At 64.7% G+C, this 136,974-nt stretch overlaps 1 protein-coding gene and 1 long non-coding RNA gene across 8 annotated transcripts; one reads left to right on the top strand and one right to left on the bottom strand.

Annotated features, from left to right (window-relative positions):
* The first annotated feature begins 79,696 nt into the window (after positions 1-79,696).
* On the top strand, positions 79,697-135,285 carry ANO1 (anoctamin 1). Of its 7 annotated transcripts, XM_037517410.2 has the most exons (27): positions 79,697-79,850; positions 85,496-85,828; positions 93,219-93,317; positions 94,101-94,252; positions 95,387-95,441; positions 96,765-96,816; positions 98,848-98,913; positions 99,352-99,407; positions 100,980-101,021; positions 104,379-104,443; positions 105,184-105,318; positions 108,703-108,863; positions 111,814-111,896; positions 113,555-113,566; positions 114,092-114,163; positions 115,578-115,655; positions 116,508-116,582; positions 118,360-118,561; positions 118,674-118,785; positions 119,426-119,483; positions 121,303-121,403; positions 121,966-122,111; positions 124,083-124,235; positions 128,450-128,502; positions 129,433-129,617; positions 133,330-133,435; positions 133,680-135,285. In XM_037517410.2, exons 1-27 carry the CDS (start codon positions 79,743-79,745, stop codon positions 133,947-133,949), a joined length of 3,030 nt encoding a protein of 1,009 aa, XP_037373307.1. In that variant the 5' UTR covers positions 79,697-79,742; the 3' UTR covers positions 133,950-135,285. The 7 variants fall into 7 exon arrangements, with proteins under 7 accessions (XP_037373307.1, XP_037373309.1, XP_037373308.1 ...); XM_037517412.2 differs by lacking the exon at positions 115,578-115,655; XM_037517411.2 differs by lacking the exon at positions 98,848-98,913 and having other exon boundaries at positions 79,706-79,850.
* LOC119249874 (uncharacterized) lies at positions 85,871-94,066 on the bottom strand. Its single transcript, XR_005126216.2, has 3 exons — positions 93,912-94,066; positions 87,770-87,889; positions 85,871-86,093 (listed from the first exon to the last, which is right to left on the bottom strand). It is a non-coding gene; the product is annotated as an uncharacterized LOC119249874 (long non-coding RNA).
* Positions 135,286-136,974: the final 1,689 nt, after the last annotated feature.

The raw sequence follows: 136,974 nt of genomic DNA, 5'->3' as shown, positions 1-136,974 counted from the left end.
AGCAGCAAACCGCGAGGAGATGAAGGAAGAGGCCACCCCCCCCCCACCGGGGCCGGGAATCGTGTTGCCGTTAACTCCCTCCCCCTCGTCGGGCGTCCCCATGGCCGCGGCTGCGTGTGCTGACCGCGTCCTCGAGAGGCGGCCCTTGGCCCTGGACAGGACTGCCGCTCCGCCTGGGGTCTGGCCTGGCTCGGGCCCCCGCGGGGCTTGTTCCTTACCCTGTGGGGTCCCGGAGCCTGGCGGGCCGCTGACGGCAGCTACAAAGCCTCTGCCAGAAGTAGGGAAACGGGCGGGGCTGAGAAGTACATTTTGTGCATATTCCAAAAGTCAGCTGACCCCCACTTCCCAGCCTGAGCCCTGGGAGGGGGTGGGGGGCAGGGGTGGTGGTGGCGGGCCTCAGGGGGCCTGTCCAGAACAGGGAGACGCAAGGACCCTTCCTCTGGCCGCCCTTCCCGCCGCCCCCAACAGCCTCCCTCCTCGAGAAGATTCATTTCCCGCGTGGGCCGGCCGGGCTCAGGGGCTGCCTGGGCCGCACCACCCGGGGTGGCTGTGAAGGTGCCGTCAGGCGTGGCGCCCGTGGGCCAGCGGGCTTGAGGAGATGACGCGCAATACCGAGGGTGGGCCCCGGCCGGTCCGTTGGAGGCTGCAAGAGTCAACGCCTCCCCCAGCCGAGCACTCTGCCCAGACCGACCCAAAGGAGCCCTGCCCTGCCCCGAGGGCCGCAGACCTGCCGGGCCCACGAGCGCCTGAGGCAATTCTTGAAAATGTGCGTGTGTGCGCGGCGTGGGTGTGGGGGGTGTGTGTGGTGTGGGGGGTATGCGGTGTGCACGGTTTGTGTGTGTGTGTGGAGTGCGCGCGCACACACGCCAGGCAGCAGCTCTGTCAGGGGCTAACAGGCCAGCGGACGCCCTCGCCTTCCCACACCCCCACCTCGCCGGTGCCGAATCCTTCTCCAAACCCTGAGCCACGAGCGTGCGTGCAAGTGGCCCAGCCTGGCTGGATGCCGCGGGGTCTGAGTAGCAGGGACTGTCACTCCCGCCAGCACCCGCTGCGGCCTCCGACCTGAGGAGACACCGCGGAGCTGCATCTTCGCTGGCTCAAGCCCTGAGCTACCCAGGCTAATTCTGACGGAAGGGGGAGGAGGGGCAGGCGCCTGCCTGGGGCCGGGCGAGGTGCCCAGGTAAGAGCACCCCATCACCCCAACACACCCCCTCCTGCCACCCTCTCCCCGCACCCGCTTTCCACTGCGGGTCAGGCTGCACTTTGCAGATGTTGCCCAGCGACCTGTGCCTGGGGAGCCTTGGGCGGTCACGATGAGCGGTACCCGCCGCCCCGTGCCCGCCACCCTGTGCCCGCCGGCTGTTCACCCTGTCTCACAGCAGCGTCCTCCACGCGCGGCGTCTACACCCTCCCCCGCCCCTCTCCCGTGGACCTTCTGGTTGTGACTCCCTTGCCTGAAACTCGCAGGAAGCTTCTCTTCGGCCCGGGTGTTGTTCCTCCGGGGTGGGCAGCCCGCGTGGCGGGCAGCATCACCCGCCGCATCCCCGGGCAGACCTAGCGGGCGTGGTAGATCCTGCCCACCCTTTCCGAAGTGATGGGGCGGGGGCGGCAAGGCCTCCCGCTCAAGGTCACCATTTCCACCCGCTTCCTGAGCTGCCCGTGACCGTGGGGAAGTGGTCACGACGGTGGCCCTGGTCCAGCTGGCGGGGGCGCCTGCCCTTGAGCCCTGCCGCGCGGAAGGTGCCTGTTGGGCCTTGCGGACTTAATCTGAAAACACGAATGTGAAATATTCACTTTAATGTGTTCGTGTGGGTCGATAGGTCAACATGAGTCTCCGTGGGCGTGCTGGGTGAGGCAGAGTGTGTCCTGGAATCTCGTTTACTCGCTTCATTCCACTGCGGTTCTTTTCCCCAGTGACGAGCAGAGAATGCGATGCTGTCTCCGCAGCTCCTGCTTTATTTCTGTTGGAGAAAGCAAGGTTTGTTCAGACAAGCCCTGGCAAAGGAAAGGACTGAAATGGCTCCTCAGCCCAGCCCACCTGAACACCCGCCTCTGCATCCTTCCTGGGCACCACCCCCCACGCGCCCCCCCCCCCTCCCCCGGTCCCCAGGCCAGACGGCAAGCGCTCCAGGGGCCGTGGCAGCTGGGGCAGGCTTGGGGTCGGCTTCTGAGGTGGCCGAGAGCGCGCAACGGCGAGCTCCCAGTGGCCAGTGGGGGTCAGTGACCTGCAGGGCATGTCCCTGGCCCTAGCGGGATGCCCAGAAGCCACTGCTGAGTCAAGGGAATGAGACATTCCTGGGCCAAACTGCAAGGAAGCTCCTCCCTGCAGCTGGCCTCCCTGTCTTGGCGGTCTGGTTAATCAACTACCCGCTGGTCACATCCCAGAGGCCGTCAGATGTGGGGCTGCCACCCATGCCCGGGCAACCTCCGGTGCCGGGAAGGGGGCAGGAGTCCTTTAAATGTACGATTGAAAGGTACCAAAGTCATGGGAGCAACCACTGCTCTCCCCCCAGAATAAGCCACTTTTAACCTACCAGCCTATTGACTGTTAATCTTTCTAAAAATGCATTTACTTTCCATCAAGCAGAAAGTGAATATATCTATATATATTCCGAGAGAGAGAAAGAGAGAGAGCACACTTCCAACCGAGAGAAAGCCCTTTTCCTGCTCCTTGGATTCCAGCTTCTTCCTCCCAACCGGGGACAACTTTACAGCTTGACGGACACAGCCTGGGGGCCCAGGAATCCGTCAGTGGGACTCAGAATTTGTGAGCAGAATAACCTTCCAGTGCACAAAAGCAGAGAGTCCAGGGTGCTACTGATGCCTGTTGACAGACAGACAGTGGGAATGAATATAATAAACTGTGCAGGTGTGGAATGGAATACTATGCAGCCATCAAAAAGAACAAGAACCATCTGCGTGGATGAAGCGATGTCTTGATTCGTGGAGTGAGCAGAGGCAGCTGCCCAGCAGAGGGTGCTGGGCATGTGGCCTGGCACAGCATGCAGTCCATGATGGAGAGACTTGGCACGTGTGCTTGTGAGCAAGTGTGCACACGGAACACTTCTGGGCCATCTACAAGAGCAGATGGGTCTCAAGGCCGGGAAGGTGAGGAGGAGGAACATTTTCATTGCGTCCTTCCGGAAGCACTGGATGACTTTGTCCTGACCGCACAGGAATGACCTATGACATTTAGGGATGGTAAACGCACCTCTGAAGATAGCAGGCGGGCCTTTGGGCCTGGGGCCTTGGGTCCTTGGGCGGGAGGCTGGGGGTGCTGCTGTTAGGGCCTCTGTCTTCACCCAGATGCTCCTTGGGGGCCCCCATATCCTTCTACCACTGGGTCAAGTCACAAAAATGCTTGGAAATGTGGGGCCACCTGTCCGTGGCAGGAACGAGTCCCCCCTCCAGGAGCACTGCTCCCTCAGCTTCCTCTAGGGGAGCCCCAGGAACAGCCCAGGTGAGGTCCCCCGCAGCTGGGGCACAGGGCAGGGGCCTGGCGCCCCCGAGAGGGCTGCAGCCCATCAATGGGTGGAGGCTCAGTGCCCAGCTGGTTCCCAGATGCCACAGAGCCCGTGTGCACTCTCAGGTCACCCTGTGCCAACGAGGGGCCAGTTTCCTCCTCTGCAAAATGGGACAAGACTCCACCCCATCGGACATTGGAAGAAGGCTGGGGGGCCTGCCACTGGGGGTGTCATCCACCCTCCCTCCTACACGTCCGCTGCTCCAATCACTTCCACCCACCCACCCTGTCCCTCTCCCCTTTGGAAAAGTATAGGAAGAGAAAGAAAAGCCCTAAGCAGAGACCGTGGCAGAGAATTCTGGGTGCTGTGTGTTCACGGTGCCTCCAAACCGCTATGGGTGGAACCCAAAAACGGGCTGCAGAAGTGGGCCTGGGTTCCAAGCTGAGATCCCCACCCCAGGCTGTCAGGCCCCCACTGGGGAGGGTGAGGAGCCAGGCAGGTGCGCAGGGCCGGGACCCTTCCCCAGTGTCTCCTACTCACAGCCCATTCAAGTCGAGGTTGGGGGTCCCCAGAGAACAGTGAAGCCAGGGCACCCTCCCTGGCCCCAGCCCCAGCCATGCCCACAACCTCTGACCTCAGCCCTGCTGCATCCAGAGGTGCCAGCCTGGGCTCCTGCTTTGCCCAGGTCGTCCTGCTCAGCCTGAGACAGCAGGATGGGCCTTGGGGCTCCTTCCTGACCCAGGCCACTGGGTCTTTCCTAGGCTTTTGAGAAATGAGGGAAGACACATCCCAGGCCCAGCCCTGGGGGGCACGTGGGGAGCAGCTGCCTGAAGCCCTAGGGCCGAGGTTTCTTTATTTGCAATCGAGTAAAAGAAAAAGCCCATTTGGGGTCCATTTGGGGATCCTGTACCCCTGAATCATACACAGTGCTGTGAACCAATGTTGGGCCACCTCCCCAGTCCAGGCCCTGCTGTCACCCCCCACACCCAGCCCAGAAGCCGACTTTGATCTCTGGAGAGCCCAGGTGGGCACCCCCAGGCCGCACTGCTTGGAGGGGCCACTGCAGCTTATCTGGGCCTCAAGGGCCGCCTTATCTCCAGCCTGCCGCTGCCAGTCGCGGGTTTATGCTTTTACGAGGGCAGCGCGGCCCTCCCGGCCAGGTGGGGGCAGAGCCTGGGGCTTCTTCCTCATACAGCAGCGGGAGAGGGGGGGGGGTAGTCGGGACATGCTGGGGTGGGGCAGCAGGAAGACCCTGAGTGCCCCCACAGCGGAGCCTGGGAAAGGGAAGGGAGCTGGGGGCAGGGTGAGCCCTGGGATGGCGGGGTCCCCCACTCTTTCTCACTCCCCCTTTGGGTCTCCTGTCTCCCCCCAGTCACCTCGGGCAGACCTGCAGGGTGGGCAGAGCCTGGGCCTGGAGACTGGGTTAGTGCCTGGCTGGGTGCCTCCCCTATGATGCCCCCTCCCTGCCAGGTGGCTGTAGGGAACCCCAAAAGGGGGCAACAGTCAGGGTGTGTAAGCGAGCAGAGGCAGTCCAGGCCAAGGGGTGTCCTTCATAGAAGGTTAGCCTGACCCCGACTCCTCCCCCATGGGCTCTCCAGGGCAGCCTGGGGCCATGCTGAGCCTGGGGTGCAGGCCTGTGGCGGCAGTGGGGGGAGGGCGGGGGGGGGCAGGGGAGGGTTTCCAGTCCCGGGGTCACCCATCGGTTGAGCAGGGGTTTTTTTTAGGTTTATTTATTTATGCATACAGGAGCTGGGGTGCAGGCCAGAGGTGCGGGGCGGGTGGGGGTGAGAGGACTCCCCAGAGACAGAGTGGGGAGCAGAACAGGCGGATCCACTGAAATCCTCTGCTGCGGGGAGCAGCGGGGAGACAGGAGAGGTCTGCTGCGCCCCGTAGATCAGCGCCCCAGCTGGGGATCGCACGCATGCTGCAGCGGCTGGACAGCCTCACAGCGCTGACGCTTGACCCCTGCGCCCCAGGGCGGCCTCCATCAGTGGAGCGGTTCTGTGGGAGGCCAGGAAGGGGGGCAGTCGGGAGCAGAACGTGTCCAAATAGGCTCCCCAGCAGCAGGCTGTTGGGAGTGGGTGACCTTCTGTACGGTTCCGGGGAAACCCTGAGCCGCTCATTTGCAGGAAACGGCAGACACAGGAAAAGCTCGGCCCCCGGGCATCTGCATGTGGAAGGAGAAATCTCCATCTGCAAAGGAGTCTCGGGGCGGCCGGGAAGTGAGGCCGAGGGGGGCAGCCTCCCATCTGCATAAAGCCCAGACCTGTTTACCGGCTTCCCGCGACCCGCCGGCCCAGCCCCACGCCCTGCCCCTGCCCCTGCCCCTGCCCCTGCCCCTGGCGCAGGGAGCCGAGCCCGCGGGGAGGCGGCTCCCGGGCCGCGCTCTCGGGGCGCTCCCGAACACAAGTTTCTCCCCCACTGGTTCTTCTCCTGTGGCCGTGCTGGGCGTTCAGGGGTCTCAGCCAAGAACCCGAGAGTGGAAGGAAAACTGACTTTCCTCCCCAACAGGAGCCCCAGAGACGGAAGCAGACAGAGCCCCCACCGCCTCGTGGGGTGAACAGGCGCAAAGCAAGACGAGTGAGTAGGTGGGGGGGGGGCCGTCATGAGAAGGGGGGCAGAGCAGCAAAGCTCCGGGTGGACGGATGGAGGGAGGGTGAAGCCCCCACTCTCAGGGTGGTGGGGGGAGGCCGCAGGGGGCAGCGGGCAGGGCAGGCGTCTCAGCACGTGCAAAGGCCCTGGGGCGGGAGCCGGCATGGTGGGCAGAGCGGCCCGAGGGCCTGGAGGGGAGGGTTCCGCCAGGTGAGGACGGGCCATCAGGGAGGAGGCTGGCGTGTTTCGAGCATAAGAGAGACCTGTAACTAAGAGCTCTGGAGGCCGGGCTGGGAGGACAGCAGGGTGGACAGGGCAGACAGAGCAGGAAGACCAGGGCTCCTGCATCATCTGGGTGACTGTGGGTGGCAGAGAAGGGGGGGCTGCAGGGCCCTGAGGGGACGTTGCCCGTGGGGGTGCACAGCAGGGGTGAGACCAGGGGAGACAGCGCCACCAGGCCCTCCCCAGGGACCAGCGGCCCTGACTCGCCCCATCCTGCCTACCTCGCATGTGCCAGCACCCCCATTTTCAGGGTGGGGATCCTGAGACCTGGTGAGGCCAGAGCCTGTGGCCCCTGAGTGACACGCACTCCCTGTCCTCGGGCAGACCTGCAGGGTGGGCAGAGCCTGGGCCTGGAAACTGGGTTAGCGCCTGGCTGGGTGCCTCCCCCATGATGCCCCCACCCTGCCAGGTGGCCGCGGGGAACCCCCAAAGGAGGCAGTGGTCACATCTCACAACGGGGGTGTGCTGCCCTGTCCAGGCGGGATGCCCCGCTAACCTGGGGGAAGGGCGAGCACGGGCTTGGGGCCCAGCAAACTTTCCATAAAGAGGCAGGGAGAGGACAGGCTTGCGGAGCCCTGAGGGATCGTCGCCCGCTGGCACACTGACCGGAAGAGGCTGGCGCCGCAGGGCCGCAGCAGCCCCATCAGGCGGGGGTGCTAGCCAGCCCCCCAGGTCAGCCTGTGCGGGCCAGAGGAGCCAGGGGAGAAGCAGGCCCTCCGTCTCTCCCCGGGCGGACACTGCCCCCTGGAGGGCATCCCGGGCCAGGCGGGGTGGACGCCCTGCCCAGCAGAAGGCCTGCCGGAACCTGTCTGGGGAGAGGGGCCCACCACCACCCGAGACCCCCCGGGCCTCAGAGCTTCCTCAGGCCCCATGGAGCCCTAAGGGGCGGGTCCCCAGGTCGGGGAGCCCTACCGGCTCCTTCATCACAGGCAGCGCCTACTCCCCAGTCACCGGGGCTGCTGTCCCCCTGAGCCCCACCGCCCTCCAGCCACAGCGCCTGTGCCCCCAGCTCCTGCATAATGGGCACCTCAGGTGCTGGGCATGACTGTGCCTGCCTGGCTGTCTCTGGGCCCAGCATAGCAGCGAGGGGGCGGCCCCAACAGCCGGCTGAGTACAGGTCACCCACTGTGAGTAGCTGACCAGCCTCGCTGACCCCCAGAGAGGGGCAGGCGACGCCCTGAGGCTGCGTGGGGAACCGAGGGCACTGAACAGAACAGGGGGAGCTCATCCAGGGGCTGGGGCCCCCCAAGGGCCCCTGAGCCAGCCTTCCCAGGGAGGGAAATAGCGGGGCCAGCTCCGAGTTGGGGTCCTCAGGAGCGAGCTGGGTCCGCGGAGCCACACTCCACAGCTTCCAGGACGCCTCCCTGGGTGCTGCTGCTCCACACCTGCCTGGCTGGGGGTCGCCAGGGACGGGCCAGGCCCAGGGGTCAGAGGCCCTTGGGCCACAGGCTGGGGGTGGCACTGGAGGGCGCCTCTCCCAAGGGCGGAGCGGCAGGGATTTCCTGTGCTCTCACCTTGGAGTCTAAGCCGGGTGTCCTGGCCGCGCGGGCAGCGGGCAGGTGGGTGGTGCTGCACGAGGAAGTTTCTGGAGCTCGCACACCCGCGGCACCTGGGTTTCCACCCCACGTGAGCAATGCCCAGAGAAGGCACTCAAAGCCGCTGGCCCCGCTGTCTCCTTCCAAGCCGGGGTCAATGATCCTTATCTGCGGGATCTAATCTGCCAGTCCTTGCCATTTGGAGCCGGCTCCCGGAGGTACGGGAGGCCCAGGTGGGCAATCAGAGTGCCAGGGCTGGGCCCCAGGGGTGGGGCCTCCGTCCCTTCCCCAGCACTGCCTCCGGCTCGCCCCCTTAACCTCCCGCACACCCTCTGCAGCCTGGCGGGTGGCAGGCAGTAGGCACACAGAAAGGAGGCCAGAGAGAGCAGGCGGGCAGGAGAGGGCAGGGGCGGGGGCGGGAAGGGAGGCGCCCCCAGGGCTCCAGGGGAGATAATTCAGCCGTGGGTGGGTGATGCCGGCTGGCTGGGAGCTCCCTAGCAGCCAAGGTGAAAGGGAGAGAAGGTGGAGGTGCTGGAAGAGCTGGTCTGCTCGAAGGAGCCTGAACAGCCCCCGGGAGTTGAGCTCCGTGACCCCGGCCCTCCTCTTCGGAAGGATGAGCCTGAGCGAAGGCCACGCTGCGGGACCGGGAGTGCGGGGCACTCGGGGCGCTCGCGGGGAGCCCCTGCTGCGCTCCAGGCCTGAGTGTGGGGAGGGGTGGCCCGCAAGGCGGGCACGGCCTCCACCCTGGGAGGCTCGCCCCACGAGGAAGAGGACCATAAACAACGCCGAGAAAGCCAATCACACGCCAACCGTTTCACGCCGCTGCTCGTCCGGCCACGGGGCCCAGCTCCCCGGAAGAGAGGGCGCCCAGAGGAGGACCGGTTGCGGGGCCGGCAGCAGAGAGGGGAGACCAGGACTGGGCCTCTGGCCGGAGCTGCTCCCTGTCCGGGGAGGCCCCGTCCCCCAGGCCCCGGGCGGTGGGGAGGCCCTGCTCTCTCCTGCCTCAGGGCCTTTGCACTCGCTGTCCCGTCCGCCCGAGAGCTCCTCTCGCCCCCCCATGCCGACACCCGCCTGCTGTCACCCCACAGAGGCCCCTGCCCTCCAGCGGGGCCCGCACCGCATGACGTCCCCGAGCTCTGCAGACCCAGCACGAGAGCGCGGCCCCCGCACGGGCCTGCCACCCGCGCTGCCCTGCGCTCTGCCGGCCTCCCAGCGGAGGACACGCGCCCGAAGGCGCCGCCGACTCAGGACCTTCTGGAAAGCGGCACACACGCCTGGCGGGGGCCGGGGAGGGGTCTGCACCCAGCGCCTGGGCCTCGCCAGCCAAGGGCTGTGGCCGGACACCCGCTGCTGAGCCTTGGGACCCCCGTCAGCGGGGCTAGAGACCCCACCCTCTGGCACGGCCAGGACTCAGCCCACCGTGATGCCCACCGACTGGGGATGCGGCTCCTCAGCCCTTTCCCCTCCCTGCTGAAGTGAAACATTGCGTGCGGGGAGGAAGCCGCAGTTCAAAAAAAGAAGGGGCCGGGAGGGCGGGGGGGGGGCGAGACCAGCCAGGGCCCCCTCAGTTTCCCCTCCAGAAGACACGAAGGGCAGGGCCGTGGGTCAGTCTGACTGGATTCTGAATTCATGGGAACCCAGAGGTCCCGTGGCTATCGGCAGAGCAACCAGGCCGGCGGGCGCTATAGGGCCGAGGCCACCAGGGGTGCTGGGGGGAGGCGGGGTCCGCCCGCTCGCGAGGCCTCTGGCCCTTCAGGGCGGCTCAGGAGGCACAGCGGGCTGGGCCTGGCTCCCAGGGGTGCCCGCCAAGTCCCGCGGGAGACCCTGAATGTGGGAGCCAGGGGGACGGCCACCCGCCACCAGGGGGCAGCATCGGCACTTGCCGCCCGGGCTTCTCCGCTGGCTCCTAAAGCGGGGGGGGGGGGGGGGGGGGGGGGAGAGGGGGGGACCTGTCAGCCGGGCCGCACCCCCAGTCCCAGCAGCGCGGCCCCGCCTGCCTGGGGCGGCTCCTCCCGGTTAACAGCCCCGAGGGACCCCTGGCGAACGGTCCTCTTCACCCGGGTCCCTGTGCCCTCTTCCCTCACCCCGTCTTGGGGTCTCTCCTCCCCCGTGTTGCCCCCCACCTGGGGCGCATAGTGTGCCCCACTTCAAAAAGCACACCGAGGGTCGTGGTGTCCCCGTGCCACATGCATGCCCCGCCATCCCCGCAGCACAGCGCCCGGGGCTCCACGCGCCTCCACGCCCACTCGCGTGCTCGCACTCGCAGACACACACGGGCACACAGGAGAAACACATGAGCGCGCACACACAAACGCACGCCATAACACTCGTGTGCACACTCACATGTGTCACATGTGTTCACACTCACGCTCACACAGGTGGGCGCACACACAGCCACCTGCCCTGGTTACACAGGCCTCACACTTTCACACACATGTCACACAGGTGCTCAAACGCACCTACACACATGCACGCAGGCTCACACATGTGTGCACTCAAACACACGGACCACTCAACACGCTCACTCAGGCATGCACATACACACATACACACCTGCGTGCACATACACACACGCCACGCCACGCGCAGCACTCCATCTGGCCGGCGGGGTCCTCGCTGCCCAGGCACCGCCCCCCCCAACACCATGGGTCCCCCAGAGCCCAGCCCTCCTGCCCCACCCCACCCCCACCCTATCAGTCGGGATGGCCATAGATATGGAGATTAGACTAGGGCAGGATGGTCAGCAGGAGCCCCGGGCAGCAGGGGGGATCCCAGAGCTTCCTGAGGGGGCTCAGCAAGCCGGCACAGCAGGATAAAGGCTGAAAGTTCCGGGTACCCTGGGATGGGCGAGGGCGTGGCAGGAAGTCGGTGTGGCAGGTGTCCGCCCCACCCCACACCTGGCTGCCAGCCGCCTGGGCTGAGCAACTCTTTCCAGATAATGGGTGTGGAGGGCAGGCCTGGCCCAGCTGCTGGGTGTTGATGCCCTGGGGCGGGCGGAATGAAACCCAAGAGGAGCGTCACCCTCCCACGCCCCACCCCCCAGGATGCAGGGGCACCGCCAAGGTCTCATCAGGGCTACTGTCAAGCCCATTTCCCGAAATGGCCAAGGGGCGTCTCAGTGGATGGATGATGGTGGCATACGGAAGGGTGGACGGGTGGGTGGGCACATGGAAGCTGCAGACCTGTGTCTTTTCACCCGTGGGAGCCCAGCGGTGCAGAGGCCAAGGTGTTAATGCGGAGGCACTCCTAGCCCAACGCGCCTGTTGCCAGATGTTTCTAGACAGCAGGCCGCAGGGCCTGCCAGTTGCGCTCCAGTGGTCCCGATGCCAGTTGCCAACAGGTGTGTTCCCAGGCTTGGCTCTGGACAAACAACCGAGGGGTCCCGAGCAGTCCCGGCCGCGGCAGCCCCCGCCGGCACCCGCGCTCCCAGGTGGCCGGCCACGCCGGCCGCCGGCCAGGGAGAGGCCTGGCTGGGCCGGCCTGCGCTGCCGGGACAGACTTGTAAACTCGGCTCCAACAAGAATCAAATTTATGACAGAGTTTATTGGAAGGAGGAAGCAGCAATAAAGCGCGACACCCAGGGGGTGATGAGGGGGGCTCCGCAGGAGACACAAAGCAGGTACCCTCAGCCGCGCCACGCGCTGTTTAAACTCCCGGCTGACAGCTCGGCAGGAGCGGGCCAGACGCCGCCTGGGGGAGATGAAAAGCGTCCATTTCCTTCCTCCAGATAAACACGCCAGCGGCCAGATCCTTCCGGGATGATAAATGGCTTCCTCCGGCCACCAGTGGGGGGGTCACGCCGCCGACTGGCCGGAACCAGGGCCTCGATGGCCCTCGGCCAGCCTGTCTCCAGGGGCCAGGATGTTGCTTATCTAGCTGCAGACCCCCAGATGCCCAAACTGCAGGGGACCACGGTTGGGGGGAGGCGGTGATGACACCCCGCCCAGGCTGAGGGATTTCAGGGTTTCCCGGACCAGCAGGACTCTGGGGGGCTTCGTTGGTGGGCAGGAGGGGGTGGGGGCTTCCTGGGGACTCGTCGGTCCAGTTATCCGGCTCCCCAGGAGCTTGACCTGGCTGTGGGTGAGCCCAGGCGCCCCCTCCAGTGGGGAGACAGTCACCCCACATTAGGTGGCAGGGCTGTCTGCCCACCCCCCGGGGCTGTTCCAGGAAAAGTTGGTCTAAAGGACGAGCAGAGCCCAGGGCAGCCGCCCAGGCTGCTTTCACGGTCGGGGAGGTTATTTTCAGAAGGCCAGAGCGCTGGCACCTGCAGCCTGGAGCCGAGGAGAGGGAGGGGCGGGACCCCCGGTCCGCAGCACCAGCGCCCATCTGTCCTCCGGTCCGGTCTCCCAAGCTCCCCTTGGGGCAGCAGGAGAGCAGCGGAGTCTGCGGGAAGAGTCCCTGCCCCCAGCCTTTGCTGGGAACCCCCAAGGGCAGCTCCCTGCTCCAGCGGGGAGGGGACCCCCAGCGCTTAGGACACCCCTCCGCCGCCTCCCGCGGGTGAAAGGGGCCAAGGCCAGGTGGCGTGTGGAATGTCCAGCCGGGCAGCCCACGGAAGCGGATGCGACGGGGGGCACGGGGTTGGGTGTGGGAGGGGGGAGTGGGTTGGGGCGTCCCTGCGGGGGGTGGACATGTTTAAGAATTCTGATGGCGGGGAGAGGGGTGCACATGAGCCTTCCCGGCGCCCTAAGGTCATCTTTAATGGGTCTTTGTGAACATCCCCTCGATTTTTTAAAAGCGTGAGGGCCAGCAGCGCCTCCGGGAGGGCGCGGTGGGGCCTGGCTCCCAGGCCGGGCAGGAGCTGAGCGCACGCCGGGGCTGGGGCACACTGTGCAGCTCCTGGCCCGGGGGGCACCTGAGGACCCAAACTCAGCTCCGCGCCTCGTGTTGGACTGACACGAACAACAGACCCCGCGGCCGCAGCAGGGAGCCCAGAGGCCTTGAAGCGGGCCCTGTGGGCCCCTGCGGGTGCGCCCCACACCGGGGTCACTGCCGCAGCCTGTTCCCAGGGGTGTTTCCGGTTTGGTTCCTGTCTGCCCTGCCTCCCAGGCCACCCAGCCCCCCAGGAGCCTTCCACCTCCCAGCGCTAGCTCAGATGCAGATAGCTGGGTGGCTGAAGGGTGGGTGGGCGGGTGGGTGGGGCTTGGCTGATGGGGGGGAGGGAGGGAGGGATGGTGGACGCCAGGTGGGTGGGTGGGTGGAAGGATGGACAGACGGACGGGTATGCAGATGGGTAGGGGGGTGGGTATGTGGCTGGCTGGCTGGGTAGATGGGTGGTAGGTGGGTGTTCACAGGGCTCCGTTGCCTGACCCCGGGGTCAGTCCATGCACCTGCCGGGGGGTCTCAGGGTGGACATGGCCCAGCCTGGACCCTCTTCAGCGCCTGTGCTGCTCCCGCAGGGCTGGAGCCAGGGACCCCAGATGTGGCCCTCGTTCAGGGCCACACCAGGTCTGGGACAGCCGCCCCGGGGGGTCCTGTTCAGTGGTCACGGCCCGAGCTCCAGGCCCTAGGTCCTGCCAGAGCTCCAGTTCCCGCCCTTCTTTGCACCCCCGAACACAGCCCAGGGACGCACCAAGTCTTCGCTCGTGTTGGACGCATCACACGTTGGCCAGTGTTGCTGGACAGCAGGTCTCGGGCCTGACCCCAGCGTACTCCCCATGGTGATCGCCCCAGCCCTGGCTCGCACCCGCCCCAGCTGACCTGGCCTCCCCTTCCTGCTGGCACCCCGGGCTGTCCCAGCATCTCAGCGTTTGCTCTTGTTGTGTTTGCTGATTCTTTATCTCCACCCCCGGAGCGTGTCCTGTCCTTCCCGCGCTGGTGCCACTCGGCAGGGCTGGGGCTGCCCGGGCACGGAGGTCGCGTCCACGTCTTCACTGTTAGGTCTCAGGTGTCACTGTTTCCCCAGCAGGCACCTCCCACCCCCACGTCCTCACATCCACGACTTCTCCACCTTGTGGCTGCTGCCCGCCCCCCGCCCTGCGCACTTCCTCCGCTCCCCTCCAGGCTGTCCCCCACCAGACTGCACCCCCACAGCAGTGGGGTCCCTGCGCCTTGTCCTTGCTCACACCTGTAGTTCCTGCTCGTGGGGCCCGGCTGCTCTCACAGGGGCCAGCTGGGAGTTGGGGCACGGCCGCTGCTCCCCGCACCTGTGGACCCTCTCTGACACGCGTGTCCGCAGCCCGACATGTTGCCTGGGGCTGGGGCCGGGTGCTGAGCTCCATGGTGCCCCCTGTGCTTGGGCACGGGCTTACCAGGTGTGCGGCTCGCAGCGTCTCCCCTGTTTCGGGGGCTGCCTGTCCTGTGAGGGCGACCTCTTTCCCACAGCAAATCCCTGTTAAACACGCAGAGAGAGTGGGCCAGTGCTCTGAGCCCCAACAGGGGGACCACAGGAACCCCAAGGCCAGCCCACCTGGGAGGCCAGGCTGGGTTTCCCAGGGAAGCCTCACCTCGCCACCACCAACACTTGGAGCCCAGCAGTCTTGGGGGGCCCTGCAGGACGTCAGCGGCGTCCGGGGCTCAACCCACGAGAGGCCAGGAGTGCCCACCTGTGCAACAGCCCAAAGCAAGGCAGATCGCTGGCCCCGCACCTGGACCCTGTCCTGGCTTCCTGCAGCTCTCCACCTTCATGCGCAGCCACGCACCACCCCAGACCCAGCCCGCAGTACCCGTGTCGAGGCCGTGAAGGCTCACGTCCCCCCTCAGGCGCCCCCATCTCCAGGCCAGGCCTGCCGGCCCCGCAGGGACCCATGCTCGGGGCCCCGGAGCCTCTTCGGGCCACGGGACCCAGATGTTGACTTTTAGGGCTCTGTATGCTTTTCTGACTCGTGTCCACCTCCCTCAGCAGACATACTCCCCACGAGGGCAGAATGGGGTGAGCTTGGGCCCTGTGCCCATTCCTAGCACCCACCAACAGGCGGGACGGCAGAGCTGTAGGGCATTAGCTAAGTGGACAAGGGCCACAGACTTCAGGCTGCCCAGCCACTGGCCCCGTGGGGAAGCCAGACCCGAGGGGACACTGGAGACCCCCAAAGACCGGCGTTGGCAGGCAGGGACTGTGGCAGGCCAGTGGGGACCGGCAGGCTCAGGAACGAGCTAAGGATGAGCCCGGTTCCGCAGCTAGAGAGGTGGCCCCACAGGCTACCAAGGACCCCACGGGGCTCTGCTAAGCCCTGTGGACATCAGATGAGGATGGTCTGGAGAGGCGGGGAGGGCCTTGAAGGGGCCCCCCGCAGGAACCTGCTACGTCTAGGGTCTTGGGGGACCTGGGAGGCTGCAGAGGGAGAGCTGTGGGGAGCACCTGCCCACTGTGCTCGGCCGGGGTGTCAAGGACAGGAAGCTGGCTCTGCCCAGGAAGACCAGCCTGGCAGGGGTGGGGCTGCAGCCTAGTGGGCCTGGGGCGCCTGGACATTTCCCACGCCGCCTCCCCGCAATGGAGAGAGACCAGGCCCCGAGGGAGGCTATTGCAGGACTGACCCAGCCACCCGGAAGCCAGCCCTGGCCCCCCGCCAGGACTGGCCCTGGGAGAGAGAGGCGGGAGACTGCAGGGAGAAGCTGACAAGCCCTCCTGACGGCCTGCGCAGCGCCCCCCACCCGGCAGGCGCCAGTCCTGTCCTGGTGGCGGCCAGCCGGCTGCTCTCCAGGGCCTGATTTGGGGGCCCTGAAGGCCCACCTAATTTCGTGGCCTTGAGGCTCGCCCCCACTGGGACCCCCATCACTACAGGTGGCCAGGCGAGAGGGCCCCGCGTCCCTCCAGCGCCAGCGACGGCAGCTGGCTGCACGGAGCGGCGCCTCCAGGGAGCAGGTGGAGGTCAGCATCCTCCCTGGGAGGCGGCGTCCAGCCTCGCCTCTTCGCGAAGATTCTCCGGACAGCGCCGGACACTCTGACTGCCTGATCAGCATCGCCCCGGGGACCCCGGCTCCGAGCGGGGCGGGCGGGCTCACTGTGGTGGGGGCGGAGGTGGGCGGGTGGGGAGGGCGCCCGTGTCCGGCCTCACGTGCGTGAAAGCTGCCCTGTGTGGCCAGGTCACTCTTGGTTGGAATCTTGCTCTTCCCTCTCTTCTGTGTGTGACAAAACAGAGGCGCCCTCATCCCTAGAGCGCCTCCCCGCGGTGCCCAGGTCACTGGCAGGGGGGCTTTGGTGAGCCACTCGTGCTGGGGGGGGGGGCGGACACCCCGGGAGCGTGGCTGAGCACCGGGCCCGCTGCCTGGCAGGAAGGAGGCTCCGTGCGGCTCCCCGCCTGCCGTGGGTGTGGGCGGGCCCTCCAGCGCGGGGCCACCGCGGGCACAGACAGGGGCCGGACAGCAGGTGGCCGCGCCTCACAGTCTGGCCGCTGGGTTCTGGGGAGGCCTCGTCCTGATCCGCGGCCCCTGCTCCGCGCCGCCCCTCACGGTGGAGGGAGAGACGCCTCCTCTCCCCCAGCACACCAGCCCCATCCCGGCTCCTCCCAGCACCTCGCCTGGCCCGAAGCACCTCCCCAAGAGCCCACCTGCAGACCCCATGCCACTGGGGGCTGGGCTGCAGCACATGAATTTGGGGGGCACAAGCGTCCAGCGCAGCACCCCGTCTCCGATGTTCCCCCAGGAGACCCTTGACACTCGAACCGGAGCTCTGAGTCCAGCCCCCCGAGCCCGCATTCTCCGCAGCCCCAGGGGTGCCCCAGGGCAGCGCTGCCCCTGCACCGAGCTCCCGGCAGGTGGGCAGCGCCGGGACCTGAGCTTCAGAAGGTCGTCTTGTGCTTGGCGGCCGCCCGAGGCTGGCGCGCAGCGCGGACAAGGGACACCCCTGCTCCCAGGGCCGTCGGTGCCACATCTGCAAGTGTAGAAACAGGTGAAAATCCAAAGTGGCCTCCAGGTACACTGAGCGTTCTGGAACATTCCAGAATGAACATTACAGTTCATGGCAATAGCCGCAGGCCTGATCGCTGAGCTACAAGGATCCCAGCTGACCAGGGGTTCCTGGCCCGGCGGCCTGCCTCCCCCACCCGCCATCCTGCGGAGCGGACCCCGCCCAGGCCCCTGCCCGCAGCCGGCGCCCCAGCCTCCCTCACGCTCAGGTGTGCTCCTGGAGCTTCTGGCTCTGCGGTTGGTGGGGCCCTGGGCACCCCGCTTGCAAGAACCCCCCCAGAGCTCCTGCTCACAGCCAGGCCTGCAGATGGACCCCAGCCCCGGGCGCCGCGGGCCCCTCCCCTCTGTGGCTGAGCTGGGGCCTGAGCCGACACACAGAACCCCGTGAGCCCCTGCCCACCACCTGGGAGCCCCCGGGGCGCGCTGCCGGTTCCCGTGAACCCACCCGCTCCCCGCCCCGCAGCCAGAGCCCAGGCTGTCCCTGCAGTGCTGAACCCACTACCGGCCAGCCTCGGGGCGGGGCAGAGGGTCCCGCTGGGCCTGCTGTCCGGGTCCCTGAGTCACAGGGTGGGGAGCAAAGGCCGGACAGGCGCGGCCGGGAGCCCAGGAGCTCGGGCTGGCGGAGGAGGCTGGGGCAGCCCGGCCACCTGAGGGCGTCTCCCGCCACCCTGCAGAGGGCCTGGCCTGCCCCAGCAGGGGGGCTGCGACAGGGGCGGTCCAGGCGCAGAGCGGGTGGGCGGCCAGCTGCCCCTCCGAGGGTGCCACCCGCCCGATGCTCAGGCGCAGGCGCCGCACACCCGCCCGCAGGACCAGGGCAACGGCACAGGCGTGAACAGGAACGAGCAAGGGGGGTGGGGGGCAGCCAGGGCCCCCAGGGTGGGCGGCCGCGGTGGGTGGGGATCCCTGGGGCCCCGAGGCCTGGAGGGACCATGTGAGGGAGTCACGAGAGCAGGATGGAGCTGGGACCGTTCCTCAGCCTCTCCCGGCTCCACGGGCCGGGCGTGTGTGGCCTTCCCGCCCAAACTGCGTCTGCCCATCACTGCCCGTCGTGGCCAGGGTGCAAACCTCCCTCCTGAAGGAGAGGGAGACACCCAAGGAGAGGCCCTCAGGGCCAAAAGGACTCAGTCTTGCTGCAAATGGGCACCTGCCGCGCTCGCTGGACCCACGGTGCTCCCGTTGCTGCCCCAAGATGCCGCTGCTGCCACCGGCCCTGTGCATGCCCGCGGCCTGCCTGGAGGTAAGTCCCGAGGGCTTGTCACTGCTCCCCACAGAGCCCGGGGCCGGCAGGGCGGCCCCCACCTTAGCAGGCTGGAAACTGCTTTCCCAGGGGCTGGGAGGACCTGGAAACCCCTTTCTGGTGCCCTGCGCACACGGCCTCCAGGCCGGGAGGGGGCAGCTCGGGGACGGGGTCCCCTGCGCTGGGGGTGCCCAGGACTCCCCAGAGGCAGCCTTTGTGACCCAAAGCCGCCGGCCAGGCGGCTGTCCAAGGCGGGGCTGGAGGGGCCCTCACGGGCGGGAGCGGGGCGGCCGGGGCGGGCGAGCTTCTCCCGGAGGAAGCGAGGCCTGGGGAGGCGCTGCCGGGGCCCCTGCTCGCTTGGGAGGGACTAGCGCCTGCTGGGTGACCCTTGCTGCGGGAGCCTGGGGGCCTCCCTCCAGCCCAGCTCCTCGGCCCCGTCGGCCTCCCCACAGACCCGGGCTCTCGGGCAGAGAAACAGGACTTCAGGCGAGACGGCGGGGCGCGCGTGGGGGCGGGCCGGGGCGCTGCGTGACTGCCCGGCCACGGGCCCCGAAGCTGCCCGGCACCCGCCGGCTCAGACGCGCTTTCCCGAGCCGCCGGCGACCCGCCTGGCGGAGCCCGAGCACAGCCCGTCCCGGAGCATCGAGCATCGGGGGCAGATCCAGTTGGCCCCCCCCCTTCCTTTCTCTTCTCTCGGGATTTCCGGACCCGCCGGTTCTCATTCTGATTCAAACCTGCCTTTCCTCAGGTCCCCAAGGGCCCCAGGGGCCTCCCCCTCCTGTCCTCTGCCTCCCTCTGTTGGCCGCGGGACAAATAGGAGGCCCCCCCAGCCTGCGGCCCCATCCCCCAGCTTTGGAGGTGTGGGGGAGCGGAGGAGAGCCGAGGACAGGAGGGGGGCGGAGGGAGGGGGCTAGGAATTGGGTGATGGGGGTCTTCAGACACACCCAGTCAGGTCGGTCCGGGTCAGCGAGGCCTGCGCCCGCCAGGACAGATGACGGAGCGCCGGGCCCTCTGCTAGGCCTGCCTTGCACCCCATTTTTAACAGGGAGCAGTCAAATCCATAGTGTGGCACCCGCTGTGGCTGCGGCCGGAGCCTGCCTCGCCCCGAGCGCGGCTCACACGTTTATTTATCTTGTCGGGGTAATGCATGAGCTCCCGGAGAAGGGCTGAGGCTGTGACGGGCATTCCTGGACACTGGCATCACCGAGGGCACCGGCTGCAGACACGGCTGCCACCGGAAGACAGATCGGCCGCCTCTGGAGGAAGAGGCCAGCCCTGGGCCCCCGACTCCGGAACGGCTCTGGTGTTGTGCAGGAGGACCTGCCCTGGCCCCCACCCTGGCTGCCCCAGCCCCCGCCCCGGTCCTGCCAGGGACAGCGACTGCCCAGCTTCCCGGAGTCGTGAGGGCCCCTCACTGAACAGCCACCCCAGGAAGGAGGCGCCCTGATGCCTGCCTTACAGATGGGGAAACTGAGGCAGAGGGGTTCCATGGTGGGCAGGTGAGGAGCCAGGACTGAGCCAAATGGCCAGCAGACCAGGTGGCACTTGGGCGCTGGACATCATGGGCCTCGGCTCCCAGGAGCGGACACCAGGCATAAGGACAAGTCTAGCCGAGGCCACACGGCTGGTGGGCCAGGCCCACCCAGCGCCAGGGCAGGAACGCGTCCTCCAGGCTGGGGGACGAGTGAAGCCGGCCCTGGAGGAGGCGGAGCCCGGCGTGTCCCCTGGCTCCCTCCCTGGGCCCAACCCCACGCCCAGATTCTGGTGGCAGCTCCCCTCCCTGCAGCTGCTGCCGACTCCGCTGGCTCCCGTCTGCCCCGGCCTGTGGGGCAGCTCCCCTGTCCGCAGCTCCCGTGGGCCTCGGGCGCACCAGCCGCAAGTGCCTGAAGCCTTACACAGAGGGGCCGAGATTGGGTCATGTCCCGGGGGGTCAAGGGTCCATGAACTCGGGCCAGCTGGACCAGCTTAGGGATCTCACCCCCGTGGGCTCGCCAGCCGTGTGCCCGCCCCAAGGTCCCAGCGGAACCCGGCGGCTCTCCCTGGGGCTCTCGGCCACATGGCAGCCCTGGAGCCTCCCGGGGAGCCTGAGCAGCCGGGCTCATGCCCACCTGGTCTCGAGCCCAGCCGGGGTGGGAGAGAGGGCGGCCCCCCGGGCTCATGACCTGAGAGGGAGGGTGGCCCTGGGGAGCTGGGTCCGAGTCCCTGGTGGTCTGAATACCAGAAGGCAAAAGCCACACATCCCTGGGTCCCGCAGCAAGTTGGGGGGCTTGGGGGGGCACCGAGGGCACGACCACACCCCTCTTCCCCCGTGTCGGAGGCCCTCGCTCCCCACGGTCATCCTAGACTTGGGAGCCCACAGCCTGAGGGCGTCTGTCCCAGCTCCTCCGCTCGGCAGCCCAGGCCCCGCGTCCGAGCCAGCTCAGTCTTGTTCCTCGTTGTGCCTGAGTAACAGTCGGGGCGGACGCACGGCAGGCGCACCTCTGCGGGTGTGTTGCCTTGGGGGTCCTGTGGATGATGTCACTACGCCGGCGCCTCCCGCTCCGCTCCACTGTCAGCACCCAGGAGCGGCGCCGCTCGGCTCTGTGGCGATCGTTTAACTTACTGAGGTTCTCCACGACCACTGCACCATTTACCATCCCGGGGGGCTCTGGGGAGACTCCTTGCCGGCAATGGGGAGCCGCCAGGGCTGGGCAGAGGCAGGCGCTGAGTGGGGCTCATGCTGGCTCAACCGCCTGCAGGCTGTGCGCCCTCGAGAGAGCTACTGGGCCTCTCTGAGCCGCCCTCTCCCCGCCCACACCACGGTGAGGACCCCGCGAGCAGGTGACGGGCGTGGGCCAGCACCGGGGCTCCTCTCCCCGTCCCCCCGTCTCCCTCACTCGGGGCTGCTCTTCTCACCCTAGACCCGGGGCCGTCGGCACTGCCACCTTGCAGGGGGGACTCAGCTGAGCGGCCGGCGCTTGCTCAGACCCACCGCTGCCCGGCGCGGCCAGCCCCTCCCGGTCACGGCCGTCTCCCACCGCCCACTGGCACCGGTTGCAAAACCGAAGCTCAGACGGCGCCCGGAGCACGAGCTCGACCCCGCGAAGCCCAAGGAACTCAATAATCCCAAATAAGGTCTCCTATGCATTTCCCCAGGAACTCAGGCCAGCAGGCAGACCTCGAACATAGCTTAGAAGGAAAACACGTCACTCTGCTCTTGTTCCCCGGCTCTCTTTGTAAGTCAGCTGCGATCGTATCTCCGGCCCAAACAAAAGCGTCTCTCGGGCCGCCCGCCAAGCCCTGCAGCTCCAGGCATTCTTGCCGACAATTCAAAATAAGCACATGGCTGTAGGGAAATGATCGGTGGGGTTCAAGTTTAACGGGCAGAATGAGACCCACTATTCTTAGTCCCTGGAAGGGTTTTTGGAGGATGAACAACTCTCAGATCATCCGCCTGCCCTTCGGCTTAATCCTTTAATGTCAGGGACTTTTTAAAGCTTCCAAAGAGATGTTTCTGGAGACCAACATCCTCACCCCACGGGAGAACCGGCCCAGCTGGCCGGATGCAGGTGGGGGCTGGGTCGGACCACCCCAGGCTCGGCCCGATGCGGGATCTCGGCGCTGAGGCCAACCTGGGAGACGGAGCCAGGCCCTCTCAAGCGGCAGTGTCAGCCAAGTCGCTCAGTTTCTTCAGGTGTAAATTTCCCACTGACGAAATTGGCACAAGTGGTTTTACATTATTTTTTTTAAGATTTATTTATTTATGCATACAAGAGCTAGGTACAGGCCAGAGGTGCAGGGGGGTGAGAGGATTCAGCAGAGACAGAGCGGGGAGCAGAACAGGTGAATTGACTGAAATGCACTGCTGAGGGGAGCAGCGGGCGAGTCAGGAGAGGTCTGCTGCACCATGTGGGTAGCTCCCTGGCTGGGGGATGGAACTCGTGCTGCAGAGGTTGCGGACAGCTTCATGGTGCTGCATCTTGACCCCTTGTGCCACCAAGGAGGCCCCGCCATTCCTGAATCTTACCCTACACCGAGGCCTTCGGCGTGCGCTGGGGACCCACACGCCACTACAGGAAGCGGGACTGGTTCAAGCTGTGGGGCCTGCACCTGGGAGGCCAGCCCCCGAGGCTGGGGCCAGCTCCCCTAGCCCCTCCCACCCGCCCCGGCCCTGTGCACGAAAGCTGCCCAGCAGACCCCCCCAAGCCAACAGGGCGCTGAAGCAGGGTCACCCGAGGCAGCATCCCCGCCCGCGGCTGCGGCGGCAGGACTGGTAAACCATTCTCAGGGGGAGAGGCCTCTGCGGGCGGTAAGTGGGCTCCGTGACCGAATAAGGCAACATTACCTTTCCCTGTTGACAGCAACCCCAGGAGTGAGACTTGGGGAGCACTGGAGGAAAAGGCAGCTCCCTCCATGTCTCCCAGTGTCCAGTAACTCCGCCCAAAGCCAGTTCTGAAGTCCTAGAGAAACAGCGACTCATCACCGCGCACACTCGTGGCCCAGCGCAGACACCCAAGCATGCCCCCGCCGCAGCGCCGTCGGGGCAGAGAACCCGGCTTTGAACTGCGCACGGGTGAATGCAGGGAGGGGGCTCCCTGGGAGTGTTGTTGCAGGGCTTGAGCGAAAACAGAGGCAGCTTTTAAGGGGAAAACTTCAGCACCCTCCCCGCACTTGCCTTAGCGTCCTGAGGATGGGCTTTGAGCTTTCTTTTGCACGTAAGGCGGTTGTCCCGGCCCACGGGACCACGTGTGGGGAGGGGCTCCGTGGGCAGAGCAGGCTCCTAGGAGCGACTGTCCAGGCCAGGGTGCGTGCTGGGGGCCAACAGGGGCTCTAAGCACGAAACAGACCTTGCGCTCGCAGCCTTGCACCCCCCTCGCCTCTGACAGATGGACAGACAGACTCCAGCCCCGTCAGGCACCGCTCCAGGCAGCCTCCCCAGCGCGGCTGGCCCTGCGGAGCGGGGTGAGGGCTGGGTCTGACCAGACGGGATGCATCACCACACACTTCCCACAAGGCCCTGACTACCCTGAGGTCAGGGCCACCTGCTGCTGTCGCCTGCCCCCCACCCCAGGGCATCCCCCATGTGCTGCCCTGAGAGGGAGGATGGGTGAGGGAGGGGATAAGCAAGAGGCCTTGCTACGTCACCTCTCTGGAACCCATCAGGGTCCTGCAAGGGGGCTGCCGGGGAGTGCGGGGGGCACAGGGGTGCTGCAGGGGGACTTCCAGGGCCAAGTCAGCCAGGCCCAGCTTTGGAATAAGTCTTAAGGCCGAGCTGGCTTCTGGGGAGGCCAAGGTCACGAGTCCTCAGCTTCCTGACCGCCACCCCACTCACCCTGGGTCTCACCAGGCCCTCACCTCCTACCCCTCCTTCTCCAAGCGCAGAACAGCCACACTGAGCTCAGGGCAGGGCAGGGAGCGCCCCTGTCCCCTGCAGTGGAAGGTCCAGTGCTCAGGGCCCCTAGGTGGAGCCCCGAGGCCACCCCAATGCTGTCAACTCACCCACTTAAGGAGCATTGTCCACCTTGCCCACGGTGGGGACCACCTTGGGCCCCAGGCTGGTCCGGAGAACACCTCCCTGAAGCGCTGCGGCCGCGGCCCAGACGGCTGCCCTGTGGCCGTGTCACCCGTCACGCGACCTCCCTGCTGTTCCCAGGGCATAAACTAGGCACCAGCCGGCGGTCGAGGCACGGCCCAAGCACACGGCCGCAACTACTGTGTGCCCAGCCCCGCGCTGCCATGCCCCTCCTGGCCCACGGAAGCCCTGGTGACCTGATTATCCGCGCCAGAGGGGGCCCCCCAAGGCGGACATGATGGCAGCGCCTGGGCGCCCCTGCCTGTGCCGCGGGGGGGTGGTGGGAACTGTTGAGGGGGGCGTGTCTCGAGCACCTGGCACAGCATGGGGAACAGAGGAGGCGCCTGGGGGAGGCTGGTATCGCGGTGTCAGCTGGGAAGGGTCCACTCTCCTGCCAGGGCCCAGTGGCCCTGACTTTTCCCAACCCTCACCCTCCCCTTCAGCAGCCAAGCAGACTGAGCAGGCCCCGCGCCAGTGGGTCACCCCAGGCTACCGTCCAGGCTGTGGGGGTCCACGGGGGTCTGTCGGGTGGGGGAAGTAGCTGTGGGTTAATGATCAACCCTTGGCAACACCTGGCTGCAAACCCGCAGGCGCCTCTGACTCATGCCACAAACTCGGCTCAGGTGCGGCAGCCTCCGCGGGCACACGGGAGGCGCGCGGATGGAGGCGACCACGCTGGACCCTCTGCTGACGAGTAAGGAGGGGGATCCGCAGGGTGGGGGCAGAGGTGCCCCTCGCGGGGCACCGGGAGCGGGTGGGGATGTGGAACGAGGCGCCTCGAGACGCGCACAGCCGCGGACCACCGCACCGGCCCCAGGGCTTCTCAGCCCCGGCAGTGCTGGCCGCGGGGGTCAGCCTCGGCTGCGGGGGCCTCCTGTGCACCTCAGGACGCCCAGCGCCATCTCCCCTCCACCCAGAGACCAGCGGCACCTGCCCTCGGGCGGCACCGGGAGTGTCTCCAGACAGGGCCCAGGTGCCAGGAGGGCACGCCCAGCTGCCCTGGGGAGCCCGCCCTGTCGGAGGGGGCGCCAGCTGGGTACCCCGTCCAGTTGCGCCTCAGGGGCCGAGGCCTTAGGGCCGACCCCAGCTCTCACTTGCCAGCTGCCTCGCCGTTCTGTGCCTCAGTTTCCTCATCTGTAAGATGAAGCTAGTAACGGCGTCCACCCCAGAGGACTGGGGAGGTGGGGGTGCGCTGGTTATGTCGTGGCGGGGACCCTGAGCATAGGGCGCGGCCTGCAGAGGCTCCGGGTCCTCCTGGTAACCCCAAGGCCACCCTCCCCCGTGCAGGAAGAGGGGACCTCTGGTCCTCATGGTGGGCTGGGGCGGAGCCCCGGGAGCCCCTCCTGCATGGGGCAGGCGCAGTCTGGGGGCCTCCGGCCAGGAGGAGGAGGAGGAGCTGCACCATCCCCAGCTGTGAGTGTCCTCCAGGTCCTGAGAGGCCCCTGCGCTCTGGGGACACTCTGGGCGGGCGGACAGCGTCTCTGAAGAGAGGCCACCTCTCATCCCATGGGAACTGGGCCACCAAGTCCGTGGCTTGAACTCTCCAAGCCTCTGGGGAGGAGGGCGGAGGGGGAGGGACAGGACCCCCCCATCCCCCCCGCCCCCGCCTGCCAGAGAGGAGATGACGCAGCCCTCAGTCTCGGGACCCCAGGGGGGCTGTGAGTTCCCTCCTGAAGGGCGGAGGGAGCAGCAGGCCCCTTGGCGACATGAACGCTGCTCCCCCGTCAGAGGTCAGAGTCTGGGGAGCAGCCTCCTTCCCAAGGCTGGTACATCCCCCTGAAATGACCCTCCGACTTGGGGGGCCTCTGACCTCCTCTAGGAGACAAGTTCCAAGGGCAAAGGGGAACAGAGGAAGGATTTGCAAAAGGGCACACGTAAGCTGAAAAAGGACTTTTTTTGGGGGTTTGTTCTCAGTGTCCGGGAGTCAAGACAGAGGGAGGAATGTGAATTGAGCAACCCAGTGTTTACAGCGCAGCCCTCAATCACTGCCAAGTGTTGCCAAGATTTTGAGATCTCTGCACTGAGATCTTCCTCCACAGGGACTGGGGGGCGGGGCGTGCTGTCAGGGGCGGGGCGGCCGGCCGCACCCACAGGGGAGGAGGGGGCACGGCCTCTGGACCGCGGGGAAGCCAGGGTCTGTGAGCCCCAACAGGTGCAGCCCCAGGCGGGGCGGAGGGGCTGCGCGGGGCCCTGTGTTGGGTGGGCCACGCCGTGCTCTGTGCCGCCGCCAGCAAGGGGCAGACGGTGGCCTCCGGTGCCCAGAGCACCCGGGGCAGGATCACCGAGCGGGAGCCAGGGAGTGGGGCGCCCATGCTGCCAGCACAGGCCTGGGCACCGACCTGCCTGGCCCTAAATCCCCTGCTGCCAGTGCAGGGCTGTCACTCCAGGGGTCCCCTGGAGGGCCCCTTGTCACAGTTTTGGAACCTGCCTCCCTCAGTTTCCTTCATTCATCACTGAGCTCCAGGCTCTCGGAGCCCCTGGTCACAAGGGCACTAACTTCAGAGGTGGGCAGTCAGTCACACTCTAGTGTAAACGAGGCTAGTGCCAGCCGCATCTGGAAGTTGAATGGTGAGGTTCAGAAAGGGGTGTCGGCTCTGGGGAGGCTCCCTGGCCAGGGTTGGGTACACAGCTGGCCACGAGACACCCCTTATCCCCTTATGAGTAGCCCTTTCAGGGTCCCGTGCAGTGACTTCCTTCCAGGCCAGGGCCGGGAAGGGCATGAGGAGACCCTGGATCTGGTCGGGGCTGGGAAGGCCTTGTGGTGTGGACCTGGGCCATCAACCCCTTGGTCTCAGGTTCCTATAATGTCCGCATGGAAGAGGACGGGGACCCCAGGCTCCTGACACTGAAGCCTCTTCAGGCTGCGACCCCGAGTCTCTGCACCCCGAGTCTCTGACTCCAGCGGGAAGGGGTGACTGTTTGTCAAGACGGAAGCTGTGCAATGTGGCTCTTGGGTCCGGAGAGACAACGGGGTGCTCGTGAGATGACAGTAGGACCGGCCGGATGATGGGGTGGCTCCGTGTGTGTGGGGAGGCCTCCGGCAGGCGGGGCTCTCCCAGAAGGGGTGTCTTCTCAGGGCCACGGCCATGGTGACCTGGTGTCCGCAGGGAGTGCGGGCCAGAGCCGGGCTGACCCCAGCGTGGTGGCAAAGGCCTTCCAAGTCACCAGCCTCATGGATTTGTGTGCGTGTGAACATCCTGTCGGGAAAGGCCTGCAGCGCGGCCGGCGCTCTGGAGGCAGGGGCTGCGGTGACTGCGTGCAGGTCTGGAGTGAAATGTTTATAGAGCTGAGCTCTGTGACCCCGGGCGGGTCACGGCCCCTCTACAAGCTATTTCCTCATTGCCGTCATGACGAGGCGTTGCACAAACAGCCGCACTATAGAGGGGAGGCCCAGGAGCCTATTGGTTCAGCAGCAGGGACAGAAACACAGTCTTTGAAAAGTGAAAGTGACTTTCCCTCACAGAAGAGAGGCCTGGGGCAGGCATTTCAGGATTCCAGAGCTGGGAGGGGCTTCACGAAGTTAACAAAGGCCCTCGGTCCTCCTGTCCGGCTGCTCTGCTGGGCGCCTTCGCGGTATCCGCCTCACAGTCCACAAGGGCTGCCTGAGCTCAAGCCATTAAGTCTTCCAGCACCGGCAAGAGAAGGGCTAGGCAGGCACTGCCCCGCCCCAGGTCTCACCTGGCTGCAGGGAGACCAAGACATGCGGTCTTTGTTCTGGTGCTCACGTGCCAGCTAAAAACAAGTTTTCTTTCCGTAAGAAAAAGGACGAGAACAAGAGTGCGTGTGTGCGCACGCGCGTGTGCGTGTGTGTGCGCGTGTGTGTGTGTGGTCACTGGCAGTCTGTGGTCCGGGATTCAGGACGGGAGGCCACCCATGGGCCAGGGACCTGGGTGAACCTGGGTTTCTGAGTATTAAACATGGGTGGCTGGCGCCCATGGCCTCTGCTTCAGTTGAGCAGAAAAGCAAAGGCAAATCCAGAGAAACTGCTGGAGTATTTGCCCGCTGGGCCGTGCCGGGAAATGCCAGCGTTATCTCAGTCTGCCCTGTACGAGGGAACCAGCCGGCGCTGCCTTCTTGAGTGGGCAGGCGGCCACCGGGCACATACTCCAGCCCCGGCGTGAGCCCCGCGCCAGAGCACAGGGGCGGCGGCTGGGCTCAGCAGCGGGGCAGCCCCTCTCCGGCCCGCCGGCCACGCCCGCGGGCCATCTTCTTCCTGGTGGGTCAAACAGTGGTGACCCCTGGGATTCCCCCGTGGCTTTCACGCTGTTTTGTGGCCAGTGACTTCCGTGTAAACACTCTGTATCAACATTCACCTGGGGCACGGCACGCCCTCGCCCCACCAGCAGTGCTGAGAGTTAAGCAAGTAAAGGCGACAGCCCACTGGCCTCAGGGCCTTTGCACGGCTGTTCCTGGGGCTGCAGTGTCCCTCCCCCCAGGCCTCATGGAAACAGCCCCCTGGCCCCCATCTACACTTTCTGTGTCTTGTCTTTGGCCCCCCTCACTCTCAGACCAAGGTCACTGGCTTATCCTCTTCCTCCCAGCTGGGCAAAGACTTTAAAATAGAGGCCCGTGTCCCTTGCGCTTGGATGCACACCAGGGCAGGATGAGGTGCTTGCTGAGGAGAGGCTGCCTGAAGTCGTCCACTTGCCTAAATATTTGCAGCTGAGCCCCCAGACGCCACTAGAGACGAGAGATGCTTCTCATTCCCGGCGTGGCAGCGCGAGGGAGTGTTTTCCTGGTCCGTGTGGATGTCGGAGCTTGCCCTCTGCTTGACCGCGCACTGACAAGATTCTGGCTTGTTCTAAAAAGGGTTTCAAGGTAGCCTTCCAAGAGCTTTAAAATGCTGTAGGAAACAAAATACTGTGGAAGTTCATAGGAAAGCAGGTCCAGGGAACAGTTTTGGGAGCAAGCTGATGGCCAGAGGCGTCAGCACCCAAGGCTGGCTGGGGCTGCCCGCAGCCACTCACCGGCTCTCAGGGCAACGCTCGGGAGGTGCTGTAATGGACGCCCCAGTTACAGGTAGGAAGTCTGAGGCACAGAGCAACAGGTGCTTGTCCGAGATCGTTGAGATGGCAAACGGCAGGCGGGTGTGAGTGAGGGCCCCTGGCTAGCGGCTCTAGGCCCTGACGCAGGAATGTGGCCCCCCCACCCCGTGGTGACATGGAGCCCTAACCGCCTGCACAGGGTCCTGCCCAAGTTGTCTCCAAGACTCCTGGCAGCCAGTCCTAGAGGAAACAAGAGGCCTTCACAGTCACACGGTGGCCCGGACACGAGAGCAGTCTCTCTCCTAGCTCAGAACTTGGTCGCAAGCGGGGTGGGCCACTGTCCGGCCCCCTGCCGCCCAGGAGCCTGGTCACTGCCCACAGCTGCCAAGGCCACTGGACCTTGCCAGCCCTGAGGAAGCCCTGCCCTGTCCGGAGCCCCAACGGCTCGTGGGGCAGCCTCCACCTGCTCAGCAGGCAGCCCCTGCTCAGCAGCCAGGAGATGGGCTGGAGGACTCCTTATCCTCCCGCAGGCGTGGGCTGTGTCCATCTAGAGCACATCTGGGGGACCCCAGTGTCCCGAGGAAGGGGAGTAGGTGCTAGAGCCCACACCACGCTGGGCGCACCAAGACCCACAGGCTCTGGCAGCGAAGCTGGCACCTTTCTGTGGAAATAGGGCCCCTGCAGATGTGAGGGGCTGAGCAGCCCAGAGGCAGGCCCATGACCCCCTTCGGGGTGAGCAGGGCTCCTTTTAGCCCTGGTGTCCACGGCAGCGCAGCCCCAGAGAGACAGCCTCTCTTTTGGACCCCAGAGCTGTACCAAAGTCAGGTGGCTTCGCCGACGGCACTGGGGTGCTAGCTCTGGGCCCCTTCTGGAGCCCAGCAGTTTTCATGAACCAGTGAAAATTGGGGGGTCTCTCAGGTGGGACTCCCCATCAGAATGTTCCCCTCAGCCCTGCGGTGGCAGGGACAGGGCAGCTGGCCAGTCGCCTCTACTTTGCCCCAGTTTCTTTAGCTTAATATGTTGCCGGTGTGGTTAGGGCCGAGCTCCATGCACCCAGCCCCCCCACGTCCTGCTCCACCCTGTGCTGGCCTCGAGGGGCCAGGACGCAGCTGCTCGTGTTCTCCCCGGCCCAGACACCAGCCTGGCCCCACGTCCAGGGCAGCAGCCATAGGGCCATTCCTCAGCTGCCAGCAGCAAACACCAGGGCTCAGCATGTCCGCTGCAGGCCCGAGCATGGCCACGGTGTGGTCCTGCCCCTGGCCCAGCCCCGGGTGCAGCTGAGTCCTGGTGTGGGTGGGGGGGTGACACCCCTCCATCCAGCCAGCCTGTGCCGTGGCCCCCCGAGCGAGGCCCCCAGGCCCAAGGGCTGGCAGGGGTCACTTCTCAGAGAGCTTTTGAGGTCAAATGTATCTCGGGGCCCACCATGGCCTGGCCCGCCCTCGCTGCTTGCAGGAACAAAGGCAGCCTCACCTGGCTGGCTGGTCCCCTGCGATGCCATGGCCCGCTCTGGCCTGTGCCCAGTGTGGGCGGGAGGCTCCGGGCGCTGAGTCCTCTTAGAGCACATCCCCGGGGTCGCTTCCCGTCCCATCTGGGAAAGCTTATCTGGCCCTAGCTCTGTCCTGTGTGCCTGCGGCTGAAAGGGCCACTCAGGCAGCCTGGAGGCGTGGCTGGGTCCCCGGGGGTGGCTGGCGCCGGCTGTGGCGTCCCTGAGACCGGTGCCCCCACCCACGCGAGGCGAGGCCGTGCGGGGTCCCCGCAGGACACGGGCCACCTCCAGGCCAGCAGGGCGGCGACCAGGGCGGTGAGCGCGAAAGGCCTGCTGGGCCAGCCGGGGGCAGGGCCAGGCGCAGGTGCTGAGACCGCGTCTGGGGGAGGCCGGTGCCACCACGGCCTGCACATCTGCCGAGCTCGCCCCTGCGTCTCAGCGAGGCCCTCAGGACTGTCCTTTGCCTTCTGAGAAGAGCCACGAGTGTGTTGAGTAACAGAAAAATCTCCCTAGAAAAATCTTCCCTCTCCAAATAGCTTAGAAATCTATCTGGAGTCCGCGATCTCACCTTTAGGTCATTGCCAAGAGTCCTGGCACCGGCGTTGTTGACCGAAAAAGAAAAAAGACAGGCTGCGTTTCCTTTGAAGGAGCAGGGCCGTAAATATTTGCACTATTAATTAGAATCCCTCTAATTCCCCCAACTGGAGCACCCCGGGCCCTGGGAACGCAAACAGACGAGATGCTCGTCATTCCTGGAAGGCCCCAGCCTGGCCTTCCCGCGAGCCCTCGGCCCCTTGGTCCATCCCGCCAGACGGATGGATGGAAGGTGAGGTGGGAAGGCGCCGGCGCGGGGCGTGGGGTGCAGCGAGCACGGGGTCTCTGCGCCTTCTCTCCATGCCGGGGGCCGGGCCCAGCCACACTTGTCTGTCGTCCCCTGGAGACACATACAGAGGGAGGTTGCTCTGGCTGCTCTTGACCAGAACTTTCTAGAATCTCTTGGCTTTGCTGCTTGGTTCCAGCGCTGCCCAGCTGTGAGGGCTTGAGTCCCCCTGGGGATCGATTTCCTCAGCCATCAGTGACAACACAACTCTGGCCTGGCACGGTGGGGGACGGCGGGACAATACAGGCCCGAGTCTGATTCCTGCGGCTTTGCCTTGCCAGGTCCATGAGCCTGAGGCCACCCCCCCACCCCCCACCTTCAAGGAGAAGGTGACAAAGCGACAGATCCAGAGGGCTAGAAACCCTTCAAAATGCGCCGGAGGGACGGCTGCTACCTCTGGCTTTTCCCAAGCGAGGCCACCAGCTGCCAGGGCTGGAGCCGACGGCGTGGCTTTGGGTCCTCGTGGCAGAAGGCCCTTCTCTGGCCGGCCAGCCGCCCCCCAGGCCTGCCCCCCACCTGCTCAGGCCCGGGCGAGAACCAGCCGGACCGCACCCTCGTACCCGCTTTGCGCCTCTTTACCGAGCGCCGTCGTTATGGCCAGTGAGCTCGGTTGGATTTTTCGCTACTTTCACCCCACTTCATTCTTTTTTCCCATTCTGTTGAGGTTTGGCTAAGACGCAGGGCCAGCAGCTCTCACTCCCATGTCCACCAGCCACACTGGGGCCTTTAAAAATAAAACCTGATAAACCTTAAAAGGACGTCCTGTGTCCAGCGCCTCCTGAGGGGCACGGGCGGCTGTGCTGAGCGAGAAGAGCCAGCTGAGGCCCAGTGGTGTCAAAACCAGGCTTTTTGCGCCTCCCCCCACCAGCGCGGGTGACCAGGCCTGGGGCACGGCGCGGGGCAGCCTCCGGGAGTGGACGCCTCATCTGTAAACTGGGGAGGACAGAGCACGGGCCAGTCCTCGTCACTTGCCCTCCGCCCTCCTCTGCCCCTTCCTCGGGATCCCGTCCTCTCCTCCGCCTCCCGCCCCCCACCGTCCACACTACAGGGCCACTGAGCTCTGCCTGCCTTGCCCCGGGTCCTCCGGCCACCACGGGACCCCACGGGCCAGCGCCTGGGGGATCCCCTCGAGTCCCTTCACAGGCCATAGCCCATGAGTGGGCGAACAGAGGTGGCACAGGCACGCCGCGGAATAGCACCCCCAGAGAAAGAAACCAGGTTCTGACACGGAGCATCATGTACCGAACATTCTGAAATAACGAAAGTGAGGGACGATGAGCAACACTTAGGAGGGGAGACCAGCCACCGCGTGCTCTGTGACACGCCTGAGGGCGTCCAGCACGGGTTAACCCCAGACAGCGAGTGGCCTCGGCGAGGCTCTTCCGGTGGCGGCGGTGTCTGCACAGACGGTGCATGCGCTGGTGACGCGTTCGCCTTAAAGTGGTCAATCTTACGTGAACTTCATGCTGTTACAATTTTTTGAGGAGATTTATTTATGCATACAAGACCGGGGTGTGGCCCAGAGGTGCGGGGGTGAGAGGACTCCCCAGAGACAGAGTGGGGAGCAGTAGAGCAGGCAGATCTACTGAAATCCACTGCTGAGGGGAGCAGCGGGGAGACAGGAGGGGTCCTCCATGCCCTGTGGGTCACTTCCTGGCCGGGGATGGAACTCGTGCTGCAGTGGCTGCACATAGCTTCATAGAGCTGACGCTTAACCCCTGCGCCACCAGGGAGGCCCCCCAATATAATTTTTTTAATTTGGAAAAGCCAGCACAGCTCAGTCTAGCTGCCTGTCTCCCCACTCGCCCTCACCAGCACCTCCTTGCGCTAAGTCACCCCCCTAGCAAGGGCCATTGCAGCTGTGCTGGGAGCTGCCTCTCCTTCCAGGCCGCACCCTTGAGCCCCACGTGTGGCTCTGGGCTGGACGCCGGCGCCCCCTCCTAGCCTCACGGAGCCCCAAGAGGGGACGCAGCTGGCCCAGGCCCTTGGCACAGACGTGCCGGCCAAGGTGCCAGCCCCAGACTGCACTTTGGCCTCCCCACTTCTCTGCGAGGCTCTGAGGTGACTCCTCCTCACACTGCCTGTCTCCCCCAACCACCTGCCCACTCTGGGGCTGGGGCTTCCTTCTGCTTGCCTGCGCCCTGCTCCCTGGCACCCTGACTCAGGGGCCCTCCCCCACAGGTGCTCAAGCACCAGGCCCCCTGGAGCAGCCTTGCTGAGACTCTGGTCAGTCCCACGATCAGGCCTGCGGCGTGTGCTGGGCGGGTGGGGGCTGGGGGGCTGTGAGCCTCCGCTCACCTCCTTGATCCCCCGGGCTTGCTGCTGGGTGATGTCCCAGGGGCCTCAGAGGGCGTGGGTCCTGGTGTCGCCCGGGCAAGTGGGCTCTGACCTGGGAGCCACGCCCCAGCAGCCTCTGCATGGCAGAGACTCAGCTGAGCTGGGTGGCTGGAGTCTGGAAGTTCAGAGGCCCTAGGAGGCTGGGGGCTGTCAGGGTCGGGAAGGCCGAGCCAGGCGGGCAGGCCTGTCCCAGCCAAGCCCATTTTAAACCCAGGCCGACCCCAGGCCGCCCCCCGAGGGGAGCTGCCTTCTCTCCCTCCCTCCCTCGCAGCCTCGCTGAAAAGGGAAACAATTTTCCATAATTACAAGCATCGTGCGGGGTGATTGCTGTGTCCTGTGACGAGGCTGAGGCTGCGGTGACAGGCCAGCCACCTCCCCACGCCCAGCCCTCGCCCGTCTGCCTCTGACATAAACACCTTCCTGGTGCAGCCGGGGCGCCCCAGGACGGGCTGGGGCTGGGGGGGCTGCTTCTCCTCCTGGGCCTCCTGCTCCCCGCCCAGGCTGCCCGGAGCCCGTCCCCCCAAGCCCGCATCCTTCTCCAGCCTCGTTCACCGAGCAACAGCCGGACCAGCCGGAAGCAACGCGCTGGGTCAGGTATGTGGCGCCCGGGATGAAGCATCTTCCCAAACGGGCCGAACCTGGGGCGGCGTTTCCGCGTCTCTCGGACGCAGCCGAGGCTCCGTCGCTCCACAGCTTGACGGAGCCAAGAAAATGGAAAGAAGAAAAATGGTCTCCGCTGGAATGAATCAACATCTATTAGTGGCTGTTTAACATATTTCGGCTAATAATAATGCATTAAATAATGTGCATTTTCAAGCCGCTAAACACACAATCGCTGCCCCTGCCCCCAAGGTACACAATGGCGGCTAAAAATAGCTCCAGCTCATATTTACATTCCCCCCCCACCGTGAGCCTTTTTGGTTTATAGTTCATCATTCCGGGGTAAGAATTCTAAAATTTTCTCTGTGTATTTACACAGCCGCGCTATTGCCATGGATCACGTCGGCTATCAGGCCCTTCCAAGAAAAATGAGCTTTTATCTCTGCTCCGCGCGGGGCTTGAGTCAGAAGCGCCCTGAGCTATCTCGCCGTCCCAGCGAGCGCCCGCGCTTGATCTTGGGGGCCACAGGCCCGGCCTCTTAGCAGCCTCTGCAGCTGGGGGGCCCCAGCGGAGAAGAGGACCCTCAGGTGCCGGCCTCCCCGCCCTGTCCAGCCCGAGAGGGATCGGCCGCCAAGGGTGGGGGCAGGTGACCTCTCCAATGCTGGGAGGACGGAGCTGGAGCCCCCCCTCCTGGACACTGGGCTTGGGTGGGGGGGGGCAGGGAGCAACGCCCTCTGCAGCCAGCTTTTTGGTCTTGCTGCTACCATGTGCCTTTCTGCTCCCCGTCCGGCACCCATCCCCGCGGGCCTGTCGAGACCAGGAGTCGGCGCCTCCGACGCCTTGGGTGGGCATGTGGTCTGTCCCCACCCAGGGCCAGCCAGAGCAGGCAGCTCATGGGTGTTACACGTCACCCGTCGGTGGACTATCGGGGCCCCTGGGGCTCGCAGGCTCCCGGCATGGCCTCGTTCTGCCTTGGGGTGTGGGCGGCATGGGATCCTTCCACAGGGCGGGCGGGCGAGCCCTGTTCCAACACTGGCCCGCCGGCGCGCACGCTGTGGTCAGGGGCTGCTCGACATGTTGTTTAAAGTAGTTCTGCCCCAGAATTTATTGTATTTATCTGGAGGTGCCACGGGGATGAGGGCTGAGATCCCGGAGCAGCTCCGGGTGGGTCTGCGCTCTCCCTGGCGCCTGCCTCCCTGCCCGCTGGGAGGACCAGGGCTGGAGACGTCCTCTCTGAGGTGAGGGTGGAGGGGCAGACGCCCCTGCCTGTGCCCCAGCGGGAGTCCTCAAGAACGGGGCTGGTCGGCTACGGGCAGCTTTCATTTTCCCAGATCCAGCTCTGCAGGGCCTGGGGTTCGAGCTCAAGCACCGGCCTGTAGCCTCTCCCCCTCCTGACCGTTCCTGATTCACCTCCATCTTCTTACAAGCTCAGAGTGATGAAATAGGGTCCCCGGCCAGGCCACCCACGAGACAGCCTGTCCCCCAGGACTGGAGCCTCCGTCCCCTCCCCCGCACCAGCACCCCTTCCCTGCGTCCTGCCTGGCGCGAGCCCACAGGGGCGTTCAGGACCCCACAGCACCCCTCCCCGCCTCCCGGGCCGAGAAGCCGGTTCAGCGCGGACGGAGGCGCCGCGGGGGGAGGCCGGGGGAGGCCGGGGGAGGCCGGGGGCGGGCGGGACCCGCGGCCAGTCTGGCGGCCGCTCCTCCCCAGCGCCCTGCGCCCGCGCGCGTGTCCGGGGCGCCCTCGCGTTCTCCGGGCGGGCGGGGCGGGGCGGGGGCGGGGTCCGCAGGTAGCCGGCTGTGGGGAGGGAGGAGGCTGGCCCGGGACCCCAGCCCAAAAGGCCGCGGGGAGGAGCGGCGCCGGGGCGCGCGAGGGCGGCCGAGTCGGGCTCCTGCGCGCGCGGCTTCGGGTCCTGCTTCCCGGGAAGGCGGGGGCCGGTCCCGTCCGTCTGGGCTCAGACCCCGGCCCGCCGAGCCGGAGCCGAGCCGGCCCGCGCCGTCGCGGAGCTCCTGGGGTGACTGTCCCCCTCCCCCGCCCCTGGAGCCCGTGCGCCCGGGGCGCACCGGAGCCGCAGCCAGCCGCGCCATGCTGGAGGGCGACATCGGCCTCGAAGGGCTGTGCCCCCGGGAAGCCCCCGCGGACCGTGAGTATCGGGGAGCGCTCGGGGCGGCGAGGGGGGCGGCGAGGAAGCCGAGCGCCCCGTGGGGCGTCGGGGAGGCTGGGGATTGGGGTGCCTAGGGGCGCGCGAGGGGCGGGAGACCTGCCCGGGTCTCCGCGGTGGGGACGCGTCCCGCGCTGTCCCCAGGGAGGGGCGGGGGCGGGAGGGGACTTTGGTGCCGCGGTCACGGGGCGCACCGAGAGGCCACCCCGAACCGGGGAGGGACCCCCTGCCGGCGCCCCGTTCCCCGATCCCGAGAGGGCATCTCCCCAGCCCTGCGGCTGCTCGCCCCGGCGGCCCGAGGCGCGGGGATGTTTTCTCTGGCGCTATTAATACACAGAATATTTCCGCGCTGCGCTGGAGATTTATTTGCAGCATAAAGTGTCTGCTGGGGCTGCGGTCTTAATGGAAACCGTGGGGACTTGCCGCGGGTGGGGGGCGCCAGGGAGGCTCCGACTTGGACCGGAGCGGGTAGGGGGAGTCCCTGCACATAAATCAGACCCTGGATATTTTTATACCAATAATTTTAAAATAAATGACCCAAGCACCATTTCCTGGACGCCTCCCCCGCCAGTGCAGAGGGTGTGCAGCGAGCTTCCCGCGGGACAGGCTGGGGCCGCCTCGCTTAGCAACAGCCGCGTCCCGCGCCGGTGCCCGGTGGGCCTCGGTGCCCTGCCTGCCACCCCGGCAGGCAGAGCTGCTGGGGCGCCCGCCTTTGTATCCCCCCCAATTCTTTCCTTTTGAATTCCCGTGGAGAAACTTATCCTGAAGTCTCCCTCAACAGCCCCGTCTGGCCTTTTTCTAGAAGCGACACTGAGACGCATCGCCCCCGGCCCGGGAGGGAGGGGGCCCGGGAGGGAGGGGTCGGGCAGGTGGAGAAGCCCAGGACCTGGCACTGCCCTGCTTTCTGGACTAGCTCCCTGGGGCCCGGGTACAGCTATTCTGGAATCGGGGCGCCACCAACCCCATTGGCGTGCACCCCTCCCCTGGCATCAGCGGGTAGATGGGAAATAATAAAGCAGAGCATTGAAGAGTCAGACGGGGCCTCGTCCCTGACCCTGCCCCTGCGGTGAGGCGGGGCGCCCCCTCGGCTGCTGTGGCCTTGAGCCCGAGCCCCAGGGCGGCCGCCTGCACCCGAGACCCCGGCCAGCTTGCTCCCCACCCGGACGCATCCGTAGCCGGGGCTGTTGTGACGGTCACGCTTGCAGGCTCCACGGCTGCGAGTCGTCCTGTGGTTTGCCTGCTTCCAGGTGAGGAAACTGAGGCACGGCGCCATCTCAGGCCCCGAACTGACAGCTGCAAAGACAGACGTGAGCCGGGCAGCAGGCTGTGTGCTGAGGGCCTGTTACTCCCCCTGGGAGTCCATCAGCCCCTCCTGAATGTTTCATTTATAACTTTGCGATGCGGCTGAAGCGGTGGAACCGCTTGGCATGGGGCACCTGGTCCAGGACCGTGGGACCAGCAGGGATGGCGGGATGGCCCTGCCCTCACGGCTCCCGTGGCCGCGTGGCCGGGCTAAGCACAGATGCGCTGGCCGGTGACTCGTTCTGTGGGGAGGAGTAAAGCGGGGAAGGGGTGCAGCTGGCCCGTGGGGTAAACGGGGCGGCTGGAGAGCCCTGGCGGATGGCGGCGTGGGGACACCTCATGAAGGGGGTGGCGGGGGAGCTGCAGGTGAGAAGCCCTGAGCCAGGTGGGTCACGCTGCAGGAGGTTATCTGGACAGGCAAGAGGTGGGGGCGGGAGGGAGGCAGGGAGGGGCCTGCGACGGGCCTCAGCCACTGTCCAGGCTCTGGCTAGGTGAGCCTGAGCCCGGGGGGCCTGCCGCAGGCGAGGCGGGAGCTGGCGGGATCTGGGGAGCAGCATCCGACGGCCGCCGAGAGGCCTGGGGACAGCGCGGCTGGGAGGGTCTTTTGATCATCCGGGTGGTGGAGACGCTGGCGCCGTGGGAGGGGGGCGGCGGGTCAGGTTCCGGGTGTAGTTTGAAAGCAGAGTGGACGGGACTTGGCCACGTGTCCAGCGTGGGTTCTGAGAGTGGGAGAGGCATCGCCGACGGCTCCGAGATCTGGGGACTGCGCAGCAGAGGCCGCGTCGGTTGAGTGAGGGCCTTGCTTTTGCGTTTTGCCTTCTTGTGAATATTACTACCATGAAAATTTGCATACAAGTGTGTGTGTAAGCCCCTGTTTTCAAGTCTTTCCGCTCTCTGCTTGAAGGAGGGCCTGCTGGAGCACGTCTGTAATATTTTGAGGAACTGCCAAATGTTTCCTGAGGCAGCTGCTCCATTTACATTTCCAGGTACCCAGGGCTCTGCTTCCTCCACGTCCCTGCCCACGCTTCTTATCTGCTTGTCTCTTTTTCATGCCAGTCAGCCTCGCAGGTGTGCAATGGAGGCCTCGCAGGTGTGCAATGGCGGCCTCGCAGGTGTGCAATGGCGGCCTCGCAGGTGTGCAATGGCAGCCTCTGGGTTTTGATTGCATTTGCCCGGTGACTAATGACCCGGCGCGCCTTTCCGTGCTTGTTCGCCATTGATGTGTCTGTCGGATGCCTTGCCTGACTTTGTGGGGCCTGTTGTCTTTTGCTGTGGAATCGTAGGCGCTCCTGGTACATTCTGGGTAGTGAGTCTCCCCAGTTAGGTGATGTGCAACTGTGTTCGCTCCTCCTCGAGGTGACTCTTTTCTTGATAATCCCCTTCAGTGCTGTCTGCAGAGCTCCTGTGCTGTGCAGGCGATCGAGGCCCCTGGCTTCCAGCTCCACCGTTGGGTGCACAACCCCGTCCAACTTCAACACACGCAGATGCGTCTGCCGGCCAGTGCCAGCAGCCGGGGGCATCACGAGTGTCCAGAAAAGCCACAGCTCGGCCTCATTGTGGGGGGCAGGGACTTAGAACCTCTGCTCTCACGGCGTTTGCAGCCTGTGTGGGTTTATGTTGGATTTACATTGTGGAACTTTCCTGATTTTGACTAAGTAAACCCCGTGCCTGGGATCCCAACACCCTTTCCCCTCGACTTCATGCTGCCGCTGCACGCACCCAGCTCTCACTCCCCTCCAGGCACGCGGCAGGCCAGGTCTCACAGCTGCTTTCATCACAGCGGCTGCATTCGATGAACTAGTTTTTCTGGCCCCTTTTCAGGGCTGGCGTGGCAGGGCTGGCTGACTGGACATTTGGCAGGCTGGAGGGACATTGACTGTCTGGATGGATCGATGGATAGATGGGTGAGCGGATGGGTGGACACTTGGATGGCTGGTGGGGAATGGATGAATGGACAGTGGGAACTGACCATTTTTGCTGCCTCCTTCTGTCCCAGGCACTGTTGCAAACCCGTGCATACTCCTAGCGCTTGTTAATCTGATCATATTAAAAGTCCCCTTTGAGGGCCTCCCTGGTGGTGCAGTGGGTTGAGCGCAGCGCTGTGAAGCTGTCCACAGCCTCTGCAGCGCAGGTTCAATTCCCAGCTGGCTTGTATAAAAATAAATCTTTTTTTTTAAAGATTTATTTATATATGCATACAAGACCCGGGGTACAGGCCAGATGCATGGGAGGGTGAGAGGATTCCCCAGAGACAGGTGGGGAACAGAACAGGCAGACGACTGAAATACACTGCCGAGGGGAGCAGTGGGTGAGACAGGAGAAGTCTGCTGTGCCATGTGGGATTCTTGCCGACTGGCCGGGATCGAACCCGTGCTGCAGAGGCTGCAGACAGCTTCACAGAGCTGCACTCAACTGCCTGCACCACCAGGGGAGGCCCCAAAATAAATAAATCTTAAAAAAAAGTCCCCTTTGACAGACCGGGAGACTGCGATACAGAGAAAGCAAGTAATGTGCCCACACTCACACCCCAGGAGTGCCCTGTGACCATGGGTGGCCACGCCCACCATGCAGAGGGGGCGCTGAGGCTCGCACATGGAGAGATGAGACCCGCAGAGCTGGGCAGCAGACGAGGAGTCAGGGCCTTGCTCTGGGCCGCCTCCCCCCGCAGAGGGTAGCCCTTTGTGCAGGCCTGGCTGCTGGGCGTGGCCCATGTGCCTCCCGCCTCTGCTGGGCCTGCCTTTGCCTGGCTCACCACGCAGAGTCCAACACGGCCCTCGGCCCCCGGCCAGGCTCACGAGTGGAGGGCCCGAGCTGTGTGCCGCGGTGTCACTAAAAGCTGTCCAACCCGTGGGACCCTTCTGGTCGCAGCCATGTGGCCTCCGGCACACTAGTGACCAGAGTCACGTGCTCGGCCTTCCGGAGCCCACGCATGTGCAGACGCAGCGCCCGGGAACATCGCTGCCCCCGGCTGCAGCCTGTGGGGCGTGTCATTCCGCCCTCGGGCCTCTCCCTGGGGCTCAGGGCTCTGGGACTCACGGGCAGCTGAGCCCGGCAGGCCCCAGGCCCGGCCGCCCCACCCGGCCAGCGGCTCCCTGGACGGCTCCTGTCTCCAGCTGCACCCCCTTTGCCTCTGGGTGTGACCAGCAACCACTACCCTTGACACCTCAGGTTTAATCTCCCCCTTTTACTCGCAAGCGGAATTGCTGCCGCCCACGCGGGCCCTGGGTGTATAATGGTGTTTGATGCATTCACACACACTTCACGCCAGTCTGAGCGCGCCGCGTGTGGTGGAAATGGAGCTGCTGACGGAACTGACAGAAAGGAGGCGTATAATCGGGCCTAATTTCTATTGCATTGTGTTTCCTGGACAGTCGGCAGCCGGAGGTTGGAGCAATTTCAAGTGTGGGGTGAAGCGGGTCGGGGGGCCCTGACTGCACCCGTGTTTCTGCTTGTAAACTGCTGGGCCGGCTTCGTGCGGGAGGGTGGCCCGGGAGCCCCAGCTCTGCCCCTCTGGGCTCCAGCCTCATGCCGTCAGAGCTGCGGGGTGCTCTGCCCCGCACTCCCACCACCCCCACCCCTGCCTGGGCTGCTCCAGCTCCTTGCAGTCCTCAGGCCTGCGCCCTGCTCTCCTGGCAGTGCCCCCACTCCAGCCCTCCTGCCCGCCGTGCCTCCTCCCCCTCAGTGGCCTCAGTGCCTCTCGGATCCCCGCACGCCCAGCCCCTACTCGCTCCACTCAGCTCACGGGTCCTCCCTGCCATCCCTCGTCGTGTCCCCTGTTCTCCGCTCCTGGGGTCGTGGCACATGCGGCTCCTCTAAACAGAGCATCAGCGCCCCCCTGCACCCCAGGGCTCCCGGCACGCCCCGCCTCTCGTCTCGTGCTGTTAGGAGTGTCTGTCCAGGTCCTGCTCCCTACCCACCCCAGCGCCCCGGCCGCTCCCCCTCCCACCCCCAGAGCTGGAGGAGGCCCCCGTGGCGCAGGGGGTCAGGAAACCATGTCCCAGAGCCTCGGTCTCAGGCCTGGGAGCTCGGGATGCTGGTCCCCTCGCGCTGCGTGATACAGAAGCAATTTCAAGTGGGAATATGTCTGGGGTTCGGGCAGAGTGCGGGAGGCTCCTCCCAGGTGGACGGAGAGACGGGACCGAGAGAGTCTCCAGCCAGCAGCTTTGCACAGTGTGTGTGACGCCTCCTTGTAGGTAAACGCGGGCAGGTAGAGATTTAGAGTGACCGTGGGGCTGACTCGGGGTCATGTGGTCCCCGCCCCTCGTCACCTCTCACGGCAGCCGGGTAAGGTCGGGCCGGGCCGGCTCGGGGCTGGTGGCCCGTGGCGGGGCGCTGCCCTCCTCCCCCTGGCGCCCCCCAGCTCTCCCACGGGCTCCCTCCCTGCCCGTGGTCACTGGATAATCATCACCATCATTGCTGTTTTGCTTAAATTAACGGTTTCTTCTAGAACGGCCTGAATCTCACAGATCCGCCCCACGGCGGTGCAGAGGCCCCCACCCCAGCTCGCCCTACCGCTCTGTCTCACCATGGGTGCCGCGCAGCCCCCAGTGACCCGACTCCCTGCCGGGTGTCCACCCCAGCCCATATTCCCTGCCGTGTCCACAGTTCCCACCCAACGTCCTCCCTGCCCAGCCGGCCCAGGGCTCCGGGCTCAGCTGGCGGGTCTCTGGTCTCAGTTGGGAAGCGTCTCAGCCTTCTTGGCTTTTTTTTTTTTTTTTTTTTTTTTAAGATTTATTTATTTATTTATACAAGCACTGGGCACAGTCAGAAGCGCGGGAGGGTGAGAGAATTCACCAGAGCCAGAGCGGGGAGCAGAGCAGGCAGAAGGACCGAAGGACACTGCTGAGGGGAGCAGCGGGCGGCAGGAGAGGTCTGCGTGCCACGCGGGACCCTCCTCCGGTGGCCGGGGAGCAGCCGGGGATCGAACCGGCGCCGCAGAGGCCGCGGGCAGCTTCGCAACCCAGCGCTCAACTGCTGCGCCACCGGGGAGGCCCAACAGCCTTCTTGGCTTTTGCTGAGCTTGGCTGTGGTGAGGAAGACTCCAGAAAGTTCCGTGGGAAGTCCCTGAGTAGGAGCTTTCTCTGGCGATTAGACGGGGAGGGAGGCCGGAGGGGCGGCTGTCTCGTCCCTCCTGTCCCCGGGGGCTGGCCTGCCCCTGCTCGAGCGCTGGACATTTCCTCCCCGGCTGTAGGAGGCTGAGCGCCATCACTGATGAGACGGGACAAGCCTGTGCGACCTCAAGCTGGCATCTGAGCCCGGCATTCCTCGTCACAGCAGCTCGCAGAGGTTGTAAATTACACAGGGAGTGACTAAGAATACAAACAACTGCTCCTCTCCATTGGCCGAAGCTTGCAGGGTGGTTCGAAGGGCCCAGCTGAGACCCGTGTGGAGTCTTGACCTCAGGGCGCCTCCCTTCCGGAGAGATGCCGGCCGCTATGGCAGGAGGAAGTCTCTAGACAGTGACGCCAGGATGGTGATAGAGGCGGGGCGGGCGCACTTCTGCACTTGAAGGGGCGGACGAAAGTCCTGGAAGAGACCTGGGGGACCCCTGAGTGACGCGGCGGGTGCAGTCCCCGCCTTTCCTGGCAACAGGAGAAACCGAGGCCGGAGAGGTCGATGGACCTTCCCAAGGTCACCGGCAGTTTGGCGGCAGAGGTGGGACCAGCAGAGGTGGGACCGGCAGAGCTGGGCGTGCCCCTCCAAGTCCCGCTCTCTCCACCCCTCCAGGTCAAGCAGGAAGTTACCACCTTGGAGGCCACTGTGGGGACCCAGAGCCCAGCGCCCCTGCCCAGGCCATGGCCTTCCCGATGGGTGACTGCCAGGAGCCGGGGCAGCTCAGCTCCGCCCCCCCCACCAGTCCCTCCTGCCGCAGCCCGACGCCCCCAGGCCACTGGCTGTTTTGCACCTGTGGGAAGTGTCTGCTCTGCCCGAGCTGTCAGCTGGACACATTCATACATCTGTGCCGGCTGCACCCCTCTGAGACGCAGCACACGCCTCTCGGCCCCCGTTCCCCAGCAACCCCTCCACCCCGCCCCCGAGGACTAATTCTACCTGCTCTCAGACCATCTGTGAGCGAGTGATGGGGTTCGGATGATGGGGTTCAGAGCGTGGGGTCCTTGGCTTCCCCCTGAGAAAGGTCTCAGCGGTTTCCCATCCAGGGGCAGGGGCGAGTGCACTGAGGGGAGGCCGTCAGCGTGCACCCCGCAGGCAAGGGCTGCGTGTGAAAGGCCCGGCTTATCGACACGCTGCAGGCGCAGGCAGGCGCCCCCGGGCCCAGACCTGCCTGAGCAAGGGGTGTCCCGGGCCCAGACCTGCCTGAGCAAGGGGTGTCCGTAGTGTTCTCGGGGGTTGCTCGTTGCTCTCGGTGAAGCGTCTCCCTTTGGAGTCGGGCTGGTTTGCTGAGAGGACTGCTCACTTTTCCTGCCCCCTCCCGTCCTGCCCCTGGGAAGCTTCCCTCCCAAGTTGTCTTTGAGCTGCCGCCAGGTGTGGGGGGCTCGCCCACGTCCACGCCTGCCGCCCGCACGCTCTTGCACTGAGTCTGCCCCAAGGTGAGGACAGTGTCCCCTTCTGGTGTCCACCCCCCGGGGAGACCCCGGGCCGCGCACAGCTTGGACCCCTGCAGACCGGAGCTGCGGCCAGCGGGGCTTCGACGGCCCACTTCCCTGCGGCTGGAGCTCCGGGCCGGGGCCAGCGCTGGTTTGACTCTTTGAGAAACTGCCAAGCTGTTGGCCAAGGTGACCCCCACTTTCCATCCCCCCAGCGGTGTCCAAGACTCGTAACTTGCATCTCTCGGACCCCCCCCTCCTGTCTGCGACATGACCGCCAGGCGACGGCGGCTGGGCCCTGGGCCCAGGACCATGCAGGGCTGGGCGGGCGGGCTGGGGACACTCGCTGAGTGAGTGAAACCCCCACCCACGCTCCTTTCTTCTGCCGAGAGGCCCTTGGGCCTCTCTGAGCATCAGAGGGGCAGGAGGCCCCACCTTTGTGAAGTGGGGCGTGTCTGATAACAGGGCTCTCCTCCAGCGCAGACAAAGGGCCGGGCAGCCCCAGTCCTCCGAGCACCCCCCCACCAGCTTCTCAAAGGGTCTGAGCCTGTAACCGGACGCTCCCTTCCCCAAAACGCCATCTCAGAAGCTGTCACCGAGAAGGGCCCCCGGAGCCGGCTGGAAGCTGGGGACACATCTCCTCAAAAGGAGCCTTTGGGGAAAGGGTCAGGAGGCCTCCTCTGTGCTGATAACTTGCCAGACACTTCTTTGTGTGCTTGGGCGCCCTGCCGGGGAGGCCCATCAGCGTGGGCTGGGGGAGAGGGGAGCCCCCCCATTCACCCGAAACCCTCCAAAGGCATTTTCAAAGAGGGGGCCTAAGACTCACATGGAAACGCACTCATGTGCATTGTCCTCGGGAACTGCAGCGTGAAGCCACACCTGACGCCCCCGCACCCGCCCGAGGGACTGACAGACACAGCAGAGGGACCCGCTCTGGCCAGCCCGGCGGGCGCTGCCCACAGGCTGGCCGCAGAGCCTGGCGGGGCACACAGTCCTTGAGCAATGCCCGCGGCCAGCGAGGCTCCGAGACCCCCCAGGGCAGGTCCAGGGAAGCTCCCTGGGGCCTTCAGTGCGGACACAGACCAGGCCAGCTTGAGGGTCCATGGAGGAGCACACCACATTGGGGGCCCGCAGATCAGGGTGGACTCCATGCTGCCACGCGCCGCCACCTGCCAGCCACCCGCAACTGAGGTCTTAAACATCCTTGTTTGTCATCAGTTTCCTTCCGCGGGCCAGAAATGCCAGTGAGGGGCTCCAGCCTGGTGGTCTCATCTGAAGGCCCCACAGGGCGGAGGCCCCTCCAAGATGGCTCCCTCACGGGCTGTGGGGTGGTGCTGCTCCCTTGGGCCCCCAGCTTCCTGAGCATCCTCCCAGGTGGCACCCAGCTCCCCAGTGCAGGGGGCCCCGAGAGGGCTCAGAGAACTCAGGGCCTGAACATCTCTGCAGACTGCCCTGGGAGCCACCCGGGGCTGCTCCAAGTTATCGTGGATGGAAGACCCAGTTCAGAGGACAGGGGTCCAGAGAGCCCGAGGGGCCCCTAGCAGGAGCCGAGTCCCAGCAGGAACAGAATGCTGAGCCCCCCAAGGGCCAGTCAGATCAGTGGAGTTGCGCTTCACGCACAGACAGAAGGCCAGGCTGTCCAGACGCACATTCTAAGGTGCCCCTTCCAGGAGCCGTAACTCCAGTGAAAGCCTCCGACCTGCAGAGGCCACTCGGCTGTTCCAGGAATCGCTTGGCAGACGCGCCCAGGAGGGGCCCTGAAGGAACTTTGGACGAGGTTGAGCGCAGGAGGCCGGGGTGCGTCTCGGGCTGGGAGTGACCAACGGCCATGAGGAAAAGCCCCTTTAGAGCCCAGAATGCAGCCGAGTCATTAAAGCGCAAAAACAATCATAGATATTCTGGATGGAAATGAGGTGGACACTCGTGTGCTCTTGAGAAAAGCGTCGTGAGCATAATACTAACCCAAAACTATGGAGGAAAAAGGTGAACTTTCACAGAAGAAAAAGGCCATCAACAAAGAGCAAAGGAAACTAATGAAGTGGGGGAGTCACCGGCGTATGCAGCCAGGAACCCCTTCCCTCACCCTAAAATAGAAGCATGTGCAGATCAGTGAAAAAACAAAAAAGACGGCGCACTAGCGGGAAACCTGGCACAAGACCAAAGTGGGTAGGTTAAGAAGGGCTGAATATCCAGAAAAGACAGCTTGACTTGTAATCAGAGAAATGCAAATGGCAGCGCCTGATAGGCCTGTGGGGCCCCCAGCAGGCCCCCCAGCGGCCCCCAGATCAGCAGTGGAGGCTGAGCCTGTGGAACAGCCTCCTCAAGGCTACCCCTCCCCCAACACTGTCCTACCCACCCCGGCAACGGCAACGTGGCCACCTGTGCTCGCTCAGTGTCCATGGGTGTGCGTGAGCCTACTGTGTGCGTGAGCCTACTGTGTGCAGGGCACTCTGGTCAGAACCCCGTCCCTTGGTCCTCCTGACCCCAGGGAACTTGCTACCCACTGGAAGTTTAATGCGTACTGGGTGGACGGGTGGGTGGGTGCGTGGACAGGCAGATGGACAGACGGAGCAGGCAGGCAGTGGTTTCAGAGCGAACAGGGAAGAATTGGAACCAGCCTAAGAGTCACCACCGAGGAGTGGACACCCGCAGGGGCGGCCCTCGTCCCTCCTGCCATCCCATCCCAGGGTCTCAGCGGAGCCCCACAGTGGCACACACGCTCCCATCACCCCAGCAGCCCATCCCTGAAAGGGCAGGATGGGCTCCCGCGGTGGGCACTAGCGAGTGTCTGGTCCACGCTGTGGAGCACGCTCAGCAGGGAGAGGGAGCAGGAGTCGTACCCAGGGCTCCGTCGCCGCCGCGGGCCTTGCAGCCAAGGGCTGGCTGACCCCGGCAGAGCCTGGCGCCACGGTCCCGCCAGCGGATCTGACAAGGGAGGCGCCGCCACCTGCACATTCACGGGTAAGGAGCCGGTGGGCGTCCGCTCAGGCTCCGGGCCGCCTCTCAGGTGGCCGCGAGGAGGGACACTTTCAAGGGCCGGGCAGGTTCGGGGCTCCGCTCCTCGGTACTGCTGCCTTTCAGCCCGCCACGGGCAGGGCCCCGTCCGCCCTGCTGTCTCTGGCACGCAGCCGGCCGGGAGACCCCCACGGAGGCCCCGTGCGCGGACCCCACCCGCAGGCCCGCCTTCCGGGCATCGAGCTGGTGACAAAGGCCCTCACTGGCTCGTTGGGGCTGGCGGGGCCCCAGTGCGTGGCATCTCCTCGGTGTCCTCGTGGGTTAATTATCTCACTAGCCCTCACCGCCTCCCTGGCAGGTGGACGCTCTTCTCACTCTGCAAAGGGCCGCGGTTCAGAGAGGTGATGTCACGTGGCGAAGGTCACCCAGCCGTCCTCGTCTAGCAAAGCCTGAGGCTTCCCTCTGCCAGTTTCAGAACCAGGGAGATGACAAGCAGCTTAAAATGTCAATGGGGAAAAATCCCCGCTGGCACGCCGGCCCGGGTTATTCTAGGAACGCCTGTGAGAAATTCCTGCAGTGCGAAATCTCCGCTCCTCTACGGAGTCAGCCAAACATGGCCTCAGTGTTGATCTCCAGATGCATATTTTTAGTGTGAGGTGGGTTGTGTTTATTTTTTTGATGAATAGCAAAAATGAGGCTTCTATAAATAAGCCCTGGCTCCCCCCCCCCCACGTTATTTCCTGTGCGTGAGCCACAGTGAGCTGACCAATCGGACGGGCTCGTCAGCTCCCCGGGATTCAAAATGGAAAGTTCCCGAGGGAAGGCACTGCCTGGCTCTTCACAGCACTTCCCTGAGCGCTGAGGGGGAGCCGCGGGCCAGGCCCACCTGCCTGGCCTCTTGACCTTGTCCCCCATTGTGCGGAGGGGCTGCATCCGGGGTTGTTTCTCTCTTACGTGAACGTGAGCCAGTTTGGCAGGAAGTAGCTGTGGACCAAGTGGCAAGTCCGTCCCGACTGCCCTGTGGGTAGCTTTGCGCCTCCATGGGCCCCAGAGCGCCCAGGCCGGGCCCAACAGATGACCTCCCCACCCTGGACCCCCGGCCCCATGGAAGCCGAGTCCCTGAAAGCCCCACACGAGCTCCCCCAAATAGCGGGGCCGTGGGGATGAGGTGGCTCCCAGCTGGCACTGCCGCCAGGTGGGGAAGCCAGGATGGGGCAGGAGGGGAGCCCCGGGGACGGCAGCACTTGGCGGCTTCGCTTCTTACACGGAGATGTGGCCGGACCCCCAAGCAGGCTGCCGGCCCTGGTCACTTGTCCATACCTGCAAGCTCCTCGCACCTGTGCCCACGGCGGGCAGGTGGCCAGCGCGGGGACATGCAATGCCAACCCCCACCCCACCCCAGCGAGCGCCCCATGTCCTCCTGGCTCGGCTCCCCCCCCCCCCCCGACAGTTTCCCGCCACGCTTCATGGCCCTGTGTGTGAGCTCACCCTTTCCCGCCCCCGGCTCCAGCCCAGGGCGGCTCTGCCTGGCCGCGTGTCCATGCTGTGGCTCAAAGTCGCTGCAGCTGGAGGCCTTCTGGCCACTGACCTCCTCGGCTTGCTCTCTGCCTGGACCCTCAGCCTCCGGTTCCTTTTTTTTTTTTTTTTAAGATTTATTTATTATTTATTTGTACAAGCACTGGGTATAGTCAGAAGCGCGGGAGGGTGAGAGAATTCACCAGAGACAGAACAGAGAGCAGAACAGGCAGACTGACAAAGTACACTGCTGAGGGGAGCAGCGGGCGGCAGGAGGGGTCTACACGCCATGTGGGACCCTCCCTCGCCCAGTGGCCGGGGATCGAACCGGCGCTGCGGAGGCTGCGGGCAGCTTCGCAACCCAGCGCTCAACCGCTGAGCCACCAGGGGAGGCCCCGGTTCCTGTCTTTCAAGGAGTCTTTAGCATCCTTGTCAAACCACTATTGTTATTGTAGCAAAACAAAAAAAAAACTTGACCACCCTGAGCGTTTTAAAGCAGGTTAACCGTTTGTACACCGCTGTGCAGCCTCTTTCCAGAACCTTCTCATCCGCAGAACGAAACCCTGAGCCACCGCAGCCCTTCCCTCCTGCCTCCTCCCGGCCGCCACCACTCTGCCTCCGGCCTCGATGAGTCTAACAACTGCGCACTCATGGCAGTGGCTCCTGCGGGGCTCATCCTTGGCGTCTGGCTCACCCACCTGCACGTGTCCTCTAGGCCCCCCGTGTTGTGGCAGGCGTCGGATGCCTGTCCCCCAGGCTGAGCGATGTCCTGGGGTGGGGGTGCGTGTTCTTCTTCCAGCAGCGGCTCGGGCTGCCTCTGCCTCCTGGTTCTTGTGAACACGCTGCCGTGAACACGGGGTGCACACCTCTCTCCGGGGTCCTGCTTTCCGTCCCTGGGCTGGATGCCCGCGGGCGGGGTGCCCGGACTGTGGCAGTGCTATTTTTAATTTTCCAGAGAAGCTGCACGCCCATCAGCAGCGCCGAGGCTCCGGCGGCTCGGGCCCCGCCACCGCCGTCGCCAGGCTGATGGGCGTGGGCGGGGAGCAAGCAGCGTGGACGCTTGAGGCCCGCTGAGCCGGGCTGCTGAGCCTCTGTCCATGCCCCTGCCGGCCGTTTGTAAGTTTTCTTTGGAGAAATATCTAGTCGCGTCTCTTGCCTGGTTTTGGAGCAGATTGCTCGGCTTCTTGTTGAGTCGTCTTTTCCGTAGTCGGAACATCAGCCTTCGCCAGATGCGCCCTGCAGACGCCTCCCGGTCACGCCCGGCTCCTGGGTGCGCGGACGCTTCAGTCTGGCGTCGTCCCTTATTTACTTTTGCTTCTGGAGCCTGTGGTCCTGGGGCCTCTGCTGTCCCATGCCCTGCAGGGCCCGCGTCTACACCGGGGAGCTGGCAGCCTCGGGCCCGGCCCCCCTCTAGCTCCCGTCTGCGGTGCTGTTGGCTCAGGGTTCATTCCTTTGCGCTGGCGTCCATGTGCCGAGGAGCCTGTGGCTGTCCTGTCCCCACCGAGCGGCCGTGGCTCCCCTGTCGAACGTCACCTGACCATCTACACAGGGACTTTCCGGGCTTCGTGTTCTACCCCTTAGTTTGGGCGGCTGCCCCTGTGTGTGACCCTTAACTCTTAAAAGAGGTGGTATTTGCCTTTGGAACAGGTGCCTTCATCTGCTTCAACTTTTTCTCCAACTTTGAGCGAAGTAGGTAGCCTTGAGATTTGGTGACAGGCGATGACCATGGAGACCTTGCAAAGGAGACTACACCAGTCCTGAGCACCATCTGGGTCACCAGTCTCAGTGGACCCTCTCCCCAGGAGCAGACACTACCTCCAGGAAGCCCACCTGGGTACAGCACTTGACGCCCCGTGTCCCGCTCATCTCAGTGGAGTATGCAGGAATCGAGGGGCGAGGGTCGCCCAGCCAAGGTCCCTGTGAGACAAAGTGAGGACCTGAGGGGGTGCCCTGGCCGGCCTCCCGGACACTCCTAGTGGGTCAGACACCCTAGACATCTGGGAATGTGACTCAGCCCTCCTCTTAACGCCTTGCAGAATCCACGCCATTGGGGTGCCAGCAACAGGGTGCGGGTGTCTGCAGGGCCTCCCGGCGTCACCACATCTTCACAGGGATTATTTCCTGTCCAAAGACAAGCTCTGGAGCAGGCGAGGGAGGGCGCTGGGGGAGTGACCTCCAGGAGTTCTGCAGACATGAGCACAGCTTCCTCGCCACAGGCACCTGCCTGTCTGACCTTGCCATTCTCGGAGGAGCACCCTTGGGCTCCGAGACTCATAGCTGTCACTGCCCGGCAGGGGCCCGCTGCCTGCACCCCTGGGTATGGCACCCACAGTCTTCTGAACCCCTCTCCGGTGCGGGGAGGTGTCCTTCACCCTTTTTCAAAAGCTTCTTTCCCCCCTTCCTGTATGGCTGGCCGCCTCGAGCAGGTATTCTAAGACAGTCCATCACAGCTGGGCTATTTTTGAGGTGTCTCCAAACTTAGGCACTTTAAAAACATAAATATTTAAAGAGGTCCCCCATCTGCCTCATCGATGAGAGCCTCAGAAGTGTATTCTTAGATCACGTCCTGAGGTCAGCGGAGCCGGAGCGCTGACTCACTCTCGCAGGGTCACACGCCTCCAGGGGTCAGTGGCTGGTTGTAAACGGAGTCGTTGCCTGGGAGAGAGATTTACTTGTTAATAAACACATTTGTTCAGCCGTCCATTCAGCCATCCACCGTCCACCCACCCGCCCGCCCATCCTTCCTCTGTCCAGTCACTCACTCAGTGGTCCAGCTACGCAGGCACCCGGCCATCGAGTCACACATCCATGCGGTCACTCATGTGTTCATCTGTCCCCCACCCACCCACCCACCTGTCCATCCCGCCACCTTCCCGCCATGCACTTTTCCGTTCATTCACTCATCACCCATTCTCACAGCGGCCACGGTGGTCCCGCTGAGAAACAAGACCAGAACCCGCCTTCGAGGGGTGTCCCCTCTCGTGGGCGATACAGACAATAGGCAGCAATATTTTATTTTCTCCCCCCCGGGAGGACACAATGAAGAAGGGACAGGTGCTTTGAGGGGAGCACCAGCGTGGAATCAGAAAAACCCTTCCGAGGAACAAAATCTGTTTAAGCGAAAGCCCGAAGGACCAGGAATTTGTCGGGCAAAAAGGCGAAGGAAGCATTTCAGACGCGGGAACAGCGTGTGCAAAGGCCCTGAGGCAGGAAAGTGCTCGGCCAGGTCAAGCAGCGGAGTCAGAGGCAGGGCCCAGGGCTGGAGAGGCCGGGGGCGAGGGCCCGCCGGGTCCTAAGATCACGTCCCGGAGCTGGGCTCATCCTAAGCACAGCCGAGAGCGGGGCGGGCCCGCCCCAGAGGGGCGCGAGAGCAGATGGCCCTGAAGACAGAGCCGGATGGAGCAGACCCCACGGGCAAAGCGCCAGCTCCCGCGTGCCCACGCGGCTCAGCTCGGCCGCCACCCCCGGCACCACGGACGGCGGCGAACAACATTCCCTCGCTCCCCGCGGTCCGGAGGCTGGACGCCCAAGGCCAGGGTGCCCGTGCGCCGTGCCAGTGAGGCCGCTGCCCGGCGGGCACCGGTGGCCTTCAGTGGACCTTCTGGTGCGCAGAGCGGGGCGCCCGGGTCTCGCTCTGCTCGTGCACCACAGGGAGGGCCGGGGCCCTGTGACCTCACCCGACCCGAGCTTCCGCTCACAGGCCCCATCACCCAGCGCACTCCCACTGGGAGTTCGGGCTCCGGGCTGGGGGGGACCCCGCTCTGCCCATGAAAGTTCAACTCGGTGGTTTTCATGACGTGAACACGCCCTCTAACTGGCCTCTGTCCTGGAGAGTGACCCCTCCTTCTGGCCCAGCCGCCCCCCAAGCTGCTGCCGGCGCCGGTGGACCGGGCCGGGTCTGGCCCCCTGGCCGCCCGCCTCGGGGGTGCCGAGCCCTGGACCCGCGGGGCGCGCGCTCCGCGCAGAGGGGGTGCAGGCCCGTCCCTCCCGCCCGCGCTGGGGCCGTGGCCCGGGCGGGGAGGGTCTGCTGGGGGCCCCTGTGCGGGTCTCGAGGGAGCGTGTCTGCGGCGGGGTGTCACAGGTGGGGGTGGAACGAGCCCCCCTTTCCTGAACGCTGGCGCTGCACAAACCTCCGTGCTGCAAGGGGGGCCCCGTGTCCGAGCAGCCCCTGCTTGGCTTTTTAAAAGCTGGTCTTGGATGCCCCGCGCCGCAGCGTCTGGAGGTGCCGGAAGCGTGTGCGCACTGGGGGCGGGTCTACACGGGGGCGGGTCTACACGGGGGGCGGGTCTACACGGGGGCGGGTCTACACGGGGGCGGGTCTACACGGGGGGGCGGGTCTACACGGGGGCGGGTCTACACGGGGGCGGGTCTACACTGGGGGCGGGTCTACACGGGGGGCGGGTCTACACGGGGGGCGGGTCTGCACTGGGGGCGGGTCTACACGGGGGCGGGTCTACACGGGGGGGGTCTACACGGGGGGGCGGCTCTGCGCTGGGGGCGGGTCTACCCTGGACCCGTGTCTACACCGGGGCGGGGAGTGGGGTGGGATCGCCACTGCAGCCCGGGCCCTGCCCGCGCCTCGCGAAGCCCCAGTGCGGGCGGTGCCCGTGCCCCCGTGGCCGTGGGGTCTCCCGTGGGGTCTCCCGTGGGTCTCCCGTGGGGTCTCCCGTGGGGTCTCCCGTGGGGTCTCCCGTGGGTCTCCCGTGGGGTCTCCCATGGGTCTCCCGTGGGGTCTCCCGTGGGTCTCCCGTGGGTCTCCCGTGGGGTCTCCTGTGGGGTCCCGCAGAGCGAGGCTCCTGCGCGCGGCGGAAAGCAGGAGACGCCGGCGCTCCACTCCTGGCGCGCCCAGTCCTCTGGGCCGCCGCTGGGGCCCCTCGATGGCTGCGCGGGGCTCCCGGGATGACCGGGGGGAAGCCCTTCCCCAGGCTGGCCGCGCTCCTGCTGGCCGGGGGCACCGGCCTCCGAGCAGGATGGCTCTGGGGTGGCCTGGGCCCCGCGACCCCGTCCCCCCCGCCTGCCCGGCCTGCCCGGCCTGCCCGCGCCACCTTCCTGCTGCCGCCCAGCTGACTCCCCGCTGACCGCCCCGACCCGCCCCACTGACCGCCCCGCTGACCGCCATGCTGCGCCGCCCGGGGACTGGGGCTTTGCACCCCTTGAGGGCGCTGGGCTGCGCCCAGAGGTGCTCAGGAGAACTGGAGGACAGGGTTATGGAGGCGCCTCCAGCCACCACCGCGCCCACCCGCTGGCTGTGGGGAGCAGCGGGGGGTGACCCGCACCCCACTGCTTCCCCGCTTTCCAGAGGAAATTATGCAAACACCAAGGAGGCTGAGCAGAGCCCCGGAGGGGAGGCCGCGCGCACACGGGGCTGCTTGTCTGCCGCTGGGGTCAGAGAGGACGGGGTGCCGCGGCCAGCCCCCCGCTGCAGTCATGGGTGGCGGCAGGAGGAGGCGGGCGCAGGGTGCCCAGGACAGGAACAGCGCGGAGGGCAGAGGTGCCGCAGGCCTGCTCGCTCTCTAGCCTGGGCGTCCAGGGGAGGGCGGGCCCCTCTCGCCACAGCCCAGCACCCTGAGGGCGACGGGGCAGGGCCGGGCGGGGCAGAGAGGTGGCCACAGGTGGCCACAGTGAGGGAGACAGCTCAGCTGCCCACACTCGCGGCCACCTCATCCTGTGGACACTCCGGCAGGTCCGGCCTCCGTCCCAAGCCACGGCCTGGCCCGCCCAGCCCCACCTCATGGGGCGCTTCTTTCCCTTTTACCTTTCCCGGGTCGTTCTGCCCCGGGGGTGCAAGCCGCCACCCCAGGACTCTGATCCGTGTTGCTTACCCCTGTGCCCAGACGGACTCTGGCACGTGGGGCCACCACTGAACACCTGTCTGACCGGGAGCGCCAGGAGGACCCAGGCTGGTCTCAGGTGCTGAGGGGGGGTGCCCGGACCAAGTCCAGGCGTGTCCCCCGAAACCATGAGCCTGTGGGCTTTGCGATCTCACCCCCTCGCCCCTGCAAGAGAGCCGAGGTCCTCCCCGAGGAATCACAGAGGCCGCCACGGCAGGGGGAGCGCCCGCGCTGCCTCCGCAGCCCCGTGACTCAGGCCCATGTGTGCAGGAGCCGGGCGCCGGCTGACCCCGCTGCCGTGTGCCGTCCCCCGCCCCGGGCCCTCCCTGCCAGGCCCGTGACGAGCTGGCCACGGGCACAGTGAAAGCTTTCCAGCCACCGTCAGTCACAAATACGTGGTCTCGGGAGAGTGATTAACCTGTCCCGGCCGGAGAGAGGCTCCCCTTGGGATTGGGGTGGGGAGGGTGGCGCCCACTCTCTGCCCCCAGCTCCAGGCCTGGCCGCTCTGGCTTCAGGGGGAGGGGATGAAGGTGGGGGCAGGGAAGACCCCCCAGATTGGGCTGTGTCTCCAGGCGGGGGGTGGGGGGTAATGTGTGAGGCTGATGCTTCAGGGTGCATTTGCGGGTCTCCGTCATCAAAACACCCCACTTAGGCCTCCTGCCAGGGGCCGTCCTGGTCCCCGATGCGTCTCCCCCAACCTCACCCCCACACCAGGCCCTGCTCCACGCCGCCCGCTCTGGGGCTCAGGAGGCGCCGGCCGGCCCCTGGCTTTCGAAACACGCGTCCAAACTCCAGCCCATCCTGCCTCCCACCCGGCCCTCACGAGGCCCCCTGCACCCCTCCTGCAGACACTCTCTCCCAGGGAAGGCTCCCCCTTCTCACCGAGAGGACGGCGTCCAGCCGAGGGCCCCAGGCGGGAGCCCACGCGCGGGGCCCGGGCGGAGACCCCTGCCCTGAACAACCTGACGGGCAAAGACGCGCGGATGCCTGGCAGGGGCAGGGTCTCGCCCCCTCGGCCCGCGGGGCTGGTGGGGACAAGGCCGCGGGGGGCTCCTTGGCAGACACGCCGCGCGGGCACCGCCCGAGGGGATTCCTAGTTCTGTCGCGCAGACGCCAGAGGGCCCGCCTTGCCCACCCGCTGCCCAGGCCAGCACGTCCAGCCCCGGGCCTGCCCGGGCCCCGGGCGCCCCTCGCCGTGGTGTTGAATTATCCAGAAAATTAAAATAGTAACGGACAAAAGCTAGAAAGTTCTGGGCTTTCTAGCAGGCCGAGAGCTGCCTACTGACGGCCGAGGGCCCGGCCAGCGCCCGCTCGCTCCGCGCGGGGCACCCGGGTCAGCCCCGCCGAGCGCAAGGAAGCCCAGGGCCCCCGGGAGCTGTCTGACCCCGACGGCACCCCACCCCCTTTGCTTTTGTAAGCCACGTATGAATTTCAATTTTTAGAAGGGGGAGTATTTTTGTCGCTCTACGAGGAGAGATTCAACAGAGCCGGAACGGAAAGTCAAGTGTATGTTAAAATAAACCCGCGGCTGAGTCACGTTCTCTCCGGGACCCGCGCCCGGGTAGGCAGCCTCGTCATTTCTGATGCCTGCGCTTCCTCGGCGCGCCCCGCTTTCCCATGTGCACGGCCGAGAAGCCCCGCGGTGAGCTCTGTTAACACGGACCGGACCGGTGACCTCAAGAGCGGGGCTCTCGCCCGGGAGGGCTCCGGAGACGGGGCGTGGGAGCCCCGTGAACCCGCCCCTTAGCCCTGAGCCCCCGCCCTGCTCGAGGTCCTCGCGCCCCCTGCACCCCACCCTGCACGCTGCCCCCCTGCACCCCCTGCGGTTGTCCCCCTGTGTCCCGCCGCCAGGAGCCCCCCACTTCCCACCGCACGGACATGGGAAGTCGGCGGTGAGCCGAGAGGCGGGATCAGAGTATTTTCACATCAAGCTGCCGCCACGTGAGAACCTAACCCCCCCCAACCGAAATGTCAGAAAAAGTGAGTCGAGGACCCACGAAGGGGTGTGCCGCGCCTCAGCCCCCACCCAGAAAACGGCACGTTTCCTCAGGAAATGTCTCCCGCACCCCTCCGCTCCCTGTCCCTGATGTGCCCCGAGAAGACCCGCGGGCAGCGGCCCAGGGGCCGGGACTCAGGACTCAGCCGGGGAGCCTCTCCTCGGCCTCTCAAGGGCCAGCGGCTCCGGCACATCCTCCCTCTCGAGCCAGCAGCCAATGAGCGGGGCTGGTGGCCCAGACACCCCAACCCCGCCCCGCCTTTAGGGGGTGTCACCCAGCAGGTGTGGTGGGAAAAATATCGGCCTCCCAGAGACAGGCGTCCCCAGCGCCGCGACCCGGGCCTCCTCCGTGGCGAGCGGGGATCCAGGCCCACGGGCGCGAGGTGTGTGGTCAGTGCCTGCACGAGGGGCAGCCGGTGTGTGGTCAGCGCCTGCACGAGGGGCAGCCAGGGCTGCGCACAGTGTCCTGGCCCGGTCAGGGCAGGGAGGGCCGCATTGGCCAGCGGGGAGGCGAGTGGAGGGGCAGGAGGGCGCCCTGCCCGAGCTCGCGGGAGCGCAGCCCGTGGGTGCAAGCGCAGCAGGGACTTGTGGCTCCCGAGCTGCTGACCACTGTGGGGCGCGCCGTCCGCTGCCTCTCTGGAGACCTGGCGCGGCGGCCCGGGAAACCCGCCACACAGCAGTCGGGGGCGATGTCCCGTGGGCCCGGCCCACCGCCTTTCAGCACAGGGTCCCTGGCTGCCCTACCCCCTGCCCTCAGGAGCGGACCAGTTTGGGGGGCTTCTGGGGGAACCAGGCTCCCCAGATGCAAGGAGGGTGGGGAGCCCTGTCGTCCGAGGCTCGGGCGGCCTCAGGCCCCTCTGGACGGGGCGTTGTCCCCAGGTGGCCCCGGTGGCCAGCCTCAGGGCCGGGGCGCTTGGCTTTTGCTCTGTCCTGGCTTCAGAGCCACGGTCTCTGCCCAGACTGCGGGGCGACCCAGCTGGGGAGGTCGCCGTTTATTTTAAGAAATGCCAAATATTTAAACCATCGCCAGGTGCCTTAAAATAATGGAGTCTCTGTTAATAAGTTCGGGCAGAACTTTCCCTCCCAGCGTCAGCGCAGGGGATGGTGATGTGGTGAGGGTGGTGGCCAATGGCCACCCCTGCTTCCGCTGGGCAGACAGGCCCGCTCTCACCCTGCTCGTGCCCGCTGCCGGCAAGGCGGCCCTGGCCACCCAGCCGGGACCCGTGTGCAGGAGAGAGAAGGAGAGATGGCGGCGGGCAGACAGCAGGCCAGAGCCTCTTCCCAGCGCCTTCGAGCCACGGGCCCTTCTGAGCCGCCGTTCCCCCTCCTCTGGCCCTCACCCCTGCAGAGGCTGCCCGCTGCCCGCGGCCTGCAAGGCCCCGCCTGGCCTGTCCTGCCCGCGGCGCTCACCTCATCCCCAGAGCCTGCTCCTCAGCCCCCGCACCGGCCGCACCGGCCCCCACACACCAGGTGTCCCCGTCTCCGGGCCTTTGCGCTGGCCGTTGCCCCTGCTTGGACACTCCCCCAGGTTGTCCCCAAGTCTCGTGTTCCCCTCGTTCGGGTCTCTGCTCAGATGTCCCTTCCCCAGTGAGGCGTCCAGTGCTGCGTTGCACCCCTGGGGCGCTCCGTGTGCTTGTTTGCCTTGGCTCCCTCCCCAGCACCCGCCGTCCCAGCAGGACCCAGGCCGAGGGAGCGTGGTCCTCCTCCCGCGGCTCAGGACCCGCCAGGGGCTCTGTGTCTCCAGCACGCGCGACAGTGCCCTGCGCACAGGCCCGCAGGGTCTGGTCGAATGGACGCCGGTTGCCGTTTCTGTCCTGGAAACGCTCAGGATACACCTGAGCGGGTCTGACGTGGTCCCGGGGTGGGGGGACACTTCGGGGACCGTGGATGGGGGCGGGCTGTCCCCCGACGGGGCACTCGGGCCAGGCCCCACGCCCTGCTCCTCTTACAGCGCCGCCTCGAGCGCCCCGGGAAACTGCGCAATGTCACTTCGGTGACTGTGTTGCGTGAGTCCCTGGTTCTGACCCGCTGTGTGGAAACGATGAAGTCAGATGCGCCCCTGGCTGGCTTGTGCGTTTTTTAAGGTGGGAAGTGGTTTTGTTTTCTTAAAAAGGAGGTTATTGCATTAAATGGTAAGGCCTGCGAGTTTCCCTCGGCAGAAATTTGTCTGGATAAACAACCACCCTGCTTGCCAGAGGGAGACTGGGGTGTTTGAAAAGCTGCCGGCTGTCAAAATAAGTGTCTCTGCAGGCTGAGCTCGGAGGCTGTGAGGGCTCACAGGCGCCTGCCGGGCCCGGCCCTCCAGCCGCCCGCTCCGCCCTGCGCCTCCCGGCTGCAGCCAGGGCAGGTGCGCGTGCGCACGTGTGCGGGCGTGTGCGGGCGTGTGCGGGTGTGTGCGGGCGTGTGTGCTCTGCACGCGCGTGGGCGAGGCTGGCGTCCGGGCAGCCGGACCCGCTCCCCCTCCGCGCCCGCCTCTGCCTGGGTTGCTGTGCAGGTTTGCGGCCTCGGGCGGGACCAGGACCCAGTCCCGGCGGCCTCGGCGGGCTCGAGTTTGGGCCAGGGCGCCGTGGACGCCGCCATCTGGAAGAGCAGCAGCCCGGAGCCCCGCACTCTGCTCGGCCCGCAGCGCCCTTGGGAGGGAGAGAGGGCGGCGGCTTTGTTTACGTGTTCATTGCATAGGCGCTGGGCGCGCACAGTAGGGGAGAGAGCGGAGGGAGGAGGCAGGACAGCAGGGAGGGACGGAGGAGGGAGGGCAGAAGCCGAGACGTCGCAGCGTGCGTGTCCCAGGCAGGACCCAGTGGCTCTTCTCTTCCAGACCCTCCTCCGTGTGCGACAGAAGAGCTTGCCCTTCGCAGCACCCCCGTACCGCTCCACACTCTCCGTTCTCGCGGAGACACGGGGGTGGCTGTGTGCCCAGAGTCGGGTTCCCCCAGCCCCATCCCCCATCCCGGACAGGGGCCCGCTCGTCCCCGTGTCACCGACAAGAAATCAGAGACACCAAGTCACCGCCTGAAACCACAGGTGAGACCGGCTGGGACCCAGCTTTTCGCCGGGGTTCCCACATGGGCTCCCAGACCAAGAGTCTGGACCAGCACGCTGAGTCACTCAGTGAGTGTGTGCGCCCGCCTGAGGACCCGCCTGCGAGGACAAGCCCTTCCTCGGGGCCGCAGCCGCCGCGTGGCTCCAGGAGGCGCATGTGTCTCCTACATGGGCTATGCCTGGTCACTGAGGCCCCTGCCACGGCCGTGTGCGGGGAGTGGCACGCGGTGGGCAGTGCCGGCTGGATGGTGGGTGGGTGGATAATGGGTGGGTGACTGCACAGACGACTGGGCGGAGGATGGGCACGGGATGGAGGACAGGGGAGGGTGGGGTGGGGAGCAGCTGACGGGCGGCTGACGGGACAGGGGACGGGGCGGAGGATGGATGACGACGGTGTGTGAGTGACTGGACGATGCTGGGGGATGGATGGCGAAAGGGTTGATGGTGGAGAGATGGATGGGTTCTTGGGCGTGTGCCTGTATGGCTGGACTGCTGGGGGATGGGTGACAGGTGGGCTGCTGGGGGGATGGGTGACAGGTGACTGTTGGGGGATGGGTGACAGGTGACTGCTAGGGGATGGGTGACAGGTGACTGTTGGGGGATGGGTGACAGGTGGGCTGCTGGGGGATGGGTGACAGGTGACTGCTGGGGGATGGGTGACAGGTGACTGCTGGGGGATGGGTGACAGGTGGGCTGCAGGGGGATGGGTGACAGGTGGGCTGCTCGGGGGATGGGTGACAGGTGACTGCTGGGGGATGGGTGACAGGTGGGCTGCAGGGGGATGGGTGACAGGTGGGCTGCTGGGGGATGGGTGACAGGTGACTGTTGGGGATGGGTGACAGGTGGGCTGCTGGGGGATGGGTGACAGGTGGGCTGCTGGGGGATGGGTGACAGGTGACTGCAGGGGGATGGGTGACAGGTGGGCTGCTGGGGGATGGGTGACAGGTGACTGCTGGGGGATGGGTGACAGGTGGCCTGCTGGGGGATGGATGCTAGGTGGGCGGATGAGTGCAGCCGCAAAGGACACCAGCCTCTAAGGTGTATTGAGCAAGGGTTAGCAGACTCTCACCCAAGGGCCCGATCGGCCCCACCTCCATTTTTGTGGTTTTATTGGAACACAGGCACGCGCACTCATTACCCGCGGCTTTTCACTGCAAAGCTGGCACAGTTGCGTCACCGCGTCAGTGACAGGGAAAGGCGGTGGGAGAGTCAGGGCGTGGGGCCCTGCCCTGTCCTGCGGCAGCGGGCCTGTGCTCGGCGCCCTCTCGCACTCTGCTGGCGCCGTCTTGGAAATCTGCCTGCTTTTAGCAAAGGGCCCTGCATTTCCATTGTGCATGCAGCCCATCGACGGCACAGTGGCCCTGTCCCTCTGACCCAGGACGCCCAAAATATCACCATCTGGCCCGCACAGAAGGAGCTGGCCAAGACCTGGTGTGGGAAATAAAGCAGACGCCCGGCTCAAGCCAAACTTGAGGCAGAAAGCGGCACCGGCCATCCGGGAGGGCCCTGGACCCTCGGCGCCCCGGGCACAGACGCCCTCCCCAGCCAGGGCCCCGGCGTGCCTCAGACGTGCCGCCTCAGTCTCCAGGCCTGCGGGAGGCAGATGTGCAGAGACCGCGAGGTCACTCGGGCAGCGGGCGGGAGCGCCGGCCTTCCTTCTCGCGATCAATGCGTCCAAAACCAACATAAATTATTCACCGTGAAAGAAAAAGGGAACAATTACACATCGATTTTCTCCACCTCCTTGGCATCTGTTTTGCCTTCACATCCACACGCCGGGCGGTCTCCACCGCAGGAAAGGGGCACCAAGGCACAGTTTTTAGGGACAGACCCAGACGGAGGTGACTCGTCTGAAGGGGGTACCTCAAGGCGCCCCTACCTGGCTGCAAGGGGACGCGCAGGGCGGCCGCCGCAGGGCTCTGCACCAAGGGGGTGGACGCCCGAGTGGCGGGTGGTGGCCGGGCCGCTGCCATGCGGGCTGCTCCGTCAATATTTGCTGAACCAACGAATGTATTGTTCTCGCCACATCCCAGACCAGGGCGGGCCAGGAAGCAGGATCTGTGGCCGCACTTCCCGTCCGCGCCCACTGGCCTCACGTGTACACTGTGGGCCTCGTGCTCGCGTCTGTACTCGCAGGGCAGGGCCCCGGGGCCAGACCCCTGGCTGAGCCCCTTTCTGCCCCTGCTGTTCCTGCCAGCACCGTGCAGAGACCACGCCGGCACTCGGCCCCACTCGCCAGCAGCCAGGGCCGTGTTCCTGCAGGGCCCCCGCCTGGACAGGCACGGAGTGACGGGAGGCCGCGCCCACCCCTGGAAGTTTCCTCGCCGGCTGATGGACACCCTGTGGCAGAGACTGGGGAAGAGGGTGGGGTGACCCTTCTCCTGGGCTTTGCCTCTGCTCACCCTGGGGTGTGCCTCCAGAGACTGTCGGACGCGAGGACTTCAAACTGGGGCCTCAACACTACGGAAGGAGGTTTTTACAGTGTTCTGGCCCCAGAAGTTCAAAGTCAAGGCATGGGCAGGGCCTTGGGTAGGACCCTCTGTGCGTCGTCTGGCTTCTGGGAGCCCCGGGTTCACTTGTGGCTGCTCCGCCCCTTCTCTGCCTCCGTGCGCCCAGGGCTCCTCTGTCCCAGGACCCCCGAGTCCCCTTAAGGATAGACCCCTGGGACTCAGCACCCACTAGAATAATCCAAACCTCAGCTAGACATCCTTGACGGGTCATGTCCTCAGACGCTTAGCCCAAACAAGGCCACCCTCACAGGTCCAGGGTAGGAGGTGGCCTGATCTCCGGGCAGCCACCATTCAGCCCCCATACCTGCCCACAGGTGATTGAGGCTGGTGCCCTTCCTCCCGCGGTGGAGAATGAAGTGGCCGAGGCCCCCGTCCCGTGCCAGCACTGACCTTGCAGGGCTTGCCAAACGTGGCCTCTCTCCCGGAGGGGCCCTGCTCTGGGCATTGCCGGGCGTCCTGCTGGCTCCCCGTGAGTGTGCTCAGTGCAGAGCTGAGTGACTCGTAAGGCTCCTCTGCCCCTCTCCTGCCGCCCTTAACCGTGCCGTCCCACCTCGGGAGCAGCTGGGCTGTAGGTGAAGTACGGGGCAGGGGGACTTCTAGTTCCCTCCTGATCCTGAGACCCTATGAAGCTGTGAGGCTCTGGCCCCACCCCCAACCTGTGTGGCATTAGGAGGGAGGAGATGCTGACCCCAGGTGCCCCTCCAGCCACAGGGAACACTCCGCATTCACACCGCATGTCATTTTGTCTGCAAGAACTGTGGATTTTGGGTGCTGCTTTGCAGGCGCAGGTAGGGAGTCGCAGGCAAGTGGTGATGTGGCGCTGCGCGAGCCTCGGCTCCTAGGCACGAAGCAGAGCTTGCTCCTCACCGCCGCATTTCTCTCCCTCCATATTTCAGGTCAGGGTTTGTGGCATGGTTTCCAGCGACACTTACCAATGTCGTGCTGAGGTTCGAGATTCTAATTCATGCCCACCCAGATATTTAGTCTCTCGGGGAAACACATGCCAAGGCATGAGATGTACATGCAGTCCCGTAACAGGCAGTTTCTTTGGGTTTCCTGCACGGCCATGCGTGCTGTCTGAAAAGAAGGTGACTCTCTGGCAGAACGGGACAGCAACACAGTGACAGCGATTATTGCACACTGCCATTGCCAACGCCATGCCATGGCCAACGGGCAGGGATTCTTTTGTTTTGAGAGCTGCCATGTTCTCTGTACCTAGAACAGGCGATTCACAGAGAAACTTGTGGAGAGAAGAGTTTCTGTCCTTCTTTCTCTACCGGTGGTAAATGTACCAGGATTTTTCACCTTCTAATGTTTTTGCTTCGAGAAAAAGGAACAGGAAAATTCCCCCAGGCTCCCGTTGCTTCCCTGCATAGGTATTTAGTTTCTATATTTAACTTTTGCCCACACACTGGCAGCAATAAGCACACCCAGGCACCCAGATCTTGACTTCCAAATATCATCCCCACTAAAAGGAGCCTAGCTTCCCAGGGGAATGGCTGCCTCCAGGGCGGGGCCAGGGAAAGCCCACAATGAGACTGGGGCCTCCAGGTGCCAGCAGAAGGAAGGACACGCTCAAAGGTGATGGCAGCACATCAAACGGACGCAGCAGGGGACTGACAGTTTGGGCCAAGACGGAGCAACAGGTCAACAGGTCGGACTCACGGGCCCCCACCCTGCGTTAAACAGCTAGAAAGCCAGACACAACATGAAGCAGTCACGTTCGCATGTTGCACCACAGGCAGCTCAGGCCTGTGATCCCTGAGAAAAGGAAAGCAAACAAGGTGAACTCAGGATAATCACCAGTCTTCCTAGAGGCAGTTTTCAGTCTGCAGTGCCTGGAGGGAGCCCAACAGCCAGCAGTCTCTGAAGTGAGGATATAAAGATCAAAGCTGAAGGATGCCCAGGCAGGTAAAAGATGTGGGGAGGGAGTGAAGGGGAGAAAGATAGAGATTCAGAGATCTTCAGAGAGTGCCCCTGTTTAGCCAAGAACTGACCTGCCTAGACTTGGGAGCAAATTACCCCAGACTGGGGAAAGAACCACCAAAAGCAATAGATCAGACATGTCTGGGGACTCACAGCTGGGTAGCGCACGTTCCCACCCACTCAAGTGGGGACCCTGTAATACACAGGGCACAGCAGTGCAGGGGCCTCTAAAGGTCTCACCTGCACTCAAGGCTGCCCAGGATGTACCTATGGAAGCACAGGAGCTAACCTTGGAAGGTTCTGCTGACTCTAAGCACCTCCACCGCATGCCAGGGTCTGATGCTAATTAGAGGAACACACAACCAAATCACAATGTCCAGCATCCAGTCAAACCATACCAGGCAAGCAAAGAAAAGGGGAAATGTGACTTTAACTAGGAGAAAAATCAGTCCATAAATGTAGACCAGAAACCATATAAATGATGGGATTACAGGGTAAGGGTTAAAGTGGTGATTTTTAAAATACACTCCATATATTCAAGAAAATAGAGGGAATTGGGAGCTGATGAGGAAAAGAATGAAAGTTGTAAAGAAGATACCAAGGAAACTTCTAGAGATGAAAAATACACAGAATACGATTAACAACAAATAAGAGCACAAGAAAAAAAGATCTTTGACGCTAACGATATAGCAAGAGAAACTTCAAAATCAGAGATGGTGGTGGGGAGACGGACTAGGAAAAGATGCACAGAACATCAGTGACTTGAGCAATGTCAAGTGGTCCAACATACATGTGACTGAAGTCCAGGAAGCAGAGAGGCAGAAGGGACAGAAAAAGTGTTTGAAGAAATAGCAACTAGGAGTTGTCTGTCATCAATGAAATGGTGAAGCTTAACAAAACCCAAGCAGAAAAGGTACAAAGAAAACACACAAAGGCACGTCATAAGTCAAACTGCTGAAAACAAGTGAAAATCTTAAAAACAGCTAGGAAAAAAGGACACAGCGGTCAAAAAAACACAAAGAAAAAAACACAAAGAGTTAGCAGACTTCTCCCCACACAGAGAAGACAGCAGAGCATCTTTAAGTATTAAAAGAAACCCATAGATGGGCCTCCCCTGTGGTGCAGCAGTTGAGCGCTGGGTTGCGAAGCTGCCCGCAGCCTCTGCAGCGCCGGTTCGATCCCCGGCCGCTCCCCGGCCACAGGAGGAGGGTCCCGCGTGGCACGCAGACCTCTCCTGCCGCCCGCTGCTCCCCTCAGCAGTGTACTTCATCACTCTACCTGCTCTGCTCCCCACTCTGGCTCTGGTGAATTCTCTCACCCTCCCGCGCTTCTGACTGCGCCCAGTGCTTGTGTAAATAAATAAAAAAATAAATCTTTAATAAAAAAAAAAAAAGAAACCCATAGTTTACACTTAGTAAAAATACCTTCCAAATTCTGGTGATATAAAAACTGTTTTTTTTAGCAAAACAAAAGCTGAGAGCATCACTACTAGCAGACCTATATCATAAGAAATGACAAAGAAAGTCCTTTGGGCAAAAGGAAGTGAGAAGAAATGATGCGTGGGTCTCCACTCGAGGATGCAGAACGCCATGACATACGAATAATAGCAAATATGCAGGTTGGTGTCAAGACATTTGAAAGATAGTCAACTGTTAACAGCAAAAATAGTAACAATGTATTTATTGGGGCTATAATATATAGGATTAAAGTCTATAATAGAAGTAGCACAAAGGATGAGCATGAGAAATGAAAAGATGTTGCTTAAAAGGTTCCTAAACTATATGTGAAGTGGTAAAATATTATTTAAAAGACTATGATGAGAAGCTTAAAATGTAAACTGTAGATCTAAGAGCAGCCACTAGGAAAAATAAAATGATCTAACTGCTAATCTGATAGTGGAGATAAAATGGAATTATAAAACAACATAGTTAATTCAAAGGAAACATTCAGCGCACACATGTTGGTAGAGTTGTACTTCACTTGATCAGTAATTACACTACACGTAAATGGCCTACAAGCTTCGTTTAAAAGGCAGAGACGAACCACTTGAATCAAAAAAGAAGGGCCACTGTTTTCTGCCTACAAAAGGGACAGAAGAGTCAGCTTGAAGGGATTCTTACTGGTCATGTCTGGATCAAAATGAATGATAGTAACAGACTGTGACTTGGGGGGACGCACAGAATGGGGGCACATCTTTCTTGCAATTGAATACCAGATGTAAATGCAGAAGTGGCAAAAGTGAAAGCTACTATCATGGCAGATGTTTGCTGAGGAACCAAGGACACTTACTGAGGTGTAAGGTATCTCTTCGCCAGTTCCTTATTGTTTACAAAAGAAAAACACAGTAGGTGGTCTGTGTACTTAATGGTTCAGGTCAAGATGATAAAGAAAAACAGTTGCTGTTGCAGGTCCAAGGAGACTAAAAAGATGTGACAGCTAAATGCAGGGCTCGCTCTTAGCTTCCCTCCTGGAGCCATTAAACATGCTCTTAGGACAGCGAGGACATCTGACAGTAGGCCACGGGCCGGGTCATCGTGCTGCATCGGTGTAGAATTCCTGATTGGTTGTTGCACCGCAGCTGTGGAAGAGAATGCGTTTGTTCTTAGGGCGAGCACACGGGAGTATTTCTCTCCAACGTGCTTTCCGGTGCTTTGGGAAAGAAACAATGTGGAGAGCCATACAAGCAACATCAGCAGGATAAGGTACTGAGTCTGAAACCTTTTGGTAGTAAAAATTTCCAAAAGAGAAGACAAACCAAAAGCCAGTACGCGGAACTGACCCTTTCTTCTCAGCGAATGGCGGCTCATCCCAAATGTGCCCTCAGCGCAGTCTCTGGACCTGGCTGGGTGTTAACAAGCCGTGTTCGGGTCCAGAGAGCGAGTCAGAAGAGCAGGGCTCCTCCGCAGCGAGGCGAGCCGGCAGTCTCCACTCGGCCATGCAAGTAACTCTTGGGGTGCGCGGTGCCGGTACTGTGGGGGTCCGGTGGGACAGGGTGCATGGGTGGCGCCTTGTTCCTTTGGGAAGTGGCCTGTGGAGGAGAAAAGACAGCACCCACCCCAGCACCCAGTCTCTTCTTGCTCTGGAATCTGTGCTCAGAAACCAGGTCAGCGCAAGGATGGGGAATCCAGCCCCGTCGCCGCGGCTCTCTGTGTGCGCCCAGCCACGCTGCAGGCTCACACGGGCCACGCCGGGCAGAGCGCGAGCCCCCTGCAGGAGAGAGGCACGGGGCTGCCTGCAGAGGGCGGTCACATTCGCCGGTGCAGAGGGCGCCCCTGCCCGCCCGTTCTGCTCGGCCCAGTCATCTCCGTTCTTCGACATGGTTGGAGGGCACGTGCGGTGCCCCTGTGGGCAGCCTGGCTTCCCTTCTCGTGCTCAGTCTCAGCAGGCGGCACGGCGCAGTTGCTGGCTGTCACCCAACGTGCCCGAGACCCCACCTGCAGAGGCGACTCAGGACCTGTGTGTCCAGAGAGCTTCCTGGGGCTGAGTAATGCCCGCCGAGCGGAACCCGGAGGCTTCCGGGAGGAGGTGGCCAGGCTGCCGCCCTCCAACCTGCCCTGGCGTGCCTGGGGTTCTCAGGAACTCCCGGAGGCAGCCTTGGGGGGGGCGGGGGGAGGGACATGAAGCCTCTGAAACCTCCAGTGGACAGGCATGCTCCGGCTGGTTCCAGAGCGCGGCCGGGCCCCCCTCCAGCGGCAGCTCGCCGGCCTCTGCTCCCGCCTGACGTCACGCAAGGGAAGGCAATGACCAGGGCAAGAGAAGCAGGGCGAGGGTACTGCAGGAGCACCCAGATATTTGGAAAAGATAAAACACGGTGGAGCTTCTTGTCGTCCCAGCAATGCGAGGAACACAGGTGACTGAGCCCACCGGGACCCTGAAGAAAGTGGAAGTCGGGGGGCCTCCCTGGGGGCACAGGGGTTAGTCTCAGCACTGTGAGGCTGTCCGCAGCCACTGCAGCAGGGGTCCCATCCCCGGCCAGGGAGCTGCCCCCAGGGCACAGCAGACCTCTCCTGTCTCCCCGCTGCTCCCCTCAGCAGTGTGTTTCAGTGGATCCGCCTGCCCTGCTCCCCGCTCTGTCTCTGGGGAGTCCTCTCACCCCCATACTCTGGCCTGGGCCCCAGCTCTTGTGTGTGTGAATAAATAAATCAAAATAAATATTTAAAAGAAAAGAAAAGTGGAATCCAGGTCCCCCGGTGAGAGAGGACCCCGGCGAGCCTGGCGCCCCTGACAGAGTCGGACACAGCAGCACTCAGGGCGTCAGAAAGCCGGGGCGCCCAGTGGCCAGCCATGAGGTCACCAGAGCACCTGAAAGAGTCGTGATGTCATGGAGGGTCCTGGGTGGGGTCCTGGAAGGAAAAGGGGGGTCTTGGGTGCAGTCAGGAGCCTGAAGCATGGACGCCGCCCACCAGGACAGGGCGCCCCTGAGGCCCCAGGAGACGGGGGTCCCGTGGCACTGTCCTGCCCCACCTGGGCGTCTGTGGGGTAAGAACACCTAAGAAGAAGCAAAAAGCCATCTGGAAAAACAGGAGTAACAGCCGAGGGCTCAAGCACCTCAAGGGTGCAGGAATCTTTGAACAATGGGGGGAGCAGCCCCCGCCCGGCTTGAAGGGATGAACGCGGGTCAGACCCTTCCTGCGGGTGGGGTGGGGAGAGGCAGGGAGGGGCCAGAGACGCCTCAAGAACGTCTGTGTACACTTTGACTCTCCGCGGACTTTCTTCTCCCCCGAAAACCAAGACAAAGGCAAATGTTTCTGAATCAAGGGCCTCGTCGTGCCGCCCCCAGGCCCTCGCTGAGGCGTTTCCATGATCACTTATAGAATCAGGGTCCCAGAAAAGACCCGGCAAAGACTCGGGAGGGAGGCGCCTGTGTGCTCTGGAGCAGGAAGGAGGCGGGCGGGTGGGGGACGCCCCCTTACCTGGGGAGCCTCAGGAGAGGAAGGCAGGAGGCGTTTCCCCAGAGCCTCTCGGCCTGCGGTCGGCGTTTCTGGGCGTTTCTGGGCGTTCTGGGCATTTCTGGCTGGCAGGACACTTTCTGAAACAAATTGTGTCTCTGCAGAACAAATGTTTTAAATAATAAGCAGATACCCGCGCAGGCCAAAAGTTCCATCCACTGCAGGTTTCCAAATATTTTGGTGAAAATAGAAACTTTCCGTTTTATGAGATATTATTTTTGTCTCCCATCTGCACGCCAACTAAAACAAAATATTAAGGCTTAATTCCATTTTATTTCAACTGTTTAACTTTACCCCTGAACTTTAAGATAAACATTTACCCAATGGACGAACTGGTGGATCTGAAATTTCAAGGCCTACTAAACATTTTCCTATTTAATAATCTATCTCGTTTCTATAAACTGTATCAATTTATTAGATGTTTGAGCTGCTTTTAAGGTTGACTAAAGTTTAAGGCCCATGCGGGATGGCTTTTGAAAGATCAGTTTATATTCTCTTCTTCTCTTCTTGCTTCAAAGTTGGTCCTGGAAGCCAGTCCCGCCTCGCTGGCCCGTCCCGGGCGGGCAGTGGACTCGTCAGACGCGAGGGGACAGGTCAGGAGGGTAACGGTCAGGGACGGTGGACCGGGGGCCACATGTCATCCTGGGTGATGCCCCTTCCCCCCTCCTGCTGTCCCGCTCTGCCCCCCTGCCCTGCCTCCCTCCCTCTCCCGCCGCCTTCGGGGCCTCCCCACCCCTCCCCTGCCCCCTTCCCCTCCGCAGAGGCGGCAGTGGCGGCGCAGTTACCTCTCGGGCCGCTAGGTGCTGTGCAGCGCTCGCTGGGGACGCCAAATCAGCCTCCGGTTTCTGCTCCTTGGGAAATTATATCCCTGCGGGGCCCCTCCGCCCCAGAAAGTGGACAGACGGGACTCTGGGGCCTGTGTCTACCAGCGGAACAGGTTCTTCCTGACCGTCAAGGGCTCTGGCTGCTGGTGCCCTGTGAACACCTGGGCACACGCTTCCTGGGGGAGGAGGCGTTTCTTCCTGAACCAGGCTTTTCCCAGCCGCGGCTTCTGGTGGTTTGTGTTGGGAATTGGCCGCGCCAGCTCTGAGTGTCCGAAGCCAGCGCCGCAGAGCGAGGCCAGGCCTGGCGTCAAGGCGGGTGGGGCTGGCTCCGTGACACACCCCCACCGACCCCCCCCCCACCTGCAGGGCAGAAGCTTGGTCCTCACACCTGGCCTCAGGCTTCTCGCTCCCCTGCCTGGTCTGTTTACAATGGGTGGCCTTGGCCAAGCTCCTCCCGCGCCCTGTGCCGTGAGCTCCTCGTCTTCAGTGGGGCCCGAGGTTCTGCGTGGAGGTTTTCTCGAGGATGACCCAACAGCAGGTGCAAAGCCCACGCCGGTCCCAGAACCGGAGCTTCATCTATTCATGCTGCAGGTGTAGCTGGGGGCACCAGCCTGGTCCCAGGCAGCGATGGTGCTGGGAGTGGACCTTCTAGGTACCAATCTCACGAGACAGAAACTGAAAGGCACTGGCAGGGATAACCGTCCGGGAAGTGAATGAATGAACGAGTAACCAAGCACCGTGTCCGCACACTCCCTGGACCGTTAGCACCAATGCCTCCTTCCCTGCAGAGGACACAGTGCATTCTGGGAAAATCTCAGTCCCTTAGCCTGGAAACCCATGGTGCTTGGGCTGCAAGTCACAAAACTAGCCTAATCCTGAGGAGGAGGGCAGGAGGGCGGGATGGTAAGGTGCGGGGAGGCAGGGAGGGGAAGGAGAGACGGGCAGGGGCGAGGCTGGGAAGCGGGCTGGCAGTTGCATCTTTGCCCAGCATCCCAGTAGACTCTGGTGCGGAGGCCCCGCCCCCAGCTGGCAGCCCAGCTGGTGCTCACACACGGGGCGAGGCCGGGGCAGCCCAGCGGGCCAGCGCTTCTCGGCGCTGCGGTCACTGTTGCTGCCTCTGGGTCAGACACCCACCAGTGCCAGGAGCTGACACTGGGGGCTACCGGGCTTGGGGCTGCCCCTACTTTCTCAGGGACTGGGGCTTCTCTGTTTCTGTGACCCGGCGCTCTTTACCCTGTTCTCCCGACTCTCTGTTTTCACCCCTTCCCAAGCCTGCCGTGGCCCCGCGGAAGTGGACCGCGAGCAGGGCGTGGACAGCAGCCGGCCTCACTCAGCCACCAGGCCCCCGGCCACCTCCCCCACACACTCACTCCTGGGTCACTGCGCCCCGCCAGGTGGGTCAGCCTGAGGCTCCCTGGCCGCTGTGGGGGCAGGGCCTCTGCCCGTCAGGCTGGGTCTGCAGCCTCTCCTGAGGGCTCCCCACAGGTCAGCGGGCTGGGGCCCAGCCAGAGGGCGGATCTGGGCCTGGCTGAAGCCCAGCTCTGGGACTCTCAGCGGCCACCTGGCCCTTCACCCCCTCCCGCCAGGGCTGGCTCTCTGGCCTCGCCCCTCAGCTGAGAAGGACTTTTCAGAGGCTGATGTTTATCTGAGCGTTTTCTCAGCCTCCAGGTGGCCTTTTGTTCTTCATCCCAGTCTGCTCTGGAGAGACTTTTCAGAAGACTTTAAATTTGCCCCCAGGGATCCCACAGATGCTGACCCCTCCCTGGCTGTGCTGGCCTCCAAGGTCCAGGCAGTGGGCATGGAAGGGCCAAGTCAGCCAGGCCAGACCAGCAGGAAATAAGGTTTTTCTTGTGTCTTCCCCTAAACTCCTCCCGACGTCCCTTTCCCTTTGCTGTGGGAGCCGATGCTGTGTGTGCGGGTCACCGGGGAAAAGGGTTTGGGAGAAGAAAGTCATTTACACCTCAGTATGAATTAGTCCAATAGTTTGCTTTTTCTTCAGGCTTTGCTCCTGGTCTGCCCCCCGCTGGGACATAAGCCCAGGGGAGCAGGGACTCGTCTGCAGTGTCCACTCCGCGTCTCGGGTCTGGTGCTCAGGGGTGTCCAGGGGTTGAATTAATGAATGTCCAGTGCATGAAGCAGTGAACGGCAGGGAGGCCAGGTTTGGGGGTCACTGGCCAGATGGCCATGTGTGCTTTCTGTGCAGCCCCCGTGCCTGTCTTTTTGAGGATGAGCCGGCTGGACACGCCACAGCTGTCTCAGCTGGCCCCTTGCTGGGCCAGCTGCCCCCCTGTGTTTTGGGGCCAGAGCAGAAGTGGCTCAAAGGCTTCAGAGCCTACATCATGTGTCTGGGGTCACCCTGCGGGCGCAGAGACAGAGAAAAGAGGCCTGTGCCGGCCTCATGAATCTCCAGAAAGTTCCATCCCAGTAAGGGGCCAGGCTTTCTGAGCCCAGGGCAGCCTGTCCACGGCGGACAGAGCCCCTGCTGTGCTGCCCTCGCCGGCGTCCGGGGTGCGGCAGCTGCCTGGGCCTCCTCTGAGCTGCGACAGTGACTCCTGCCCCCGTGAAGAGACACTTGCATGCGCGGGGACACGGCACTTCTCCCCGAGGGTCTGAGGACCCCAGAAGCCCCCCTGCGTGGCCAGGCGGGAAGAGGCCCCAACATCTCAGGGACAGCTCAGGGAGGAAACTCCCGGCCCTTCCTGCCCAGCATGCGGAGGGCCCGGAAGCAAGGAAAAGTGGAAAGACCTTTACTTGGGCTCAGGGCGCTGCCCGGGGGTGAGGATTTGCAGGGGACACCCTGGCTTGTGAAAAGAAAGTGCCAACTCGCCTTCCTAAAACCCAGTTATTCAAAATTAATAAATTTTAAAAAATCCATTTATTACATGAAAATGGACCCCCGTGTCTATCTCATCCCCAGGCCCCTGAAGGGCTGTGAGTGTCCCCTTGGGCAGAGGCCCACCCTGGCCGGCTATGGGAGTGCAGCGGTGCTGACTAGAGCTGCCCCCCAGCCGTTCAGGCTCAGCCTTCCTGGGGGTCCTGGGGGGTCTCCTGCTGTCCCCTGCTGGACTCGTTTTGATGCTGAGATGCTCTGGGACGGTTTGATGGGTGAGCCAGGAGCCCCTCCCCCTCCCCAGCCAGCCCCCCTCAGCTCCCATCTCCCCACAAGCGCCTCCTCCAGGGCCCCCAGCCACAGCCAGCCTCCCCCAGCCCTTCCCCCGTTTGGAGCTGCGTCTCCTCCTCCTCGTCTTCCTGGTTCCTGGTGACCGTTCAGGGCCCAGGAAAAGCCACTCCCTCCGGAGAGCTCAGTGACCGGACCTCCCTTCTTCAGGCCCTCGCTGCCCCCTGCTCTTCTGAATTCCCTGGGCAGCCCTCAGGGTCAGCCCCGGGGCTGCACGCAGTAGGACCTCTGTCCGTGTGCCGACTGCCCTCCCCGGCCGGGGCCCTCGGGTCAGGCCAGCCTGACAGGCTGGTCAGTGGGTTCTGTGGCCGCTGGACAGTGGCCTCCAGCACTTTCCCCAGTGGCTTCATGAGCTTGAAAGCGTTAAGACAACAATGTGTCCTCCTGGTAGCCGCCTGACCAGCAGCCGCCCCTCGGGGGCTCTGGAGTCAGATGCCCCAGGGCCTGGCACAGACACGGCGTTCGCTCACCCCTTCTTCTGACAAATATTCTGGGGCCGTTCCGGGTGCTGGGAGCTGAGTTCCGCGGGAGAGACTGAGGCCCTGCTCTCCTGGCCGCAACCAGCGTCGGGAGGCGGAGGGGCCTGAGAGGGTGGGAGGCCGTCTGGGCAGAACAGGAGGCAAACGGGAGCCCCGGGGGCACCAGCGAGGGCCTGCTCCAGGGTGTAGGCCAGGCAGGCCCTCCCCGGCCCTGAGGATGTGACCTTGCTGCACCCCTCCCCCCCCCCCAACCCCAGGCCAGGGCTGTGCATGCAGCGGCAGCCCCACCCATCCAGTCCTTCGCTTCTCCCCGGGGCCCTGGCGAGCGCAGGGCCACCCCCGCGCTGGGCACCTTCGCGGGTGCTTTAGGAAGGAATTGGAGGCTCGCCCAGGTCCCTGCGGGTCCCGGCTGGTGTCGCTTCCAGGCGTGGCATCTGCAGCCTCCCGGGCAGGCAGCAAATGGCTCAGGAGGGGAGAGGCGGGAAGGGTGTGAGCACCAGGCCGGCGTGGAGGGGCCGTGGCGGTGAATGGCCGGTGAATGGCCGTGGGCTCGCCGAGGGAGGGGGCGGTGAGCCAGCGAGCGCAGGGGGAGAGCGAGAGGAGAGGAGAAGAGAGGCCAGACGGTGGGCTGCTGGGGGGGACCCAGAGGGGAGGAGTCCCTGGGGCGAGAGGGAGTGGGCCTGATGTTGTGAGGGGGCCGCGGGCTGGGGGGGGGGCACCCAGAGGCGAGGGGTCGCCGGGCCTGAGGCAGTGAGTGGTGAGCGAGTGCGTGACCGACCCCCAACCAGGCGCAGGGGGCCACGGCCTGAGACGCCTCCGCCTGGGTGTCCACCTGCCGGTGTCCAGGACCCTGGGAAGGAGGCTTGGGCGGCCGCCCACCCCCACTCGGCCTGGGACAGGGCGGACACCGGCAGGTGCCCCTGGGCGCCCGCGGGTCCAGGTGCCGCCCAGCTTCTGTCACGTCCTCCTGAAGGTGTATGACCAGCCTCGTAATCAGACATGGTTTGTAGCTCGAGTCCACTCCGCCAAAATATTTGAGGAATCCAGACGGCCCTTGGGTGCGGACGGCTCCCTCCGTGGACGCTCGCGCTCGGAAAGCCCCACATGGGCCGTTTTCCCCTGAACAACAAATGGGCGAGTGGCCTGCGGGGCGGTGTCAGGCCTGCGAGGACAGCGCCCCTCTCCTCACAATTAGCTCACGCCGGTTCGCTGTAGACATTTTAGAAATCACAGAACACGAGGCGAGGCCTCCCTCAGACGTCTCTCAAACGACAGTCTGCCCCGGGCCTGACCCCGCGTGACGTGGCGGCTCCTGCATGAGACGGACAGAGTCAAACAGGCACAAGCTGCAAGGCTCTGTGGGGAGTGAAATAACTACCTTTCATGGGGAACCGCCTGCCTGACCCGCTCGAGTGTCCCGGCTGCTGAAGTGCCCAGGGCGGTGGCCCCGGGGCAGGGCTGTGCCGGTGGCCCCGGAAGCTCACGCTTCCCTGCAAGAGAAGCCGTGTCAGGCAGCCAGGTGGGCCAGCCCTGGGGGCTCCAGACTCTGACCCCAGCTGGCCCGGACACCCGGGGCCGTTGGCGGGGCCTCTGGTTCATCCCTACAATAAGGGGATGTTGCCCCAGGCGGGGTGCCGGGCGGGGACACAGGACAGTGTCCCCAGAAGAGGCCCTCGGCCCTCGGGCGCAGGACGGAGACCCGGGGCCCCGCTGAGGCCCTGGCACAAAACCAAAGCTCAGTGCTGGGTCACTGCCCGAGAAAGCGGGGCTCCCAGGGAGCTGCCCCTCTGGGGTCCCCTGTGCCGGCCCTGGCGCCCCTTCCCGCAAGACCCTGAGTCCTGCGTCTGTCCCAGGAGCTCATCCTGGTCCTCCGAGCCCGGCTATAAGACGCGGCCTGAGTCCAGCGCGATTCCCTCACAGGGAGACCCGGGCTTTTGCCTCCTGGATGTCGGGGTTGGCCTCCCCGTGGGGCATCCTGTGGCCACCGACCCCAGGGGAGTGATAAGGCAGGTGCGATACCCTCACAGGGCATCGGGGTGGGGTGGGAACAGATGTGTTGGGTTCACACACCCAGTGGGGGGACCCCGAGTCCGACCCAGCCAGTAGCTCAGGGCCACACTCCCTCCAGCCCACCTGGCTGGGCTCCTCGGGGCCTCTCAGCAGCGTGGGGTCCTCTGGTTCCCTGGGAACCCCTGAGAGGGAACCCCTAGGACCTAGAGCAAGGAGCCGGAAGCCCTTCTATTCTCTCAAGCCCCCAGAGCAAAGGCGGGGACCAGGATCTCCCTGAAAAGGGGGTGTCGTGCAGTCTCCACTCTCTGCTGGGGGTTGCCGGGTGGCCGGCTCATGCTAACCACAGCTGGAAGCAGGGGGGACCCGGCTGACCCGGGCGGGCAGGGCTCCTGATGCCAAAGCTGCGTCACGGAGACCATCTCTGCACTTCCCCGGGGCTCGCTGGGGCGGGTGGCAATTTGAGACCCAGCCTGGACTTCTCCCCGCACACCCCAGGAAGGCGGGCGGGGCACCCGGAGGCCACTGGCAGCCGCGGTAATGGACCCGGAGCTCCGAGGAGCCGGCTCGTCAAGGCCAGGCACCGCTGTTGTTGAATAAATAAACATAACCGGGACGTCGGCAGTGCCAGAGACGGGCGGACAGGAGCGCCCAGCCTGAGGATGACCCAGCAGAAAGGAGCTGGCGCGTCCCGCGGAGCGGGGCTGAGTAATGCCCGCCGAGCGGAACCCAGAGGCTTCCGGAAGGAGGTGGCCAGGCTGCCGCCCTCCAACCTGCCCCGGCGTGCCTGGGGTTCTCAGGAACTCCCGGAGGCAGCCTTGGGGGGGGGGCGGGGGGAGGGACATGAAGCCTCTGAAACCTCCAGTGGACAGGACTTCGCGCTCCGGCTGGTTCCAGAGCGCGGCCGGGCCCCCCTCCAGCTCCCACCTGACGTCACGCAAGGGAAGGAAATGACCAGGCCCGTCTCCGGCCACCGAATCTCGGACAACAGTGCCCAGGCCCGCGCTCCCTGGGGACGGTGATGCCCAGTCCCTTTTAGCACATGATGTCATCCACCTGCTCGGCGGCCGCGTCCTTCCCGCGCGGGCTCCCGCCCGAGACCGGAAGGGGCCCCAGCCAGCAGGCAGGGTGGCTACTGGTGCCCCCCACACCCCTGTCAAGTGCTGCTCACTTCTTCCACGCCGCTCCGGCTGCTCCTGCATCCACACGTGGCCTCAGCACCCCTGAGCGCAGAGCCCGTCTCACGCGCAGAGCCAGGGGCTCCTGACCAGGCCCAGGACCACCCCTTCCACCAACCCAGGGCAGGCGGGGGCGCCAAGCTGGTCTCCTGCCTCAGATCTGTGTGTGTGTGTGTGTGTGTGTGTGTTGAAGTCACCCTTGGGGGCAGGGGACGGTCAGGAGGCCTAGATTAAAGGGCAGAGTTGGCTGCTTGACCAAGCCAAGCAGGTCCTCTCTCCAGCCCAGCACTGTCACCTGAGACGAGTGCTGATAAGATCGGCCTCCTGGGGAGCAGAGGGCAGGCAAGGGTCTTTGTTAAGCCCCACGCAGAGGGTCTCAACAGGGGGTGATTTTGCTCCCCAGGGGACATTTGGGGTTGTCGCCCTGGGAGGAAGGTGGCAATACTGGTGCCTAGAGGGTCAAGGCCAGAGATGGTGTTGACCCTCCAGTGCACTCCGCCGCCCCCCAGAAAGAAGGATCAGCCCCACATGTCAACAGTGCCCGGCTGGAGAAGCCCGCCCGAGGGCACCGTCTCACAGGAGACGCTGCTAGCGCTTCCTCACCCCCACGTCCAGGCAAGTGGCGTCGGAGGGCCTGTCCTGCGGGGCTTCGTCACCGTCCGTCCACCAGGTGACCTCTCAGACCCGGCCAGGCCGGCTGCAAGGCATTCCTCCCCGTGGGCGCGGCGCGGATGGTCAGCCGAGGTTGCAAAAACAATAGCGTTGGAAGAGGCCCTCTGAGCTCTTCCCGGGAAGGTGCTCTCCCAGCAGCGCCCGCGCCCGGGTCACGCCATGCACGCGCTGCCGGCGATCAGGGAAATGTCAGCGGAGACGCAAGTGGATAACATCACGCCGGCGCGGAAGGGCAGCCCGGCGGCAGGCAGCGGGCCCAGGACGTCCGTAATAAAACGCACCGTTTAACTCATGAGACTGGTCTTTACTAATTCAAAGCGGGGAATTAATCCTGCAGGCGAAATCTGCCCCTTTGGGGTTTTAATGATGAGAATCAGTGAGTCAAAAAGGGGGCGATGCAAAATTAATGCCATCTCTTAGCTGGAGGGCTCATTTATAAGCAATTAGCGGCTCCGAGCAGAGACAGAGTCCCGATCCGAGGGCCAGCGCGAGCCAGTCGCTCAGGGAACCACCGCAGAACAAAGGGACACCCCGGTCCTGCTAGTGGGGAGTACCCTGGTGTGGATTTCTGCTCCCCTTCCCCAGTGGTGGGGGTTGTTTTCATTTCTGTTGGTTTCCAAAACCCCCGTGGTCTGGGATTGGAGCTGATCCTTGCTGGCCCTCCTCCCCACTAACCCGAACCTCTCCCCTCTGCATTTCCTCGCCAGGGAGGGGGTGCAGGCAGATGGGGTGCAGGCAGGGAGCCCACAGAGACGTGGCAGAGAATGTGACCAGATGTCTTAAGCCCAGGAAGGTGCCTATCGGGCAGACGTCTCCTGCAGCAGAGCCCTGAGGGGCGCCTGCTCTGCCGGAGGTGGGTGGCGGGGGGAAAACAGGGGGACACCCAGGAGGCTGACCCCACCCTGTAGCCCCCACCCCCGCCCGGGGCCGTCTCCCACTCCGTTGCCAAGGGTCACTTCCCAGACGCTTGGGATCACCCCTGTCCGCGGAACTGAGATTCTGTTTTTCCTCCTTTTTCACCAGCCAGACCTTGTGGTCGGTAAGACCTGCCGCCGCTTGACACCCGTTCGCGCGCCGCGAGACCTTCGCTGCCCGCACGGCCGTGGCGCTGGCCAGGCCGGGAGTGACGCAATCCCCCGCGCGCCCTCCCGGCCCTGAAAACATGAGCTCTCAGGGGCACGGTCTCCCTGGCGTGGCAGAGACCGTGCAGGGCTGTTTCCGGCGGGGCTTGGCCCGCGGCGCGCTGGTCTCCAGGTCTGCTCTGCAGTCCAAGGCGCAGACAAAGGGTCCTTTGGGGCCACGCGGTGCCCGTTGGCAAGACCGGCCCAAGGATGGAGTAAACTTCCTGCACCTCAACAGGGAGGGGGCTCCCGCCAGGGAAGGGAGGTCACAGCAATGACAAGAGACGGTGGCAGCAGCAGAGGCCGCCACGGCGCCCGCCCCCCCGCACGCGGGACGCTCGCAGAGGAGCCACAGGCCTGCGCGTCTCTGAGGCTCTCCTGAGGTCATAGCTGAAAAGCTAGACCACGCCCTGGCGCCCCCACCCCACCTCGATTCCAGAATCCACCCTGCGCACTGTGGCATGCTGATGACGTCATGACCTTGGAAGGCAGCTTTCTAGTCCCTTCTGCGGTCCTGAATGTTCCTCGGTGGCCATTCCACAAGCAGCTGTGGAGCACCAGCTGTGTGAACCCCCTGTACAGAGGCCAGGTGAAGGGAGGTTCTCTGGCCCGAGTGCTTGCGGGGCAGTCCAGGGCAACTTCCTGCCGCTGGTGGCATCTGGTGCACACCCTGGGGAACTAATGGGACGTAGCGAGGAGGAGAGGGAGACTTTATTCCTGCTGGACAGGGTGGCTCTGCGGGCACTGGGGGCGAAACCGAGTGTGGCTGCCCCTGGAGTCCTACGTCCTCCTCCTGCAGGGATGGAGGGTTAAAAACGTGTCCCGGAGCACCGTCTGTGTGCTGGGCCCCTCAGGTCCCCGGAGGAGCCTGATCAAAGCCGCCATCCCTCCCCGGCGGGTGGGGGGCAGTAGAGCTGCCCACAAGGCCAGGCCTGGCACCTGGCCACCCTGCCCCGGCTCCCGGGCTTCTCAGAGCCAGGCCCCCTCTACGAAACGAGGGCCCCCCGGGGGGTTAATAGAGATGAACTTTGTGAAAGATGCTGTACCCCGTCAGGCTGCTCGGGGCTCCGTAATGGGGGCTGTGGGCAACATGGGGGGCTCTGGAGAGCCGCTTACATGGGAGAGATGCTGCCAGGAGCAAGGGCCAGCTGGAGAGGGCGGGCCTGCGGAAAGCAGGGGAGGCTGCCCGGAGGAGGTGTGAGCTGGGTGAGGCAGGAGCCTGCCCGCGGGTGGAGGGGCCGGGGCAGGGCGAGCATTCCTGCCCCCGGTCCAGAAGCGCCTCCCCTGCAGGGTGGCAGCCCCGGCGAGGGGCCCGCTTGGAGGCTGGAGCTGGGGCTGCTGCGGCTTCCTCCCTGACCCGCAGCCTTGGCCACGCGCAAAGAGAAAAAAAACCCGAAGGGGCGCGTTCCCGGGGGAAGTCAAGCTTGGGGGGCCGCGGCCACGGAGCCCTGTCTTCCTGGGTTTAAATTTCTACGGAAAGTCTGACCGCGCGGCCGCGCCCCTGCCATAAGCGGCGCCGCGCGCCCAGGTCCTGCTCGGGGAGGGGCGCGGGGCGGGCCGGGCGGGCCGGGCGCGGGGCGGGCCGGGCGGGCCGGGCGCGGGGCGGGCGCGGGGCGGGCGCGGGCGGCGGCCACGTCCCGGCGGGCGGCGGAGGCCCGGCCCCCTGCGCCGACCGACCGACCGCGCCGTCTCCCTGCAGAGGCCGCCGGGGCCGTGGATGGCGAGGGCGCGCCGCCCGGCGGTCCCGGCGCACAGGCGGCCGCGATGAGGGTCAGCGAGAAGTACTCGACGCTCCCGGCCGAGGACCGCAGCGTCCACATCATCAACATCTGCGCCATCGAGGACCTGGGCTACCTGCCGTCCGAGGGCACGGTGAGTGCGCGGCGCCACCTGCGCCGAGGGGCCGCGCGCACGTGGGCCGACCCCGCGCGCCCGCCCCGCGCGCCCCGCGCGCCCCGCGGCCGGCAGCCCCGAGGCCCGGCCCGGCTGCAGCTGGCCCGGGGCGCTCCCCTCCCGGCGCCGGCAGCGGGGTGGGGGGGTGTGGGGGTGAGGGGGAACCTCCAGGCCCCTCGCGCCTCCGCTCCAGGCGGCTCGGCGCCCCTTCACCTGCCCGCGGCGCAACCCCCGGGGCTGAGCCCGCCGCGCCCCCCGCCCCGGGCTTCCCCGGCTGGCGGGTCCCCAGCCTCGCCCGAGCGCGGGCAGGGCCGCGGGGACAAGCAGCATCACACGTGGGGGTCCCGCCACCCCCCACCCCCGCCCCGTGGGGCCAGATCCAGCCTGTAGGAATCCCCGGAGGACAGAATTCGCCCTCGCGGGGGTGGAGGGGGGGTGGCTTCATTAATTAGAGCAAAGTTTGCCACAAGAGTGAGGAGCTGAGACCAGCGCCCTCAGCCGGGAGCCCCAGGGGCCCGAGAGCGGCCTCCGCCTGCTCCCTCCCTCCCCCGCCGCCCTGCCTGGACAGCCCAAAGGCCGGGGTCCCGGCTCTGGCTGGAGGCCCTGGCACCTGGGAGCTCCTGCCGGGCGGGAGCCTGTGCCAGGGCTGGGGGGATCTAGGGCTTGCCCCTCCTTGGGCCTCACCTGGGGCTTGTGGGAATTTGGGGGTGCCTCTGCAGCTGGGCTGGCACAAAGGCGCAGGGAGCCTTGGGTAGGAGGGTCGGTGGGAAACACTTCTGCCTGGGATGGACGCCTTTGGCCTGAAAGCCTAGGGGTCATCGGTGGTCGCCTGACGTGTGCCAGGATGCTCCCTGGGCACCCACAGGAAGGGGCCGCGCCCTTCTGGGCTCCAGGGAACGTTACCCAGGACAGCGACAAAGGCACTCTTCCCTGCGCTGCTGGCCCCTGGTAACTTGCTTAACTCACAGCAATACACAGTTGCTGCTGCTCCTCAGATGAGGGGCGGCCTGTGCCGCCCGCAAAGGCCAAGAGGGGCCAGGTGGCCAGTTCCCAGCCCCCACCAGCTAGGAGGAGAGCTCGGAAGGCCTGAGACACAGGTGCAGGTGGCCACAGGTGGCCACAGGTGGCCGCGGAGGCCTGAACGTCAGAGGAGCTAGTGGTTCCCACCCTGAGTTGGGGGTGGGGCCTCGGGCAGGGATGTCACATCCCCACCCAGAGGTGGGGGGCCTGTTTGGAGGCGTGAGAGGATGGTGACGTCCAGTGGAAAGAATTGGACCTGCAGAGGTAGACCCGCAGGAAGACCTGGTGAGGAACTGGACATGAAATGGGACAAGGCCTGGTGAGGAACTGGACGTGGAATGAAGAAATAAGACAAGAGGCAAAGGCCTTGGGCTCCGGGGTTAGTTCCGGGGCCTCCGCTTGCCTGGATCCACGGCTGTTTCCCCCGGACCCCGGTGAGGCCCCAGAGCTGGAGGAGGTGGCCCGTCACTGGGTCTTCCCATCCAGGCCCCCGCAGACAGGAGCAGATGAGGCTCCGGACACTTGCTTTGCCCACACTCTCTCTACGGGCAGGTTTGGGGTATTGTAAGGACAGGACTGGGCACAGGGCAGGTTTTCTGACCCAGCAGACCGGGTAGAGGAGGAGTCAGGGTCCTCAGTGGCTTTTGCAGGTCTTTTATTTAGATTTACCAGGCACACGGCAGGCAGGGGTGCTGGGGGGCCGGGAGGCTGGCAGGCCTCCCAGCCCCCAGCACATCCTCACTCTCTCTGGGCTCTCTGGCCTTCTCTCTGCTTCTCTGCTCTCGGCTTCCGTTCGTTCTTGGCTTCTGCCGGCGTCCCCATGATGCCGCCCTTGTAAACGCAGTCCCTCAGCCCAGGTGTACCCACTCAGGTGCCCGCCATCAGGCCTGCACTCAGGACCCCAGGGTTCCCTCATCTATCCTAATGACGGGAGGGCGGAAAAGCCTGATACTTCTACCTCACCCTACAGGGATCATGGGCTCGGGGGGCTGTGAATCCGGCCACTGACCGTGGAGAGAGGGCAGCGCGATGCCACAGACTGGCCACAGACAGGAGGCTGCCACTGTAGAAGGGGGGCAGGCGCGGGAGGGGAGCGCCCCCATGGGCATCCCTGGCACAGCTCAAGCCAATAATTGTTGCTCACTCACACCTGAGTCACCAGCCACGCCCGCAAAGGCCGGAGGACGTGGGCCGCCTTTCTGAGCGTTGCTATCGCTTCCCAGACGAGCACTCCAAACCCGATCCCATAGGCGTGGGCTTAAATCGGCCGTCAGAGTGAGGCCAACCCGCGGCCACGGCTCCGGGCGTCCCTGGGCTGCTGCTCCCGGCCATCCCCGAGTTCAAGGGTCAAGTCACGTTCACGCTCACAGTAAAGCCCTGTAAGAAGAAAAGACTAAGTCAGAGCCGGGGTGGGTGCGACTTATTTCGTCCGTTTTCTCTGGGCTGACACCTGAGTGTTTCTACTTTCTGCTTCACACGCAGTGTCCTCCCAGGGCGGGGTCAAGTGCTGGCCAGCCCAGACGCCCTGAGGCCCGGGACCGGTGCCCGCGCAGGGTGATCAGGGTGGCCCCGCGCTGATCTGAGCGGACGTGCTGGTGATAATCGAAGCCATTTAGGAGCAAAGCGAGGCTGAAAATGGATGTTCTCCTTGGGCCTGACATTCAGAGCATCCCAGAACCCCAAGAAGTGTTGCAGGCCCCTGGCTTCCATTCCCATTGGCAGAAGACGCTAATGTGGGCAACCCCTTAGGATGACAGTCTGCACTGGCCGGGCTTGACCGCCCCCGGCGCGTGGACGCGGCTCCTGCCCGGTGCCCCAGGTGCAGGGCGGACCCCCAGTTCTCCGCCTTCCTGAGAGTCTGGAGGGGCAGGTGTGGGCCCTCCGTGGTGTTTGGGACAGGCGCTCCTGCCTTGTAGGACACCCTCGTCCCCCCACCTTCCATGAAGCCCCAAGGAGCTTCTTCCACCTTGTTTCCCCCTTCCTCGGGGACGCGCCTTCCGTACCTCCAAATACTCAGGCCGTAATCTTCAAAGTGCTTCGGGGCTCCCACCTCTTTGTCCTGACAAGATCCCTGTGACCTCAGGAGGGACTGTGGGGTGCCGCAGTAACGTTGCTGGGCCGGTGGCATCTCGGCCGCGGTCTGCGGGCCTGGTGGCCCTGCCTGGCTGTGCCAGCCGGACCCTGCGTCCATCTCCTCGCATCCACTTACCCCACACCTCGCTGGGGTGTCAGCCGTTACACGGGTGGGCGGGGAACCCCTGCCTTCCACTGGGTGGACTGAGGAGTTGCCCGCCCTTGTCCTAGGGACACAGAAAGGAGAACTTTCTGGAGCTTTCCCAAGCCTTTGCATCCGAAGTCTTGCGTATCCACTCCGCTGCAGGTTCAGTCTTTGCCCTTTTGTCCTGTCCCGGACGAGAACAGCCCACTTCCCTGCTCGTGGACGTCTCAGAGGGGGGCTGTCCCCTCCTCTCGCTCTCCAGGCCCCGGCCTCCCAGCCGCGTAGCAGGTGGCAGGAGAGAGCCCGCACTTCCTGTGCCAGGGCTGCTGATCCCTCACACTCACCCAGGTAGCTACTTCCATTTCCAAAACCCAGGAGAAGGCAGCGTGCCCAGGGTCACACGAGTCGGTGGCAAGGCCAGGCCTGGGAGGAGGCCCGGGCCCGCTCGTCTGGCTTGGTGCTGCCTCCCGCTGGCAGGGCACCAGCTCCTCCGGGACTATTGCAAATCCGGACTCGGCACTGCCGCCATCTTTGCCCGTGGTCCGCGGTGACCCTGAGCTCATCCCCTGGGTCCCAGGGAGTGCGCTTCTGCAGAGGGCTGGCCTCAGCCAGGCCCGGGTGAACTTTTTACAAAGATGACACGTCTGATCCTTCCAACTTCCCTTTGAGGGGTCGCACTGCGTGAGGGGCTTTGGATACCAGCTCTGGGTCATTTTACAAAGAGATCCAGAGAGGCAGGGAGAGCCAACTGTGCCCGTGGGAGCACAGCTAGAAGGGCAGAGCAGCTTCTTCAAGCCCAGACACCCTCTCTGGGATACACCTCAGGGACCCACCTCAGGGACCCTGCCGTGGGATTGAGGGGCCCCATGAGTTAAGAGCTGGTGGGTGTGGTTCAGAGGTGGCCCTGGCACATGAGGACTGCCCAGGCAGGAGCGGTGGGAGACCCCAGGTCATGGGGGCCATGCCTCTGCCCGTGCAGGGCACAGAAAGGAAGGGTGGGCCTGAGGCAGGGAGCACAGCGCACACAAAGAGGAGGCAAGGATGTCCAGGCACCATGCAGGCCCGGGTGGCGGTGGAGGGGGAGAGGCTGTGCTGGGCAGGGGATGCGCAGTGTCCTGCACAGCTGTGCTCGACATCAGGCTCTGCTCAAGGGGCGCAGCTCCAGGCTGTGGGGGCTCGGCATGGGTCCCTGTGGAGAGGGACCAGATGCTGGCCCAGGCGGGGTATCCACGTACCCCTGCCCACCCCGAAGGCTGCAAGCCCACCTTGCTCTGAGGGGCTCCTCGCTCTCACCTGCCCAGCAGACTTCCTTCGTGAGTACCCGGGCCTTCCTGGCCGCCACAGCCCTACCCCGCTCTGACCCAATATGAGGGTGTGTGGGCTGCGTGGGCACAGAGGGCAGGTGGCGGGATGGCCCCAGGCACCTGTCCTGGGGGTTAGCGGGTGAACCCCCCAACCAGAGACCCCTCCCGGATGTGCACAAGTACGAGCAGCTTCTGTTATCCTCCCATCCTACATGGGTGGACACAGGTGGAATTGGGGTGCTCAGGAGGACGGAGAGCTGGGTGGACGCTCCCGCGGGGCAGGAGGGGTGGGCGGGGCTGGACTCAGGTTTGGAGCTGCTCCCTAGGCCCCTGCCAGCCCTCACGGATGCCCTCGGCAGCCTTAAGCAAAGCGGCGTAGAATGGGAGCAGGCCTTGGGATAAGGCCACTGACTTCACTCAGCGTCTCTTGTTAGAACGTTGACGAGAAATCCACTGGCCAGCGTCAGACGAGACGTCACTCCGGGCACTAGACTTACAGTGTCTGACCCCAGGGCCAGCCTGCTAGGGGTCAGGGCCACCCTGCCCTCCGCATCACCCCCCGTGGGCAGCTCTGGAAATCCAGGCATGCCAGATTGGCGTCCCTTGGCCCCACACTTCTGCCCTCTGGGCAGATGAGGCAACCGAGGCAGTCCCGGCCCCAGAGCCCCCGTCACCACCCCGTCGCCTCCCCTCTGGTCCCTTCCCACCCCTTCCCACATAAACCCCTGAACCCCGATGCGCCGCCCTGGGCTGCCTTGGGGACAACCCAAGCTGTCAGCACGGGCCTGGTCGCTGACCACATGGCTGGTGCGAGGAAGCCCCCAGGAGCCAGGCGGGCCAGGGGGCTGGGGCCGTGGGGCCCGGGGCTGGGGCCGCTGTGACCAAAGCTGCCAGCACCCACCTGTCCTGGCCCGAGCTGGGCTGCAGACTCTGAGCTCTCCTGGGGGGTGACGCGTGGGCCACCAGCTCTCGGTGTCCCATTGGCGAGTGGCGCCAGGCCCGGCCTGGCCCCAGCGCTCCAGGGAGGGCGGCGAGCAGAGCGTGGCCCAGCAGGCGCCTGACTAGAGCGTGTGTCTCCCCAGCTGCTGAACTCCCTGTCGGTGGACCCTGATGCCGAGTGCAAGTACGGGCTTTACTTCCGAGATGGCAAGCGCAAGGTGGACTACATCCTGGTCTACCACCACAAGAGGCCCTCAGGCAGCCGGACGCTGGCCCGGAGGGCCCAGCACGGCGACGCTGGCCTGGCCGCCCGCAGTGTCAAGCAGGACCAGCCGCTGCCTGGGAAGGGGGCTCCGGAGGAAGCGGGTGCCGCTGAGCCGGCCATGGACTACCACGAGGACGACAAGCGGCTCCGCAGGGAGGAGTACGAGGGCAACCTGCTGGAGGCCGGCCTGGAGCTGGAGCACGATGAGGACGTGAGCCACAGGGGGCGCGGGGGGCGGAGGCGGGTGGTGGGGAGCCTTGCCTGGACAGGCTGCAGGGCACGCTGACCGGGGCTGGGACGAGGCGGTTTCTGCTCGTGGCCGCAGGAGGAGGGGCTGACCTCCTTGGCAGTGACCTCAGGGTCCAGGCATCTCCTGCTTCAGTCAGCTGCTCTCCTGGGGAGGGGCTCCCGTCGGAGGGACAGGACGGCGCTCTCTCTGCATCCTGGTGGTTGACCTCGGTGATCGGCGTCTCAGTCTGCAGATGAGAAGGTCGCTGTGGCCGAGCCGGGGCCGTGGCCACGGCCCCTGTGACCCCAGCACTGGTTTCCGGGGCCTCCCCAGTGAGACCGAGCAGCTCTCCAGGGCATCAGCCGCCGGCTGGGGCTTGCTGTGTGCCCCTCCCTGCCCTGCAGCCCAAGGTCAGACTGAGCTGCCCCTGCGCAAGCTGAGGGCCGTCGCGGGCTGGAGAGGCCTTGCCTCCCCGCGGTGGCCCCTTGGTGTGGATGTGTGGGCCCACGGCAGGCGGCGCTGAGCCCTGAGTACTGTGGGGCCCGCGGCACGGGCCTGGCAGCAAGCTGGTCAGTCAAGGAGCCCAGGCCACGAGTCCTCCACGATGAGCCTGTTGGCTCCCCTGGAGAGGACCCAGAATGCTCAGGGCCTCCTTCCACCCCTGTGCGAGCGGCTGTGCTCAGCTGGGGGCTGGGTGGGCGCCCAGAGGCCTCCGCCCTGCAGGAGGCGGGTTGGCTGCCAGGTGATCCACTGGGTCACAGGTGAGCCCAGGACCTTAAAAGGCTGGATGGTCAGGCGCAAAGCCCCGACCCCGCCAAGGTTAGGGACCCCGCCTCCCCGACTCGCCGGCAGACTGGTGGTGCCAAGCCGGGGCGCTCCAGCCACCGTGTCCTGGACCCCAGTGGGGCACTCGGAACCGCAGTTCGTTCCAGCTGATGTCGCGCTGCTGGGGACACAGGGGCCCTTGCAGGCCTGACTCGCAGTTCCGGGGACCCCATGGCAGGGGTGGCTGCAGGGGCCGGGGCCCCTATGTGCTCTCCGAGGGACTCGCTCTGTCTAGCCAGCAGCTTTCAGATCCCCTCTTGGAAGGGACCCCAAGGTCTGGTAACCCCGGGTCCGGTCCCAGCCTTGGTGAAACGTGTTGAGCGGCTTAGGCCTCGGTGTCCCCCTGTGTCTGCCGCGGGGCTCCGGTGGGCGCGGGCAGAGTGCTTCAGGGGCTGGCACGGCGGCATCTCCTTGGCAGATGCTGGCGTGATGGCAAGTTCTGGGCCGAGCTTGCAGTGGGAATGGAGCCCACACGTCCTTTCAAAAGCTCGCACCGGCCGGCCTGGGAAGGCGAGCCCAGAGCCGCCTGGCTGTCACAGAAAGCCCTTGTCTTCCTGGCAAGCGCGGGGTCTGCTTCTGTGCAGTGGTCCCCCCGCACCCCCAGCAGTTCTGTGTCACCGGCTGGGGGTCCTGCAGCTTGGCCCCTTCCTGACTGGGCTACCTGGAGCCTGCAGGTGAGGGGTCAGCTCCCAGGACTGCCCCGCCCCAGCGGACGCCAGGCCTAGGCCAGGGTGGCTTCCACATCTGATCCCGTGGCTGTAGATGGGAGGTCCCCAGGATCCCCCCCTGGGGGTCATCCCTGGAGCAGCTTGCAGAGCCCCCAGATTACCTGCTTGTCACCCCCCGCTGAGGCTCCAGAGCAGCCAGATGGGGGCCAGCCCCTCAGGGTGGGGGGCGCGAAGCTCCCTGCCCGCTCCAGGAGCCCCACGCTCCCCAGTTCTGCAGGTGTGCCCCAAACCGGGCCTTCTCTGAACCTGTCCTTTGGGGTTTGGGAGGTTTTGTTACTGGGATGTGACTGATTAAATCTGGCTCCTGGGGCTGAACCCCATCCCAGCCCCGCCCCCACCCCAGGTCAGAGTTGGGACTGGGTGTTCCTACCCTCAGTCTCTGGGCCTGCCGGTTCAGTTCCTGGCGCCTGCCCATCCTGCACAATTTGATGCAAAGTTGGGGGGTGGGGGGCGGGAGCGAAGATTCCGGTGCTCAAACACTCAAGGGTCCCTGAAAGGTGAAGCGTCAACAGGGTTCTCAACTTCCGCACTGTTGGGTTTTGATATTTAGGGACCCCCACCCCCCTCCACCCCGGCTTCTACCAGGCCAGTAACACCCCCAAGGCATGACAACCAGGAGTGTGCAAGGGCCCTGGCAAATACCCTCACCAGCTCTGGGGGCCCCCTGAGTACCCCCCCACGTCCTGCCCCCAGAGCCCCAGGGAACAGACTGTGGACAAGCCTGCCAGTTGGCCTCATGCCGGGCCCAAAGGGGTTCCAGAGAGCCTGGGGGCCACACCCTCTCCTCCAGGAGAGCCCGCCCCTGCCCCGCTCCCTCCCCTGGCTCTCCCCAGCGCCTCCCCCCTCTATCTCGAGATCCATCTCCTGCCCTCCCTCCTCCTCCTTCCTTCCCTGCCTCCCTTTCTCTCCCTCTCCCCCAGCTCCCTCTGCTCCCCCACCCCAGCGCAGGGTCAGCTTCCAGGGCTCCCATTAAAGGGACGAGCACAGTCCCTGGTCAACATGTCCCTTTGTAGCCGAAGCCCATCAGCCTTCGCAGCTCAGGCCTCAAAGCCGCCGCCATGATTTGTGTCCAGGGGTCACTGCCGTGGAGGCCACACATTGACTCCCTCCCGGCCAGCGCTGCCCTGGGCCTGAACTGGGCGGCTCTGGCAGAGACTATGAAGATGGTGTCACGCTGCTATTGAGGTCCCCCCGCCCCCCCGTGGTCCATCTTTGTTGTGGGAGCTGCTTTTGAAAAGCAAGTGAGGGGTGGCTGGGGTGGGGGCAGCAGGATGCCCAGTGGGAGCAGCCAGATGCGGGCTCTGCGCTCCCGGTGGGGTTCAGTGCCTCAGTGGGGCTGCCTGGGGCAGGTGGGTTCCCCTCTCTGGACCTGACTCCCACCTGGAAGGCAGAGTTGGTGCCGCTTCCTTCCTCCTGGGGGCCGGGGAGGCACACCCCGACTCCCAAGTCCCCGGCAGAGGCTGCCCTTCCGGCCCCAGGACCCTTCCCCTGCGGATGGGAGCAGAAGGGCTCCGGAGGCTCATGGTGATGGCAGGGAGGGAGGGAGGGGGGCGGCCGGGCCACGGGCCTGAGGCCTGCGGGCAGCGGGAGGCGTCCAGGCAGTGCTAGGGCTTGGCCAGCAGTGGAGACGAGCAGGAACCTGTCACCCAGCACTGGAGGGGCCCTCCGCACAACCCTGGGTAGGGGATCCCCGACGTTGAGCAACCCACATCTCAGTAAGAACAAATGAGTGACGTGTTCCGGGGGGTGTGGCCCAGCGGGCTCTCTAATCCCACCGCAAGTGGGCAGTGCCCGGCCAACCCCCTTGCAGAGGGAAGGACAGACTGAGGTCCGAGACCGGAGCCAGGGGCCTATCCTGACAGCCAGGACAGCCCCAGGGCGGGGCCTGCCCCCAACACATGCGGTGTCCCAGACCTGTGGCCCCACCACGCCCCACGGCCAGGCCTCCCGGGTGGGGAGAGCAGGGCCCTCGTCCATGGGTGGGACGCGAGGGGCTCCCCGTCTCATGTGATCACCCTGTGGCCCTTGGAGCTTCTCCCATTCCACATACACTTCTTCACGCCCAGGGGTCTGCGACTCCGGGGCCCTCCACCGAGGCGTCTGCATGCCCCGCCCGCTCCCTTCAGGCCCTGGCTTTGTGGTGGACTCTGGACGCTTCTTTCAAGGCTGCTCCTAAGTCAGCGAAGCCCGCGGCACAGCTCCGCCAAGCCCCAGGAGCTGGGCCAGCCGCTGCCGGCAGCCCCCGCCGCCGCCCGTGTGCCCCGACTTGCCGGGAGATGGGCCCGCGCGGCCGGGGATGGGCCACGCGGGATATGTGCCCCGTGGACGCCGGCTTCGCCTCGGCCGAGACGGGGCCGGCTGGGGTGGGCGCTCCCGCTGGCGCCCGCCTCTCCTGGAGAACGTCTGCTGAGTGCTGAGCCCTCGTCAGGACATGCCTTTATTTCTAGAAGTTCTGTCTGGTTCCTTTCCAAGTTGGCTGTGTCACTTTTTAATAGTTTCCTGTCCTTCGCGCAGCCCTCTGCTCCGCGGTTGTTTCTCCAAAGGGGGTGAGCGCGGCTGACGTAGCCAGTCATCCTCCCAGCACCCCCAGCCGGGCCGGGGTCCCCCTCAGCTGCCTGCCGGGCTGAGTCACGTCCGGCCGGCCGGGGGCCCCTGCTCACGGCCTCACGTAGCCATGGGGGCGGGGGCGGCGGGCCAAGGCCCAGACAGCCCCGGGCTGGTGCCCAGCCCACGCCCACACGCGCTGCGGACGGGAACGCCAGCATCGGCCCTGGGCTGAGGTCCCCAGGCCCGCTGGGTCGCGGCGTGGGGAGTCCTGTGGAGCCGGGCTCACCTCTCCTCTCCCGTCCCTCCTGCCCGGGGTAGGTCCTCGGCCTCAGAGGAGGGGACCCTTCCTGAGTCACCTGCGGGTGACCTTGGGGTCCCTGGCTCCCGTTGGACTCCCCAGCTTGGGCGGCCTGGATCCCAGACGGCCCCTGACCCCTCCTGGCCACGTGGCAGCCCCGGGGCAGCCTCAAGGCTGGGCCGTTTGTTTCATGGCGCGTCTTTCCCTCGGGCTCGTCTGAGTCATCTGCCCACCTTCTGCAGAGGCAGGACGGAGTATTTGCCGCCGGTCTCGTCTTTGTTTCGCCCTTGGACTGCCAGGCTTCAGGGCTGGCTCTGTGCAGGGCTGGGGTGGGCTCCTGTGCTGGGGCCAGCTGGCAGTGACCTCACCAGTAGATACCCCCTCACCCCCCTCAACCCCCCATCCCGGTGATGGTCAGCATTGCCTCCTGGGGCTGCCTGTTGGAGGGGGGTGTGAGCGTAGCAGGCCCGCCCCCCCACAGCCTCTGCTCCTCCGCCGGTGCGGCATCCTCATGTGTTACGGTGGGGACACCTGTGGGGGTGGGGATAGACCACAGCACCAGAATGCGGGGGTCTGTGGCTGGCGCACGGGAGGCGCAGTGCAGGCTGGCCCTCCTCTTCCACCCCAGCTCCCTCAGGAAATGTCACCGAGTGCCCACTCCGTCCCCCACCTGGGGCGCTTCCTGTCCCGCGGACACGCCAGTCCACTAAGCAGACAGATCCGGCCCCAGAACCTGAGCTCCAGCCCACATCCGTGCAGGAAGCCGGTGCCAATGGGAAGAGCAGACCGTGCCAGGCGCGTCCCGTCAGAGGGGCGGATCGGGCACCTGCAGCTAGTGCCAGCCCTCAAGCACAGCGGGTGTCCCCAGCAGAGCCTGGGAGAGGCCCACGGAGGGGCCTGTCCTCATTGAGAGCTGAGGGTCAGGGCCAGGAGGTTGCCCAGGCCCTGTGGCAGCCAGAGGTCCTGCCACTTGTCCTCCGAGGTGGCCCCAACTCCTGGACTGGACTGGACTGTGTTGGGAAGGCTCTGTGGCCCTACTGTGTGCTCAGCATACCCCCTGGGGCCCCCACCTGGGACCAAGCACTGGGGCAGAGAGGTACAGGGCACTGCCAGGAGGCCCCTCCTCATGTCTTCCCACCCCAGGAGTCCTGACATTCCCCGATCTCAGGCCTGCCCACCAAAAGGGAAAGGTGCCCGCCTCCGAGAGCCAGGGAAGGTGGGAGGGAGCGGATTCTCTGGGCACCCACTAGCAACCGGCGACCACCCACTTCTCGCCCCCTACCCACGGGGACTGGCCCCGATTTCCCAGCCCATGGTCCAGCCTCCGGGGGCTGGAGGCAGCACCCCCAGCACCCCATGGGGGACGGGGCGGGCACCCTGACCTCCTCCACACGAGTGTCCCGCTGCCGTGTTTTGGGTTGTTTTGTGGGGATTTTCTTCTGAAAGGACAATGCCAGGAACGATCTGACGAGGTCAGTGCCAGGCGGGCCGGGATGGGGTGACCCTGCTTCGTCTGCGCCACCTCGGCCGCCCTGCTCCTCCTGGAAGGGCAGCGTTTGGGGCTGGACCCTGCCCCCCACGGAGCCCCGGGCCCTGGCCAGCGGGCCCGCCCCCAAGTGCTGCCGGGTGGGCCGCCCCCAGTAGGGCCTGGCCCGGGAGGAGGGACGGCCGCCTCGGGGCCCTTCCCACCGCTCCGAGGTCTGGCGGGGCACCGCGTTTGAAAACATCCCCTCGATGTTTTTCCCAAACTGGTGCCTTGACCCCTCCCCCAGGCTCTCCAGATGTTCCCCTGGTCCCCGTCCCTCCATAAACAGAGGCCCGCGGGGCCAGCTCCTGAGGGCTGGAGAGACGTCTCCATGGGTGCCGCGGGTGTATTTTGGGTCTCGGCGTGCGGGGGTGGAATGCACGGAAATAGGCCCGGGCGGTCACGGCAGGATGAGCTCTGCTGCTCCGAGCTGCCGGTCCCCGCTCCTGCTGGGCGCCCCTCGAGGCCTGCCGGAGCGCCCAGGGCAGGGCCACCGCCCCCCGCCCTGCCGTCTCAGAGCCCCGAGGCTGCCCGAGACCAGGGAGGCGGCTCCTAGTTTCTTGGCCAAGGAAGTCCCGGCGGGATTCCCACCCAGGCCCACAACCCCAAAGCCTCTGCGGCCAGTGGCCTTGCCCATGCCTGCCCGCTGGCCCCTCCAGGGCAGCAGGAGCTAGGCTGCCTGAACCCCAGGCCTCCTCCTCTTGCCTGTGCGGGGGTTCGTCACCCCAGGAGCCCTGGCCCGTGTCAGCCCTTTGTCCGGACTGAGTAACATTCCGTGGTGTGTGCTCACGCTGTGCTTGTGCATTTGTTGTCCCTTCGCCTCTGGGAGGACATTTAGGCTGTTCCCAGGCCTTGGCCATTGCGGACCGTGCCACTGTGAGTCCGGGGTGCAGATGTTTCTTTGAGGTGCTGATTTCAGTTCCTCCGGATCTGTAGCCAGGCGTGGGATGGCTGGACCAGGTGGAAGTTCTGTTTTTAAATTTGGGGGAACCAAGACTGTGTCCACAAATGCCAGGCCCCAGGTGTCCCCATTGTGAAGGGGGAGTGACATGAGCTGGCCATGAGGCCGACGGGGCCAGCTCTAGCAGCCGAGGCTGTGCCTGCACCCCGGGAAGTGGTTCCTCGAGGTCCCGGCAGCGCAGCGGGGTGGATTCGGACTTGAACAGGGCTGCTCTGCTCTGCCCTGGCCGCCCTCAGTTGGACTGAGCTGTGCAGACTCAGGGAGCCCGGGGACAGGTGGGTGCAGGCAGAGGTGAGGCCATGGGGGCCTCTTCGCCTGACCTTCTCACCCCAAGCGGGGACCCGCGGGCAGTGAGGACCCCGGTCTAGGCCCAAGGGCCCGGGCAAGCTACAAAGGGGCCTCTTCGGGGCCTGGCTATTTCGGGGCTCTCAGCCACCTCCCCGGAGATGTCTCCAGGGGTGTGGAGTCCGGCATCCCTCTCTCTCTAGACCAAGCTTCCCGGCGTCGGGTTTGTGAAGATCCACGCGCCCTGGCACGTGCTGTGCAGAGAGGCCGAGTTTTTGAAGCTGAAGATGCCGACGAAGAAGGTTAGTGGCAACATTTCTAGACACCGCCCAGCACGGCGGGGCCAGGGGCTGAGCTGTGGCAGGTGGCGTGTGGAGGGCAGGGGCATCTTCAGAGACCCCAGACAGACCCCCGGAGATGGCACAGGCAGAGCCCAGGCCCCTGACAGCACTTCCTCCAGCTCCCTGTGCTGACAGTGATGAGTGACTCCCCGCACGTCCTCCGAGCACCTGCTGTGTTCTGCGTCCTCTCGTGTAAAGACCAGGTTTCTGAGGGCTGGTGGCGTGTCAATTGAGGGCCAACTGGACCCCCAGCCTCCCTGTGCTGGCCTCTCAGGCCCGCCGGGTCCCGTTCACCACCCGGGCCCACTTAAATTACATCCCCAGCTGGCTGGGTCTTTCTTTTTAATCTCTGACCTCTTTCGGCAACGCCCCACCTGGCCTGTGTCCTCCAAGCTCAGCCTGGCGTCTGCGCTGCCCTTCGCGTGTGGCACAGAGAGGGGAGGGCCGGTGCCGTGCTTGGGGTGACTCAGACCCGGCCCCTCAAATCCTCTGAAACCACTTGGATTACCGCTTTGGAAACCAAGTAAAGTTTGGGGGTGGTTTTCTGGAACGTACCCTAAGTGCACTTTTGGCCGGCTCTCCTGAGACCCCCAGCTTCGGGCTCTATCTGGACACCCGGGCGTGGAGGGGCAGGCTGGGGGCCGGCGCTGTCCCGGGGCGTGCCGTCCAGCGGGGTGGCCATCTGAGAACAGGCCCCACGGTCTCGCGCGGCCTTGACAGGCGCCCCCCCCCCCCACTCCACAGCTGTATCACATTAACGAGACCCGCGGCCTCCTGAAAAAAATCAACTCGGTGCTGCAGAAGATCACAGACCCCATCCAGCCCAGGGTGGCGGAGCACAGACCCCAGACCACAAAGAGGCTCTCCTACCCCTTCTCCCGGGAGAAGCAGCACCTGTAAGTGGGGCCCTGGCTCCCCGCTCTGTCAGGCTTTCGCCCATTACCTCACAAAGGCAGGTTGTGGCCTCTGAGGCCAAAGGCCCCCACCCTTCTTTGGGGACTGCAGCCCCTGGGGTACACTCTCACAGGCCCTGCAGCTCTCAAGGGCTGAAGAGGCCCCGGAGGTGGCTTCCCAGGTCACTTAACTGAGGATTAAGGGGACGAAGAGGCTTGTCCTCCCTTGGGGTGGCCCTCCAGGAGCCTGGTGCAGCCCAAGTGGGGCTTTGATCCAGCCCCCCGGTGCCCCCCGTCCCCACCCACTCCTGCCCTCTGAGGACATCCAACGGGGGGGTCTGCTCACCCCTCCCTCCTGCACCAGGACCCGAGAGGCACCCATGGCCAGGGGTGCCGGGTCGGCTGCCCCTGCTGAGGCTTTCCCTTCTCCCCATCCGTCCCGGGGGGCAACAGGGCGTTGCCACCAGGCTCTGGCCTCGGGGCCGCCCATGGGCCTTGCCAGGCAGCGCCAGAGTGTGAGCAGGGTGGGAAGAGAAAGCTTGGACCCTGGGGACCCCAGGGGAGTTGATGATGAGCCCCGGAGGTGGGAGGGTGCCTGGGCTCCCCACCTGGGGCAGGGGCGCTGGGCGGAGGGGCTCCGGGGCGTCTCTGTCTGCAGGGTTCCCCATCCTACTGGGGACCAGACTCAGAAGGGAGGGTCCAGAACCAGCTCCCGGCAGAGACCCCCTCCAGAACCCCGGCCTGGCTGCCGTCTCTGCCCTCACGCCTGTGTCCCTCAGAATAGGCCCGGGGCCTCCTCCCAGCTCCGTCGGCCTGGGGATGGGCGACACCGCTGCCCCCCAGAGCCTTAGGAGACGTGCACGGCCCACACTGGGGCCCTTTGGCCATTGCAGATGCTGATACACTGCGGGTGTCTGATGGCGGGGGCAGTGCCTGGGCCCTGGCGGGGCTGGCGCAGACCCCAGAGCGCCGGCTGCGGTGTCACCAGCAGGACGCCGGGGGAGGGCGGCCCGCCAGGGCCTCGGATTCCCCCAGTCTCCAGGCCACAGCCCCGCAGCTGCCCTCCCAGGGACACTGGCCTCGCGGGGTCTCCTGATGCTCCTGACTGCATCTCCTCCCACACCCGTATCTCCACAGATTCGACCTGTCTGACAAGGATTCATTTTTCGACAGCAAGACCCGGAGCACCATCGTAAGTTCCGCCGGCCCGCGGGGATCCTCTGGCTACGGGCGCCTGGGAAACGGAGAGCAATTTCATTTCAGCGGAACTCCTCGGGGTGGAAGCCAGCTCTAATTGTCTGTTTCAGAAATAATTAGCTCAATGGAAGTGAGAGGAATAGAGCCCGGGGGTGGGCGGCTCTGGGGACTAGGCGGGCGGCGGGCCCGTGCGTTCCATCCAGGGCGTCCTCGCCTCTGCCTGCGGCCCCCGTCCCGCCCCCTCCCCGTGGCGTGAGCCTGCAGGAGCTGGCGGTGGAGGGAGAGCAGGTGGGCCGGGATAGGTTTCCGGGACGGGCCGGGCCAGATGTGCACTCTGCGGGCTGCGTCCGAGGAGCGGGCCGCCCTGCCCTGTTGAAGGTTCGGGCGCAGTGTTGACCCACCCCTGCCAACTTGTCCACCCGCCAAGCTGGCTGTGTGTGGCCAGGACCCAACTTTTATCTAAACAAGAAACGCACTGGCAGCCAAGCCCGCTGCTCCTCCTCCCCCCGGAAGGCCAGCCTGGCGGGAGAGGCGCGGGGCCCAGCAAGGAGCCCTTGACCTTGAGCCGAAGGCGTCCTCGCAGCCACAGCCGGACCCAGGGCAGCCCCAGGACCCAGGGCAGCGGCGCGGGTGGCATGAGGGTGGCACCGTCCCTTCTGAGCCTCGGAGCCCCCAGGCTGCATCTGAGCAGGGGCAGTCGGGCTCCAGTGGAAGAGCGAGCGCCCGGGGCCACGCCAGGAGCAGGCCGCGGCTGCAGCCGGAGTCATTAGCGCGCCGCTGACTAACGTAGCGTCACTTCTCAGAACAGCGAGCGCCAGGACTCGCTCACGCCAGGCCGGCAGCCCCCGGCGGCTACTCCTCTCGGCTGTCCGGCCCCTGGGAGAGCCAGTCCCCTCTCCAGCCTGACCGTTTCCTTTCCAGAGCTGTTATGAGAGGAAGGTGGGGTGTCAGCTGCGGAAACTGAGGCCCTAGTCCGTGTTTCAATAGGGAGGTGCACCCCAACCTTTTACATGACCTGGGCAGATGGGAAGTGGGTGCTCAGGGCCCCCCCACTGTCCTTAACCCCGAACACCAGCAGGAAGGGCGACCAGCACCCCCAGGAGGCTGCCACACCCCTGCTTTTGGAAGTAAAAGAGAGGAGGCCTTGACGTGCATTTGCTGGTCCTAAGGATTCTGCACCCTTGACCTGGGGGGCAGGGCACACCCAGCAAAGGGCCCTGGCTGTCCTGGGGAGTGGGCAGCCTGGGGGTGGGTGCCCACCCTCTTCGGCCAGCGCAGGAGGGGCCGTGGGAGTGACGCCGCCCTCCGTGTCTTGCAGGTCTACGAGATTCTGAAGAGAACCACTTGCACGAAGGCCAAGTACAGCATGGGTGAGGCCCCCGGCTCAGGCGCTGCCTCCGAGGCATCTCCTGGGGTTCGCGCCTGTGTGGCGAATGTGGACGGGAAAATGGGCGGCCCTGAGTCCACGCTGGGGCGGGAGCACATCTGTGGTGCCCGGCCGGGTTGGGCAGACTCACCCTGCTCTGACTTGAGATCCACGGGGCCCCCCGCAGCTCCGCAGAGCAGTCAATCCTGGCCACTTTCGGGTGACAAGCTGGCCACCTCTCTTGACTTGCAAGGCCCAGCGGGAAGCCGGTCTCCGGACGGACCCAGCACCCCGGCTGCTTAGGGGAGCGGGCCCCCAGGCAGGCGGCATGCCAGGGCCTGCTGGGGAGCCCTCCGCACCCCGGCTCCAGAGGGTGCCCTCACACCACCCAGCCGGGCTGTGGGGAGCCCAGGGCACAGGACACCTCAGCGCAGAGGCAAAGCCCTCGCCCTGCAGATTCTGCCCCCACCGTGGGTGGGGACCCTGCTGCAGGCTGAGCTCAGAGCATAACGTCACAGAGCAGGCTGCTCTTTGGCACCCCCTTCCAGAGCTGCGTTCTGCCCACAGAGCTGTGCGGACGGGGGCGCCCGTGGTGCTGGGGGAGCAGCTGAAACTGGGGACGAGGCTCGGGGTGCAGGGCGGGTCCCCCGAGTGGAGACTGCCCGGGGAGAGAAGCCTGGCCGCTGGCACCCTGTGGCTTCTGTGGCGGGGCGCCTTGGGGCACCTTGGGAATGGACGCACGGCAGAGGCGGCGGCTATGGCGGAGGGTCCCACGGGGGAGGGCGGCAGGCACGATGCAAGGAGGAGTGGGGGCCGCTGGTGTCTTGGCCACTATGGCCAGTGGCCACTCCCGGGGCAGGCTGGGGCCTGAACGCCCCGAACTCATGTCTGAAATCAGCGGGAGGGGGCCCATCCGGGCTCAAGAGGAGCCAGGAAAACTGTCCCCAAAGGTCCAGGCCACCCCCAATGGGGCAGGATCCTCTGAGGGGCCCAAGACAGCCCCAGCTCAGTGCTGGGCCCAGCGTCCCCGGACCCCTCCAGTGGAGTGCCTGCCGCTGTGAGGGTGCGCAGTGTCCAGGGGCCGGGCATCTCTGGAAGCCCCCAGTCCTCTGGCAGGGCTCTGGTGAGAGAGCAGAGAGACCGAGGGTCTTCTGAGGACCCCATTGCACGTCGGTGCCTGGTCTGAAAATCCGCCTGAGCGCCACACGGACTCTTCAGGTTGCAGACGTGTTGCCGCCAGCTCTGGCCCCACCCTCAGGGAACTCGTTCTCCGGAGGAGGAAAGCAGACAATAAACAGGGGCCAGGGCATAATCTTGCAGGCGGAAGGCAGTGGGGAGAGCTAGGGCACCTGGGAACAGTGATCGGAGAAGCCGTCCCGGCGAGACGCCCTTTGACAGAAGCCTCAAGAGTGAGAGGGGCCTCCAGACAGGACCCTGGGGGCAGCCTGTGCAAGGGCCCTGTGGCAGCCTTGTGCTAAGAGGCCCGAGGACCAGTAGGCCCGGCCAGCCAGCCGGACGCAGCCCTAAGTCCAGTCTATCACACATGGACTTCCCCCACACACGTGCCTGTGCCCACACCCCACCACCCCCTCAGGCTCCACCCCTCATACCCTGGCCCTGCTGGATCACTGGCCAGCAGGTGGTCTGTAAGTGGGAAGGTCTGGAAGAGGAAAGGCTTGCCCACCAGTGCCAAGAGCAGTGTAGCAGAGGGTGGGCCGGCCAGGCCACTGTGAAAACTCGCCCCCATTTAGCACCTGGACAGCCCCTTGGGCCAGGCACAGTGCCCCAGACAGAAGCGGGGCTCCTAGGACCTGCGGAGCAAGATCGTGCTGGTCCCTGGACAGCACACCCTCGCACGGGACCGGTCCACCTCAGGAGGCTGTGGGTGCCTTCAGGACGCCCCGGCATAGGGCCTGGGGTCCCCAGCCAGCTGCCGGGTCCGCTGCCCCCAGCGCTGCTGGCCGGAGCCCCCCCTAAGTGCAGCTTCGGGCCTTTCCGAGCCTCTGCCCGTAACTAATAGCCGATGTACAAACAGGGCAAGGAGAGGGAAGGAAGAAGGACTCTGCCCTTCTAAGTAAAAGACGGAAATGTGGTAAATACGGTAAGTGCCCGCGGGGTCCTCAGACCCTCCGGGGCTTCCCCCATGAACCTCAATCTGATTCCAATCGTGCGCCGGCCGCCTCCATCCGCCTCCCGTCTGCGTCCTCCCGTGACTCGGCTTTTCTGACGGCTCGTGATCCACCTCTGATCAGACGCGCCCCGCGCGGGCGGCCGGCTGGCACCGAGGTTGGGGTGACCGAGCCCAGAGTCGGGCTGCCGGGCCCCCTTCTCCCTGACCTGCCTTCCTCCAGGGTTTCCTCTGGCCCCCCTGATTCTGCCAATCAAGCATGTTTTTATCATCTCCCGGGCAACCCCCCGAGGTGGCGGGGCCCAGTGCCGCCGGGGAGAGTTCTCAGTGATTGGGACGTTCGTGGGCTGGACCTGAGGGACGCGCGCGAGGGAGGCCGGGGCCTGACCGCGCCTCTGCCTCTGTTTCCAGGCATCACCAGTCTGCTGGCCAACGGCGTCTACTCGGCCGCTTACCCCCTGCACGACGTGAGTAACCTTGACAAACAGCCCATCCCTGCGTCATCTGATCCCCAAATCCCCGAGGGCCACGCCCCCAGGGAGCTCTAACTACTCTGCGGTGGTGGCTTCCTGCTCTGGCCCTTGTCCCTAAATGTCAGTGGTGGCCCGCCCCGCCCCCTCCCCAGGCAGGGGCCCTCCTTTCTGACAGGACACCCACCCGGGCACGCTGGGGGCAGCACCCCCTTTATCTGGCCCTCGCGGCCAGCTGCTCCTCCGTGGCCCTGCCCCGGCCCGGCCCGGCTCTGGGCCCTGGACGGCAGAGCAAGTGGCTTCCTGGGCTGCAGCTCCAAATCCCTCCGGGATTCCGACAAATATAGCCCGAGCCGTGGAGCGCCTGGCTCGGCGGACGGAGATGATTCTCTTCCTATCATCTCTATGGAAACAGGGACCAGAGTTCAGGGGGCACTGGGAACGGGCCGTGGGGCCCAAGCAGTGTGGGAACCCTGCACTGAGGCTCTCTGGAACTTTCCAAATGTGCATGACCAGGAAGACTAGGAGCCAGGAGATGTGGGGGCGGCCTGAGAGGCAGGACCCCAGAGCTCATCCTCGCCACCCCACCCCTGCTCCCTGGGGGGCACACAGCCCCTGGCTCTCTCTGAGCCTCGGTGTCCCCTTCTCAGATCCGCAGTCGCCAGAGCCTGGGTGGGGCCACAGGGGACAGACGTGACGGGAGGGGTGGCTGGAGGGTGCTGGTGGCTGCGGGCTGTCCACTCCCCCGCCCCCGACACCATCCAGGGGAAAGAAGCGCTGGTGGCTGCTGCCCACCCCATCTCTTGCTGTGGGTCACAGCCCCTCTTGTCCATCGACGAGAGCCTCTGTCCGGCGCCCCGACTGCAGCCGCCTGTGGGAACAGAGCAAGCCCCCAGGAGGGCCGTGGAGAGGGACTGGTATTATCACGGCGCCCATGCTGCACCCCCTGGAGGTCTAGCTCTCTGGCCTCGGGAGGAGGGCTAAGGGGGCAGGCTGGCTGCGGGCAGGGTCCCTGGAGACTTGTAGGAAAGGGGGAACACTGCTCCCCGCATCTCCGCCGCGGGACCCTGGGCATCTCCATGTGGGGGCGCCCTCCAGCCTAGGGGCTGGGGGCCGTGTCAGGAGCTGTGGGCGGGACAGGGACCTCCAAGTGGCCCCGGACCCATCGGGACCCCAGAGCCCGTGTCCTGTGCTCCTTCCGGGCCGTCGCCGTGAGCCTCTGGCGCAGGGCCGCCCCCGGCCCCGCCGATCTGGAGGCCCGGGTCTGAGCCCCCGACCACATTGCCCAGGAGGGCCCGTGGTTCTCTGAGCCTCACTCTGTAAGATGTGGGGGTCCCTGCCTCTGCAGACCTGACAGCTAGCGCCCCTCCTGGACAGGGCGCTGGGACGTGGCCCACACGACTGGCCGATTTGTCCAGCCCCCCAGCCCCCATCTCCTGTCCAGCCAGGCCCACGGCACTCGCACCCCGCCCCCCTGTGGGGCAGGGGCCGCCTCGTCAGGAGAAGGGGCGGGCGGTGGGGACTCTCGCCATCCCGGTGACCAGAGCCCCCCTTTCTGTGCCGTCACAGGGAGACTACGAAGGGGAGAACGTGGACTTCAATGACAGGAAAGTAAGTTGCTGCAGAGTGGGGCGGAGGCCAGGGGCCAGGGGAGGCCGGGGCCCGCAGGGGTCTGGGGAGTCAGCGGGGAGCCAGAAGGACAGGGGAGGCTGGGGGGCCCGTGGGGGTCAGGGGAGACTGGGGTGTCAGCGGGGAGCCAAGAGGACAGGGGGGCTGGGGCCTTCAGGGGGCAGGGGGCAGGGGGTGAGGGGCATGCAGAGCAGAGACTCCCTCTCCATCTCACCTCTGCGCCCCACCGTGGGAGAAGGTGGGGAGCCCCCTTTGCTCTCTCTCTGGCTCCCCGAGAGCGCGAGGCGGGCTCTCGAGAGCATGTCACGAGGGGCCTTGCTGCTCAGAGCCCGGCCTCCCCACCGCACCCCCCAACCCGCTTACAGCCTGTCTCCCCAGATGGCTTCTGCCAGGCTGGCCTGTGCTGCACTCTGCCGGCAGATGGGTTTGGGAAGCGCTGGCCGCCCCCCATGGCCCGCCCCCAACACGGGACGCGTTTGCACGGTGGGGCCAGTGTTTCTCAGACTTGCTTGATCCGGGGCCCTTTTTAGTGGAAGGTTCCTGAGCTAGTGTCCCACGGGACACACTTGGGGAAACACCGAGTGAGCCTCTTAGCCTCTGTGTCTGTTCCACCCAGACGCGGGGTCTGCTCCCCAGCCCTGGCTGCCGCCCTGCTTCTCCCCTCCGCGCCCCGTTCAGGAAGGCTCTTTCCTGCTTGCTCCTGGGCCCCCACATTGGCCCCTGTCAGTCCCCAGCAAGGCCAGGCCTCCTGGCCTCGAGGCGCAGCCCCTCGTCCTGCCCACCCCAATCTGTACCCCCATGGGGCGGTGGGGGCGCTTCCCTGAGAACCTCACAATAGCGGCCTTGTCCCCCCACCGCGCCGCCCCCGCCCAGCCCCGCGCTTTTAGCCTCTGGTGCTGGAAGCGACTTGCCCGCCCGGGACGCCAGCTGAAGATGCTATCTGGTTCAGCGCAGAAGTGACATATTTGGTTATTTTTAGTGGAACATCTGGCACTCGCCTGCGACCCGGGACTTGCAGAGCTCCCCGCCTGTGCCCGGGGCAGCGCCGTCCCCTCCGCGGGCTGCTGGGGCCCTGCGTCCTTCCGGCCTGCTCTGCCCTCGCCGGGCCCTTCCTCCTCCTGGGGGTGCGTCCCCCGGACACCGGCGACCCCTCCTGGCCGGCCCAGTCCCGCGGCCACCGTGCCTTGGCTCGCACCCGCGTCCACGCCCTCCCAGCTGCGGGTGCCGGAGGCTCTGGGTCTCCTTGACCCAGCCCCGCGGCCTCCCCCGCTCACCCCGGGGCGGCCAAGGGCCCCGGGAGCTCTGGAGCTGGACTTGCTTGGGGGCCGCTGCCGGGTGCTCTTGGCGAGGGGGGTCCCATCCAGTAAAGGGGGTTGTGTGGAAAGCCCGGCGTGCCCCGGCCGTCGGGTCTGCCCGTGGCTCGGGCCCCCGTGGCCGCCGGGCGGCTGGGAACAGTGGCCAGAGAGACACGGCCTCGCCTCCCGGCCCGCTGGTCTGCCACGCCTGCGGCCGCGGCCCTCAGAGCCCCCCCTTGCCAGAGCCCCCGGCCCTCCTCCCTCTCCTCTCCTCCTCCCCCCCCCTATTCCCTCCTGCCCCTCCCCCATCTCTGTTCCCTCCCTCCTCCCCTCTGTCCCCCCTCCCTCCTGCCTCCCCTCCACCCCCATGGCTGGCCTAAACCTGCCGCTTGACCGCAGCTCGGGGGAGGGGCCGCCCAGCCTCGGTGTTGGCCCTGCCGGGCCTGGGGCCTGTGCAGTCTCCGTGGTGCTGACTGCCCCCCAGTTCAGCGCGAAACGGTGGCCTCGCCAGCCCTGCTGCGTGAGCGGACCCTGAGACAACCCGGCCCTCCCTCTGCTGCCCACACCCCGGGCGCCACCTGGGCTCACGCTGCCGTGAGGAAGGACAGTCGCCTGCCGTTCCGGCTCCCCAGCCAGAGCGGCTGCTGTCCCGGCGTCACAGCTGGCCACCCGGTCCAGGGGCACAGTACGGGTCATAGTGTCTGCAGAGGCCTGGTGTCCGCGGAGGGCCAGCGTCATGGAGGGCTGGTGTCCAAGGAGGGCTGGTGTTCGCAGAGGGCTGGTGTCTGTGGAGGGCCGGTGTCATGGAGGGCCGGTGTCCATGGAGGGCTGGTGTCCATGGAGGGCTGTTTTCCATGAAGGGCTGGCTGGAGTCTGCGGAGGGCCGGTGTCGTGGAGGGCCAGTGTCCATGGAGGGCTGGTGTCCACGGAGGGCCAGCCTCCTGGCCTGCAGACACTGCCTCTCCCTGGGCCTGCCCTGCTGCAGGGGACGGGCGCTCGGGGTTTCCTCTTGGGTTCCGGCTACTGTCCTTTCAGACCTGGCCCTCACGGCCTCACTCAACCTCAGTTGCTTCCCCAAAAGCCACGCGGGGTCAGGGACCCCGCCTCTGGAGGGACGCAGACACGCAGCCCTGACAGGGCGCCGGGCCACGTGAAGCCGCATGTCCGGGAGACCCAGGAATTGAGACTTTAACAGATAATAGGAAAGAGCCAACCAGGCTGCCGGGTACAGAAGAGACGGGGGCCGTGGGGTGCTCCCGGGCATCCCTGCCCGCCTCCTGCCCGCTTCTCGTCTGACCCGGCAGAGACGGGTGGCCGGGGCCCGGGCCAGGGGCTCCAGCCGCGTGGCCTGGGCTGTGAGTTAGGGCTGGGAAGGCCGCGGGCGCCCGCGGGAAGCCATGTGCCAGGGCCGGCCGGCGTGTCCGTACAGGCGCCGCCGCAGCTCCTCGCACCCAGCCCAGAGCTGGGCACCGCGGGTGCGTCCCTCCCGCCCCTCCACCCCGTTGTGGCCCCTCTCAGGAGATCAGCGCCGAGCCCTCGTCGCCTCCACGAGACGCCGGACCCCTCACCCTGGCGTGTCCGCTCTGGAGTGGGTGGTCCCTGCCCCTGGGACAGAGGCCGGCTCTGCTGGGGGGCTGAGCGCCCCACGGAACGGCTCGCGGCGTCAGCCGGTTTAGCGCCGTCCCGCTCCGGTCGCGAGGTGGAGGATTCCATAGCGTGCCAGGCGCCTTTTGTTCCTCTCCACTGACAACGCCGGCTCCTTCTTCCTCGGGGAACCCCCTCCAGCTGCCTCCAGCTCCGCTCGCAGGGCACATGGGTGCTCCAGGACGCTTAGCGGCCCCGCGAGGCCTCGCCCAGCTCTCACGCCCGTCCTCCTGCCAGAACGGGAGCAGCGGCCCGCACCTGGTGGACGCTGAGTGTTTGTTGATCGAAGGCGTGATGTAGCTCTGGGCTGAGACCCCATCATAAGGGTCCCCACAGCTCTGTATTCTGGGGGCAAACTGTGAGCAAATTTTCACCAGCCCCGCATCCTTTGCTCTCACAGCTCCTGTACGAAGAGTGGGCGAGCTACGGGGTTTTCTACAAGTACCAGCCCATCGACCTGGTCAGGTAAGGGCGTGGCCCCAGGCAGAGGCCGTGGGGGCCAGACCCTGGTGGGGCGTCAGTCTGATAAGTGAGCCCCGTGTTTCTCCCACACTGAGCCCCAGGTTTCTCTTCAGTACCTGGGAACCTGTCTGGACCTGAGGGTGGAGCTGGTGGCACCCAGGGTTCCCCGGGGGATGCGAGTCTGTTCCAGTCCACTGGGGGACGGTTCTTGCCATGAACCTCACCAAATCCTCCGACTTGCAGCCTGACCCCTGGGGCTGAGTGATGCGTGGGGTGCTTGCGTGGCCATAGTGAGAGGAACCCCTCAGCAGTCACTCCCGGGCAGGCTGCGGGGTGCAGGAGGGGGAGCCAGAGTAGATGTGAGTGTCCAGGGGGCCCTGCCGGGGGCTCAGCCCCGGGCATGCACATGAGCCCATTCGGATACCAGCGCTCAAGAGAAGCCGGCTCCCAGGAGCCTCCAGGCCTGAGCTCCCTCCCGCCCAAACTCAGCAGGACTTGGGAGGGAGCCAGCACCCCTGGGGCATGGCGGCAAGGGAGGGGGATTGCTCCCACCTTCTGAGGCCAGAGAGAAGGGACTGGCATGCAGAGAGCACCCCCAAACCTGTCTCCTGTCCCCAGCCCCACCCTCTTGCTGCCCCTTGGTGGCAAGCGGGGCCACCAGTGCTGGCAGAAGGGCGGGGCTGCCCCCCCCCCCGCCCCGGTCTGCACCAGCGTGAGCTGCCTCTGCTTTGCCCCATGGCCAGGAAGTATTTTGGGGAGAAGATCGGCCTGTATTTCGCCTGGCTGGGTGTGTACACCCAGATGCTCATCCCCGCCTCCCTGGTCGGCATCATCGTCTTCCTGTATGGCTGCGCCACGGTGGACGAGAACATCCCCAGGTAGGCACAGCCCCTTGCCGGGAGCCTCGTCTGCCTCGCCTGCAGCCCCCACTGCCTCCCGCTCGCCCCCGCTGCCAGGGCAGGACGTGCAGCCCACGGGTCTGACAGCCGTGCAAAGGCCACATGTCCTCTCGGGACCAGGGAGAAGCAGGGTGGACCGAGGCAGAGGAAGGATGGACACGTGTCCGACCCTCTGGGCTCTCTGAGGTTTACTCTCCCCTTTAAGTTTTAGTCATTTTTGTGACAGGGAAGCTCTCTGGCCGTAAGAGGCCAGCAAGGGACGCAGACTGGTCTGCACACAGACTTGACACAAGGGGGTTATCGGAAGCAGGCCCAGACCCCAGAGACGGCCAGCCCCGTGGGGGTTGGGGTCCCCAATATGGCAGCCGGAGCACAGGCCAGGCACCCTGTCCTGTCGTGCCTGAGGCCCCTGGCCTGGCCCGCTGGTGTCCTCCATCTGCTAGTCCTGCATCTGCTTAGCACCGCCGCCTCCCTCGAGGACAGCGTCCACGGTGACGCCTGCGTCTCCAGGTGCGGAGGCCGGGAGCAGGCATCTCCTGGCAAAGCCCCAGGACGCCGGCTGGGGTCTTTCACGACCTGAGGGGGTGTCCCAAGAGGGGCGTGGCCTGGGAAGCTCCCCCTCCAGCTAGCCAGCAGGCCCCGAGCCATGTGTCAAAGAAACGTGTCTTCATGGCTCCGCGGTACATGTGAGGAACGCCTGGGGCGTCTCCCTCCCAGAGTCACAGCAAAGGAACCGAGTCTGTGACCCTCCAGGGTGGTTCTGGCCACGGCAGGAGAAAGCTTGTCCTGTTTGCTGCTGTGGCATGAGGCTGCCGAGCTTGGTGGGCTGTGGAGGTTAGCGTTGCCCAGACCTGGTGGGGCTCTAACTCCAAGGGAAGTGGCCAGTGAATGGTGGGGAGCCCCCGGGAGCCCCAGGGAACTCCTCATCTTCCTTCCTTCCTCTCCGGGAGGGCAGGGGAAGTCAGTGACCTGGCCCGGAGGCTCCGCCCCAGGCGCTGACATCCTGACACGGTGCCTGAGCCGGGCCTGGAGGCCCTGGGCACTGGCAGAAGGCTGGAGCCGCGGGAGGTGTGTGCCCCTCCGAGGCCACTCTGTCCAGGGCTGGGGAAGCCAGTGTCCCTGCCCCTGCGGAGGCCGCCCACGACCCACCCCACTGCCCATGCCAAGGAACAGGCTTCCCGTCCCTGCTCTTTATTTTGGCTGAAGGTGGTGAGGGAAAGGTGGAGCGTTTCAAAACAGCAGAAAAGGGGCTTTGTCTGGCCTGGGATCTTGGCGCTGGCAGGTGGGACGGCTGGGGCCAGCCGTGGGCTCAAAGCAGGCCGACGCCCACCCTGGCCTCACTGGCCACTCTCAGGCTCCAGGCCCCCACCCTCGGGCCTGGTGACCACATGGGTGGTCCTCATCCTCAGCATCCCCAGGGTCCAGCTGGGGAAACTGAGGCCCAAGCAGCTTGCGTAACCTGCCCAAGGCCACACAGATCACAAGTGGCAGAGCTAATTCAAACCCTAGCCAGCAGACTCAGATGCACATGCGCACACACATGCACATGCAAAAATACTGGCTCGCATGAGCATTGTATATGTGACATGAACACACGGTGCATGTGACCACATGCACATGTGCACACATGTCAGTGTGCACACACCAGCACACAATGCATGCACACACCTGAACACTGGCTCGCATGTGTGCACACATATGTACACACAGATGTGCTGACTTGTACATGCACTTATACGTGCGCACATGCATGCACATATGTGCACATGTACACGAATGGCTCACACAAGCCCCCATGGCCGTGCTGGTGTGGCACTCCCATATGTGCACACATGCACGTTCACAGGGCACACATGCACGCTGCCTCACTTGCACATGTGTGTACACACACGCTTCCCAGATGCTCCGGGGCCCGTCCTCGGCCCAGCTTCACTGCTGCGTGTCCCCTGCGGACGCCACTCTGCACACGCGGACACACAGTCCTACACAAACATTTGGGGAAGTAGAGAAAGGGGAAGACTGAGCTGTCAGCCCTGTGGGGCAGGACAGAGCCCCTCGGAGCCCCTCGCTGGCCCAGCCGTGGTCTGCACAAAAGGCCGAGCGTCCAGACTAGCAACAAAACAGCCGCCCAGGACAATAGCCCAGAGCCTGCTCCCAGATAACCATCTGACCGGAGGAAGCCCTCCCTCCTGGGCTATTTATAGCTCGATGCCACCGCCCTGTCCGCAGGAGGGGAGCCCTCAGGCCTGCCAGAGCTGGGAGGACCTCCCGGCCCTCTCATCTTCCAGAAGGAGAAACTGAGTCGCAGGTGCAGGACTCAGACCGGGGCGGCGAGGGCAGGAACCGTGGAGTGAGGCCAGGTGCCGCTCACCACCCGGGGGAGCCCCGCCAGCCCCTGAGCTTCACAGATGCAGAGACTGGGCACAAAGCCCTGTCTGCTGTGGGGCCCGAGCAACTTGCCTCCCTCTCTGGGCTGTTTCCTCATCCGTGCAGATAGGGTTGACAGTTCCCAGGCGGGCCAGCGGCCAGAGGACACTCCGTGCTCACTCTACTGACCACCTTTGAAGCTGGCACGGCAGAGCGAGCGCGAGGCAAAGAGGACAGAGGGGGCGTCACGTCCGTCCATCTGTGCATCCCCCCGAGGCTCTGCACTCTGGCCCCACACCTGTGTGCTGCTCTGCAGCACCCAAGCCTGGGCAGGGTGGGCCAGCATCCCCAAGGCCCCGTCTCACCCCAGCAGGGCAGCTCGTGCTCACGTTCCTCCGCCCGGCTGCCGGGCGACCTTCCATTCTGCACCTTCTCCTGCATCCAGACTACCCAGGAACATCCAGGACTGGCACCAGGCTGTGCCCAGGCCAGCGGCCCTATGGCGTGCCCCGGGGTGCACAGAGCACTGAGGCCAGCTCAGGAGGACGTGTGTCCCTCCCCTGATGGGGAGACCTAGAGAGCGGGCGATTAGAGGCAGTTAGAGACACAGGGGCTGCTGCTTCTCCTGCTGGCTGTGGGGGCTGCTGCCAGGTGCCCCTGCAATCCCTCTGCCCCTTTGGGCCACGCAGCTGGTCCGCTGGGTTGCACCAGGCACCGCAGACACTGCAGCACGATGTGGGGCCTTGTCAGCTCAGGAGTCACTGGAGTTTCCAGGCACTGCTCAGAGCCTAACACGGGCCTGTGAGCATGGGGTCCTGAGCCCTGAGCCGTCTGAGCTGGTGCCGGGCACAGAGGTGGGCGTGGCCCAGGCGAGAACCCTGATGGGGGCCGGGGCCCAGCCTGTGGTGCACCCGCCCTCCCAGCCTCCCTCCTGTGAGGTGCCTGGGGGCTGGGCCCGGGCCGGCGGGCAAGACTGCAGGCCACGCTGTCTTGCAGCATGGAGATGTGCGACCAGAGCTACAACATCACCATGTGCCCCCTCTGCGACAAGACCTGCAGCTACTGGAGGATGAGCTCGGCCTGCGCCACCGCCCGGGCCAGCCACCTCTTCGATAACCCGGCCACGGTCTTCTTCTCCGTCTTCATGGCCCTCTGGGGTAAGATGCTGGCCGCCGCCGGGAGGTGAGGGCGCGAGTCGGGGTGTCCCACCTTGCCTTCCCTGCACACCTGGACCACGGTGGCATGGGGGGCTGGCTGGGGACGGCCCCCCTTTCTGTCGCAAGCTCCAGGGCCCATGCTGGGGCAGGAGGTGCGGTTGTTCTGGGGCAAGCCCCTGTGAAAGCCCCCGACGGGGCTCTTCTGGGAAACAGAGCCCTTTTGTTGGTTGTTGGCCCGGGAAGGGCAGCAGGTGGAGGCCGCGGCCTGTTTGTCCCTGCGCAGGCTCAGCAGGTCATGAGAGGGTCCTCTGCGGACCCGGACCCCATGTGGGCCGGTGCTCTGCTGCGAGGAACTCACGGGGAGCCCCAGAGGCCCACGGTTCAGCCGTGGAGACCGAGGCCCGCAGGGCGGCTGCCGCGTGTCAGGCCCACTCCGGGGTTTGCTCCCTGGGGACCCAGCGTCTCTCACTCCCCTCCACCTCCGGGCGCCGCTGCAGCAATGTGTGCACTTGACGTGGTGTCACTCAAGCAGATGCTTGGCAAGCGGAAGCCAAGGCTTCTGCCCTGACCTGCGCCCCTTCCGCTCTGCACCCCGGGCTGCGCCGCCCCTGCTCTGGGCCTGGGGGGCCTATCTCTGGCCCCCTTCTGTGGACCCCCTCGTTTCTTTCATGCTCTGGACCGATTTGGGCACAGGCTCGCCCTCAAACGGGCAGGAAGCCGCTACCCTTAGTCCCAGCCGATCTGGTCCAGGTTTTCGCTGTTTGTTAACCCATTACCTAAGTCCTTGGAGCCTCAGTTTACCCATCTATAAAAGGGTGCCTCTCCCCGCCTCGAGGGCTGGGGAAGGATGAAAGGAGGAGCAGCCTGGAAGGCGCCAGCCTGCTGCCTGACGTCGGCCAGACGTGAGTAATGTCTGGTGGAGCAGCACGTTGACGGATTATTGGGAACCACAGGGAAAGGGCTGGGATCATCTCCCAGCCCCAGCGCCCCCTCCGCGCCCACCGGCTGCTGTAAGGGGGAGGGGCAGGAGCAGAGCCAGAAGGATGGACACTCGGTTGTCTTCCTTTCTCTGTGCAGCCGATAAAAGGTGAATTTTCAAGTAGGTCAGGACACGGCTTTGATCTGAGGTCTCAGGACTGGCCCCTGAGCTCGGTGCGAGCCCGCACAGCTCCTTCCCTGCCGGCCAGACCTGAATTCCGTGCCTCTACCCCTGTGCTCTGAAACAAGCATGTCTAACTCTGCGCCACACCACCCAGGCATTAGGGCCTGGTGGAGTCTGTGGCCAAGCAGGGAAGGGATCCCCAAACTTCGACAAATGGATCGTCACTCCTAGCTTCAGCCTCTGATGTCAATGCTTCTGATGTTTACAGGAAAGGGAAGACATTAATAATGTTTTATAAAATACCCGTATTTCTTAAATAGCTAAGACCAACAAGTCTCGTCTGTGTACCTTCTCCGCTCCTCAGCCACCAGACTGACCACAGATCCAGTCTTTGTTCTAGCCAACCTACAGATGGCTCTGAGAGGGAACCCCTGTATTTCTTAGGACAGTTAACAGAACAAATTCTAGAGCGAGAATGCCTGGGTTCAGATACCAGCTGCCTAGCTGAGCGACCTTGGGAATTTACTTAGCCTCTCTGCACCTCTGTTTCTTCATCATAAAATGGGAATACGAGTTTCACCAGACTTGTATTTATCAGACTCTAATTATCAGACTGCTTGTTATAACCACGATTCTTATCCCCTTCAAGAAAATCAAGTATCTGTGCAGAAGGTCGGTCACTTATCGTGGTTCAGGGTAGACTTGGGGCGGGGGGGCACCAGAATTACGGTCAAGCTGCGTCTCTGCAGCCAGTCTGCAGCTGACCTTGGGCGTGGCCTTTAATCCTCCGTAAACGTGTGACATGGAAACCAGCCCTACCGCACGGCGTTAGCGCGAGGATTAGGTTAACTCCTGTTGGTGAAACTCTGACACGGAGTGTGGACCACGGGAAGTCCTTCAAAGCAGCTCTTAGTTGCCACGCTGCAAGCTGATGAGTGGAGGGGGTGAGCTCGGGGAGGTGGGGGTGCCTGGGGATGGAGGGACACAGAACGGCCAGGGCAGGAAAGGTAGACAGGTGGGGTGCAGCCAGCCCGCTCTGCCCTTCAGCCCAGGTCTGATAGGAGGCGTCTCCATGGAGGGAGGGAGACAGTGGTCGGGCCCCCCAGGAGGGCGGAGGCGGGGCACGGGCTGACCTCCCTGGACGGCCAGAGGGAGGTTGGAGTAGAGGAGAAAGTCAGTGTCCTCACATCCTTACGTCCTTCTTCCCTGGTGCTTGAGTCCCTGCCAGTGGGGGGCCTCCCTGTACAGCTGGGTCATGGGGAACTACGTTTCCCAGGCTCCCTGGGGGGCACTGGGCTGTGTGCTGGGAACCGGGTGAGTGAGACCCCGTCCCTGCTCCACACACAACTAGACAGGGCCCCGGGGTGGTCATAGGAGGCAGTGTGGACAGCATGAGCAAGAGAGGTCCCCAGAAGGGTTGACTTCTTTCTAAACATGAAGGGGATGACCGGAGGCTTCCTGGAGGAGGGGGCCTTTGGCCGTGTTTGGTCTGTCGGGAATCGGAAGCAGGGTAGAGCAGCTCAGCCGCCCCCTCAGGGCTTGAGGCCGAGTGAGTGGACTCAGCCCACCCCCAACTCTGTCCATCTCCAGTCCCCCACCTGTGACCTGGGGCCCCAAGGTCGAGGGAGCAGGATGGTGGAGAGCACAGGCTGGCTGAGCACCGACCCGGACTTCCCGGCCTCAGCTTGCCCTTGTATAACGTGGGAAAGGGACCGTCTCCGGGTGGCCGGGGGCCGAGCGGTCAGGTCACACAAGTACTTAGCCCAGCACTTCCTCGCGGTGCTGAGGGGACGCTGAAGGAGGACAGCGCGTGTCTCCAGCTGACTGTCTTCTCCCCTCCGCCTGCAGCCGCCACCTTCATGGAGCACTGGAAGCGGAAGCAGATGCGGCTCAATTACCACTGGGACCTCACAGGCTTCGAGGAGGAGGAGGTGAGGGCTTTGGCGCTGCCCCCACCCCGCGCTGTCACCCCCAGACTCGCCTGACCCCCAGGTGGGAAAGACAGGCCGCTCTGCTGCCGCTCCCTTGGCCTCTGGTGTCTGAGTCGCCCTCCGTTGCCAGGCGACCGTTTGGTGTCTGCTAAAGCATTTTTTGATCTGGATGCTGGGTGGACGCCCCACCCAGCAGCGTGGTCAGGGCGCTCGCCAAGCTGACCACACTGACCTCATCTCGTCTGGGGGTGGTCGCCAGAGCTGGGCGGGAATCGCCGCCGCCCATGAGGCCGAGTCCCACGGCGGAGAGAGCCTTGGCCCCGGGTGCCCAGAGCCCACGCCTCCCAGCCCCGGGGTGGCAGGCCAGCGGGGCAGACCCTGGCCCGTCCCTCGAGGGAAGGCTCGACGCCCTCGTGTTCCAAAGAGAGTGGCATTCAGGCGGCCAGTGGGTGACGGCGAGTCCCCCCCGGGTTCCAAGGAGAAGCTTTGCGGCCGCCCTGCCCCTGATGGCTGGCTCTGGCCGGCGTCCTCGCGGGGGAGCAGGACCCGAAGAGCGTGCAGCATGGCGCTGCTTACGTTTATAAAACATCCGCTCCTGGTGTTTAAAGATCAAATCGTGCGTTTTCACTGCAGCGTAACAGTGTCTTCCCCAAACATTCCCACCCCAGCCGCCGCTCCGTCTCGGACGGAATCTGCCTGTCGCGACTCGCAGGCTCTGCTGGCAAAGTCCAGAGCCGGGAGCCGGCGAGGCCCCGGCACCTGCTGGGCCCCGTGCTTGCGGAGTGACCTGCAGCGAGCCACCTGCATCTCTGTGCCTCATGACCCCAGGTGGGGGGCGGAGGGGGCCCCCAGGGGGCTCAGCAGGCAGTGGGAAAGCATAAGCCAGAGCAGCGCCAGCTCATGGGGCACGTCCCCAGCCTCGCTCAGCTCTCGTCCGTGGGGCGCACTGTCCAGTCCACGGAGCTGGCGAGGCAGAGGCCAGTGCAGCTGTGTGGGCTGCAGCAGGGCTGCAAGCTGGTGGCCACTCCCTACGGGTCTGTGCCTGGTCGCTGCTTCAAGTAGGAAGATTCTAGCTGCATCAAAATGGAAGGAAAAGCAGTGGTCATCTCCTGATAGGGCTTAGGCTGTCCTTTCCATGATGTCCCTGTGGCTGGGAAGGTGGAGGTGGGACTAGTCTTTGGTCCGGCCCTCGGGGCTTGTCCCAGGTAGACTCTTCCCCGTGATGGACCAGGTGCTTGGTGTGGTGGCCATCAGAGCCCTTGGACAGTGAGCTCCCCAGAGTGAGCCCCCCGCCCCCCAGGGCCTTCTCAGGGAGCTGGTCCCCAGGATATCAGCCCCAGCCTGTAGCTCTGGGTGGGGAAGATGCCCAAGCCCAGTCACAAGGCCACAGGCTCCTCATTGAGTCTAAGAAACTCCAGTCCACCCCCGGGAATGTCCACGCCACAAGGCCAGGGCCATCCAGCAGCAGTGGCGACTTTTAGCAGCGGTCCCGTCCCTTCCCGTCCCGTGTCCCGTCCCGTCCCTTGTCCTGTGCCCGTCTGCTTAGGCTGGGTCTGAAGAGCGTTCGTTACCTTTAGAGGACTTGGCCATCTTCTTACACAACAACATAAGTAATGAAATCTTTCTGTTCTTGTTTTTACGTGTCTGGTTCCCTGCAGGAGGCCGTCAAGGTTTGGAATTTTTTGTCACTCTCTCTCTCCCCGCAGCCTGTCTCCCTGGGAGAGGGACCTTCTCGCGCCTGACCGTCTTTCTCCCGAGCGGCTCCGCGCAGCTCTCTGTCACGGCAGGGTCTCTGCTTCTCCCATCACGGGTCTCTCTTAACCTCCTTCCCTTCCAGTGCCCTCGCTGACCCTCTGGGCTCCGGGGCTGGCGCTTCTGGCCTGCCCGCGCTTGCTGACTCTGCTGCTGTCTCTTCTGACCCCACGGCTCCTCCGTAACACATTCTCGGGGGCTAGTTCTTGGCTGGGTGTTCACAGGCAGAAATGGGGCCACTCTGGCCTGTCCATGGCCGGGTGAAAATGATGGGGAGGGTCCTGGGCTGCGTGGGGGCTCTAAATTGGAAACATGCCAGCAGCCAGCTATGAACTGGCCCCACAGAGCACCGAAGCCAATGCCTGGGCTGAATGTGCCCGGGGCGCTTGCCCTGGGCGTATGGACACTGCTAGATGCTCCATGTTGACTTGGTTTCCTTACAGGACCACCCCAGAGCTGAGTACGAGGCCAGAGTTTTGGAGAAGTCGCTTAGGAAGGAATCCAAAAACAAAGAGGTACGGTGTCCCCTGCCAGTTGCCTTCCCCAATGTGTGTTCAGCCTTGTAGAGTAGGGACACCCCAGGACAGGGGCTGGCCTCTGTTACCGCCACTTCATTCTGCCATTGTAGCACAGACCATGTGCCAATAAAACTTTATTCGTAAGGACGAGCAGGGGCCAGATTTGGCCTGCCAGCTGGAGTTGATCAAATCTGCTATAAATCTTCCTAATCTATTCTGGGGGTGCATCTTAAGCTTCAGGCCATGTTTCAACTGCAAGTGCTGGGTAGCTTTGAAGGCTCCTCAAAGTGCACTTGACATTCCTCCCACCCACTGTGTTCCGTGTTGAATGACAAAATGGCGGGATTTCCCCAAATGGGGTCCCTGAGCAAATGGCCAGTTCCTGGTTGTACCACAGCCTGTGAGGACAAGGGACGTGTTGTTCCGGGGACGTTCTTGAGGTCACCGTCTTCCATAACAAGCGTTTTTCTTTCTCCCCAACCTCTCATTCAACATGGCAGCCTCACCTTCACAGCCAGAATTCCCCCAAGCTCTGGGGTGCTGGGCTAGCCTTTTAATGGAGGTTGTTTAGGTGACCCAGGATGAGCGGGGGCCCAGGACCCTTGTCTGCCCCTGCTGGGCTGGGGGGTTGGCGTCAGCTCACAAAGGGCTGGGGACAGTTGAAGGATGCTGTTCCCGGAGCCAGTGTCCACGGTTCCATTTGCTCCCTCTGTCCCTGTGGCCCGGCCCCAGCCAGTGTGCAGCCGGTCCCCCGGGGCTTCTCCGAGGCACCGCTTAGAGTGAGCGTGGACGGGCGTCTCGTCCCTTGCCAAGGAGAAACACAGGCTGTGGGGAGACAAGGGCTCGCCTGGGCTGTGATGTGGTTCCCGGGGCCTGCCCCGCTGTCCCCCAACTCCTGGTGTCACCTGCTTCAAGGCTCTGTGGTCCCGTGAGAGCCCCATTGCTGTGGGCGCCAACGGTGGCCCTGGAGGGAGTCGCCGGCCACCTCCTCTGTGTCCGCCTCCTCTTGGTGACCTGCTGGGTTTGGGGCACCAGACTCACTGAGGGAGAAAAAGAGAAAAGATGCAGCCCTTCCTGGACACGCCACTGCCGCTCCGGGAGCGGCTTCCACGCAGCAAGAGGCGCTGCGGGACGGTCTAAATGGCAGCGACCTTCATAGCAAAAGGTGGGGCCCAGCCCCCCGAGCGTCCGCTTCGTGCGGGGTCTGCTTCCAAGCCTCAGCCTCCACCCGCCTTGCCCCTCTCTCAGAACGCGGGCCTGCACCCTCTCCTCCTGGTTCAGAGCCCCAGCCCTGGACTCAGCCTTGCCAGCAAGTCCACCGAGGGGCAGGGAGCTCGCTGCCGGGGCCGGTGGGGCCGCCCCCCGGTCCTGACCGCTCCCCACCGTGCTCTTGTTCCCCGCCTGCCCTCAGAAGCAGCGGCACAGCCCAGAGGACCCCCCAAACAAGTGGAAGCAGAGGGTTAAGACAGCCATGGCGGGGGTGAAATTGGTACTTTCCGGGCGCGACGCGGGTCTTGAGTGTTTGCAGGCGACCGGTGCCTGGTGTCTTCCTCAACAAAGGCTGACCTGTGTTCTGGTCAACGTCCACTCCGTGCTTCTCCGCCCCGGCCGTGCCCCACGGGCTGTGTTGAGACGTCACTGCATGGCTGCGGGCGGGGGCCTCGGGACGGCTGTGGCTTCCTTGGGGCTTGGGAAACCCGCTTGTCACCCTGCTGCCCGCGCTCCGGACTGGACACACATGCCCCCCACCGCCCCAGCCCCGGGCTGAGCGCCCATCCCGCAGTGGCGTTCTTTGACCTAATATACGCATCCCCCCTCTAAACACCCGCCCCGTTCTTGGAACGTCCGGGTCAGGCACAGCTGGGGCGCCTCCAAACCAGGCCGGCCCCGAGCCGGGGCCTGCAGCCCCGTGTCCCAGCCAGCAACTCCATGCAGGCAGCGTCTGGGCTGGTAACGTCCACCTGTCCCAACTTGCTCGCAGAGGACGGTGACCACGTGGCCTGGGAGGCAGAGGGCAGCGCAGCTGGGGCTTCCAGCCTGGGAGGGAGACTCTGGGCGGGAGAAAGGGGTCCAGACTGGCGGCTCCCACGGGGCAGTGATGCATCTTGGGGTGCGCCTGGCAGGCCGAGCCTGGGGCTCCACCAAAGTGGCTTCCTAGGGCGTCAGCCCCAGGCGCTGCTTTGAAGCTACACTTGCGTTCCCTCCGCACCTGGGGGTTGTTTATTTAAGGATCTTCTGAGTGTTTGTGTTGTGCCGGCTGCTCATGCGCTCACAAGCACACGTGCACTCCCCCACACTCCCCCGGGCGGCCCCCATGACCCCTCTTGGTCTGGCATTGCAGACGGACAAGGTGAAGCTGACCTGGAGGGACCGGTTCCCCGCCTACTTCACCAACCTGGTCTCCATCATCTTCATGGTAAGTTCCCGAAGGCAGAGGCAGGACACGCAGGCCCCAGCAGACCCAGGTGTGCCCGGTGGCCCAAGCGCCCTGCCAGACCCATCCATCCTCACCCCTGCTGTCCCCACCCCACTCCCTCCTGCTGCCGAACAGCTGACCCTTCTCCCAGTCCACCAGCCTGGACGGGCCGGGGCAGATGCCAGCAGGACAGCCCAGCTCAGAGCCCAGCCACTCTGCTGGACCTTGGGGCAGGGAGGCAGCGCCACCTGGGGAGAGCCAGTGACCCTTAACCTGAGTCCGTGGTGGCACCACAAGGACTCAGTGCCCCCCACGCTCTCACACCATCAGGGGACCTTGGCTGATGGAGAGGGGTCTTTGGCAGGGACCCCCGAGACCTGGACCACTTGGTGGGGCCTCCCAGGTGGGTGGGAGCGAGCACAGCCTCGCTTGGAGGACCCTGAGCACAAGCCACAGACATGCTAGTGGTGTGCCCTCTGGCCAGCTCCAGGCTGGGTGCCGGACAACCAGCAGTGACGCGGCAACTTGCCGGGGGACGGGGTGGGACGTGGACAGGTGGACCAGGTGGACGGGCCTGCTGGGGGTCCCACCCCTCCTGGCAGGGGAGGAGCGTGTCACGGAAGGAGCACCAGCGAGGGGCGGGGAAGCCGTGGCACCTTCTGCCTCGGGTCACGCGTCACCTCCCTGGAGGCTCCCGCAGCTCCGTCTCTGTGTGCCAGGGCAGGGGCGGGCGGGCGGCTGCTGCAGCTCCCTTAGCCCTAGGGCTGCTGGGTGTCCCCCACACACCAGCTCCTCTGACCGGCTTGCCCAGCCTGTGCCTTGTGGTCCCAACACGGCTGCTCCACCTCCAGCATCACCTCCACGTCGGGGCAGGAAGGGGAGGGAGACAGTGTTGGAGGCAGCCCCTCCTTGAAGTGCTTTCCCAGCAACCTGCCCACCCCTCAGCCTGCACAGCCTCACTGCTCACCATCTCTCCAGCCCCCTCCACCCGCCAGGCACCTGGGAAATGGACTCAGGACCCTCGGAGGGGGGATGGTGGGTAGGAGCCGCAGCCGGGCGCCGTCACCCATCACAGGTGAATCAGCAGGCGTGTGCCCATGGGCCAGGCGGGGCGCTCAGGCGCACCCCAGCACTGCAGGCGGGGACGCCGGCGTCGGCAGCCTGCGCCCCGGCCCTGTCCCAGCAGGAGGGGTGCACCCCGAGGGCCAGCCACCTCCCAGTGGCTCTGCCAGGGCCACCGCCCGTCTGCCCCCGCACATGGGCCCGAGGCCGGGCGGGGCCTTCCTCTGGGAGGGGCCGTTTGGCAGGAGCCAGGGATTTTCCAAGGAAAGCCCTCTTTCCAGAACTGGCCGGGAGCAGTGCCCACGCTTCACCCTCCATCAGGATTGGTGTGGGCAGCTGCTTCCTGGAGGGTGCCGTCGGCTGAGTCACCGCGGAGGGTGCCCAGGTTGCCACCCAGAGTGTGGCCAGGGCTTTCCTCGGGGCTTCTTCTGGGCAAGGCCCTGGAAAACGCATCACCAGAGCCAGCTCCCACCCTGTCTCCCGGGTGACCACCAGCCTGCCTGTGTGGAACATTCTGGTCCCACGGTGGGCTGGGCGGGAGGGGGGCGGCTGTCGGCTCAAGCCAGAGGGTGTCGGGGTAGCTGGGCCAGGCCCTACCCAGCTGTCCAGCCCCAGCTGCGGGCAGCCCACATCTCGGCATCGGACCCCACACCCCACCCCAGAATGTGTCACGAGACCCCGGGGGCCGCGGCCAAGAGCTTCCTGCCTCCTGCAGATCGCAGTCACCTTTGCCATCGTCCTGGGGGTCATCATCTATCGAATCTCCACGGCCGCGGCCTTGGCCATGAACTCCTCCCCCTCTGTCCGGTCCAACATCCGGGTCACGGTCACGGCCACCGCGGTCATCATCAACCTGGTGGTCATCATCCTCCTGGACGAGGTGTACGGCTGCATCGCCAGGTGGCTCACCAAGATCGGTGAGTGGCGGGGCCCGGGCCACCCGGGGTCAGCACCGGCTCTGGCCTCCGGCTCGGGGGCCGCATGGGCAGCGCCCGCACTGGCCTCAGAGCTGCCCCTCACTCCTTCCAGAGGTTCCAAAGACGGAGAAGAGCTTCGAGGAGAGGCTGATCTTCAAGGCCTTCCTGCTGAAGTTCGTGAACTCCTACACCCCCATCTTCTACGTGGCTTTCTTCAAAGGCCGGTAGGGACTGCGCAGCTGAAGCGCCTGCTGTCCCCAGCTTGTCCCCGGCCCAGGGGAGGTGCCCCTCCCCGCCCCCGCCGCCCGGCTCTGCCGGAGCAGCAGGGACCCCAGACTGCGGGGGTCCTGGGCAGCAGCACCCCAGACAGGAGGGATCTTGGACAGCAAGCTCCCCCCATAGTGGGCACCCCAGAAAGTGGAGACCCCAGGCAGCGGGGACGTGGTGCTCCCACATTGGATTGGGGTGACGAGAGGGCGAGGCCTGGGCGAAGCAGGCATGCAAAGCACAGCCCCTGGCAGCTTGGGCTCCAGGCTTGTGGAGATGTTGGCCCCCAGCCTGGATCCGCGGGAGCCGCCCTGGGCTTGACCCGCCACACCTAGACCCACCCCGCCCATCCTGCCTGGAGGACGGGCCCAGCCCCCTCTCCTAGGGCCCCAGTCCGGCCCTAGGGAGCATCCTTGAGGACATAGCGGGGTCCCGGGTCCCCCCATCGCATCCTCTCCCCCTCCCCCAGGGTGGGGACTCGGAGCACTGGCCTTAGGGCAGCTCAGTCTTGCTGCCCAAAGCTCTGGGCAGCTGGGGGCCCCTCAAGGCCCACCCCAGGACCCCCAGCTGCCCCCGCCCTGACTGCCCGCCTTTCAGGTTCGTGGGGCGCCCGGGCGACTACGTGTACATCTTCCGCTCCTTCCGCATGGAAGAGGTAAGGAGGCCCCGCCGCCCCGTTCTGCTCCCAGCTCTGTCCTCGCAGCCAGTGGGAGAGGCACGTGGGTCTCATCCGCTACCTGCGGCCGCTGCTCCCCACCGCGGGAGCCCTTTTCTGCTCTCCTCCTGGGGGTCCATCTCTTTGGGGTGTCCAGATAGGATCGCCATGGAAGACAAAAGTCTCTGAGCCCAAAAGTCCAGACGTACACCCAGTTTTCCTTTTTTTTTTATTTTTTTTTCAAAGATTTATTTATTTATACAAGAGCTGGGTGCAGGCCAGAGGCACGGGAGGGTGAGAGGATTCCCCAGAGACAGAGCGGGGAGCAGAACAGGCAGACTGACTGAAACGCACTGCTGAGGGGAGCAGCGGGCGAGACAGGTCTGCCGCGCCATGTCGTTGCTCCAAGGCCAGCAGGGATCGAACCGGCGCTGCAGAGGCTGCGGACAGCTTCACAGCGCTGCGCTCAACCGCCTGCGCCACTAGGGAGGCCCCCAGTTTTCCTTTCTTTTTTGGCAAGACCGTGAGGCTTCTCTCGCGCTGCTGAGGTGATTCAATGATAAAGATCAGAACTCAGTCACAGCTTTTTTTTTACCTGAAAAGGAAGCGCCTCCCTCCCCGGCACAGTGCTGGGGACCGCTGGCTTCTCCTCAGCTGCCCAGCATGGGGCTCTGCCCGGCGCACCAGGCCCCTCGGCCCGAGTCCTGACCCCGGACTCCTGGACTTGCCCCAGCAGCTCCGTCAGGCGAGGCCGGACCCCGGGCCTCTCCGCGGTTCAGGTCTCGGGGGGTCAGCACTTCCAACTCCTAGAATAACTCCGCCTGTTGGAAAATAGGGGGAGGGTCTTCACAATAGAACCCAATAAAACAGGGTGGAGCAGCTACCAGGTTTGGGGCTCCTGCACTTCTGCCTGGAGAGTCCACCACTGGGGAGCTCCCAGCCCCCACACACCCCGACACATGGGCTCGTCCAGTGTTTGCAAAGGCCATGAAGTGCCGCCTGGAACATTCCACGAGGCGTCTCCTTAGTTGATACCCTGCCAGACTCAGCAATGATTGGAAGGGCTGGCAGAGGCCTTTGTAGAATAGGGTAAAGCCAAGGGTGGCACTTCAGTGATTTATGAGACAGTGAGTCTACACGACGCATTTTTTGAGTTCGCTTTGCTCGGACAAGTCACCCTTTCCACCCATCACCCAAGCACAGCCCAGGGAGGGCGAGGGAGGGTGTCAGCCTTGGGGGGACCAGCTGCCCCGCATGTGGCTTCCCAAGGGCATGTGGGACAGCTGGGCCTGTGGACAGGGGCCAGTGCGGGATAGGGCTGGCCCTGAGGACAGGAGTCCCAAGGCCCAGCCTCACCCTGCCCCTTCCCCTCTGAGCCTGGCCCCAGCCTGACACCCAGGGGTGAGGCATCTGAGCCCTGGGGCAGCCGACCGCCTAGGTGGCTGCAAACAATAGAAACTCATTCTCTCCTGTGCCCCCGCCCAGGTCCTGGGAGTCCCTTCCAGGCCGCTCTCCCCGCTTCTGTGGACACTGGTTGTCCTCCGTGTCCCTGCATCCCACCCCCTGCATGTCCCAGGCCTTGTCCTCTTACAGGACGCCCGCCGCTGGGTCAGGGCTGCCTGCTCCCTCCAGCCCCGTCTAACTTGGTCACGTCTGTCAAGACCCTATTTCCAAACAAGGCTGCATTCTGCGGTCCCGGTGAGGAGGGGGAGGCCACCTTTTGGGAGGACACAATTGAGCCCCAGGGAGCAGCCCCGAGGGAGGCTGCCTCCCTGCTGTGGGCCGTCCAGGTGGGGGCTGACGCACTCTCGGCCCGCAGTGTGCCCCGGGGGGCTGCCTGATGGAGCTCTGCATCCAGCTCAGCATCATCATGCTGGGCAAGCAGCTGATCCAGAACAACCTGTTTGAGATCGGCATCCCGTGAGTATAACGGGGGGCCGGGGCGGGGCCAGGGGCGGGGGGGGGGGGCGGGTAGGTGACCAGGGCATCGGAGCAGGGACAGGGGAAGATGGGGGGCCACCCCCCTGTGTGGAGGAGGAGCCAGAGGCAGCTGGGACGGCTCCCTGCCCCCCAGAGGTTGAGAATGCGGGATGCCAGCCCACGTGTGGCTCCCTGTGACCTCAGATGGGAGACCCCGGCTTTGCTTCCTTCCCGCATGCCCTTCGGGGACCCCTTCCTGTCCCTCCTCCCCGGGGGAGCCCGGCCTGCAGAGCCAGGGACATTCTGGACTGTTTTCCATGACCCCCCCTGGGGCACAGCCGGGGCACCCGCCTTCCTGTGCCTCAGTCTCCCTGTGGCGCAAGCTGGCGGTTACCCCTGGCGCCTGCCTCCAGCGAAAGGGCCGAGGGGGCCCAGCGCAGACCCGTTCATTCAGGCTTTCAAGCACTGGCCGGCCCAGAGAATTAGAAAGACAAGTTGGGGGCCAGGCCCTCGCCCCCGACGCCCACCCTTCTGGAAACCCGCTGAGGCCCGACTCTTCCAGGAAAATGAAGAAGCTCATCCGCTACCTGAGGCTGAGGCGCCGCAGCCCCAGCGACCACGTCCAGTACGAGAAGCGGAAGCAGCGCTACGAGGTGGACTACACCCTGGAGCCCTTCGCCGGCCTCACCCCGGAGTACATGGAGATGAGTGAGTGGCCCGGCGCACGGAGCGGCGCTCAGCAGGCACCGGGGCTGAGCCTCATCACCCACGCTGTGCTGCTGGGCGGGAGGATGGCCAGAGGGGGACACATTCTTGGGGGCGCGGGGGGCTAGGAGCCTGACCCCATGTCCCGGCTCCCTCGGCTCCGGCCACACTGGCCTCCGTGCCTTTAGCCAAGCACTCGGGGCTCGCACCTGCCCCAGGGCCTTTGCACTGGCTGTGTGTGTCCCCCCCCCGGAATGCTGTCCCCCAATTCCCGAATGACTCCCTCTCTCCCTTCCTCCGGATTCAGCTCAGAATGTCCCCCAGCAGAGGGGACTTCCTGACCACAGTGTTGAGAAGGGGCAGCCCCTTCCCTGCACAGCCGTGACCTCTGCCTTTCCCCTGCACATGTTCTTGTCATAGCCCCTGCACCCAGAACAGGCCCAGGTACGCAAGGTGTGTTCAGGGAGTGAGCGCGCGGGCGAGTGAAGCCAGTGGACCCACGCAGAGAGTGTGCAGGTGTGGTGCCCCGGGCCACCATGGACAGTGCACCTCACACGCCGGTTCCGGGCACACCCCCGCCCCGTGTGGGTTGAGGCCCAGGACTCTGCATTTTTTACCAACACCAGAAGAGCGCAGCCGCGGGCAGCTTTCGTGTGGGTTGTGAGGCCTGGGTGCTGCCAGCCTGTCTGTCTTGCACCCCGAGGGCCGCCCTGCGCTCTGTGGGCCCAGTCATTCCAGATAAGTGGCTCTCAGCTCCCGGATGATTGTGCAAAAACACCTTGACGTTGACTCAGAGAGAAAAGAATCTCGAGACTCTTAAAAGGCAACAGTTCTGCATCCGACGACAGCCCCTGCCTTCTCCTGGGTTAAATCCAAGCTGACCAGAAGCTCCGGGGCCCCCTGCGGCCCCCGGGGCTGCTTCCTCTCCAGCTGGGGTCTCAGAGGAGGGCTTCCCGCCTGTGACCCCATGGCAGGAGAGACACCAAGAAAGCCGATGTGAGGCCAGTGACCCCCGGAATTGAGTCCTGCGTGGCCGGAGGTCCGGGTTCCTCTTGGGTTCTGTGAACTGACATTCCAGGGACAGGCTCCTCCTGTCCACCCAGGGGAAGCCCACCCGGGCCCCACCATCCAGCATGCTGCCCCGGCACACGAGCTGGAGGCTGGAAGAAAAGGCCAGCGCAGCTGACCAGCCTCTGCCCCAGCTTCCCTCACACCAATGCGGAGCCACACAACCAACTCAGCTGCCGGCTCTGGCCACCTGCAAACAGACCAGCGCCCGAGGAAGCGTCCCCATGGGGCGTGGGAGAGCCAGGGACATGGCCGGACCCGGCTGAGGCCCCACCTGCACGCTGACAGTGGCCGCACTCGGCCCACCCCACTCGGCCCACTGCTGCCTGCCGTGCTCTCTGCCCGCACCGGGCGCCCTGGCCGGGCACTGCCAAGCAGCTCCCCACGCCGCTGCCCTCAGTGAGCTCTGCTGACCTCAGGTGCCAGCCTTGTGCTCTCTGCACAACCTGATGCTGAAAAAACCAGCGTGACGGGAGCATCGTGAGCAAGGACAGGAACGAGACTGTCCACACAGTGGGTCCTGCCGCCTCCTAGCCCGATGGAAGGGCGTCTGGGGCCCTGGGAGAGGCAGGGTGCTGGCGTGCCCCAGCCCTGGCACCTCTGGCTGTCCACGCCCGAGGCCCCTCCTGCTCAACGCTGGGTGATGGGCCGGGTCTGGCGCTCCGGGGGCCTCTCCCCTCGGTGATGTGTCAGGACTCACTCTGCGATGAGAGCGAACGTGCCTGTTACTAAAGCGTCAGCATCAGAGCCCAGGGCAAAAAGCCTGGGGTCCTCCCACCACCCCCTCCCGGCCGGGAGTCGGCCCAGCTGTGGTGGGAGCGCGGGAGAGCCCCTCCATGCAGGGGGAGCACGGGGGTGGCGGCCCCACGAGTGGGGCACACTGACCCCGGCCTCCCCTGCCCGCAGTCATCCAGTTCGGCTTCGTCACCCTGTTCGTGGCGTCCTTCCCGCTGGCCCCGCTGTTCGCCCTGCTGAATAACATCATCGAGATCCGCCTGGATGCCAAGAAGTTCATCACCGAGCTGCGGAGGCCGGTGGCCGTCAGAGCCAAAGACATCGGTGAGTGACCGGGGCTGGGCAGGGCTCCCGGGAGTCAGCGCCGGGAAAGTGGGGTCGGCACCCCCGCAGGGCCTCTCCTGGCCAGAGACTCGGGGTGGGGAGGGCGATATGAGACCCCAGGGCTCCTTGACGCCCCAGCCCGACCTCTTCATTACTCAGAGGTGTGCTGGCCTCGGGGAGCGCTGGCTGGTGTCCGGGTGTCAAGGGTCTCAGTAGCTGCTGCTCCAGGAGGCCCCCCCGGCGGCCCTGGGACCTCTCAGCACAGAGCCAGCAGGTGGCTGCCCACGCGAGTTCGCAGGGCAGGAAGGCGGGACGAGCAAGGCCTCACGGGCCTGCAGGGTCGGGGCTGGGAGCAGCCGGGCCGAGCCCCCCTCACAAAGGGCTCCCTCGCCGCGTGGACAAGGGCTCAGAGCGGGGCTGGGGTTTGAAGACGTGCACGAGGATTGACTTTCCTCGAAGTCCGGGGAGTCGCGTGGCCTCCTTGCTGGCGGCGACGCCCACCCTGGGCCCCCGCGGTCGTGGGGATGGGCCCGTCATAAGGAAATCCAATTACCGGGACCCAGTTTTCGGGGTAAAAACCAAACAGTTTATTGAGGGACTTAATCTTGAAATGTGATGGAAAGTTACAGAAATACGTTTCCTCCCCGCGAGCGCGGCGCTGGGCAGAGCAGCGCCCACGTGCATTCAAGACTAGGTTCCGCTCAGGGGTGCTGCTTATTTGACCAAGTGGGGGGAGGCGCGGGGGGCCGTCTCGGGCCGGGCTCCCACAGACCTAGCGGCATCCTGCAGCGACGTGGCGGCCACTCAATCCTTCCAAGGGCTTCTGCGGCCCGTTGCGTGGCGGGAACCCCCCCACCCCAGCCCCCAGGACGCCTCTGACGCCTCCCCACCCTGCCCCGCGTTCCCGCCTCCATTGCGCGGGCCCCGCTTGACCGGGCCCCGCTTGACCGGGGATCTTGGGCCGGTGCCTTGGCCTCTGGGGCCATGCCCCCGACGCCGCCAGCCCGGCCGCTTCTTCCCATCTGCCTCCCTGAGAACGCGGCCCTCCGGCCCCTCCACCTGCGGTCTCAGCTCTGTTGGAAGTGCCAATCCCGCCGCTCACCGGGGCCCAGGGGGCAGTGATTCCGCCCGCTCCCCCTGCAGCCTCAGCCTGGGGTTTGCAGTCAGACCCAGGCCAGGCTTTGAGGCTGGGCACCTCGGCGCCCCAGACTCAGCACGGTTGGAGCCAGGCTCGGCCCGGAGGTCCCGCCCTATGTGTTAACCTTCTGCCTCCCTCCGCCACCTGTTAGGGGGCCTGGATAATTGGTGGAGACTCAGCCGAGAGACCCCTCCCTCCCAGACTTCATTATAGGATTTTGTCTGAAATTTTAAAAGGTTTGAACCCCCCAAAGAGCCCCTGCTAGCCGCGGGCCACCCTCCCACCGCACAACCGAGAGCCGGGCCACGAGGGGATGCCTCAGACCTTAAGGAGCCATTTCCCCCCTGAAGCTAAGTCCCTCCCTTTCTCCATTTCACATTTAGCATGAAAATCCGCTCTGCTCGTGGGCAAACAGCAGCGCCTGCTGGATTCTTGGGGAGAGCTGGTCCCCCTCAAGGTCAAGGTGACCTTCAGTGCAGATTTCTAGTGAGCTCAGCCCCCGCCTGGAGAACCAGCATCCTGGGCAGATGGGCCTGGCCCTGGTCTTGACCTAGGCTGTCCACGGGGGCCTGTGGGGTCTGGGTCCCATTTTCCAGGTGGGGAGCCCGAGGCCAGGTGGGACCCAGCTCTGGGCTGGAACCGAGCGGCCAGCTCTCCCTGGCCCCTCCCCGGAGACAGGGTTGGCCCTGAAGAGCTGGCACCGCAGCCAAGAGGCTTCCAGAAGGGAGGACAGGGCGGCCTGCCAGGGCTCCCTGGGCAGCCCTGGGAATGCCGGAGCTCTGTGCCCGGGCGGAAAGAAAAGAGCGTGGCCTCCCCACCACGGCTCCTCACAAAGGCCCGATTCTCAGGCCCGGCGGACCGCGGCCTGTGTTTGCTTTGGAGCGTTTCCCCGGCAAGGACCTGGCCGACCCCTGCAGCGGCATCCCTGACCCCGCAAGCCCACCAAAGCAAAGGGGAGCCCCAGGCCCACAGCGTGCTGTGGGCCTCATCACCCCACCCCGCCCCACCACCTGGGGCTTCTGCTCGGGGCTCCGTGCCTCCCGGCTGGGATCAGCAGCTGCTTCCTGGTTCCTGCCTGATGGGCCGAGGCGTCATCTGCTCTTCCTTCACTGTAACCTTTCCCTGAAGAGGCTTTTGTGTTCCTCCGGTGATCCGTGCAGGGCCCGAGGGACAGAGCCTCAGTGGCCCCCATGACCTGCACCCCAGGGCCGGGCGGCTGGCGGAAGTCCGCCACCACTGCAGCCGGCCTTGGAGAGGGAGGCTTGGCGGCTGGCTGGGAGGCCCCAGCCCCTTTCCTGCCTGGGGGTCCGCTCCAGCCTCCCGGCCCTGACCTTTGGCACCAGGCTCTCAGGCAGGTTCCAGGGGGTCCCCTGGGGGCACAGCTCCTCAGGGAGCAGCTTGGGGCAGGCCTCCCTGGCATGTTCTTAGAGGTAAACTCACCCCTTGGGATGGCAGGGGGACCGTGGGGAGGGTGCAGCTGTCCCCGTGAGGTTCTCCCAAAGGAACCCCGAAGACTGTTTCCAAAGAGCACTGGCCCCTCGCACCTCGAGGTCGTCGGAGCAGTGGCCCCGCCCTGGACCATGCCCATGAACACTGGGAGGGGACTCAGGACCCCGAGCCGCTGACCCCAGGACTGGCCTCCTGGTTTGGCATTTTTAAAATGTCGCCAGGATTCTGGTGTGGGGATCGCAGAGGCCATAGCCGGCCCTATGAGGCAGCGGGGCACAGGCTTGGAGCCCCTGTCTGCCGCCTGGCACCCTGTGCCCGCCATCCTTGAGCCACTGCTGGTCACCTGCGTGGCCTGCAGGCTAGCTCCTCGCTCCCCAAGTCCTACCCTCCCGGCGTGCTGAGCCCAGGGACCAGGGGCCCCCGGCCCTGACCCCCAACCTGCCTGGCCTCACCCTCTCCCAGCACCCCAATTCAGGGGTCTCGAATTCGGACCCCATAGGGCCAGGCGGGCCTTGTGAATGCTGAGCTGAGCGGCACACACGGGGCTGTTCTCACAGCACTAGCTCGTTCCTGTTTTCCTGGGCGCACTGGGATGTTCTTGCTCCCCTTGGAATTTTCTGTCTCCCCACTTTGGTGGGGTCTGGGTTTGGACACAAATTCCACAGTCAGTTTCCGCGGTGACCTGCAGGGGGGCGCTGTGGCCATGGAGCCCTGAGGCCTGCCTTGACTCAGCCCGGGTCTCAGGGTGCAAGTGCAGATTTTAAATTAAATCAACCTGGTGTCTAGACAGCGACTAGCATTTTTTAAGCAGCAGATGATCCTGAAGAAGCGGCCCTGTGCCTGGATGGAGGCCCCGACTCCCAGCCTCTGCTCCCTTGGGAAGAGTCTTGTTAGAAAGTCTTTCTACGCTCATACAGTCACTCAGCAAACATTTACCCAACGCACTGCACCCTGTATGCCCGGCACCGTGCGAGGGCCAGGAGAGAGGCCGGGGTGTAGTTGGCAGCCTCCCCGGCGCTTGGGGGGGGCCTCCCGGCCCAGATGCTGACTCTAAGGATCGCCCCCAACAGCACCACCTTGCGCTCACCTGCATCCCAAATGCTTTCTCCGGGGGAGGCGTTTAGGGGTACGAGCAGAGCCCACGGAGCAGCCCGCTCCCATCACGGTAGCAGAGCAGGTTGAGAACCAGGTAGACCCTGAGAACAGGTAGAACCTGGAGGAGCGTCTGGCCTCGGCTTGGGCAACAGCCTCACTTTCCACCCAGCCCCACTCGAGTGGGACTGCAGGGCCCCTGCTGCTTCCTGTCCAGAACTGACACCCCCCTCAGGTTGGGGGTGCGCCCTTAGGACACAGGCTGCACCCACGTAGAATCTTGTCTGTAGAGAAAGGGTTCATCGGAGCCAGTGAGCGCCCAGAGGGGGTGTCAGCCATTTCGGGGCCCACTGTCTGCAGGCATCCCTGCTAGAAGCTTGCTCTGCTCAGCTGTGGCTCTGCTGCAGTCAGGCGCGGAGCCTCCCGGAAAGACCGGTCAGCAGGCGTCCAGTCCAGGCCCCAAAAGACACCCCTGCCGGTGGGGTCAGCGGGTGCCAGGGCCAGCAGCCCTCGAGACTGTGCTTCTCTTCCCCAGGAATCTGGTACAACATTCTCAGAGGTGTCGGGAAGCTGGCTGTGATCATCAATGTAAGTGACCCCCGGGAGTCGGCCGGGGCACCCTACGGCTGCAGCCACAGGCACCCCTCACAGGGGAGTGGGCCCCAGATGGCAGGGCGCTGCCTCCAGGAGTGATGTGGGACGCAGGGGGAGCTGGGCAAGCTCCAGAGGGGCTCAGGTCTTCCCACCTTTTGCTGCAGAAAACCCCCCACCAGGCGGCCTGGCATTCCTTGTGTCCCTCTTCCGGAGAATGTGCAGGGGGTGGGGGGAGCTTAAGGAGAGAGGGAGGGGGACAGGAGGGAGAGACAGAGACAGGGAGACAAAGAGGCAAAGACAGACACAGAGACAGACCAGGAGAGAGAGACAGGGAGGCAGAGACAGAGACCAAGGCGGAGAGGGAGAGATGCAGAGACACAGAGAGGCAGACCCCTCACTGGCAATTGTTCTGGTCTTTTGCTCTCAAAATTAATTTTGCCACTTACATAAAATGCATGTGGGAGTGCTAAAACATGGGGCTGGGAAGAACCCTGCCAGTGCCCCGCCCCCGACACGCACACGCACACGCAGAGACAGAGCTCACCCGGGACAAGGACCGCAGCCCCCCGCAGCGTACAAAGCACCTTCCCTCTCCCTCCTCGCATCATCATTCAAACCAGGCAGGACTCCGAGGCCGAGCTGCGGGCATGGTTAGCCCCGTTGCACGAGAAGGAAACGGAGGCACAGAGCGGTTAGGTGACACTCCCAAGGCCACACAGCCAGCGAGAGGCCGCCCGTGTCCCCACAGCTTCCTGCTTGGGGCGTCCTGGCCCAGGCCCTGGCCCCACGCTCAGCCTGCCAGGCCGTGCCCACCCTTCCTTCATCCTCTCAACCCGCCCAGGCCACCTTGCTGACCCATGGGCACGGTCGCCTGGCCACCACAGGGCCCTGCCCCCTGGAGTCCCTCACCCTCTGTGCCCACAGGCATTTGTGATCTCCTTCACGTCGGACTTCATCCCGCGCCTGGTGTACCTCTACATGTACAGCAAGAACGGGACCATGCATGGCTTCATCAACCACACCCTCTCCTCCTTCAACGTCAGCGACTTCCAGGACGGCACGGCCCCCAACGACCCCCTGGAGCTGGGCTACGAGGTGCAGCTCTGCAGGTGCTGCTCTGCGCCCCTCTCTCGGGAGCCGCCGTCAGGGGTTCTGGGAAACCCTATCCCACCCGGCTTCTTTCACACAACAACAGGATCTTAATTCAAGACAAAAAAGATCACTGGGGCAGAGTAGGGGTAGGACATTCGTTTCTTTTAAAAGTCTGGGACAGCTTCAGGCAGGGCTGGATCCAGGCACGACCGTTTGCCACCAAGCCCCACTCCGGCCGGCCTCCCAGCTTTGCCTCCTCCATGTCGGCACTGGTTTCCAGGAGAAAGGGATCCAGGCAGCTCCGCTTTTACAGCCTCTCTGCCCAGCCATCCCAGTGGGAGGAATTTCTCTTCCCCAATAACAGCAAAAGTCCCGGCGTTGAGCCTCCCCGACCTGGGTCACGAAAAAGCCCGGGGCAGGGCGTCTCCAGGCTGGGGCCCGGCTAGCACTGAAAGCTGGGGTCCAGGAGAGGAGAAGGGGTCCACCTGCTCGCGGGCACAGCCCTGGCTGGACCTAGACCAGCACCTGCGGTGCGATGTGAGCTGTGGACGGGCCTCTCTGGGCCTCAGGCCGGCCATGAAAAACAATGCAAAGCCATGCATTGTTTCCAGGGGGTGGAGGCCCCTGTGGACTGAACCTGGATCCTGTGCCAGGGTGTGGGGTTGCAGTAGAAGCATGGGGGCGGGGGGCAAGGAACGATGGGGGTCTGGACTCCAAGGAGGGGTAACAGATACTGGGAAACAGAAGCCAGACCTGCAAGCTCCCTTCATGGGCCAGACGCATGGCTTCGGGGGCCCCCAGGAAAAGCGGGGGTCAGGGCAGCCAACAGCACAGCAGCTGAGCCCAGTAAGGGGCCGTCTGGTAAGTGGCTGGGGGGGGGGTGCTTGGAGGGGCATGAGCCTTGCTTCCAGGGAGCAGGGGTAGGTGGGGAAGCATTGACAGGTCATGGAAGGGTGAGCCCAGGTGAGGGCGGGGGAGGGCACTCCAGGCAGGGGGCCCGAGGGAACCGGCCTCTGTGGGAGGGAAGCTGAGCTGGCTTTCCCAGAGGATAAAGTGTCACGGGAGCCCCACCGGAAAATACAGTACGACCGAGGGGCGGGCAGAGAGGCTTAGCGGCAGCCCCCGGGGACCCACGGGGGCCTGAACTGCACCCAGCCAGCTGAGGTTGTGGCCTGGGGACCTCAGGGCCCAGACAGGCGTCCCCAAACCCTGCCATAAAGCTGCCCTGTCTGCCCTGAGAGCTGCCCACCCCACCGCTGCCCACCAAGGTCTGTTTGAGCTCCTTGGTGCCTCCCGGCCCTTGGCAGCATGGAGGGGGCAGAGGCTGGGGCTGGGCAACCAGAAGTGGCCGCAGCGAAACCCGTCCGGGAGACGGCAGTCAGCAGGGCTTGGCCTGGACAAGGGGCCCCCGCCTGGCCTGGGGCCGCGGCACTGCCCAGGGCCTGTGTCTTCTGTGCTGGGGCACGAGGGGGCCTGGGCGAGCCGGCCGGCCGGCGCAGCAGGACACACCCAGACAGCTACGTCCAGAATCCCTCCTGGTTCCTCTCCAGGAAGCCGAGCCCTGGAGGTGCCCGCGCCCGCAGTCAGCTGGGCGGGGCCCTGGGGGCCGAAAGTCAGGGAGGGGACTGGAGACGCCCCGGGCCAGGGCTGCAGGGGCCCTGGGGACCCCTGAGCCGCCTGCCTCCACGGCGCCCACACCCTCTAGCGATTGTCTGAACCTTCCACGGACAACCTGACACTCCAGTCTGACCGATGTAACCAAAACTGCATTTTAGAGGAATCATCGCTCAGAGGAGAGGGCGGAGGGGAAGGTGGCCCATCTGTTAGCACTTCTCAGGCGTGAAAACGCTGGAGTTGAGGCGGCGGCCTGGGTGGGGCGCAGCGGCCTGGGTGGGGCACGGCCTCCACCCCGCACCTGGCGGAGTGTCCTGGGCAGCCAGGGGCAGCCAAGAATGGCCAGCAAAGACCGGTCCGTCCGTGCCTAGGTGCTGTCACCCCCATGGGCAGGGGAGACGGGCGGCCGCTCTGTCCCTGCGACTGGGGTCTCAGCCAGGCCCCCGACCGACCATGGGCAGCAGGTGCTGGGAGCTGCCCGCCTCCGCTGGCCGCGCCCTTGTCAGGCTGCCTCCCAGCTGCTGACAGGAGCTGCGCCAGCCAGCCCAAGGTGGGGGTGTGGGGCAGGGTGTGGGGGGCGTGCATTCCAGAGCAGGCAGCTGGGATGGCCGCCGGCTACCGTTTCTTCCGGTGCTGAGGCAGGTCTGTCTCCCTTAATGCTCCCCACCCCCAGAGGGGCCGCTTCCCTTCCGGGGAGCTGGCAGGCGGTGGAGAGCTGGTGAGAGTAGAAAGCTCTCACCTGGTAGAGGTCAGGCCAGGCGAGGGGCAGTGGCATCTGGGCAGGTCTACAGGTGGGCTTTGAGGGGTGTGTAGGAGTTTGCTCAGTGGCCCAAGCACATTTCCCGGCATCTCGGTGCGGTTGGCCTTGAGCACGGAAGGAAGAGGGAGGATCAGGTGTGTGTGGCGTGTGACGGTGGGAGAGCAGGGGCTGCGTGTTCCCACGGAGAACGGGTTGTGCAAGCTGCTGGCACTGAAGCCGCTCCCGGCCCGCCTGGGGTGGCTGCCTCAGCCGGGGAGACTCCCATCTAGTTCCCTGCTCGGGCACCGTCTCCACCGCTGCATCAGGGCTGGTGGGGCCGGCCTGAGGCCCAGAGAGGCCCGTCCACAGCTCACATCGCACCGCAGGTGCTGGTCTGGGTCCAGCCAGGGCTGTGCCCGCGAGCAGGTGGACCCCTTCTCCTCTCCTGGACCCCAGCTTTCAGTGCTAGCCGGGCCCCAGCCTGGAGACGCCCTGCCCCGGGCTTTTTCCAAAGGCTCCGACAGAGCTTGGTGTCCACAGACCTGTGGCAGCCCCAGGCCTTGGGAGCACCGGGAGGGCCCAGTGGGGACAGGCCCCAGGTTCTCATCACGCCAGCCCCGGGCGCTGGCCATCGCTCAGGGGGACGGAGCCGGGACGGGCGAGCCCTTGGCTGAGGACGCTCGGGAAGGGAGGGGGCACGTCTCCTAGGCCCCAGGTGCTCCTCAGGGCCAGGGCCAGCGACGGGGCTGGGGGCCCGAGGGGAGTGTGCCCCTCCCGAAGGAAACCAGGGGGAATATTGAAAGTGACGGCTGAAAAGCCGGGTGGGCTGATGGCATCTGGAGCGAGTGCCGCAGCTGGATGCAGACGGGAGGCTCCCTGCGTCCTGGGCCCACGAGGCTGGGCGGCCTGCGGGCAGAGCCCACGGCCGGCTGCCCCGTGTGCCTAACTTTCTGCACCAGCTTCATTGAGAAAATGTGGGGTATTTTTCCCAACAGCCCCCCACCCCCACAGAGAGGGGGTCTGCAGAGGGGTTTCAGCTGCATTTCATGGAGTTTGATAGATGATGGGGGTGGACTCGGTTCGGGGTGTCCGGCTTGGGGAGCCCCACCCCACTTCGACTGAGAGCACTGCTTGCTGTGTGAGCTTTCAGGTGGGATTTCTTTCTGGAGAAAAGCTCCACCGTCTCAAAGTTTGGAGCCCTGAGCCAGATGGTTCCAGAACCCTCTCCAGCGGCCCCCAGCTGGGCCTGCCCTTCCACAAAGCCCCCTGCAGCCCCAGCGGCCCCGCCGGCCGGCTTCAGTGTGGGCTGGGGCCAGGACTCCTGATGCCCACCAGCGCCCCGCGGGCGGCGCCCTGACTCCCCGCGGCTCTTGCAGGTACAAGGATTACCGGGAGCCCCCGTGGTCGGAGCACAAGTACGACATCTCCAAGGACTTCTGGGCCGTGCTGGCCGCACGCCTGGCCTTCGTCATCGTCTTCCAGGTGCGCTGGCCCCACTGGCTCCAGAGACTGAGGCTTGGGGAGCCGTCCCTGCCAGAGCGGCCAGGCAGCAGGCTTGGAGCCGGCAGCCTCGGGGCCCAGTGCCTGGAGAGGTTGCCCAGGGGTGCCTGAGAGGGGTCTGGCCACCCGAGGCCTGGAGGAATCGGCCCCGGGAGGGTCGTGGCCGTGGGAGAGAGGGGCGCAGCGGGGTCCGGCTCCCCGCCCCACATGCTGACTCTCCTTCCAGAACCTGGTGATGTTCATGAGCGACTTTGTGGACTGGGTCATCCCCGACATCCCCAAGGACATCAGCCAGCAGGTGCACAAGGAGAAGGTGCTGATGGTGGAGCTGTTCATGCGGGAGGAGCAGGGCAAGCAGCAGCTGCTGGACTCGTGGATGGACCGGGCCCGCGAGAAGGAGGAGCCCTGCCAGAACCACCACCCCAGGGCGGGCCGGGACAGCCTCCGAGAGGGCGCCTCCGCCTCAGGGCCCGAGCGCCCCGGGGGCGCCCTGTAGCTGCCCCAGCTCGCCACCTGCCCTGGGGCTCCACTTTGGCAAAGACCAGCTGGCCACAGGACATTTCAGCCTTTTTTCTGTTGTTTTTTTTCCCCCTTGTTTTTGCACAAAACCATGATACCATGATGCAGGGAATTTTTTTATCTTCAGTAGCCGAGGTTAATCAAAATGATTGCAGGGGACGGGTCACGCGTGGCGAATGCAGGTGGTTGGCAGGAGCGGTTCTCTTGCAGTGGAAGGGAGCAGAGGCCTCCAGAATCTCCCTTACCCTCCTGGCGCCCTGAGGGCCGTGCCGAAGGGCTCCCGGGCCTGGGCCAAAGCTGGAGGCCTGCTTGAGGGAGCACCGAGAGCTCAGTCAGGAAGAAGCCGGCTCCAGAGGGCGTCCCGCGCTCCTGTCGTGTAACTTCTTTCTTCGGCTCAGAAACGGGGGCACCCTGGTCAGAAAGGCAGGGACCCCGGCCCTGGGGCCAGGGGACCATCCAGAGTCTTCTTGGGGAGACAGGGGCTGCGGGTCTCTGATCAAGCAGGAGACAGACCCCGGCTCCCCCTTCCTGGTGAGCTGGCCTAGAACCTTCCATCCTTCCCACAAGACAAGACCAGGGGACAGGAGGCCCGGCAGGGAGAGGTCACTCGGGGGCCTGCCTGCCGAGGGCTCAAGGTTCAGCAGGTCTCGAGACTCCAGGGACACATTCGCCTTAGAATATTTATTGGGCTGGGTTTTTTTCTGATCAGTTCTGTGGTGGATTTGAGGGTGGTTGTGTTTTTTTTCTGTCGCTCAAAGGTGGAGGAGTTCATTCGCTAACCAGATATCATCAAGGGAACTTAAAATACTGTCTACCAAAGATTTTTATTAATAAAGGCTTCTATTTTGGTAACACTTCTCTATATTTTTACTTACAGGAATAAGACTGTTGGACAATTATCATTTTAAAAGTTTGTAAAAATCAGTCTTGTAGATGCTGTGAGGGATCTGAACTGGCAACGGTTAGACTGACCGGTTACCTGAAACTTCTCAAGCACCACGAGAAGCCTAAAAAGCCGAGTCTCAGAGAAGGGCGGGGGACGTGCGTCTTCCATCGCGGCCGGGTCCTCACACCCCCTAAGCCGCCAGCTCTGAAGGCCGTGGGGGCAGACGCGCGTTATTTGCTAAAATCACGCAGCCTGATGCTTCTATTTTCTCTTGTACAGTAAGTAGTTTGAAAGGGGTTTTTTGTATATAAATACTGTATTAAAAAGTAGGTGATGACCAAAAATCCTTTTATGGAAACCATTTTTTAAAAACGTGAATGTTTTCCACCCAGGACCGTGACTGAACATTCGACTGAATAAATTTGGATACACAACACTCGCCCTTGACCGCTGTCTGTGTGCCCCGGCGGGCCGGCCCCAAGGCCCCTCAGTGCAGACACAGGGGTGTTCCGGATGTTTCCAGGACGTCCTGTCTGCAAGCGTGGGTGTGTGCCTGTGTGTGCACATGCAGGGGTGTGTGCGCACATACACGTGTTATTCATGGGTGTTTGCTTGTACATGTGTGGTTGTGTTGCACAGGGTGTAGCCATGGGTGCACACGTGTGTTTTATGTGCTGTGTGTGCTTGCACATGTGTGATTTGTGGGTTTGCTTGCTCACATGTGGTTGTGTTGCACATGTGTGCGCGTGTGCCTTGTGTATTTGTGCATTGCTGCATGTGTTTTGTGTCTGCTTGCACATGTGTGGGGTGTGCATGTGTGGCTGTGGTGCACACATGTGCGGCTGTGGTGCACACGTGTGTGGCTGTCATACACGCTTGTGTGTGTGCGTGTGTGCTGGGAAGGGAGCTGTGGTCACATCTCACCAGCTTCTTCCGTGACCCTTAAATCCCGACCCCCGTGTCCGCCATACCACAGGTGAGAAGTACGACGTCGTGCACAGACGTGCAATCCCCCAAGCCACCCGGGGGCCCGGCCTGGGCTGCCGGTGTCATCTGGGCAAGCCCGGACACTGTTCTCAAGCCACCACCTCTAATCACCTCACTTCCTAGAAGGAGAGTCTAACCAGCATCGCCCACCGCACAGCCCTCCAGCCCCACCCCGCTCGCTCGCAGTGACCCAGGCCTGGGGCGCCCCCTGGTGCCGCATCCCTGCATCCCCAAGAGAGACTCAAATAGCAGGCGGTCCCCTCTGGAGCCCTTCCCTGGGCAGGAAGGGGGCACACAGGGACATCCAGAAATCCCTCACGGGGCTCTTTAGCGCCACTGATGGCGGAGGAAACTGACTCCTCCCCACACGCTGCCCGGGGCAGGGAGCACCACAGGGAGACAGCAGGGAACACAGCAGGTGCGGCCTTCCCTCAGGGGATGGCTCCCTGCCGAGGGCTCCCTGTAGAGGGCCTCAGACGCTGAGCCAGAAAATGAACCCCAGAATGAGACCATTTCAAAGAAGAAAGAGGGGCTGATGAAATGTGATGGCATCTAGCTGGCAGTAGGGTCCAGGAGGTCCCAGGGGCCTGAGCATGAAGAGCCAGAAAGCAAAACCCTGGAGGGAAGCAGGACAGCGGGGAGGCCAGCGTGTGCAGAGGCCCTGGGGCAGCGTGCTGATGGGGTCCAGGAGTGGCAAGAAGGGGCAGGGAGGGAGAAGGTGATGGGCAGGAGAGGTGGCCAGAACCAGCTCACAGGGCATGGGGGGGCTTCCCAGCTGTGCGGGGGACCTTGCGCTGGGGGTAGGTGCAGCAGGTGGCAGTGGTTTCCCCACCTCAGGGCAGGGATGGCGTCTGGCTCACAACAGGGTCATCTCAGCCTGTGGCAGAAGCTGGAGAGCAAGTAACAGAGGAGAGAGGATAGTGGGGGAGACTGGTAGAAATTGAGGTGCCTGAGGATGGTGGGGCTCAGTGGAGATGGGTGGAGAGAATGTCGCAAAGCTTGGGATCAATAAGGAAAGGAGCCCCAGAAACCGCTGGTCAGAGGGCACCGTCATGTCAGACGGGCGTCGAGGAGGTCCAGGGAGGACAGGGACCCCCCTGAGGTCACGCAGCGCCCGCGACACAGCCAT

The sequence above is a fragment of the Talpa occidentalis genome, unplaced genomic scaffold (assembly GCF_014898055.3).
Source record: "Talpa occidentalis isolate TD23 unplaced genomic scaffold, MPIMG_talOcc4v2.1 talOcc4.17, whole genome shotgun sequence".
In the NCBI taxonomy this organism is placed as follows: Eukaryota; Metazoa; Chordata; class Mammalia; order Eulipotyphla; family Talpidae; genus Talpa; species Talpa occidentalis.
Note: the sequence above shows the minus strand (reverse complement) of the source record. Positions and strands in the feature narration are given on the sequence as shown.

Bases quoted from the DNA above. Each gene is read 5' to 3' on its own strand.
- ANO1 (XM_037517410.2), top strand. From the start codon at position 79,743: ATGAGGGTCAGCGAGAAGTACTCGACGCTCCCGGCCGAGGACCGCAGC. The intron at 105,319-108,702 runs GTAGGCACAGCC...GCTGTCTTGCAG, and splicing joins GTGGACGAGAACATCCCCAG to CATGGAGATGTGCGACCAGA. The intron at 122,112-124,082 runs GTGAGTGGCCCG...CCCTGCCCGCAG, and splicing joins CCCGGAGTACATGGAGATGA to TCATCCAGTTCGGCTTCGTC.